General features: G+C 43.4%; 4 protein-coding genes across 6 annotated transcripts in view; 2 read left to right on the top strand and 2 right to left on the bottom strand.

The window, feature by feature from the left end:
• Positions 1–5,248, top strand: part of RNF115 (ring finger protein 115) — an 87,896-nt gene extending 82,648 nt beyond the window's left edge. The window contains exons 7-9 of the mRNA XM_039217864.1: positions 432–525; positions 3,209–3,324; positions 3,979–5,248. Coding sequence (XP_039073795.1) covers positions 432–525; positions 3,209–3,324; positions 3,979–4,110 — 342 coding nt within the window. The 3' untranslated portion in view covers positions 4,111–5,248. The remainder of the gene's footprint in view (positions 1–431; positions 526–3,208; positions 3,325–3,978) is intronic.
• A 5,896-nt stretch (positions 5,249–11,144) lies between these two features.
• On the bottom strand, positions 11,145–28,414 carry CD160 (CD160 molecule). Its single transcript, XM_039217859.1, has 6 exons — positions 28,322–28,414; positions 27,115–27,264; positions 19,354–19,498; positions 18,341–18,661; positions 13,647–13,781; positions 11,145–11,922 (listed from the first exon to the last, which is right to left on the bottom strand). The coding sequence occupies exons 1-6, from the start codon at positions 28,412–28,414 to the stop codon at positions 11,915–11,917; spliced, it is 852 nt and encodes a 283-aa protein (XP_039073790.1). The 3' UTR covers positions 11,145–11,914.
• Positions 28,415–38,843: 10,429 nt separating this feature from the next.
• Positions 38,844–80,603, top strand: PDZK1 (PDZ domain containing 1). 3 transcript variants are annotated; one of them, XM_039217856.1, is made up of 9 exons: positions 38,846–39,009; positions 54,670–54,881; positions 55,560–55,809; positions 57,477–57,613; positions 58,369–58,564; positions 61,162–61,358; positions 68,468–68,698; positions 78,291–78,557; positions 79,993–80,603. In XM_039217856.1, exons 2-9 carry the CDS (start codon positions 54,672–54,674, stop codon positions 80,044–80,046), a joined length of 1,542 nt encoding a protein of 513 aa, XP_039073787.1. In that variant the 5' UTR covers positions 38,846–39,009; positions 54,670–54,671; the 3' UTR covers positions 80,047–80,603. The 3 variants fall into 3 exon arrangements, with proteins under 3 accessions (XP_039073788.1, XP_039073787.1, XP_039073786.1); XM_039217855.1 differs by having other exon boundaries at positions 38,848–39,009; positions 78,291–78,572; XM_039217857.1 differs by lacking the exon at positions 78,291–78,557 and having other exon boundaries at positions 38,844–39,009.
• On the bottom strand, positions 80,381–138,239 carry LOC120220705 (Golgi pH regulator). The gene is made up of 14 exons (XM_039217858.1): positions 138,041–138,239; positions 130,688–130,747; positions 129,527–129,630; positions 124,968–125,074; positions 124,442–124,543; positions 116,746–116,866; positions 115,964–116,044; positions 99,911–100,020; positions 97,550–97,638; positions 96,600–96,692; positions 84,853–84,948; positions 82,944–83,033; positions 81,802–81,867; positions 80,381–81,667 (listed from the first exon to the last, which is right to left on the bottom strand). Exons 1-14 carry the CDS (start codon positions 138,080–138,082, stop codon positions 81,461–81,463), a joined length of 1,368 nt encoding a protein of 455 aa, XP_039073789.1. The 5' UTR covers positions 138,083–138,239; the 3' UTR covers positions 80,381–81,460.
• Positions 138,240–143,611: the final 5,372 nt, after the last annotated feature.

The raw sequence follows: 143,611 nt of genomic DNA, 5'->3' as shown, positions 1-143,611 counted from the left end.
ATCTTCTCGTAGGCAGTAATTTACCTATTTCTTGGCTTACTTTATGGTACTTTCCATACTCCCACCCTTTTATTTCTTCCAGCAGAATGAAGTTTTTAGACCAGTCGAGTATTACCTTTCATTCAGTTTTACTTTTATTCCTGACATCACAACCCTTATGCTGCCTCTGAGATTGCTTTATGGCTACAGGTGGGCCTTGCAGTGATGGGCTTGTGTATAGGCTTACACTGAGGTCACTCTGAGATTGTAAAGTAGTCATGAATGTTCTGGCAGCAGCGGAGCCTTGCAGGAGTGAGAGCAGCTAACATTTCTGACGTTTGCACTGTGTGTTCTCAGCCGGCACCACTCCCCTCCCCCCCCCCCCCCCCCCCCCCCCAGGGATGGCAGGCCGTCTGCCACCTCGTTGTCTTTTTCTTTTTCCTTTTTTGTAGCTTTTAGGACAACTGGAAAACACAGGGCCTCCCCCAGCTGACAAAGAAAAGATCACATCTCTTCCAACAGTGACAGTAACTCAGGAACAAGTTGGTAGGTTCATTTCCTTACTTCTTCTGTCAAACCTGACCTGTGTTCAGAGCCGCAGCACCTTCTTGTACTGGGGACCTGCAGGTGAGGCTGTAGCACTCCGACCTAGACCCAAGCGCTCCAAAAGTTAGTTACATTGATGCAAAGTAGACAGAACTTTTTAAAAATTTTAAAGAGAAAGGAAAAGAATTTTATTTGAGCTCAAGTTAGGATAATTGCCCAGGATGCAGTCCTCATAAAGAAGAGGGCCCTCTGGGGAAAGGCCATTTGGTGAAGGGTTTTGTTTGTTTGTTTAAGTAGGCTCCATACCCAGTGCGGGGCTTGAACTCATGTCCCTGATAAGGGTTGCGTGCTGTACTGACGGAGCCAGCCAGATGCTGTTTTTTATATAGTTACAAATCATTATGACAAAGGACATTCCAGAAAATTAGAGATTTTATCTTATATTTTTAGTTTATATAAGACTTTGTGACTTTATGGCTTTAATCTTGTGGGAACCAAGAGATTTTTGTTTTAGTTTTCTTTAATATTCATTTTTGAGAGAGAGAGCAAGAGAGCAAGTGAGCAATGCAGGGCTTGAACTCACGAGTTGTGAGATCATGACCTGAGCCAAAGTTGGATGCTTGCCTGACTGAGCCACCCAGGCAACCCAAGACTTGATTTCTTGAAGAGCTTACTAGGGGAAGCAAAACTCAACTCAGTGATTAGAAAACCGTATAGGGGCACCTGGGTGGCTCAGTCAGTTAAACATCTGACTCTTGATTTCAGCTCAGGTCATGATCTCACTGTTGTGAGATCAGGCCCTGCATTGGGCTCTGGGCTGACAGCTGGAGTCTGCTTGGGATTCTCTCTCTCACTCTCACTCTCTAACTAAATTAATAAACATTTTTTTTAAAAAAGCAGTATAAAACATAGTATTGAGCAGATGATACAGAGGAAGAGAAAAAATGGGTAGCTGGGAATTTGTTTCACATTTATTCTGTCACAGGTACATTAGACAGATATTATTTTACTTTTAAGCACTGAAGGAATTTAGTGACAAGGGACATTGTTTTGAACTGGGAGTTTCTTGCACCACAAATTCCAATTTAGAGTCAGAGAAGATTTTAAAGACAGGATAGGCCATCTTCGAGAGGTTGTTCTGTTCAAGGAAGAGTCTGAACCGGTGTGAGAATTTCAGCATGGACACAGTGTCTGAATCAGGTAAAAGGAGAGTGGCCCTGTTGGCCCCGAAGTGCAGTCTAGTTTAGGAGCCAGGGGGAGGGGTGACCGGGCAGAAGGCCTGGTTGGAGCTGACGTCGGAACTGGCAGAGCAGTTCCTACTGGATGTTTCAGGCAGCCGGCAAGGTTCATAGGTCCCTGGATGGAGGACCGGGGGACTTCAGGTCCTCTTCAGGGAAGATTAGCTGGGAGGTAGTGTCTCAAATAGATTGGAAGGTGCAGAAAGCAGAAGCAGGGGCTCGGGGGGGGGGGGGGGGGGGGGGGGGGGGCTGCTGCTGCATCCAGGTGGGTGCAGGTGACGGCCGCCGTGCCGCCGACAGGGCTTGGTAGGCCCAGTATCACTTGGAAGATGGACTTTCGTCACGTCACTGATTGCCTTGTGGGATCAAAGAGGGGAAAGGGTCAAGGGTGACTGTGAGAGTTTGTAGCTCAGGAACTGCAGAGGTGGTGCTGCCGTCTATGGGGTGGGGGTTGTGACCCTCCCTTCCCCCCTCCTGTCTGGCGGGGTTTGGGCATGACAGTGATGTGATGTTTTTCATTTTGAATTTGGGGAGTTTGAGGTGCCCCCTGGGGAAGCCAGTATTAGGGGAAATTATCGGCTTGCAAAGTATAGGATACATTCGGAGGTTGAAGCCTGGGGTCAAGGATACTACTTCCTGGGAGGCTGTTCCTCTAGACTTCCTGGGAGGCTGTTCCGCTAGACCAGGCATAAGGAATAAAGGGTAGAATTGAGGTAGAGGTGTGAGCTAGGAGCGGAGAGGCAGGGGTGACTGTTGGGAGTCTTACTGTTCTGAGTCCTCGAGTGCCCCGGGGCATGCAGCCCCTGAAGTGCCGCTAGACTTGGGAGACTCAGGAGACTCCAGTTTGCAGCCCTTCCCCCATGGAGCCGGCTTCTAGAGCAGAGCTGCCCTGGGGCCCCCACAGGTCTGCAGCGCTGCCTCCTGGCACTGCTACCGTCTCCTGGCACACAGCACCGTGTGCCGAGGGCTTTAGGACAGCCCGCTGTGAGGACGCGGAGCGAGGACGCAGAGCGGGGAGAAGAGCAGGCTGGAAGTGGCTTGAGATGGAAGTGGCTTGAGACGCTGGCTGGCAGTTGCTGAGGTCCCTCAGATGCATCCCTTGGTCGTGGCCGACAGATTGCCTGTGTCTCCTAAGTAGAAACTGCCAGAAGGATATCACATGTCTGGGAAGGTGTTTTCCCTGTTTTACTTAACCGATCATCCAAGCCCCGGTTTATTTTTTATAAGCCTTGATGTTGAAAAGTAGGCCTTCCTGGACTATTCCGTTCTGATCCTCCTTTTCACAAAGCCCCTGTCTCCTGCCAGCCCGCTTTGAAGTAAAGTTCGTGCTTCCCGCCTCCTCCGCCCAGGGCACACTTTGTATCGTTTCTTACACTTCCTTTGGGCTGTTTTTTCCTTCCTTCTTGTCGCTTGCTTCCTTTTGAAGGCATTTCCTCCTCCAACAGATACGGGTTTAGAGTGTCCAGTGTGCAAAGAAGATTACGCAGTTGAAGAGGAAGTCCGGCAGTTACCCTGCAACCACTTTTTCCACAGCAGCTGTATCGTACCATGGTTAGAGCTGGTGAGTACGGCTGGCTCTCACGTTTGATGCGCTGCCCCTGCTGGCCACATCAGGGTGGGGGGTGGCTCCGGGTCAGTGGAGAGCCAGGCAGAGCAGATTTTATTCCCTGTCTAACTCCTGCTGGTGCCATGGCTGTTTTTTAGATCACTGTGTTTGGAAACTTCTCTGACCAGAGGTTACCAAACCACAGCCTACAGCCATGAGCCTGCCACCTGTTTTTGTAAATGAATTATATTGGAGCACAGCTACATGCATTTGTTTACCAGTTGTCTACAGCCACTTCTGTGCTGCTTCAGCAGAGTTGGGTGGTTGTGACAGAGGCAGCATGGCCTGCCAAGTCTAAGATGTTTACTTCACCACAAGTCTGCTGACCCTCACTCTAGACCATCTCAGGTCCCTGTATCTGGTAGGTTCTGACTGGTGATGAGTGGTAGCTGTGGTTAAGATCCCAGCCTGGAATTCTCGCTGTCATTTCTGTTTAAAGTTCTGTTTGGAGTATGACCCGGTGTCAGAGCTTTGAGCCCAGTGTGCACTGTGAGAGTGCATGCCCTTCTTGTCTTTTCTGCCCGCCGGCGCTCAGGGTTCCTTCAGGGTCTGGCACCTCCAGCTTCTCAGGTGAGGCTGTTGACATGCACCGATCTCTTTCTGTTTCAGCACGACACATGTCCTGTGTGTAGGAAGAGCTTAAATGGCGAGGACTCTACTCGGCAAACTCAGAACTCTGAGGCCTCTGCAAGCAACAGATATAGCAGTGACAGCCAGCTACATGACCGATGGACTTTCTGAAGCTGAAAAGCCCGCATCTGAGCCACGGCTGTGGTAGTCTTATCACAGCTGTCAGTTGTATCGAAACAAAAAAAATAGTAGGTGGATGTAGGAATCGCATAAGAAACCCCAACCCATAATATTAATGCAGTGAGTGTTTTTCTTCTCTCAACTTAAAGTTAGTATCTGCAGATGGAATTGTATCTACAACCAAATGCCTCTCATTCCTGAATTCAGAGTGATACTTTTATAAGTGTGAAACTTGATGCTGTGGGGTCCCTGCCAGACAGAGTAGAATCACTTTACCTTAAAATCTGGCCAGGGCCCCACCATCTGTCATGTCACCTGGTCGTGGACGTTTCCACTTCCCGCTCTAGCCTCCACCCTGCCACTAGTATATTTTATAGTAGATGCAGTGGAACCACAGCCCTGAAGTCCTGCTGATTTAAGGTCTTCCTGTTTTAATTGTACAAAAACATCTCCTCTTGGCCACATTAGCCACAAAGCGAGGTCAGATTAATTCAGGAATCTGAGACTAACGATTCTTTTTTGTTTTGAATCCTCAGAAAATCAAAGAAAAATTACAGTGGGGAGGAGAAAGTGGCTTATTGTTGCACTCTGGTTTTCTCATTTTATTTTCAAAGACTACTTCATGAGGTGCAGTTCCTGCAGAAGCCTGTGTGACACACCTTAGGAATCTTAAGTTGGTGGGAATCTGATCCTGGTTCCTTTTTGCAAATGAGTTGGGTAGCACACAGGCACAGGAGGACAGATATTTGAAATCTTTGATTCTGGGGCTATTTTAAATGACCCCCAACTCCTTGTTTACTGCCTTTTGTCATGGGAACCTTATAACAGTTTCCCTCAGAAGTGAAATTACTTCATTGCACTGTTTTTAGTAATTCATTGGTCTTCAGCAATTGAGAGTTCACCTTGTCTCGTTTTAATTTTTTAAGCCCTTTTATAATCCCTGAAATCTTTCTCTTCTGCTTAGTTCTGGCTGTACTTGGAATTAGATTGATTATTGTGATCATGCCCGAAACAACTTGGCCTTGGAGAGGTGGGCTGTAGGTTTTCAGCCTGACACTGTCTCATTGCACATGCTCTTCGAAGCATTTAAGTGTTTAAAGTTGAATAAATGAAGAAGATGAAGAATGTTGTTGAAACTTCAGAGTCTCAAAAAGACATGATGGGGACATGTAACCACTGTGCGCGCGTGTCACAGTGGCCCCTGCTTGTCTGGTCACATCGGCCTTTCGCAATCTGAAATGATCAGAACCAGAAGGCCACTCTTGGATGAGTCTCTTCCTTGGCCAGGACTCTTTCCTCAGTTTTTGTTGGCCATCATACACTGGTTTTGGGGGTGCGGGAAGGGGCCTTGGAGGAATCTTTGGTGGAGGTTGAATGTGTAGGGGAGAGAAAGACGGACAATGGCATGCCGGATTAGCAGCCTCCCCCTACAATTGTGACTGCAGGGTATGATTTAGGTTGGGCCCAGAGGGAATAAAAGATGTTTCCTCCAGTGCCTCTCATAACCTACCTCTGCAGGGATGGCTTCTTTGGAGATTGTGAGCTCCTTACTGTGCATATTGATGGGTGGCCTCAAACTACACATCACTTTTGAATGGGGGACAGGGTCAAGAACGGGGCGAGGGGCGGGTGTGAGGTGTATTCTGAACATTTAATAGCACTACCTAGATGGAGAAGGGCCATGCTGACATTGGGGCACATTGTAGTTTTCAAGTAGAACAGCATTTGCTGTGTCAGAAAAATTACGATCTTGTCTCCCTGTTAAGAGGCCGGAGAGTCCGGGACAGGCAGTTGTATTTTTACTACAGCTGAAAAACTGGGGAACCAGACCACATCTGGGTCATTTCACAGAGGGTCGGAAACAGAGTGCTACATACAGAATTACCATTTTCACACACAGAATAGCAAATAGTGTCAGTCTCAGCTGAGATTTTCTCCACTTTTTTTGCTCTGATAGAGGGGAGGAGGCTTTTTTAAAAATTTTTTCCTATTTCCTGTACCCCTCCCACTTAATGAATCTTTGTGTTTCTTTCTAGGAGGTATCTTGGAATTCCTGGTTAATTTAGGTTAAAGCGTGTACTAGGGTAGGGTTCTCCAGAGAAACAACATCAGTAGGGCAGTATGGGGGGTGTGTGTGTGTATGCATGCACACGTGCACATAGAGATTTATTATAAGGAATTAGCTTGTGTGATTATGGAGGCTAAGAAGTTTTCAAGACCTTCAGGCAGGCAGCCAGCCAGCTTATGGTGTACTTCTAGTCTGATCTCCAGAGGCTTGAGTACTAGGAGAGCAGTGGTATAAATTCCAATGCAGAAGACCAAGAAAAGCCTTTTTAGTTTGAGTCCAAAGGCAGGAAAAGACCAATGTCCTGACTCAGTCAGACAAGAGGCACTCCCCCATGCGAGTGGGAGTGTCAGCCATTTTGTTCTAGTTGAGCCTTCAGCTGTTTGGATGGGGCCCGCTGACATTGACCTTCTGAGAGCAATCAGCTCTAATTAGTCTACCTATTCAGATGTTAATCGACCAAAACTAACCCTCAGGGACATACTCAGAATAATGTTTGACCAAATACTGAGGGTACCCCTTGGCCCAGCCAGGTTGACGCATAAAATTAATAGTCACAGTAGGAAAAATAGAAACGATGCATGCAGCAGAGTGGTACTCACCCCACTTAAATGTCCCCAGGTCAGTCGTGTATCTGTATCGGAAATGTCTACTTTGCTTAGAGGCTTCAGTTCCAGGGTTAAAAAGTAAAAGAAATGTAAATAGGATGAAAGCCAGTTTGCTGTGTGCCACACACATCCCTTGTTCTTTCACCTGAATTAACCTGGAAGAAATCTGAGACGCCTCCCATTCTAGGAAGAAGCATTGTAGATTCATTGGTCTAACACCAGAACACGGCCAGTGCTAAGAGTTTATTTTGAGGAATGCCTTGCTCTTAATCGTTTCAAACAGTTTAGAGAGAGTGCCCGAGGCAGACGGCTGCATAACCTGGACTTTTCAAGTGTTCTTTTCCAGTAGGAAGGCTTTACAGACTCAGGAATCTGGGGGTTTCATCGCCAAGGAGAGAGATTTAGCCCTCCTTGGTTGTTAAGAAGAGGAAACTCCTGCAATTTCAGATCTTGAGTCCTTATGCTTGAGGCCTTTACATTCAGACCAAATGGCCTGTGGGTTCCCATGCAGAGCTAAACAGATTGTTGTCTTATTCATAAATGTCTTTTCTTCTTTATCTCTACTTTGTCCACTGTCATTTGAGATTAGAGGGAAGAAAAGTATTTTATTAGCACATAATCAGGAGAGACCGCCTAGAGCGTGATAAATTTAGAAGTTGGGAAGTAATATAGGACAGCTCCTTACTGGCCTCCAAGTGATGATTGCTTCTCGGGTAGTTTACCGAGTAGTTTACCGGAGGGGTGAGTCTAACTCTCGTTCCTGTGGGTTAGTCCTGGCTGGACAGAACCAGGAAGTTGAGTGGGAAGGGCAGAGTGGTGAACATTTTTAGCTGAGATCTCCAAGGTCTTTAAAGTTTCTCAGCTAATGAATTGGGAACAGGGAGAGGGAATAAGCCTGGCCTTAAACATGTCATTTTCCCTCCAAGTTCCTACTGCCAGTGCTCTGAAGAGTTGGGAAACATGGAGATTCCAGAATGGCATTTTGCCCCTGTTGCTATAGCTGCCGGAGTCTTTCCTTTCCATGTTCTAATTTGTAAGAAAAAAGAATTACTCTGGGTGGGGGATATGGAGATGCCTATAAATGAAATAGCTTCCTTAGCTGATAAATTTTAGTTGTCAGCAATTGCTGCGTAACAGTTAAGTTCTTGTTAGATGTTTTCTTTGGGCAGTACTCTCTCTGGTCCAATACTTAGTTCTCAAGTTCGAAGGACATTTTTTGGGGAAGAATTTGTTTCTTTTTCCCAACCACTCTTACTTTAAGTAGCTAATAGGAAAAACAAATTCCACATTTGTGTGTGTGTGTGTTCATAGACACACACATATATATGCACATTTCACACCAGAGGAACAAAGGGCTGTGGTGGCCATTGAGGTAAAGTTAGCACGTACAGCAGAGGCCTGGGCCTCGCACTCCAGTTCTCACTGTACCCTCAGGCCCTTCTATTTCCTCAGTTCTCTGCTAGGGGGCGCTGTTTGCCTTGGGCAGACATCCTACTGTATGGTGTGTGGCTAAGGGATTCCCGGGAGGTAAAAGCCCAGTCACTTAAGTGTGGAGGGAAAAAACAGCTTTGAGGAAATAGATCACCCCTGGCTTCTGTAGTATAATTAGTTGAACACAAATACAGTTTCCTATTGCTTTTTATTTTTATTTTGTTGGATAAATTATTGATACAAAATTGACTTCTCTTGACTTTCTGCATGCCTCAGTTTCTTTCTCTTTGGTGTCTGTCCACATGCTCTTTTACTCGAGGAATACAAAGTATAAATGTACCCGTCTATCCGTCTTAACAGAAACTAGTGTCTGTTTTAAACAACAACAACAGAACAGCCTGTGGGGCTTTTGGAAAGGAGGGGCTCTTCAGAGGTAGTTTTTAGAGCTGATCTAGACAGGAACTGACATCTGTGAAGGAAGATAGATTTTTAGGAGACGGAGGAGCAGGGCTGAATTGGATGAGAGGGAAAGCCCTCTTTGGCTTCTGAAGTAGGGAGGTGGGAAGATGAGTGCTTTTCACCAGAATAAACCGATAGGGATTTGGGAGTTGGGGACTAACGGGAGAGCATTTTTTTTTTTTTTTTTTTTTTAATAATTCTCCACTTGTTGGGGCGCCTGGGTGGCTTAGTCGGTTAAGCGTCCGGCTTTGGCTCAGGTCATGATCTCACGGTTTGTGGGTTCGAGCCCTGCATCGGGCTCTGTACTGACAGCTAGCTCAGAGCCTCGAGCCTGCTTCGGAGTCTGTGTCTCCCTCTCTCTCTGACCCTCCCCTGCTCACGCTGTCTCTCTCTCGCTCTCTCTCTCTCAGAAATAAAACATTTAAATTTTTTAAAATAATTCTCCACTTGTTTTTTTGTTGTTGTTTTTCTTGTTTTTAATTTTCATAGAGTACGAGTGGGGGAGAGGGGCAGAGAAATTGAGAGAGAGAGAGCAGAATCCCGAGGAGGCTCCACATTCAGTGCGGAGCCCGAAGCAGGGCTCAATCCCGTGGCCCTGGGATCATGACCTGAGCCAGAATCAACACTCAGATGCTCAACCAACAGAGCTATGCAGGAGCCCCAAGAAGCGTACTCTCCAGAATGATCCTCCCATAAGTTCTAAGGCAGGACCTTGAGGGAACATATCACAAGTAGTCATCATGTGGGCTTACAGTGATGTCAGTGTCTCATCACTCAGCCTGGGAACCACCGGGCCACTCCCCGGGTTCAAAGTAGAATGTCTAGAGTACAACGTGCTGGAGGTTATTTCCTAGGGTCCACTTAGGGCCCTTATCTTATCCAAAGGACATTAGGAGGTTTTGATCTCTCGTACCTGCCAGATGAGTGGAATTCTGGGCATTCAACTCCAAGACCGGAGACATACACACTTTATAAAGTTTGGCCAAATTGCGCTTGTTGGTATCCACAGAAGTAGAGTCTGTATGTTTGTTGCCCTTTCCTCTTTCAGCTGCATATTTATGACTCACGGGATGTAGGCCTGTGGTTCTTCACCTTTTCTAGTAAAAGGTACCAACTTTAAGGTCCAAAAATTATTAGACTCCTCATAACAGGATGACAGTTGTATTTTTAGGATTCTTTGATGAAAAAGTACATAACAAATGCTGCTATGATTTCAGTACTGCTTTTATTTTCTTAGTGTTTTTTATTAAGTTTTTTAAAATTTAAGTAATCTCTACACCCCACGTGGGGCTCGAACTCACAGCCGCAAGATCAAGAGTCATATGCTCTTCTGACCAAGCCAGCCAGACGCCTGTCAGTAATGCTTTTCAATCAGTTTGTCTTTATTAGTCAACCATCATCTGCATCCAGTTGAAAGATAGTATATAAATATTTGTAAGATACTATTATTTATTCAGACTGAAGGTAATGCTGAAGCAGATCCCTTGTAATAATTCCGTGGCCTCACAGAGGTTCACGTTCCATGCATGGGCTGTGAATCACTCATATAGACTAAGGTTAAGATTTGTGTTCAGAAAACGATCTATTCATGCATGGAAATTTGTAGGCTAATTTGAAATTGGTGGTATCAGTACTATTTTGAAGCCAAGATAGAAAGTATTTTACATTTCCGATATAACCAAATCTTAAGCAGAATAAATAAAACAAATTCCTTAGAAATGGGACTTCTGACTTATCGTTGCTTTATTTATTCTGCTTAGTTCAAGTCAGAGCTAATCGTCTAATGTTCTTGAATGTCCCGACCAGCTTTGACAGCGGTCATGTGTCCTTTTGCAGATGTCTGTGTGTGGCCTTCAATGAGTATAGCACAACGGGTGAGAATTTTGTGAGACTTCCAGTGATTGTGTATAATATTGAGACATTTCACAAGATTCTTTGAAGAGTAAAAAGCAAAAGATGTCATCCATGTGAGCTTAAACTTTAGTTAGAAACACAAAAAACACATAAAAATGGTAGGGAAAGATTAGAGTGAACGTAATATAATGGAGAAAGCTTTGGAGAGTTTGGAGTCCATATTCAAATGGTTTAAAATCCAGAATCTCAGTTGAACCTCAGCGGCCCTGTGGGAACAGAAGATAGTGTGGGCAAGATCTCATGTACAGATAAGTAGACTGAAATAGCATCTCAAAATTTCATTGGCCCAAGGACACAGAGCTGGTACATTGCAAAGCCTGAATTAAGGTACAAAATCCCAAATCCGTAGTTCGAGGGTCGAGGCCATCACTAGTAAGGGTCTAACCCATCTTTTTCAGCTTTTTCCCTCCCTCTTCCCACAAGCCTCAGCTCCCATATTTTGGCAGGTCCTGGCCAAGGATCACAGGTAAGGTGTTTGTTTCCTTTTGATGGCTTCCCATTTAGGTCCAGTTAAATTGTCTGGATTCCTACCCCTTTAACCACGTAGCTCCTCCTGTCAGGAATATCCTGCAGTCCCCCCAGCCACCTCCCCCACTCCTTGCTTAGCTAGGACAGGAGGTCATCTGCCCAAAGAGAAAGACCAGAGGACATGTGACTTGAGAAAAGCCAAGGCTGCTTTGGGCATTTATTTAAAAGAGATGTGACCAAAAAGACGGACAGATACTTGGTGGAAGCCCGGCAGTTGTGCTCTGTGGGCTTGGCACACAGCTGCTGCTTCTCCTGGCTGCTGCTCAGTGGGGGTGCTGCCCAATGCCAAGGTTTCTTTCTTTCTTCAGTTTCGTGCCGAGTCTGTCACCAGCTCTGGCTTTCTTCTCCTACCTATCTTTGCCTGTTTCTTCGCTCTTCTTTCCAGTGTTGAATAAACATTTCTTCCATAAAAATTGGTGTTCTCATTTTGTTTGGTTTGTGTGTTTACTATGTTGGAGGAAGGGGGAGGAAAACGTTTTTCTTGGGCACAAAACCACATATACTTTTCCGATGTTTGAGTGAGAACTGTACACCAGCCACTTTTGTAACAGCTGTTCTTTTAAGTGGCGACAGGGCTGGGAAGAAAGATTTGGTCTGGCAGTGAGAAGAGGAGGTCAAGGAATGCGTTCATTTGCCCCACCTTCGGTTCTCCGGATTCTTGGCATGGTTAGCATCTCTTTCCCTCTGCTGTTTTCTTCTCTGTATGTGGCAACGTGAAGGGCAGCAAGCTACAGAGTGTCAGGTTCATCTTGCTGTAACTTTTCTTTTTTTTTAAGTTTCTGGCACAGGCTTACAAAGCTGTAGAAAGAAGAAAGTTGATGTTAACTGCCGTACAACTTAGGTAGCAGATGTCATTCACCATTGCGCCCTTGAGACTCGGGAGGGAATAGAAAGGAAAGAAGGAAGGAAGGTTGTAAGAGTTGTATCTTATTGCTAACATTGCATTTGTGACCTCTAGCCAATCTGGCTGGTTTTGGTGGAAGCTGGGGACAAAGCCAACCTTTGAGGTCTCCTTGCAGGAAATAGGGCAATCAGAGAAGAAGTGATGCCACACAAAAAGTTGCAGGTGGATTCTCCTTGTGTTGCACCGCAGGCCGGCCCAAGGACAGGACAGGGATGCTCGTGAAGGTGGTTTCAGGAGCGGAGGGAGGCCCAGAGACCCAGGGAGCTCCCTTCTCCTCCTTTCGACCATGTGTAAGATGATAAGTTGATCTACGTGATCTCTCTGGGCCTGAGAACACGTGTGTCCAAAAGGGTGACCCCTGAACATCACTTCTTCCGTGTTTCTGCTAGGTCTTGAGTTGGGGGAAGAAGAGTAAAAGGCATCAACTATCACCAGTTCATTCTTAGCACCTGATTGGAAAGGGGAACGAGCGGAGAGCTTTTTTGCTCTAACATAACCCGGAGGTCAAAGGTGGTAAGTAAGGGGTCCTAGATTGCAATTTCCTTTTCAGAGTATTTATGAAGAAATTTATTTTACTAACGGAGTAGCCTAACCATCTGAGAGAATTTAGACTCGGGAAAGAATTGGGTCTAAAGGGTCAGGCTGCTTGATATTCACCAGTTTGCTCTCGACAGCTGTCACAGGCTTAACATTTGGCAGCTTTGGCCAAGGATCACAGATAAGGTCTTTTGCTAGTTTGCAGTGAAGGGGCTGGACTAGGGAGTTCTAGGTGGTCCTCTTGCCGGAAATGGGGAGGGTGGTAAAGGAGAGAGAGAAGGTGCTTAGTATATAGTAGGTGATTATGGAGAGCATATGGTTTTAGAATGAGAAGGTCCTGTATTTCTGTGAACTGGAGTAACATTTAATCTATTTGTGCCTGTTTCTTGATTAGTAATCAGGGAATGTTTGCCCGGAAGAATAAGATGAGTTTAGAATCCCCATATATAAAACCTGACCCATCGTTAGAGTTACAAAAACCTAACAGACTTTTTTTTTTAACAAATTTATTAAGAGCTTACTATGTGCATGGTACTGCCTTTGTTAGGGTAAATGAGGCATCGTCCCTGCATTTATAGCGCTGACATTCTGGTAACACAAGAACTGTGGTAGTTATTGATTAGAGGACAGCTGAAGTAAAATGCAATTAAGAATGCCAAGGACAGGAAAAATCCTCCATCAGTTGCTGATTATTGCAAAAATGTAATGGCAAATCATTATGAGTTCAGCCTCTGTTACCTATTACCTTAACTTGTAGCCTTCTGTTGGTCCAGTGGGGAGAGGCAGCTGTATTTATGTGTTTGCCTCTGCCAGAAGCATTCTTTCCTAACAGGTCTGACCTCCATCCCAGTGGAAAATGTGTCTCGTCCATCTCCCTCTAGTTAACATAAGATCTTGAGTCCCTTTGGACCAGTTTTGCCCTCGTGTTGGTTTGATGGTTTCCCGTGGACAGCCAGGGCCTGAGCCGCATTTCAGTCTCCCACTCTGAGCTACCTTTCCACCCATCTCCTCCTGGAAGATAATCTAGACGGTAGAGGTGTAGCCCCCTCATTGCAGGTGCTTAAGGCTCTTTTGAACATACCTTGAAGGACCAGCATGCTGGTGACCAGCATCAGCCAGATCTTTTGCAGGAAGCCTGAACCGGTAGTGCGTGGACTGTGACTGAACTTGGGGTGTTCGGTTTGCTTCAATCCTTTGACTGTGTAGTACCCTGTCTCTGGTTGAGAAGAGAATCAGTGGATCAGGGGAGGGTTTCAGAAATCATTAATACCTCCTTTTGCATCATCTCAGGACTTTTTTTTTTTTTTTTATCTCCAAGGATAGCTCTCAGCGCAATTTATTGCCCAAATAAGTATTTTTTAACATTCATGGGTAGTGATGATGATGTCCTTAAGCGCAGCAATGAACTGATACAGAATCTACTGTGTGTCACACTGAGGATACAAACAGGCCTACCTTGAAGGAGCTTTAATTGTTTTTAATGTTAATTTATTTTGAGAGAGTGAGCATGAGCAGGGGAGGGGCAGAAAGAGCAGGGGAGCGGCACAGAGAGGGAGAGAGAATACCAAGCAGGCTCCATGCCATCAGTGCAGACCCCGATGCAGGGCTCAAACTCACAAACCTTTGAGATCATGACCTGAGCCGAAATCAAGAGTCAGATGTTTAACTGACTGAGCCACCCAGGTACCCTTTGATTGTACCTTTTAAAGTCTGTCATGTCATTTTCTTAAACATTTTTAATGTATGTTTATTTTTGAGGGAGAGTGCAAGCTAGGGACAGGCAGAAAGATGGAGACACACGATCTGAAGCAGGCTCCAGGCTCTAAGCTGTCAGCACAGTCTGACGCAGGGCTTGAATTCTAGAATCGCAAGATCGTGACCTGTGCCAGAGTCAGCTGCCTAACTGACTGAACCACCCAGGCGCCCTAGTGAAGAAACTTCAAAGTCTTGTTAGAGAGACAGCTAAAATAGCTTAATCACCTTGGAGTTGAGTGCCCCCAAATCTCATTTCAAAGTCCTCTTCTGGAGTGTGTCAGTCAGTTTAGCAGAAGTTAAAATCTTGAGCTTTGGAATAGATCTGGGTTTTTATCTACCATTTACTAGCTGAATGACCTTACCCAAATTACCTTTGCGCCTGACTTGTCACATGACAAGAATAAGTGCAACCTCAGAAAGGCCATGAAGCTTAAATGAAAGAATTGATCTGTCATTCAGCACAATGCCTGCACACAGTCAGCACTCAGTAAATGGTAGACATTGTTTACAGACACTGTGTTACCTGCCCGGCTTTGTTAGTTTCACCTTCCAAAAGCAGCCTTCTCTCTGCATTTGGTGAGCATCCGTATGTGCTGACCCTAATACTTAAATATACTGAAAGGATGAGAAAGGCGTTTTATTTCATGGAAAGCGGTCACAAGTAGAAATGCTTAGGGTGTTATTAGGAGAATGTGACCAGGTTATAGACCCAATAGATTAGCTTATAAGGAGCAAGGACTTTTTTGCTGCTCCAATTCTGTTCTCCAAACTTAGCACTGTGCCTGTGGGATACCAAATCAATAGGACAAATTGGAGAAGAATGACAGAGGAGTTTCCACTGGTGTGATCAGCTGGAACAGTATTCACATAAATTGTAGAATGAAATTTTCTAGAGCTTCCAAAGTGCCAGGCAAAAGTAATCTAGACATCGTCCCAGAGACCGTGAAAAAGCTGGTAAAACTCTGTAAATGGTGGCGTAGCATGTACGAACTAGCATTTTAGAAAAAGATCAGGTGGCAGTGTGGATTGAAGACAGATCGTATTTAGAGTTGATGGACTATTGGGTAAGAGCTGTGTTATAGCTCCTGAGGTAGAATGTAGGAGGAGAAATGAATATGAACAAGACAGATTTCAAGAGGTTTGTCAGGAGACTACTAGAATATTTTCAGTGTGAGATGATAAAGACTTGGAAAACCCCTTTGGAAAGAAAGGAATGAGAATGGGAAAGAACTAGTAGCATTCAGTAACTGACTGGATGGGGAAGAGAAAAAAGGCACCAAGATTTCTAAATCCTGGGCAGAGCTAGGGTCTCAGGATAGGTTTGAGTTTGAGATGGCAAGCATGGCAGTCAGAAGCTAGGAGCCAGTGGTCAGTGGAAACGTTAAATTGGAACTTGGTATGGGGGGCACCAGGGTGGCTCAGTCCGTTAAGCATCTGACTTCGGCTCAGGTCTTGATCTCATAGTCCGTGAGTTTGAGCCCCACGTCTGTCAGCACAGAGCCCAGAACCTGCATCAGATTCTGTGTCTCCCTCTCTCTCTGCTCCAACCACTTGCTCACACTCGGTCTCTCTCAAAAATAAAAACCTAAAAAAAATTTTTTTTTAATTGAAACTTAAGGAAAGAGGTTAGAGCTCGAGAAGTTGACTTGTGGGCCAGTTTGCAGGGTGGTGCGGGTTAAAATCAGGAGGGTAAATGAGAACTTGGGAAAAACAGCACAAAGACCGAAGAGGTAGAGTGAGTCTTAACTGAATGAATTCTCACGTTTGAGAGGTAGGGGGCAGAAATAGTGACAGAGAAAGAGAGAACAGCCAGAAAAGTAGGAATCCCCAGGAGTACAGTCACAGAAGCTGATAGCGATGGGAGTTTGATAAGGGGGAGAATGGAAGGGCTGACTGCTGTAGAGGGTCAGAGGGCAAGATAGCAGGAAGCAAGGCAGAAAATCTGTCAGTCTAGACTGAAGTCACTTAACTGCTAACCATAGGAGATGATTAAAGCATTTCTTAAAAGGCTCTGGGCTGGGTATTTATTTGGGAGGGGATGTAATTTATTTCCATTTTTCTTAAAACATAAGATAGTATTTGCAAGTTCATGGAGCAAAATAGCAGTGTCCTTTTTCCTATGCTTATTCCCTAGGGGACAACCACTGTGAGCTTGGAGATGTCTCACCATAGTCCCAAAGAGTGTGCTTATGTTACCGCTTCCTGATGATGAAGCTTCCATTCTGCATCTTTCATTACACCTTTTAGTTAAATTGATTTTTACGTAATCTGGTTTCTGTTAATGTTACCTATTGTAGAGCCAAGTTGTGGCCCATGATTAGGTTTCCTTTTGTAAAATTCAGTGTTTTTCCTGGAGATAATGATTAATTTTTTTTAACCAGGAAAAAGTTCTCCTATCTGTATCTTTAATCCTTCATCCAATCTGTCACAGGCCTTCAGAAAGATGACCTATCGATTCCATTTTTACCCACTACTCATCTTCCAGCGCCCTCTTTCTCCTGTTCCTTTTGGACTAATCGCCTGTTTTGGCCCTTTTCAGTTCTAGGTTTCCTTTATCTTCTTTCCCTATGAGAGTCCTTACTTTCCTGGATCCCATTTTATCCACTCTACCTACTTACTTTCCTGTTTTCCTGAAGCACACCTCTGGGGGGCGCCTGGGTGGCTCAGTCGGTTGGGCATCCAACTTCAGCTCAGGTCATGATCTCGCAGTTCGTGGATTCAAGCCCCGTGTCGGGCTCTGTTGACGGCTAGCTCAGAGCCTGGGGCCTGTTTCAGATTCTGTGTCTCTCCCTCTCTGACCTCCCCTGCTCATGCTGTCTCTCTCTCTCACAGAAATAAATAAAACATTAAAAAAAAAATTTTTTTTTTAATGAAGCACACCTCTGGTGGCTTCTTGGAGGGCTNGTTTTTTTTTTTTTTTTTTTTTTTTTTTGAGTCATTGCATGTCTGTATTCTTCCCTCACATTTGATTGTTGGTAGTTTGGTTGGGTATAGAATTCCAATTAGAACATAATTCTCAGGGCGCCTTGGTGGCTCAGTCAGTGAAGTGTCCGACTCTTGGTTTCGGTTCAGATCACGATCTCATGGTTCATGAGTTCAAGCCCGGCGTCAGGCTCTGTGCTGACACCATGGAGCCTGCTTGGGATTCTCTCTCTCCTTCCCTTTCTACCCCTCCCCTGCTCACCATTTCTCTCTCTCAAATAATTTAAAAAAGAGCATAATTCTCAGATTTAAAGGCTTGCTCCTTTGGGAATATAGAAACACAAAGAGTCACTCTCTGCGGGGCATATGAGAAAGTCATGTATAAAGCTGAGGCTGGAGTAACCATATTTAGATTTTGTCAAAGTAGTAACCGAATAGACACAAAATACAGGAAATCTGCAGAGATGAGAGGCCTTGCCGCCTCAGAGGGATTAAGATCATAACTCTTTTAAGTTCTGTTGGATTTCTGATTTTGATTCCAGAAACGGAAACTTCTGAGGGCCAGCTATACTTGCTGTTTTATTATTTTTTCCTTTTAACCTATGGCACCTTGAGTGGGTGTCCATTTCTTACAACTACATGCTCTTTAGACCACCATCCATTTTATCTAAAATCCATCTCTATCAGCCTGAAGGCTCAGCGCCTATATTTAGAAGTAGAATGACATTTCTGAGAGATCTCTGAATCAGAACCAGGATGCCTAAATTCGACCTCTGTCTGCTTCTTCTGGCACTGGTTAGGAAGACAAATTGAACAAATTGCTTTACCTTCTTGCGACTCAGTCTTGATGTCAGTCAAAATGGAATGGCTTAGCTCAGTATAATTGTTAAAGTGCAAGACAAAATGAGACTACCGTTGTGTCCGTGCTTTGAGGATAGGTGGCATTTGCTGGTGGGACTGGTGGGAAATGACCAAGTAATGTAAGGACTCTTGGCCCAAGGAGACTCCCCACCCAGGACCCGAAGTAACTACTTCTGTCTCCAGCTGCCAAACCTGCTTACCATCTCATCTGGTGGCATTTGGGAGATCAGAGCTTACCTGTGACTAAAACAGAGAAAAAGTGGCCCTGAAGGCGGATATCTGGCTTCTGGCTTACGGCACAGCACTGATAGGTCCCGCTGTCCGATGTTGTGAGGTTTACGGTGAACACCAGCCGAGACAGTCTTTCGCGGACACCGTCACCCCCAGGATCCCGCTGAAGTCGCAGTTGCATCAGGCTGGTCTCAGGGGAGCAGTCCAAAGACCTGTTCTTGCACAAAAACACTGTCACACCCTCAGCCTCTTCCGTATGCTGCAAAGTGCAGATCAACTGTAATTGCTTCCCTTTCTGGGAGAAGGAACTGACGATTTGCATGCACCCTGGAATGGGAAGAGGGAAGAATTAGGCGTCGGAGGATGGCCATACATGGGCGACTAAGTGCACTCACAGAGGAAGAGCAGAGGTGGGGGCTAACAGACGATACATACCGCCCCTTAGAAGAGAAGTCTACAGGCTCTACCCATTTCTGAGGGGAGACCCACAACCCCAGTTCTTCATTAATTCACAAATGATTTCTATTTTATTTCTACTCTCCAAATGGAACTTGCATAGGTCCTTTAATGATTAAAAGTACTTTTGGATACATCAAATCCTCGATATAGCCCTTGACCCGTGGTGTTCCCATTTTCTAAACTGAGGTACACGGTGGTTAAATGGGTTATATACTTGACACGTCTTGTAGGATCTGAATCTCAAACCCGAGTTTCACAAATTTAGGAATGTGTGTGACCCTGAAAAGCATCTTAGATTGAGGGCCAGGTCACCAGGCTCTCGGCCACACACGGAGACGCATGGGGGCAGCATGTCTGACCGGGTGGCCAATAGCATCAGTTTTAACAAAAAAGAACATGGACGGGACTATGTTTTCGCCCTTTCATTAGTGTCAAGAGGCAGTGGGTTCTTTTCTTCCCCACCAGAGGAAAAAATCTCGGGCCCCGCCCCTCCTCACGAGTTTAGGATTTTCCCCGATGGCCATCTCTGCTCTGGGGATCCGGGGATGGGCTGTCCTCACCACCGAGTTGGATGCACACAAGTGGCAGCAGAATGGCCAGGACCAAGCAGCCTCTGCCAGGTGCCATCAGTGTCCTGCTCGTTGCCAGCGGCCGCAGAAACTCAAAGCAAATGTTGGCTTCAGCGATGTCCTTGGCCTCGATTTCCTGAAAGCACAGGGGGATTCCTAGACAAGGCCTTCTGGGAGCCCCAAGACCATCTCCCTGTTTGAGGCTCTAGTTTAAGTTGGCTTAAGTCAGGTGGAGGAAGGCTTGGCCACAAGAGTGCAGCTGGCTGGGAAATGAGACCGCTTACCAAGTGAGGAATACTGGGGAGGAGAGAGCACAGAAGAGGGAAGAGACCTATACAAGGAGACACTGAAGGCTTTATTGTCAGAATAGTTCTTTTTAGCATTTGTTTATTTTTGAGAGAGAGAGACAGAGTGCAAGCAGGGGAGAGGCAGAGAGAGAGGGAGACACAGAATAGGAAGTAGGCTCCAAGCTCTGAGATGTCAGCACAGAGCCTGACGTGGGGCTTAAGCCCATGAACCTTGAGATCATGACCTGAGCCAAAGTTGGACCCTTAAATGACAGAGCGACCCGGGGAACCCCCTATGCGTTGAATCATTTAATCTTTACAGATATTACTATCCCCTCTTTTCAGGTAAAGATACTTTGCATTCCTTTCCTTTGGAGTATTTCTTTTCCTCACCCTAGAAAACTGGGTAGAACTCTGATTCCACCTCTTGATGATTCTGTGCATGACTCAGGTCCTTGCCCGGCCCATTTCCTCATCTGTAAAATGTCTGTCTACTTCAAAATATTGAAAAATAAGCCTTCAACAACACAGACCTGAATTTGGCATTCTCCCCAGTTAGAAGATTTCAGGGACTCCACATAGTTGATATTTCTCATTCTTCTGGCTAGCCGGTATCTTCTGGTGGGCCCAGCGTCACTCTCCTTTCTCCCCGCACCACCTCCCTGTGAGTCCTCATAGAAAGTAGAGCTCTGATGCTCCAGGAACCCAAAGGATCAGATACAGTTTCTTCCTACCCTCCGAAAGCTGGGGTTGGGCTAATGAGGTGTTCCCATCAGGCATTTGGGGACATGCTGCAAAGATGAGGTGGCGGTAGAATGATACCAGTGGGATTCCTGCGTGGTCTAGTGCTTCCTCCTCACACCCCCTGGTCACTGTCATAGCCAACCCAAGATAGAATTCACTGAATATCCCAAGCGATTTCAAACCTGCAGATGTCTTTTTTTTTAAATTTTTTAATTTATTTCTGAGAGAGAGAGAGAGAGAGAGAGGCAGCATGAGCAAGGGAGGGTCAGAGAGAGAAGGAGACACAGAATCTGAAGCAGGCTGCAGGCTCTGAGCTAGCTCTCAGCACAGAGCCAGATGCGGGGCTCGAACTCACGAACCATGAGATCATGACCTGAGCTGAAGTCGGATGCTTAACCGGCTGAGCCACCCAGATGCCCCTCAAACCTGCAGATTTCTGTCCATTTTGCCTACTCTTTCAGAGATGCCCTCCTTTCTGTCTGCCTGATAAACTCTACTTTTTAATTTTATTATTTAAATTTTTTTTAAATGTCTACTCATTTTTGAGAGACAGAGTGCGAGTGGGGGAGGGGAGTAACAGAGACACAGAATCTGAAGCAGGCTCCAGGCTCCAGTCAGCTCAAACTCCTGAACCATGAGATCATGACCTGAGCTGAAGTAGGATGCTCAACCAACTGAGTCACCCAGGCACCCCTCATTTTTTATTTAAAAAAATGTTTATTTATTTTGAGAGGCAGAGTGAGAATCTCGTGTATCATGAAATCATGACCTGAGCCAAAACCCAGAGTCAGATGCTCAACCGACTGAGTCACCCAGGTGTCTCTTTGCCTGATAAACTCTTAATCATCCTTTAATACCAACTATAGCCCTATAAGGGGAAACCACAATAAAATAAAATGAAAATAAACTAATGGAATCAAGGGAAGATGGAGGAAAGTGAAAATTAGGAATAAGAAAGAAGAAAAAAATCATAAATGTAAGTGGAACTAAAAATGATAAGGGATATTTTTGTATTACCTTAAGCTAAAGAGAAAACCTGGTTGAAAAATATAATTTCTGTGAAAATACAAATGGCCAAATTGACTCAAAAAAAAAAAATAGAGAAAACCTAAAGGGTCCATTGACCATGGAAGAAACAGAAAAGTATTTGGTACTATCTTTCCAGAAAGCATTACTTTGGATAGTTTATAAATAAATTCTTTGAGGTCTTCTGATGTTGTTCAAACTGATAGCATAGAAAAAGAGGGAAATCTCATTTCTTATTACTAACACCAAAACCTTGAAAGACTGCAGACCAATCTCACTTATGAACATTCATGTAAAATCCTAAATAAAACATTAAGAAGCCAGTCAAGCAGGATATTAAAAATACAATACATCATAACAAACGGAGTGGGATTTATTTTAGAAATTATTGGATGATTCAATATTGGGAAGTCTATTAATATTAGTTAATATGTTAATAGATCAAAGAAGAAAATCAATATTCTGATCAAATCTCATATTCATTCCCTTGACAACCCTAAGGAAAATGGTGATAGTTGAATATTATTCACCATAATGGAGAAATCTGTATCTCAAATAAAATTCTAGAGTCATATTTAAATCATGGTAAACTATAAGATCACTTCTATTAAAATTAGGAGAAAGGCAAAGGTGCTTCCTATTACCTCTATTATTTTATTTATTTAAACAAATTTTTCTAATGTTTATTTTTATTTTTGAGAGAGAGAGAGAGTACGAGTGGGGAAGGGGCAGAGAGAGAGGGAGACAGAATCTGAACCAGACTCCAGGCTCTGAGCTGTCAGCACAGAGCCTGACGCGGGGCTCAAACTCACGAACTATGAGATCATGACCTGAGCCGAAGTTGGAAGCTTAACCAACTGAGCCACCCAGGTGCCCCTACCTCTATTATTTTCTATTTTTCTGGGAACATTAGTCATTGCATTTAGATGAGAGAATAAAGTAAGGGATATAAATATTGGAAATCTTGAAGCAAAATAATTATTTCCACTTGATGTGACTTCCATTTGGAAAGCCCACGAGAATTAAGAGTTTTAGAAACAAAGGTGGAATATCTGAAGAGGCAGTTCACAGAATAGGAAATGTAATGAAAAGTTGTTCAGTTTTACTAGTAGTTAGAGAAGTGCAAGTTGTTAAAAGTTCACAGTCCAGAATTTCAGAATTACCACCCAATAGAGAAGCACAAATGAAAATGATCAATAAATCCAATTCAGGGCACCTGGATGACTCAGTCGATTGAGCCTCCATCTCTGGCTTGGGTCATGATCTTGTGGTTCGTGAGTTTGAGCCTTGCGTTGGGCTTTCTGCTGTCAGCACAGAGCCCGCTCTGGGTCCTTTGTCCTTCTCTCTCTACCTCTCCCCGACTCATATGTTCTCTCTCTCTCTCTCTCTCTCCCTCTATCTCCCTTTGTCTCCCTCCCTCTTTCTCTCTCTAAACTAGATAACCATTTGGGGTGCCTGGGTGGCTCAGTCAGTTAAGCGTCTGACTTCCGCTCAGGTCATGATCTCCAGGTCTGTGAGTCTGAGCCCCGCATCAGGCTCTGTGCTGGGCTGCTTCAAATTCTGTCTCCCTCTCACTCTGCCCCTCCTTCGCTCACGTTCTCTCTCTCTCAAAAATAGATAAACATTTAAAAAAAATAGATAACCATTAAAAAAATCTGGTTCTACTGAGGGTCTGAAGAAATAGGTACAGTGGTTCACCTTGGGTGAAAATATACCCTGTACCTTGGGCTCTGTCTTACAGAAATAAAAACACTGAGTGTGATGGAATGTATGTTTAAAGATATCTGCTGCAACAGTATTTACAATACCGAGAAACTAGAAAATGGTAAAGACCCATTGGTCAGAGAATGGTTGAATAAATTATGGCATATCCGTAGTATAGAATATTATGTATTTACAATTTATATAAAATAATAATAATATAAACATATAACACAAATAAAATTTAATCAGACACAAAATAAACGTATAAAATTATTAATTTTCCCTAGATACAATTGCTAGTTGAAAAATAGAAGAAAATGCCACTCATAGCAACAACAAAAATCTCCCATAAAATTCCCAGGAATTTAAAATTTAACAAGAGGGGCGCCTGGGTGGCTCAGTCGGTTAAGTGTCTGACTTGGGCTCAGGTCATGATCTTGCAGTTTGTGGGTTCGAGCTGCGTGTTGGGCTCTGTGCTAACATCTCAGAGCCTGGAGCCTGCTTCGATTCTCTCTCTCTCTCTCTCTCTCTCTCTCTCTCTCTCTTTCTCTCTCTCTGCTCTCCCTCGCTCATGCTCTGTCTCTCTCAAAAATAAACATTTTGGGGTGCCTGGGTGGCTTAGTCGGTTAAGCGTCCGACTTTCGCTTGGGTCATGATCTCGCGGTTCGTGGGTTCGAGCCCCGCGTCGGGCTCTGTGCTGACTGCCAGCTCAGAGCCTGGAGCCTGTTTCAGTCTGTGACTCCCTCTCTCTCTGACCCTCCCCAGCTCACGCTCGCTCGCTCTCTCTCTCTCCTAGAAATAAATAAAACATTTAAAAATAAATAAATAAATAAACATTTTGGAAAAAAACAAACGCGTAGACTCTGGAGCCTGACTGCTTGTGTCTAAGACCTGGTCCCAAAACTTACTAGTTGTGTGACAGGCAAGTTTCTTAGGCTCCTGGGACAACAACTGTGCTCAGCCCTTAATAAATAAATGGACATATTTTACAGACACTGAACAAACAGCTCTATCATCTGGCTTTGACACTTATTAGCTGTGTGATATTAGGCAAGTTTCTTAACCTCTCTGAAAAACAGCTTCCTGAGCTGTAAATGGTGATCATATTCTCTTCCCAGGGTGGTTGTTTGGGTTAAAGGACGCAACCCATGTAAACTGCTTACCTAGTACAACGCCAGTAGAATGGCTGGCATACGCTAAGGGCTCAGTACATGCTAGCCATGATTATTTTTATGCATCCTCATATTTGGGGGCAATTAACAGTGTCCCAAGCACATCCACACACGCAAGTGTGCTCAGCTCTTAGAAAACACCGCTATTAGGGTTCTTTAAACATTTATCACTCTGACTAAGCATATGGGAGCTCAGAGAGGCATTGTGAGCAGCTTAAAATCACAGTTTCTAAGCAAAGGAGCGAGGATTCTAAATTCCCAAGGTGTGTGAGTCTCCTGCAGTTTCGTGTCCTTGTCCCTCGTCTCGCAGCTATCTAGCCATTCCGGAACAGCTGCAACCCAAGGAGGGCTCTGCTAACAGTAATAAGGTCATAAAGTCCATCAAGGACCCTAGGAAAGGAGAAATTCTGAACGCGGGGTCTGGAAAGGCTGCAAGAAGAGCGTGCAGTTGGGCCTGGACAGATGTTTGCCGACTTTGGGGAGCCGGTGGTGACGGCGGGGGAGATTTGGCTTCCAATCAGGGCTCTGCATTAGCTAGCTGTGAGCTGTCGAGAAGGTCATGTCCCTTCTCTAGGCGTGTTTCCTGAGGGACTGGTGCAGGGGGGGTGGGGGGGATGAGGGACTGCCTCCAAGAAGGGAGCTGCAGACGGGCTGGCAGGCGGGCGCCAGGGCTTTCTCTGTGGCTGGGCCTCGCGGTGCCTAGGGCCGAGCCGGCGCAGAGCGCGTAAGTCCGTCGTGGGCCGTCCAAGAGGGCCGGGGCAGGTGGGGGCCATGGGGGAAAGGATGCTCTCCGGGTAGTGACCTTGGTGCCTGGAGGGGGAGCACCCTGGTGTGAGGCAGGCCCCGCCGCTTCTGCGCTCTGGCCGCTAGAGGGCGCTGCCTTCCAGTTGAAGCCGGGACGGGGAAGGGGGTGCGGGCTCCCAGCCGAAAACCTGAACTGCCAGCGGAGGTGCAGGGGGCTGCACGATCGCTTCTGGTGGGCCCTGGGGACGCAGCCTGTACGAGGGCCGCACCTGGCCCTCCGTAGCGGGAAGAGATGGTGGAGAGGGAATGCGGGCACTTCCTGGGTCCACCGCAAACTAGAGGAAGGTATCCTGTTCATAAAACGTGGCGAGCCCCGGAATCGGCAAGGAGGAGGGTGGGTACAGATTAGGATGGCATCCGCACCTGTCAGCCTCCCCCGGGCCCCCCGAACTATGCTGGCTGCCCAGGGCCTGTGGATTCTGAGGATGCGCCTCCGGAGGTAAGCGCCCCTCCTTGCCCCCGACCTTATAAAGTGGGAGGCACATGGAGTGCCAGATTCAAATCCGAGCTTCGCGTGGTCTCCGGCCCGTTACTAACCTTGCTCAGCCTCTCGTTCCTTTTGTGGTTAAAACTCCCTGCGGCGAATGTTGTGACAGTTAAATGATACATGAATCTGTGCCCGAGGTTTTCTGGGGCGTGTGGGCTGTCGCTGGTGGGGACAGGACTGTAAAGAAGAGGCTCTTCGCTTTGGGGCTGCTGAAGCCCAGGCCTTCCTCTCAGAGGAGCCGGAAGGGTAGCAGTCAGCCTCACAAACGCTTGTTCCCAGAGCTCCCGCGAGCCTGAAAAAGCTGCCCCGGGCCCAGAGCTGGGATTCCATCCACAGCAGCCCCAACTTCCTGACTGTAGAACCCTATTAGTAAGTAAACGGAGGGTAGCACCCATCCTGGGGCTCTTTGCCGGGCCCCGGGCTTGTGGCTCTTAAGCCGGTGGACACCCAGAGCCGCTAACGATCAGGAGCTGTCATCACTTCGTGGTAGTGAGGAGTGTATGTGACACTTTGAGGAATCTGAGACCGTTGGAAGGAGAGCTGAAAATATTTCCGATTTCTGCCGATGGCAAATCCCACTGAGGTTTGTGGCCTGTGTTTGTGATCGAAGTAGATGCTAGCTCTCAGCCAGGGGCTGGTGGAAATAAATCATGTTTCCCCCAGATTCAGAAATGCCACGAATGGACCCCCCCGCTAAGAACTTCTGCAGAAGAGGTGCCTCGTTTTGCAATTAGGGAAACGGGAGCTCTGGAAGTTGGAGGAAGAATAGTTATTTGTTTAATTTGAGAGAGAGAGAGAGAGAGAGAGAGAGAGAGAGAGAATCTTCAGCAGGCTCCACGCTCAGCACAGAACCCAGACCCAACTCAATCCCATGACCCTGGGATCATGACCTGAGCCAAACTCAAGAGTTTGATGCTCACCGACTGAGCCCCCCCAGGCACCCCGGAGGAAAACTATTTCTAAGCCATTATTTTCACCCCAGAAATCCCACGTTGACTGTGCTGAAACATGCCAGTTGGCCTGAAGCCTCTCTTCTTGGTGTTCTCTCCCCCCCCACACACACATCTGGGATGTAAATTTCTCTCAGGGGCTCCTTACAGGACCAGCTCTAAGCTCCAAGGGGCCCCCGGGCTGGTCCTAGGCCAGCCTCTGAGGGATTGGGGAGGGGGCCTGATCCAAAACTTGGTGACTTCCCCTAGTATCCGGCTCCTTTTATTGATAAGAATGACCCTCGGTCATTCATCGCCTAGGAGCCCTGAGCAAAAGGAAGTAGCCTAGAGGATTCAGAACAGCAAAAGGGACTCCCTCACGTATAGTTGCTTCAAGGATGTCGCCTGAATCTCCCTGCCAGTTCTCTTTCCCGTCTGAGGTGTCAGAGGGGGGCCTGTCCCTCTGAAAGCCTGCTGGGAAGGGCGAGCAGGGCGGCCCAGCCGGCACAGAGGAACACACTTTTTCCCAGGCGCCTGAGGGTGAAGGACATTTCAAAACTCAGGGTGTCTCGGGGACCTCGCTGGAAGCCTGTCCTTACCTGGGCGGTTCTGTGAACTGTCCTGTCCCTGCTCCTGGACCCCGGGGCCCCAGGGGGCCTTGTCACCTCGGGACTGAAGTTCCTCTCTCTTGCTCGGGGCTCCGGTGACGGTGAGCTCTCAGCCACTGGCTTGCCGTTCGGTCTCCCCCACTTCCGTCACTGCTCACACCTCGGTGACTGGTGTCTCGGGGCTTTGAAAACCACAGCAGGGGGTTTTTGTAGCTGTCGGGGGTCTTCCTGCTTCTCTCTCCTCCACCCCCACCGTGAATGGTTTTTCTCCACCTCACCCTCTGCTCCTTTCTCCCTTTGCTCTTGTTTGCGTCAGAGACAGACTCTAAGCATCTGCTGAGAGGGCCGAGAAAAAGTGCTCTTTGAAATTGTCTTCGCGCGAGGGGACGAAGGTTTTCACTCGGTGATTCAGAGTAAAGACAAGACTGATAATCGAATGACTAGGAGGTGTGGACAGCGGGTGCCCTCAGGGATGAAGAGTAGCGAGCCTTCTCCTGAGAGCCTTAAAGACAGAACAGAGTAGGGGCGCCTGGCTGGCTCAGTCCCTTGAGCGTCTGACTCTTGATTTCGGCTCAGGTCATGATCCCAGGGTTGTGGGATCGAGCACTGAGCGTGGAGCCTGGTTGGGAGTCTCTCTCTCTCCCCCCCTTTGCCTCTGCCCCTCTCCCCCTGCTCACACGCTCTCTCAATCTCTCTCTCTCTAAAAAAAAAAAAAAAAAAAAAAAAAAGGACAGAACAGAGAGCAGCTCCAGGCTGAAGGGGGAGAAGGAGGGCAGGGCTGGGAGGGAGGCTGGGGGGGGGTATGGGAGAGGGAGGGGGGCAGCCCAAACAGGCCTGTACGCACTGGTGGGCTGACCTTGTTTCCCCACCTATGACCCCCTCCACCCATTTCCATTCTGCTCTGTCCTGTTCCTTCTGGGCGGATGGCTGGGATTACTCCCGAATTCTAGCGTTGTGCGCTTTGGTGGGAAGTGTATCCGCCTGAGAGCAAGAAGCTTTGGGTCCTGACTGCTGCAAGGCTGGGCCAGGCCCCGTGCTGGGGTGGGGGTGGGGGACCCACCACAGTAGGAAGCCCTGTGGCCCTGCCCCAGACACCCTGCCTGCTTGCTGACCACTGCGGGCTCCCCGGGAGCCCCGGCGGTGTCATCAGAAGTGGGGCTGGGGACATTTTTCATAACTGATCTAGAGTCGCTCTCACCCGTGTGTGGACAGGGGGTTCCTGGCCTGTGGTCCGCGCCCCAGTAGAGCGCTCTGAGGCTGGGGTGCTTCGGGGAGGCCCCACCGAAGCCATTGTGTTGTCAGGTGGACAGCCACCGCCTCCGTCTCCCGATTCTGCTAAACTGCTCCGCGTTGGCAACAGAATGTGCTGATTCCAGTGGGTGGTCATGGGGGGTTGGTCTTTCCCCACCTACAGTCGCCACCGCCATCCTGGGCACAGGCCGGGCCACCACGGCCCACAGGATGCCTGGCTCCACGGACACGAACCGCTGAATGGGTCCGGGTGTCTGCTAAGCCAGTCCCTACAAGAGCGGTCCCCTGTATGGCTTCTCCGTCCCTTGCAATGGAACTTTGTCCACGCGGGGCTCCGGGGCTCCTCAGAAGGTTGGCCATGACAGCCCTCCGCCTGTCTCAGCAGCCGGGGACTGTGCCACAGCGGGGCGGACGGTGACCGTGAGAAGGAGCTGGAGGTGTGGCAGAGCCGGGCCTGTGCGAGGCTGGGGCGCCGCGAGCACCGGCACACGCGCGTGTGTTCACCCCGGTTGTTGCAAAGCCCTCAACATCCTGCAAAGACCTCAGCTTGAAGCTGAGCGGCGGCGACTTCCTTCTCAACAGTCGGCGAGCGTCTGTGCAGACACTTGCAGCCGTGATTTCCTTCAAGGGCTTCGGCTCCCTGCGCACGAAGCTCTCGCGTCCCGGGCTCCGTGCGGCGGGCACGTGTGAGCGCGGGCCCGGCCTCCAGCAGCGCGCGCTTGCTCGGGTCCGCAAGGCGCGGGACGAGGCCGCATGTGCCCGGTGCTGTGCGCCCCCCGGAAGTGGGAGAAAACCCAGAAAGAAGAGGCGATGGAGACGGTCCCCCGGGCCGGATACTGTTAGGCGCTTTCGGGGACAAAGTGACATTTGAATGGAACCTTTAAAGAAGGTAGGATCCCGAAAGGCAGGGGGAAGCATGTTTTAGATTCAGGAATGGTATGAACATACAAGGTGAAGGGGCACAGCGGGCTTGTGTGGAAACCGAGGCGGGGACAGAAGTGGCTGCAGTGGAGGCTGCCTCCTGTGGGCGGCTTCGGGGACAGCCCCTGGCCCACAGCCCCCCCTTTAGCCTGTCAGCCTTCGGATGTCTAAGCTTCCTGAGGCCAGTTACACGATGTAGCAGCTGATCCAGGGTTTTCCGGGTGTTACTAGTAAATGTTCAATGTCAAAAGAAGATCGGGTTGGATGTCGAATCGTATCCTACTCCGGCAGGTTTGTGGGACGACGGTTGGCAAGGGCACCTCTGATCCTTGGTCCGACTCGGGGCTTACTCCTGTTTTGTGACTGCTGGGACCGCCAGCAGCCCGGGCGACTGTGAGGAGGTACGTCAGAGGCTGAAGGATCTGTCGCCCTTCTCTGCCTTGGCCTCGGCCCCTCGTGGCTCCAGGGGCTTGGTGGGCGACCCAGCGCCTCCCCTGGGGACTGGTGAGCTGACCCCTCAGCCACAGTTCTCTGGAAGGAAACCAAACCTCAGAGCAGGAGGGCGCCTAAAGCAAAGCTGTGTCCACATTCCCCAAAGCATTTCAGTCCCCACCTCCGGCCACCGTCTCCACTGGCCTCCTGCCCAGAGTCCTCGGTGACATCTGAGGGTGTCGGGGCTGTTTAATGCTGAGACGGGGTGGCGGCTTCAGGGGTTTGCTGTCAAGACGACAGAAGAATTGGGAAGAATGTCGTTCTCAGTTTCAGTTTTAATTTCCGGTCTGTGGTGTATGGTTCTTTTTAAATAGAAGGCAGAGAAAACCTGCTCAGGTTACTGTGGTGCTCTGGGAACCCTGTCTTGTCTGTCCCTGGTCGTAGGGACACCAGGCTCCCTTGCAGCCAGGCCTCGTGGTGACAGGGGATGGGCCCACAGGATGGCTGGCTTACCTTCCCCTCCACTGATCTGCGGGGGGGGGGGGGGGGGGGGGGGGGGGGGGGGGGGGGGGGGGGGGGGGCGGGAAGGAGAGGGGGTCCTGAATGGTATAGTCACAGCTTCGTCCCTTCTTCGGGCTGCTGTGCCCTGTCACCACTGTGAAGCCACGCTGTGCAGTGTGAACAAACAGGAAAAAGGCTCCTCTCTGCAGCTCAGGGCCACGCTGTCCCCCGGGACCCCAAGGTCACCTAGCACATGGCCCTGGAGCTGCAGGCCCCCCATCATCCTCTGTGTCTCGCCTCCTGGGAGCCGCCCTGTGAATCCAGTGCTGATCTCCCCGAGGCTCCTTCCAAGCTCTGTCTTTGGCCACAGGAGGCGAGGAAACGAGTCTCCCGTCCTTGGGGACATCACGCGTTCTCCGCCTTCCCACTGCCACCAGGGAGCCCCGGCCTTCCTGATGCCTAATTCTTTGAATCGGAGACTGCCATTTGGCCCTGCAGGCTGTCTCCAGTCTGAGGTGGGGGCAAGGAAAAGATAGCATTCGGCCCAGGATACCTTGCAGGCACTCGTCTGGCCGGCTGGGCACAGAGGCTGCACTCCGCCTTGAGGCAGATCCTTGTCTTTGCCCTTGTCCCGCCTTGGCTGCTGAGAAGAAAATGTACATTCTTCAGCGGACGGTGAGGGCAAGCATTCATTGCTTTTATCTTTTGTTCCTGGCGCGTTAGAATTCTAAACGACGGGAAAAAGCAGGAGGCGCAGAGATGAGCTGGCCTTCCAAACTGGAACGTCCAGAGACGCCAGCACCGACCCGGAGGAGGTAATACTTGGAGGCAGGAATGTCTTTGAAATCGTGCCACAGACTTGGGACCTCTAGGCTGCTCCTGGCCTTGATTCTCTCCCACTGCCCCTTCCCCCTGGACAGGCTGGTCCCCCTGTGTCTCTGTGAGGGGTACGGGCAGGCTGAGGCCGTGGCCTTGAGAAGCCTGGCACTTGCTGTTCTGTTCCAGAGCTTGCCCCTCCAGAGCACCTGAGAAGCTGGTGCAGACTTCCCGAGGACCGCCCGTCTTCTGTTTCTGTGTCTCTCAGAAAGAGGCAAGCGAAGGCCCCCGTCCCTACTCTGAGGGTGCCCAGACTTTGTCCAGGCAGGAACCCAGGGCCCCATTCTTGCTCTGCACCACAAGTCTTCCTTGTATTGTGAAAATGTATTGTGAATTCTGCCCGCTCAGCCTCGAGAAGGAAGAGGGAGAGAATGACTGCCAAAGTATCATTTGCAGCCAGCTTGCAAATGTTAATAATTTGCAACTCTCCAGGGGTCCTGGGGCCTCCCCTGACCTGCCCCCTGGTTGCAGGGGAAAAAACACAGAAAGTTCAGATCAGCGATCATGTGGGCCCCAATGTGCCACAAAGCAGAGCAGAGTGGCCTTGCACTGCTGTAAAACATTTATCTCAGTTCTGCATCTGGACCCTGGCCTAATAAATTCCTCCAAAGGTATGCGGACTGCCTCTTCGGGTAGAGGATGAGGCCAGAGTCACCTGGGGAGTCAAAGGAGGGGACTGTCATAAACACGGACTCAGGACAGGGACAGAAACCCACTGGAGCTTAAAATTCCAGGCTCCAAGTTAATGAGCTACTAAAAAGACCAGGTAAGACAGGGATAGTCAGATCTGAAGCTAGAGTAAAAACTGGGGGCTATCGGGGATGGATCTCAAATGTGAGGGATGGAGTCTGGAAACTTATACTGAGCTAGGCAGATGGCTGTAGCAGGAAAGGGCCTTGGCCTTGGAAATGAAACCGTTGGGTTGTAGTCATGGCTCTGCTATGAACCTGGGGTGACCTTGGCTAAGTCACTTGACCTCTCTGGGTCTGTTTCATAGTCAAAAAAACTGAAGCAGTACAACTCAACAACACAAAATCAAACAAGCTGATTAAAAAATGGGTGAAAGACTTGGGGTGCTTGGGTAGCTCAGTTGGTTGAGCGTCTGACTTCAGATCAGGTCATGATCTCAGGGGCTTGTGAGTTTGAGCCCTGCACTGGGCTCTGTGCTGATGGCTCAGAGCCTGGAGCCTGGTTCGGATTCTGAGTCTAACTCTCTCTGCCCCTCCCCACTTGTGCTCTTGTCTCTCTCTTTCAAGAATAAATAAATATTAATTTTTTTTTAAATGGGTGAAAGACTTGAACAGATGTGTCTCTAAAGAAGATATCCAAAACGTCAATAAACACATGAAAAGATGCTCAACAGCGTTAGAGAAATGCAAATCAAATGAGATGTCCCCTCACACCCATTAGGATGACCATTATCAACCCCCCCCCCCAAGAAAATCACAAATGATGGTGAGGATGCAGAGAAATTGGAAGCCTGTGCGCCTTTGGTGGGAATACAAAATGGTGCAGCTGCTGTGGAAACCAGTATGGTGGTTCCTGAAGAAAATTAAAGATAGAATCACCCCAGCAATACCACTTCTGGGTGTAGACATCCCAAAGAACTGAAAGTGGGAACTCGAACAGATACTTGCACACCCGTGTTCATAGCAGCATTATTCACAATAGCCAAAAGGGGGGAGTAACGGATTCATCACCGGGTGGATGGAAATATAAAATGCGGTGTGCACAGACAGTGCAATGTTACTCAGCCTTCAAAAGGAAGGAAGTTCCAGGGTGCCTGGGTGGCTCAGTCAGTTGAGCGTCTGACTTCGGCTCAGGTCATGATCTCATGGTTTGTGGGTTCGAGCCCCGTGTTGGGCTCTGTGCTGACAGCCAGCTTGGAGCTTGGAGCCTGTTTTAGATTCTGTATCTCCCTCTCTCTCGGACCCTCCCCTGCTCACGCTGTCTCTCTCTTTCTCTCTCAGAAATAAATTAAAAAAAAAAAACAATAGAAAAAAAAGGAAGGAAGTTCCAACACACGCTATCCAACATGGATGAACTTGAAGACATTTGCTAAGTGAAATAAGCCGGTCACGATCACACATACTGTATAGGAGGTACCTAGAGTGATCACATTCATAAAGGCAGAGAGTAGTGCTGGTTGTCCTGGGGAAGGGGGCAGTTGTTGTTTAATGGGTGTGGAGTTTCCGTTTGGGAAGATGGAAAAGTTCTGGAGAGTTCTGGAGATGGATAGTGGCGATGGCTGCATGACAATGAGAACGTACTTAATGCACTCAAAAATGGTTAAATGGTAAATTTTATGTTATGTGTATTTTACCACAGTGGGGGAAAAAAAAACCAACCCTGAGGTGGAGAGATCAAAGATTCCTGACCTGAGTGCAGAAATGATGCCAAGGTATTGATCCCTTCCAATTTAGGACAGAGCAGGCGGGACCAAGGGCAGCTGACACTGTCTGGGTAGGTCATTTGCAGCCTCGAAGAGCTTTCTCTGTTTACCCCAGTGTGCCTTACGCCTCTCGTAACTTTTAAGATGTCTTATTTCTTAACCTTAGTGATCGTGCAATATAATATACAGGGAAAACACATAAAACTAAAATGCAAGGTCAAACTTTAATTACAACCACCTGTGTAACCACCACTCAGTTCAAGAGCTGGAATCATCCGGAAGTCAGGATATTGTGTTACTACATAAGAGGCATCACCCTAAGCCTGATATTTGGACATCACATATGTAAGTGGAACCCCAGAATGAAAACAAATGAACTATAGCTCACAGAGCGACATGGATCAATCTCACAAATACAGTGACAGCAATAAATCAGAACCAAGAGGAATACACCAGAGCAATTTATTGAGGAAGACCAGCCTTTCCTCCTGTTCTTTGTTATAAGTCAACTGTTTGTATTCGTAGTGGTCTGTTGGGAGGGTTTCTAATCTATTCCGTTGGCCCGTGTGTCTATCTTTTGCCTGTGCCATATGCCATATTGTAGTCATTACTGTCACTCTGCTGTCCTGTTACCCTGGAGGGCTTCCTCATTTTTATTTTTTAGAACTAGCTTGTTAACTTCCACCAAAAAAACTGAACCAAAGAAATAAACAGACATGCCTGTGGGAAGTTTGATTGGAAATATATGAATCTGTAGATTGGGGCGCCTGGGTGGATCAGTCGGTTAAGCACCTGACTCTAGGTTTTGGCTCAGGTCGTGATCTCATGGTTTGTAGGCTTGAGCCCCGTGTCTGGGCTCTGTGCTGACAGCGCGAAGTCTACTTGGGATTCTCTCTCTCTCTCTCTCTCTCTCTCTGCTCCTCCCATGCTTGTGTGTGCCCATGTGCACGCATGCTCTCTCTCTCAAAATAAATAAATAAACTTAAAAAAAAATCTGTAGATCAGTTTGGAGGGAATGAACATCTTTACAACGTTGAAGTTTCTATCCATGAGTATGGTATAATCTTCAGTCGCTTAAGTTTTCTTTAGTTGCTCTCAATAATGTTTTGTAGTTTCCTAACTTTTGAGGAGCCTGGGAAGGCTTGCGGCTGCTGGCTCAAGGTGGGTCACTCCAGCCTTGAAAGGCCCCTTCTGTTTTCTCTAGTGAACCAGACAACTATCATAAATTTCTATGTGTGAGACAGTGGGAAAACTATTGTGAAGCCCTGGGAATTCTTTGTACCTTTCTGTTTCTGACCAGTTGCACAGAATGCTGTTGGGGTGGGAGGGCAAGAATGCTATCCACAGTGGCCCCAAACATCCTGAACTCCTGAGGTGCCCTTGGTGTACTCCTAGCCTGTTTATTTGCATAAGCTCGTTTGTACAAGGTGTGCCCATAAATCAAGAGGGCACACTTATAAAAACAAGAGTAATCATGTTATTATACACTGAGCATTTATATACCAGGTCCTGGGTGATCTATGACTGTCTTTTTACTTAAGTCTCCAACAAAAATCTTATGAGGTTGTTAATATCTTGTGCTCTTTCTCTCTCTCAAAAATAAATAAACATTAAAAAATATATATCAAACACTTTTTCACTAGATAGTTAAACTTAGAGGGAAGGAAAGACATCTCTAAGGTCCAGAAGTGAAGAGGAACTTGAAACAGCAGTAAGCAAGTGGTGTGTCCTCACAGGCCACTTTGGGTTAGAAGACAAGACCTAGGGACTGAGACCCGCAAAATGTTGCGTTCTCAGTGAAGGGCGGGGTTCAGGCCAGTCGTGCTGGCAGAAGGAGATTGCATTTTTTGAAAGCTTGCTGTGATTTAAGCTCCTATCCCAAGTACTTCGGATGCAGTGACAAATGTAGATTCCCTCACCCCAGGGGAATTTCCATTGTGGTGGATGAGAGACAAAATAATTTAAAAACAGAGCATGTAAGTATGATGAAGAAGGACCTATTTATGGTAAAAACAGAACAGAGAGAACCCGATCAGGGAGAGCAAGAACCATCTATGTTGGCCTGCACACTGGGAAGAAGAAAGAAGTTCCTCCTCTGAATTCCCAATCACAGATTTGCCTCCGGAAGGGGCTGGGGTTGTAGCTGGGGGGAAATTCTTCACACGATGGAGAAAACACTAAAGCAAGTGATAACTTTGGCCCCAGGTTGTTAGAGGCTCATCCTAGGACTACGGAGAGGTGCTGCCTCACAAAGACAAAAGTAAACCCTCTCTCCAGGCTGCCGAGGGTTCCTATAGATAAGGGCCAAACTTGAGCTCACAAGAAAAAAATGCGGAACTATGAATGGCAGAGCGAGGGTTCCATTACCCATATTCCAAAGCCCATGTGCACACTTCTTACCTTCACGCCTTTCTACCCACACACACCGGCCTTATCTCGCGTACCCGCATGACACAGTTGTCTTAGATCCGTGATATTTAGGGTCATGGAATCTTCGAGTTGGAAGAGACCCAAGCTGGAAGACCCCAGTCTCCTAGCAGTCTACTCCCCCCTACACCTACTCCGAGCTCCCTAGCGGTGCGGGATATCTCTCGGTAATAACATATAGAGTCCCCAGCCTCCGCTTGCATATCATACCCCTAGATAATGAGGGCCCAGTCCTTCTCTGGACCGTGGGGGGCACAGCGACACTGAGAGATGGGCTCCTGAGTCCTTCTGAACTGAGTGATATTGGGCAGGATAACTGACCGGGTGAATCTAGGTTTTTCGTATCTGTTATAAATGGAGACAGTGTCTCAAAGAGTTGGGTTGAGGGTTAAACAGAATAATAGATATCAAGGCTTAACAGGCACATAATAGATAATGTTATTTTCTCTTCTCTTTAACTTCTAGATCTAAGTAATCAGTAAAAAGACTGCTCTGCGTTAATCAGATCAGATCCATTTACAGGCATGAAATCTTTCAAAATTCAAGCATTAATGAGGGCAAACCTCATTCTGTTCAACATTCCCCTGGGAAAGGGTTTTGTCACTTAAGAAAAACATTGCTTGTTTCTATTTGATTTTGAACCAACATTTTGTCTGCAATTTTCTGCGTTTTCTGTTTCCAGTCTCAAGGCTCGTGGCGATTTCTCCATCGGTGCTGGGGTAAAGGGCAAGTCTGAGAAGTCTCCTGATGAATATACATGCCACTAGGAGGGCTATCTTTGTTTTATTTTTGTCATCCAACTGTTTTTATTTTAGAAGTTTCAAGAATAAATAGTACTGACATAGCCTCCTTAGCAGTGGAGGTCTGATTTCCATGCAGTGTAAGTCACCTATCTTACGTGGACAGGTTGATGAAATCTGGTAATTTTAAACAGTTGTTTTAAATGTTAGTTTTTGAGGGGCACCTGGGTGGCTCAGTCGGTTAAGCGCCCGACTTCAGGTCAGGTCATGATCTCACGGTTCGTGGGTTCGAGCCCCATCTCGGGCCCTGTGCTGCCAGCTCAGAGCCTGGATCCTGTTTCGGATTCTGTGTCTCCCTCTCTCTCTTACTCTCCCCTGTTCATGCTGTCTCTCTCTCTCTCTCTCTCTCTCTCTCAGAAATAAATAAAACACTTTAAAAAAATGTTTTTGAGAGACAGAGTGCAAGTGGGGGAAGGGCAGAGAGCGAGGGAGACACAGAATCTGAAGTGGGCTCCAGGCTCTGAGCCACCAGCACAGAGCCTGATGCGGGGCTCGAACTCATGGACTTCGAGAACATGAGCTGAAGTCAGATGCTTAACCCACTGAGCCACCCAGGCATCCCTGAAATTTGGTAATCTTAGACAAGTGCATAGCCACCCCCCACTTAAGATATAGAACAATTCCCTCACCTTAAAGTTTCCCTTTTAGAGCCTTGATTTTAAGAGAGACATTGACAGATTGGCCAGGGTTCAGGGTGAGAGGCCACGAAGTCATGGCCAAGGCAGATCACTGTAAGGAATAAGGGGGTAGTCATGGAATCCCAGGGGAGGAGGCTATAACGGCCTTTAAACACTTGAAGGGCTGCTATGTAGAATAAAGAGTAGACTTAGTGTAGGTCCAGAGGGAACCATTCTGATTTATGAGCAGAGGTGAGAGGCATTTTGATTCAATAAAAAAAAAAAAAATTCCCTTAAAAAACAATATAAAAACAACTATTTATAGATGACGAAGTGAAACTCGGAGTTAGAGAGAGATGGATTACTCTAGATCAAACACCTGGGAAATGGAGGCGGCAGCATTTGGGCACAGGTGATCTAATCTGAAATGCAGATTTTCCCATCATGCCCAGCTACCTGGGAAGACGACCAGAAGGCCCAGGGCGTGTGGCAATCCAGCTGAAAGTGACCCAATTTGAGTCAGCTGCTCAGATGTTTGTCATTTTTGACCATTTGCCCTGTGGCTTGGGCCCTGCCTTTGCCGGGGAAAGTCAAGGCCCAGCCAAGACTAGCGGCCCTGCCCTCTCGGGTGGAGGAGGGGGAGGCCACCCTGTCCTCCTCAGCCTGTGGTTTGCTTTGCCTTACTGCCTGGAGCAATTTCTTGCCCTGATTTCTAGTGTGGGCTGAGGACCCAGGTCGGGCAGCCGCCTGGCGCAGGGTCCTGGCCGTGTGGTCGCTGCTGATAGAGAATCAGCTGCTGCTGCGGGCGGCTGGGGCTGAGGGGCCCCGGTGTGGGGCCCCTCCCCGCTGCCAGGCAGTCACAGCCACGGGGACTTGTGGCAATACCTCCCCCCACCCCACCCCCCGCCACTGGGCTTGCCTGAGAGGCTCGCACTGGGTGGAAGAGGGAGACAATTGTCAGTAGTTTGGAGAATGGAGACAGAGCAGCCTCAGGTGAGAAAAGTAAGGGAGTGAGGCGAGCTCATCTGAGAAGAGGAAGGGTGTCTGGGAAAGGCGTAGGGGTTGTGCTGGCCGAACTCCTAGGGAGCACACACAAAGGAACTCTCAGGGTAGGGGGGAGGAGGAGGGGGGACCCGAGGAGTCCTTGGTCCATTCACTGTGACTTGTTGGCCTGCAGGCCTTCTACTAGGTGGGGGGTCTCACAAGTTACCCCCCCACCCCCAGGAAGATGCTCAGGGGGTGTCCTTCAGCCCTGACCCCCGAGCTAGAGCCCAGCAGAGGTTCTTAACACACTGCGTGTTGGTCGGTGTGACCGTGACATTTGGCACTGGGGAGAGGACCAAGGAAGGCAGAGGCACCTCCTCCCCGGTCGCCCTTACCCTCCTCTCCCTCCTCTTCTCTGGGAGGGGCAGACAAGCAGTCACATCCCCGCTGGGTGAGGCGGGCCCAGCACTGGCTTTAACCAGCCCCCCCACCCCCACCCCTCAGGGCCCACCAGCTGGCAGGAAGCAGGACGGAGGTCACTTGAACTCAGACCACAGGTCCCTGTTAAATACATCAGCTTTTAAATCAACCTTTGTTCAAAGTCCAGTGAGTTCCAAGACCAGAGCTCACCAGCAGAGAGAGAGTTCCCTGGTGAGCGGACCAGCTTTTCTTCTTCCCAGATCAGGTAAGAGCTGACACCACGTCCCCCTGGGTGAGGGCGCCAGCTGCCTGGGCCTGCACCACCTTCTTTCTCTTCCTCTCTCCTCCAAACAGTGGATGGCTGTCCAGCGCAGAAGGGAGGCTCATGGGGAAGGAGCCAGGGCCCTTTTGGGGCGGGGGAGTCGTGGGATCCTTTGTGCTCTCTACGCCTGACCCAGGTTAGGGTCTGGTTCACAAAGGGGTTGGTAAACTGATCCTCGGAAAAAGCTTTCCCCGGGTTGCCTGGGGGGTGGGGGGCGGTTGGTGTGCAGCCATAAGGGAGTGTGACAACGGACCTCACAGGTCACCAGGGGATACTCCTAGGAGCTCCTGCTATGCAAGGGCTTTGGGTAATAGAGATTTTCTTCTGGAAGCAGCTCTTAAAGGGCAAAAGCTAACTTAATTCTCCCACTGGCGAAAAATGGGCATCTCCCCTCTTTTCATCACGCGATAGCCCTAAGAAATGAGGAAACCCCAGCAGGTTTCAGGCTGGCTGAGTTTTAAAGCGACCTCTCTAGGCTCTACCCTTTGGAGTTTATAATTCTAGGGTCTTGGGTGGGTTTGAAACTCTCTGTTTCTCGAACACAATTCAGGGCTGATTATGGCTGCAGCCAGGTTTGGGAGCCACTGGCCGCTTCTGAAATGGAAGAGTCCTGGGACTTCAGTGTGACTTCACCTAAGGGCTCACTGGCCGAGGTGGGGTCTGGGCTCATCCCTCCCTCCTCAGCTGTCCCTGCAGGGTGGTGGCACCGATGTGCTCCCAGTCCCAGATCCAGAAGCCACAGGGGCCGGGTGTCTAGTCACTTGAAGTCACATGTTCTTTCCTGCAGCAAATAACTCCGGGACTTTGAGTTTGTGTGTTATGACTAAGTAAATTGTTCTTATCTTAGACTCTTTTGTGTGCTCTTTGCACCATAAACCATGAAGTTGCTAGTAATGATGTCTCGTATTCCTAGACTGCTGGCTAGACAGTCCTCCTCCAGGGGACAGGACCGGGGACGGGAATGCAAAGAGCCCGCACTGGGATTTGGTTGTTAGTGACAGACCACTGGACGATTCGGCCAACTGTAGCTTCAGTTTCATCACCTATCATCAGTGAGGGCCTCTCCTTTTTCCCCAGGGCTGCAAGGGGCATAAAATTATAAATAGGATGCGTTTGAGGAGATTAAAAGCACAAATGTAAGGTGTGAGCATTCCCAGGGTGTGGGTCCCAAGGCTCTGTGGGGAGAAACAGGCTCGCTGTCAGTTGGGACGCCTTGTCCTGGGGTTTTCATCAGGACGGGCCTCCCTTTCCTCACTTGCAAGTCAGGAGGCGAGACTCGATGGCCATTAATGACTAGCTCACCAAGTGTAAGGCAGAGTCGTTGCTTGGAAGGCTGGCTCTGTCCCCTCATCCGGGTATGAATCCAAATGTTACCTTCCCAGGAAGCACTAAGCCAGTCTCCCTCTCTGTCCCACCACTGCCTCCGCTTGCACATAGCCTTTGTCACCAGAAATCCTCTCGTTTACCTTCTGTTTGTCACCCGAGCCAGATGTCAGGCTTCAGGAGAGCAGGGATTTGTCCTTGATGTCACCTGCTGTAGTCCCAGCTCTTAGGATGGTGCCTGGCAGAGAGTAGATGCTTAGATATTTGGCTAAATGGAAGTTAGTGTGGCAGGTAAGGAGCTGCAAGAACAGAATCAGGGTGTTTGGGTTTTTTTTTTTAATGTTTATTTTTGAGAGAGAGAGAGAGAGAGAGCAAGCAGGGAGGGGCAGAGAGAGACACACAGAGTCCGAAGCAGGTTCCAGGCTCCGAGCTGTCAGCACAGAGCCCGACTTGGGACTTGAACTCAATGAACCGTGAGATCATGACCTGAGCCGAAGTTGGAGGCATGACAGAGGCTTAACCGACTGAGCCACCCAGGTGCCCCAGCATCAGGATGTTTTTGATAAACTGACCTTACGGAGAGGATGCTTAAGGACTCTGGTACACTCAGATCATCTGAAGTCCCGGATCTGATCACATGGGAATGAGCCTCTCTGGGTCGCATCTTGGTTAAGGGATTTTCGTATTTGTTGCATAGGAGTTTGATTTTCGTATTTGTTGCATAGAGTTTGAGGAGCAAGGTCAACTAGACATGTTTCCTCAAGATCTTGGCAACTCCTTTCCTCAGCATTTCATGAAGGGCTGCCCAGCTTTTCTTAATCTCATTGCCTGGTGTCTGGTGGCCATGAAGAGCATGGGCATTGGCCCAGGCAACCTGCACAGCAGACACGTTCGTGTTCTCTGAGGCTCTGTGTCCGCATCTGTCCAGCGGCACAACAGCGCCTCATTCTAGTGTTAGGAGGATGAGATGGGAGAAGTCACACAGGGCCTTGCATGCCTTCGGTGCTGCTGTTCTGTTGCTCTTCAGACAGTTTTGTGATGGGTAGTGCCAAGGAGTGTTGAGAAACAGGAAAGATAGCCAGTAGGCTATTTGATGGCAGCAATACAAGGTTTGCTCTTGGTCTGAGATGGCCTCCAGCTTCTGCGGCTCTAAGCCTTACCTGATACAAACACTGACATTCTTCTGTAATCTATAGGACTGAGCGTATGGTGCCTTACAGTCTAACCTGATCTGCTTCCTCCTTTCAACATCTACCCCGTTCTCTGGGCTTTTTGTACCATTCACCATTCCCAAAAATACCTGTGCTCTTTACCTGCGTGCCTCCCTCCGTCCAGCCTAACAGCACCCCCCAACACAGCATAGGACTCGTAGTTGGGAGACTGGGGAGATGGCGGAAGGAGCACACATGCAAGTGGATTTCAATCCAGGCTCTGTGGCTTATCCAAATAGTCATGGGAAACCAACTGAACTTTTCAGTCTTTTTTTCCCCTAGTGGAATGGACCATTCGGATTAAATGCAACTCATAACAGGTACATAGGCTGGTGCTTGGTGCTTAGTAGGAACTTGATAAATATGTATAACAACAGCAAAACATTTTCTTTTAAATATTACAGCACCCATTGCCATTGCTGGGTAATTAGGTTCGTGACCTTCCCCACTGCACAGTGGGCTCTGTGAGGGCAGGACAGCGTCTAACCTGGTTGGGGCCCTGGTATCTGTCCATTTCATGGTAGGAACTGAAGGTAACTTGTTGATTATATCAATGATACTTGAAATTTGGACGATGGACTGATGCCTTCACACGGTGGTGGCCAGGAAAGGATTTGTGTTTAATTGAAAATTTGAACCGAGCCTTGAAAATGGGTAGGTTTTGAATTCCTTCACTTGGAATGAATGTTTACTTGGGAGCTACTATGAATAAGGACTCAGAGTGAGGAAGGTGCTCCAGGCAGAGCGGGCAGCATGAGCAAAGGGCAGGCTGGGTGTGGGTGACCACGTGGAGGCCAGTTTGGTCCCTGCTGAGGGGCCCCGGGGAATGAGGGAGGGCCATATTATGCGAGCCTCATGGCCCAGAGCAAGGGGTGTGAATTCTGTTTCTTCTTTTTGTTTTTATTTTTTACTTTATTTGTATTTTATTATTAAAAAATTTTTTTTACATTTATTTATTATTGAGAGACAGAGAGAGATTGATCATGATTTTGGTAGGGGCAGAGAGAGAGGGAGACACAGAATCCGAAGCTCCGAGCTGTCAGCACAAACTTTGAGATCATGACGGGAGCTGAAGTCGGCCGCTCAACCGACTGAGCCACCCAGGCTCCCCTCTTTTTGTTTCAGTGTTCATTTATTTATGTTTGAAACTGAGAGAATGAGAGAGAGCACGCACGTGTGAGTGGGGAAGGGACACAGAGAGAGGGAGGGTCAGAGAACCCCAAACAGGCTCCCAAGCTGTCAGCGCAGAGCCCGAGGCGGGGCTCGATCCCATGAACCATGTGATTGTGACCCAAGCCGAAATCAAGAGTCGGACACTTCACCGACTGAGCCACCCAGGCGCCCTGGATTCTGTTTCTTAAATGACTCTCTCAGAGCCTGACAAGATGTGAAGGCGGTGACTGGGATGGCCTGGGGACAGGAGGACTCTGGCACACGTGAAAACAGGGAGTGGGTAGAAATGCAAGGTCGAGGAGTCTTGTGAAGCAAGATGCCGAGCTGGGGGGCTGACCCCTGTTCCGGCCACCCCTCAGGGCAGTCTGGCTATTTTCAGCCTTTATCAGTTTTGCTACAGTTGTCCCCACAGCACAGGGGTACCTTCTCTGAGGGTGTCTTTTTTCCACACACTGTTGACTCCATCCCTCTCCCAGCTTGCGGAACTCTTAGGCAAGCAAGTCGAGTACGAAAGACCTTGACCTCCAGCCCAGAGTCCTGCCATATAGGACAAAGTATCACTCATGGTGCCTGGGGCTTGGGGGGTGTTATTTAGCGGCAGCGGGGCCAAATGACCTTTGAGATAAGCCAATTCATTCCTTATCACAAATGAGAAATAAGAATTACTCACTGGGCCGGGGATCGCTCTCCTGCATGGGGATCACTCTTCTCCATGTAATGCTCAATGGAATGCCCTTCATGAATGCCCCCCCTGCATTTGAAATGCATCTGAAATCCTTTGCTGGCTAGGACCAAATGGTAGCTGTGATGGCAGGAAAGTAAAGTCGGCAAATACATATTTTAGGGCCCTGCTTATCCTTCTAGTTTTGACGCTAATTCTTTGAAAGGAATACACTTGAGTATTTGAATTTCTACAGGTCTTGCTTTTTCTTTTTTTCTTTAAAATTTTAATGTTTGTTTATTTGAGAGAGAGAGAGAGTATAAGCAGGATAGGGGCAGAGAGAGAGAGAGGGAGACACAGAATCCAAAGCAGGCTCCAGGCTCTGAGCTGTCAGCACGGAGCCTGACGCGGGGCTCGAACTCATGAGCTGTGAGATCATGACCTGAGCTGGTCGGATGCTTAACCGACTGAGCCACCTAGGCGCCCCCAGGTCTTGCCTTTTCAACGAGGAATCCAGGTGGCCTTATCTGCGGCAAAGACACAGGCTCTGCTCCAGGGGACGTGTTTTTGAAGGAAGATTTATGTCTTTATGTCTTCCTTGCTGGAGACGTCTGTCAGCACCAGCTGAGACACAGTAGGGTCACCCTGTGCTGTTGGAAGAAATGGCATGTGGGAGGCTCTGACGCCGGCTCTGAAGGAGGGCAGACACGGGGGCACAGGGCAGCAGGAGGGCACCCAGAGGTCCTTGGGCAGGCTGATGGCTGTAGGGAATTCTCTGCCGGTCTCCAGTTGCTGACTTAACATCTCATAGTCTCCATCAACTGTGCTTTTCTGACAAAAGTGTAGTGTTTTGCTCGTCTTACTGGTCACCCTGCCGCACACAGGTGGTGAAGGAGCCCGTTCTCCATGCAGGCACAAGGGGTGGACATGCCTGCTCAGGCTTCCTGGTGTTGCTGCCTCCTCCTTGCTGAAGTGCCAAGAGTTTTCTAGACCAGCAAGGAGTTCAGTGCATAGTGAGCAGCGTTCAGGCCGAATGTTACGCTGGGCTCCTGGCCTCTCTTCCCGTCGTGCCTTGATGAAACAGACATAATTGACTCTGGTACATCCTAGTTATACAACCAACTAGCCATCCACGGTCACGATTCCTAGGGTTAAACATTATTCACCTGCTGTCTTGCGGAGGTGTTGTTGTTTAGTTTTTTCTTGGCTCCGGTGTTGGTTACATAAGTGCCTTGCCAGGAGAGGCTATGTTTTCTTTGTGGTCTGGTACTCACTGCACCCCTGGTCCCCAGCGATGAGGGGGGACAGCGCCGGATCCAGAGTTCTCATGGGTCGTGGTTACAGGGTACTGTGTTTGTAGAATAATGTGATTGCGTCCTTGACAGAAGACAGCCCCTGGGCCCCTTCTTTGTTCACAAAGCCATCGCACCTGTCTAGTGACATTTGACCAGTGACAGCCTTCTTCTGTTTTTCTGCCTCCAAACAGAATGCAGTTTCTCCTACATCCTTTCTCTAATGTTCTGGAAAGTCAGTGACGTTGCCTGGCAGGCGAGCCTTAATCACTAGTTACTCGTTGGCCACGATGATCCACACCTGGACCAGCTTTCTGTAAACTAGGTCATGCTTCCCTCATTGCAACTTCTCAACCCTCGGCTGTTTCTCGGCCCCCGTGCTGGTTATCTAGTGTGCACGGCTGTTAGAGCTCATCTGCTTCTGGTGGTGGGACCCCTGGCGCACTGAGTCTTGACATTTTATAAAGGCTCCCTGGTGCTTTGTATACTTCCTTGATATATGGTTTCTGGTTCTATCTTTGTAATTCCCTGGCTTTCAGACTCGCATGAAACTTCTGGGTTCTGAGGACTCTGAATTCATGATTTGCACTTTATTCTGCGAGGAGCAGAATCCTCAGCTCTGACTTCCCGATGGCTGAAGCTCACTTTGCAGAGGTGGCATGCAGGCCGCAGATGGAAATTCGCTGGCCAGCTAGTCGAGGCGCCTGCCTGTCCCCAGACCATCCCTTCTTTGTCTGCTTCAAAAAGAAAATGGGGAACACTGCTCAAATATTCTCATGGAGGAGGGGGTTCCTGGGCATCAGGGCCCCCACCAGAGGACAGGGGAGATGATATAGACAGATTGGCCTTCTGTGCTCCAGATACGGCACCTTAGATGCTCTACGTATTCTGTCTTAAGTCATCTTCACCATGTCCATATGTATTTCCTGTTCCAGGGACACTTCTGTCTTTCGAAATTAGGGAAGCCACCCATGTTCTTGCAGCTAGTAAGTGGCAACACCGGGATTAAAAACTGGGTTATTTTTAAAACTCTTGTTCTTACTGATATCCTTTGTCCAGACTCGAGTGATGTGGGAAGATGGAAATAAAAATATAAATTCTTGGGGCATCTGGGTGACTCAGTTGGTTAAGTATCTGACTTTAGCTCAGGTGGTGATCTCATGGGTATGTGAGTTCGAGCCGCGCGTCAAGCACTGGGCTGACAGCTCAGAGTCTGGAGCCTGTTTCAGATTCTGTGTCTCCCTCTCTCTCTGACCCTCCCTTGCTCATGCTGTCTCTCTCTTTCTCTCAGAAATAAATTAAAAAAACATTTAAAAAAACTAAAAAAAAAAAATCCATGTTAGTGAACATATAGTGTAATAATGGTTTCAGGGGTAGAAAAGTTAGTGTCTCCTATTAAAAAAAAATTTTTTTTAATGTTTTATTTATTTCTGAGAGAAAATGATCTTCATGATCTGTTTGTAAAGTCAGTCCGGTCTCCAAATATAATCACCTTGAGGGTTAAGACGTCAACATAAGAATTTGGGGAGGGACCCAATGCATCGCATAACAGAGGGGAGCCTGGGGCTTGGAGCAGGCAAGGAGACAGGGTTGGAGAATAGGAAAAACTGAGCTAAGGTAATAAACCCGGGAAACAAATGGCATTTATGGTGCAGCAGATAGAAAGAGGAGGTGTCGGCATAATTGAGGCGACCTTGCAGCACGGAACTGAGAGGAGCCCAAAGCACAGCTGTGTTCAATCGCGCTGTGGTCTCAAAAGACTTCACTGCGCATGCGCACCCCCGTGTGGCTCCGGCCGCTCCTTGTGAGGGAAAACCACAGCCCAGCTGGTGTGAGAGAGGTCAGCGGAGGTGAGGGGGAGGAACGGGGCCCCTGACACCTGCAGACCTGCTGCACCTGTTCTCCGGTCAGAGCGGGGGTAAATACGCATTGCGGACATCTGTGCTGTCGTAACTGCCCTGTCTGTGGCCACCTCTCTGCCCGCGGAAATCTGAGGGAACAGGATTGAAGAATTGATAGAGTCTGTCGCTTAGTTCTGGTTGTCGTTCCTCTAGTGCTGTCGCCTCCGTTCTGTTCTCACGGCTGCGGTGCTGGGTCAGGAGCTGCCTGTGAGTGGGATCATCACAACAGCCCCTTGCGTGGCCTCCCCACGGGGCATCTTAGCTCCGGTTCACCCCACCTGCCATTCTGGGAGCCCAGCTCTGAGCCTGCCCTTCCTCTGCTGGCGGTGGGATCTGCTGACCACCGCACGAAGGCCAGATCCTTGGGCTGGAGTTCAAGGCCTTCACAGTCTAGTGTGTCACCATAACAGAAAGGCAAATTGGGCGTCCTTAGTCACGTTGGGCCTTTAACTCTTCTTTGGCCATACCCAAGCACGTTCCCCCTTCAACGCCCGATGTCCACATCATTCTCAGTGTTTAGAATGCTCCCTTCCTACCTCTGTGCCTGCTGAAATCCTACCCATCTGTTGTCAAGGTCTACCTCAAGTCCTACCTAATCTGTGAAGCTTTCCTGAATTTCTCATAGGTCTTATGGCATTTATTTTTTTTATTTTTATTTTTTTTTATATTTTTATTTATTTCTAGGAGAGAGAGAGAGAGAGAGACAGCGTGAGCAGGGGAGGGTCAGAGAGAGAGGGAGACACAGACTGAAGCAGGCTCCAGGCTCTGAGCTGCAGTCAGCACAGAGCCCGACGCGGGGCTCGAACCCACAAACCGTGAGATCATGACCTAAGCGAAAGTCGGACGCTTAACCGACTAAGCCACCCAGGCGCCCCGGTCTTACGGCATTTAGACCCTGCTCATAGAGGTAGCTCTTTTTGTACGAAAGCTTTTCTTTCGCCCCTGTTCAACTGTACAGCTCCCTTGAGAATAGAGGTGGTGTTTAATTTTATCCCATCAACCACTTGAATAGTTTGCATTTAAAAAAAATGTTTATTTCTGAGAGAGAGAACGAGCACATGCATGCACGAACAGCGGAAGGACAGAGAGAGGGAGAGAGGGAATCGCAAGCAGGTTCCGCACAGTCAGCATGGAGCCCGACAACGTGACTCAACACAGAAACTCATGATCTGAGCCAAAATCGAGAGCCAGACGTTTAACCCACTGAGCCACCCAGATGCCCCCGGAATATTTTGCATTTAAGTGTCAGGTGAACATGGGTGACACGGCCAAATGAAATCAGGGTCCTATGTCGTCTTGAGGTCCAGGAGGAAGTTGAAGAACTTTTGTTCATGATCCTCGATAGACTTCACCCACTCCAGTATGCTAACTGAAGAAGCTAAGGAGGGGGAAAGTGGTTGGTAGGGAGCAAGAAACTGAGGTAGAGTTGGCACACACCACTCTTGCTCAGGGGCTCATGGGGTGATGGGTAGAAACACAGGTGACTGGTAGGGCCTCAGACAGGAGTGAAGCTTGAGACTCCACCCACAGGGTGCTGGGAAGAGGCATGGCTTCTGCTTTTAAGGTTGGTTGGATTTGGGGGTGAAGAGTGGCCTGACAGACTTAACTCATAAAGACCACATGGGAGCTGTTCAAGGTTGTTTGCACCTGCTTGACTCTGTTTACCTGGCTCAGAACTGGGACTTGGGGAGGGAGGCACGAGGCACAGGCTTTAGGTCACCACACACTCCTGTACTGTTGGCCAAGGCGTTGACTATGGTAGGAGCTGGATCCTAAGGCCTGCACACGGTGGCCAGGGCCTCTCCTAAGCCAACTGCCCCCTTGGTTCCTCATGTTGAGTGAAGTTGAGCTTGAGGTGGCTGTTAATAGTTCACCCAACCTTGACATTCTTCTCTGATCCATGAGGGTGTTATCCCAAGACTGGGGAGAAGAGTGGGAGTTAGGAGCAGCAAGGGGTGGTTTTGAACACTAGGTTCTTAAGTTGGTGGGGAGTTCTAAAAATACTCATGCTCAGATTTCAAGCCTGGAGATTGAGCCAGTAGATCTGAGGTGAGGTGTAAGCATCGACTTTTATAAATCTCTATAAGGTGATTCTGGGGGCCAGCTAGGGTTGAGAATCCAATCTGTAAGGCACTTGTGAGGAATCAGTGAGGTTCTGTACATGCCTGACACATAGTGCGTTTTCAGATGGCAACGTGATTTATTATTGCATCCCCCGAAGGCCTATAGATTTATACTCTTTCGACGAAGTGGATCTGTTCACTCAGATGAAAGCAGATGGTGCCTCTGGGCATGAGTGGACAACTCCCAGGATTGAGGAGATGAATGAAGAGCCTATAATTCTTACTTTCCTTCTTTTCTAGGCTATCCTTTCTTTTCTTTCCTCAGAAAACTTTGATCTGACTTGTGTTTTATCTGATCTTTAGCAACTTCGGGATTCCTTTATAAAATACCTGGAGGCTGACGGGAGTTAGACCAATAACTGCTTTGGAGCAGGGCATGCTTCAGAGAACCCCATGTCCACTTTTGTTGGGAAATACTTTGTGTTCTTGTTGGGCTCCCACTGACCTTGAGAATCTCAAATATTTCTTAGCAGATCACGGATTTTTGATGAGCTAAGTGGCTTTAAGATCCCTTCCCTCCCACCCCTGTTTCCAGCACTGGGTAGGCTTATGAGCATTCATGTCTATGATTGTTTTTGTGTTGTGTTTTGTTTTAACTTAATTTTTTAATGTTTTATTTATTTTTGAGAGAGAGAGATAGAGACAGCATGAGCAGGGGAGGGTCAGAGAGAGAGAGGGAGACACAGAATCTGAAACAGGCTCCAGGGTCTGAGCTTGCTGTCAGCACAGAGTCCGACGCGGGGCTTGAACCCATGAGTTGTGAGATCATGACCTGAGCTGAAGTCAGATGCTTAACTGACTGAGCCACCCAGGTGCCCCTAATTTAATTTAATTTTTAGAGAAAGAAAGCATGAGTAGGGGAGAAGGGCAGAGAGAGAGAGAGAGAGAGAGAAAATCTTAAGCAGGTTCCACACTTAGCACAGAGCCTGATGTGGGGCTCTATCCCATGAACCTGGGATCATGAACTGAGCCAAAATCAGGAGTTGGATGCCTAACGGACTGAGCCACCTTGATCCCTCTGTGATAGTTTTCAAGCAGAAATTTCCACATATAACAATTATCTTAGAAAGAATGTTTTAATTTTTAAAATTTTTCTATTTTTTATAGTTGACACACAATGTTACATTAGTTTCAGGTGTACAACATAGTAATTTGACAACTTTATGCTATGTTCAAATGCAGCCACCGTCAATACCACACAACACTATTATAATACCGTTGACTATATTCCCTATGCTGTACCTTTTATCTCCATGACTTATTCATTCCGTAACTGGAAGCCGGTATCTCCCACTCCCCTTCCTCCCTTTTGCCCATCCCCCACCACCTTCCGTCTGGCAACGATCAGTTAGTTCTCTGTATTCATGGGCCTGTTTCTGCCTTGTTCATTTTTTTGGATTCTATGTATAACTGAAATCATATGGTATTTGTCTTTCTCTGACTTATTTCACTTAGCATTATACCCTCTGTGTCCATTCATGTTGCTACTGATGGCAAGATCTCATTCTTTTTTATGGCTGAGTAATATTCCATTGTATATAATATATATTTTCCATCTTTATCCATCTGTCTGTTGACAGGCACTTGGGTGACTCCCATATCTTGGCTATTTGTACATAATGCTGCAATAAACATAGGGGTGCACGTATCTTTTTGAATGAGTGTTTTTGTTCTCCTTGGGTAAATACCCAGTAGTGAGATGACTGGATCCTATGGTAGTTCTCTTTGTAATTTTTTTAAGGAACCTCCATACTATTTGCCACAGTAGCTGTACTAATTTGCATTCCCACTGATAGTGCACAAGGGCCCCCTTTTCTCCACACCCTCGCCAGCACTTTTTATTTCTTTTTGTTGCTGCCCATTCTGACACGTGTAATGTGATGCCTCTTGTGGGTCTGACTTACATTCCCCTGACGATGAGTGATGTTGAGCATCTTTTCATGTGTCCCGATGGCCAGCGAATGTCTCCTTTGGAAAAATGTTTATTCACGTCCTCTGCCCATTAAAAAAAAATCAGATTATTATTTTTTTGTTTTGTTTTGTTTTTGTTTTGCTTTTGTAGAACAGGGAACTTTTTGATGTGCCGGGTGACGGGAAAGGCACACTTCACTACAAGCCCCGTCGACAATCGGGACTCACCGAATGGAGGCTCACTGCTTCCCCAGCTAGCCCTGCTGAGGAAAGCCCTCCAACCTCCAGCCCTAGACACACAAACTAAGGGGAAAATGAGCCGACTTCTGAGCCTCGGCCAACGAAGTCAAACTCTCCTGGCTTTTCGCGTCTGGTTTAGGTAGAGCATGACCCCTCAGGAGCAGCTCCCGGCTCAGACTTCTCCTCTGTGTGCAGGCTGCTGGTGAGGGGGTGTTGACTAGGGGTCAGAGACGGGCCCATGTTGATGGCTGCTGGGGAGGTGAGAGCCCTTGGGCTGCTTTGAGCTCAGAGCCCTCTGGGTCCCACCAGCTATTTCTTTCATGTGGAAAATAGCCCAGTGGTGCCAACTCTTTCTTCTCTGGCCACATCCGGAGGTCCCGTGTGCCCTCCCTCTGTCGTCGTTGCCTTGCCTTCCCAACTTGTAAAATGTGCCGCGTTTTTCTTCTGGGCCACGGGCATATTATTCTCTTTCCTGGTAGCAATAATCTACTCCTTTTGGAAGAAGGTGGGGTCTAAAGGTAGGATTAATAATTAAAATTGATAAAAAAAAAATCCCTGGCTCTCAGCCCTGAGTCCCTCCTATCCACCAGCCAGCACTTTCTTCTCTTGCCCACAGACGAGCAACTGTGCTGCCAAGAATTGACTTTCTCTCCAGAGCTCAGAAATGGTCACGGCTTTCTTTCCTTTCTAGTATTTTATTTTGGCTTTGCGAACTGGGGAATAAAGCCTGTTGACTATTTAATGGGCCCTGGTTTTGGATGATGGCTGATATGGTATTATAGAAAGCCACACGCCTTCACTACTTGAATATCGTCCACTATAGGGATCTGATCTGCATTTTCTCAGGAAGCAGAGGACGGGGATGGGGGCTGAAGAAATAGGAATGAGTACCCATAATGCAAAGCTCCTTCCTGTTAGGCTCTGTGGCCCAGCGTCCCAGACATCCTCATCACAAAGCAGCGAAGTCTTGCTAAACTCCTGGATCCCATCCCTGATTTAGGGATGTGGCTTAGCCGGACCCAGGACTGGAGCTGGACCGGAGCCCAGCCCTTTGACTCCTGGCTGAACTGTCTCTCAGCAAGATGGCAGAGGAAATGGTTTTAGGGCTCCAAGGGTTGAATGGAAGGCCCGGCTTTTGGGGTTCTGATCTGTTTTTCTCTGCAGCTGCGATCGAAGGTGTTACATATTTCATCAGTGTGGCGTGGGCACCAGCATTAATCCTTCAGGGGCTGGCCGGCCGGTGGGGACGGCTGATGTGGCGGCAGGCGGCCGAAGGAGGCCAGACAGTGCCCGAGGCTTCAAAGGCACAAGTGCAGATCTGAGTGATTGCTGTCTGGCTGTTGGAAAACCTTCACCAAACAAACAACTTGGGATTTTGCAAAGGAACAGCGATTTGTCTCTTCTTGTATGTTGAGCTTTTGGGTCTCTAATGAGACCTAGGAAAACATTGCATCTTCCCCCCTTCCCAAACACAGGGCTAGTCTCTTAGCAAGGAGGTTTCACTTTCTGTCCTCACAGACCTACAGAGAATGAGTTTATGACCCTCTGGCTGACACCCAGGGTGTGAGATCGCTGAATTGTAGGGGTGGGAGCCTGAGGAACGAGCATGTGTGTGCTGATGACAAAGAGCCTCTTCTTCTGATGAAAATGTAGCATCGAATGGCCTTTATTTTGATTATAAAGGACTTGATTATAAGGACTTGCTACGGCTTTTTGCAGGATTTGGTTGAGGTTTGTCTACCATCACTCCCAAAGTTCAGCAGGCTCTGGGTTTTTCCCCCAGCTTTTCAGCTCTATGAAATTGAAAGTGGAGAGGGATCTAGAGGTTGAGTTTGGCCATTGATGTGGATTCAAGCTGGGAAATGGAACGGATATACTTGCAGGCCAGATGCTCAGAGGAAAGAAAAGTCAAGGCTCAGGGAGCCCGGGGGCCTGCATGGGTGGTGCCCCCACTCTGGGCTGCCCAGCCCCTCTTGACACCCCCCTTCCCCCGTCTTTTCCCAAGGTGGTGTCTTCCTGGCTGTGGGTCCTGCTACGAGTGAGGACCATGAGGCTCCCCCACGGGGGGGCCAATGACCACACGATTGTGGCTCTGCTTTTCTTTTCATGGGAGACGCAGCAGGGAGGGCTCAGGCCCCCGGGCCCTCAGTGAGAGATCACTTGGAACAGTGTGTATTTGTTTGTTGTCTTGGCTGCTTAGTCATTGGTGCCACCAGCGGCCTGGCCACCAGACTCCACCGAGACCATCTGCAATGGCCAAGCGGTCCGGTAGCGGGAGGCTTTCTGCCAGGTTTGAACTGTACATCTCTGGGTGCATGAAGGTCGGAGGTGGCTATCTGGAATCACCATGGGGTGGCCTCTGAGGAGCCTGGAGCACTTCGCTGTCTCTCCTCCACCCCCCACCCCCCACCCCCATGGTCATCTGTTCTGTCCCTCCAGGGATACTCTGATCTACTGGTAGGGACTGTGACAAGTCGGGCATGAGGCTTGCACTGCAGGCAGCCTTCTCCTGGGCCTCTGCCTGGCACCAGCTGATCTGGCTTCCATCTTAGTCTCCTGGGGAAGAAAGTGCTTACGCTAGGAGGGATCGATGACACCAGCAGGAGCCTTCCCCGTACGAACGGGGTGCCCAAGCCCCAGCTGGTGGATTTCATACTTGTCCTTTCTTCTTCCTGTGGCCCAGGACCTTCCTTCAGCAATGGGGTGAAAAGGAGAGTGGGATGGATGGGAATGGAAGCTGCTTCAGGCAGGAGAATGTGACCTCTGGCCCGCCACAGGAGTCTTTTCTCTGTGGGGCAGCCCTACTCTACTCTGACTAAAACTTCAGGGTCCTGGTTTTCTGTCTCCTCTGAAATAGGTCAGGCCAGCTTGGAGGCCTGGCTTCTCTGGTTTTTGGTTGTTCGAGGTCTTCCTGATCCCGTCCTACCTTGCCTGACTCCCACTGGTCCTCCGGGTCTTGGGAAAGGCATTTTCCCAGGAAGCCATTCTTAATTTAGCCCGTTTCATTCTCTGCTCCCAGCGCCCTCTGTTATTTTCTGCCAAATCACTCTGTTCTTTCCTAGCGTATCGCTCACCACGTGTTGTTGCAAAAATATGTTCTCCTCAGCATGAGAGGCAAAGTTAAGGTCTGTATTGTCCACAGATTTATCCTTAAGGCCTCGTACTTGGGAGGCTCTTTAAATATTTGACTGAAGGTGGGCTTGTATTTTCTTCCTTTTTTTAAAAGTTTATTTATCTTGAGGGACAGAGAGAGTGCATGAGTGGAGAAGGGACAGAGAAAAAAGGGAGAGAGAGAATCCCAAGCAGGCTCCATGCCATCAGCACAGAGCCCGACACGGGGCTCAATCTCACAAACTGTGAGATCATGACTTGACTGGGATCAAGAGTTGGACGTTTAACCGACTGAGCCACACAGGTGCCCTGGGCTTGTATTGTCTTAAGATATTTAAGTCAGGTAGTAAATGTACTTTCTTTAGGTCAGGAGAAAAAGAGGAATTTGGTTTTGGAGCTATTGAAATGGAAAAATCTATGTCTGGGACCCAGCCAAATACATGGGTTTGAAACTCAAGTAAAAAGGTCATCCTTGGGGAAATAGATTTGGAAATCATTGGCAAATGATTTCCTGGAAGGTGCTCTCCTAACCCCCAGTGTTGCTACAGTCTGGATTGGGTGTGATTAGAAGAATAGAATGATGGGGGATGGAGCACATGGTACTTTCTCCAAGGAGATTTTCTGTCCCTTGGGTTTATCCAATATTTTTCATTACAGAAATGGCCTCCACCTTCCACCCGCGAGAATGTGAGCTGTCTAAACAAGAAGGGCAAAGCTATGGCTTCTTCCTGCGAATTGAAAAGGACACTGATGGCCACCTGGTCCGGGTGGTTGAGAAGGGTAGCCCAGCAGAGAAGGCGGGCCTCAAGGACGGAGATCGAGTTCTTAGGATCAATGGTGTCTTTGTGGACAAGGAAGAGCATATGCAGGTGAAAGGGACATTTGGGGTTCTTCTTCTGGGATCTCTTTAGATCCCGCATCTCTGCTAATTAGTGTTCGGGATTAGTGGCGGTTTCCCAGCTGCCCCTGGCAAGGCAGACACCTTTACGGCTGTACTCTCTGCCAGTTAATCAAGTCCACATTAACTGAGAACTGTAAAATGATTCCTAGATGGAATAGTGTCAGAGCTAATAGGCATTGTGTTTGCTCTAGGCTAGGAACTATGCTAGGCAACTTCACAGTCACGATTTTGTTGGACCTTTATCGAAACTCATGAGGTACATATTACCATTTCATAGATGAGGGTGCAGAGGCTCAGATGACTTGCTAATGTGTTGATGCAGTGAACATGTGGGAGGGTCTGACCTTACCCCATGTCGGCCTGCCTCCTAGTGCCCGCTCTTTCCACTACACCATGGTGTTTCCATTAGCCCTGCTGGGATGGGGGACACTCTAGGTTATAATGGAGCTAGAGCCCCGCCCCCTCCAGTCTGCACCTGGATCTTGGGAGGGATGGGGTGGAGATGGCTGGGCACTATCTGCTGACTGTTTGGGCTTCAGGGACCAGCATTCAGAATCTCCAGATCTAGAGAATGAGCCAGAATGTGAGCATCCCCCGTAGTGGCTGATAGGGTTCTTGGTTAAGGTTCTCTTTTTCTTCCTCCTAGGTTGTGGATCTGGTCAGAAAGAGTGGGAATTCAGTGACCTTACTAGTCCTGGATGGGGATTCCTATGAGAAGGCCATGAAAAAACAGGTAGACCTGAAAGAGTTGGGTCAAAGTCAGAAGGAGCCGGGTTTGAACGATAAGAAACTGGCCCCTGTGGTGAACGAAGGAGCAGAGACTTGGACCCAGCCGCGACTCTGCTACCTGGTGAAGGAGGGGAGCAGCTATGGCTTCTCTCTGAAAACTGTTCAAGGTGAGCTTGAGGGTGGGATTTCCAGGAGAAAGATGTTCTTGGTTAATGACTTCTTTGACAAGCTTTTCAGATGCTATGGGTGTCTAATTGTAGCTTCTCCCTCCCTCTCTCCCTCCTTCCCTGACCCTTCCCTTGCTTTGACAATTATGCAACCAGGACCCAGCATGGGGGTGATGAGGGGCCACTGGGCACGCCTGTCCCCTAGTATTAGGCTGAGCCTTGAGGCCCGAGTGTTAGAGGGCTGAGGCATCTTTGTTATTCTTTCCTAGCTTCCTTAGAGTGAGGGAGGAGGAGAAAAGGAGGATTAGAAGGCAAGAAAAAGGAAATTTTTCATTATAGCTACTTTTGAATAAGTATGTTATCTTTTCACTTTGGGTGCCCCAAGCGATCATGCATCTAACAAATTCTGGAGGAGCCTGTTGATGTGCCAGACACTATTCTAGTTGCTGAGGATGCTATTAAAAAATCCCACCCTCCTATGACATTTAAATAGTACCTTCTCAGCTGTGGCGCAGCCTCAACTGCTCTGAGGTACATCCCTGACCTCTGAGAAGTACACAGTGATTTGAAAACCCCCGACCACCACAAAGTACTAGAAGTTCTGTTTGTAGAATTTCAGAGATGCAGACTGTGCAGTTGACCGTGGCTCTGTTGTGGTGTCTCTGGAATTTAGAGCCATGGAGATTATTGGTTCCACCTTGAATTTGCCCCTCCCATGTTTTTTTCTGATAGTGAAAAAGCACTGGTCATAATTGGGTAAATGATAAAGAACAGGCCAATAGTAAACATAAAATTGTTTCCAAGGCCTATTTAACCTATAGCAAGAGATATAAATGAGGTGTAAGAGGTTTTTCTCAAGTTTGTCTGCTATTAAACATAATGGTGTAGGTGGTCAAGGGAAGCCTGGCATTTCTTAGAAGTCCATGATCAGCAAAAGGGTAAAAAAAATTATAATTCAGATTTGATTCATTTGCCCCTTGTGCTAGTGAACATAATGAATGGTTTAAATTAGCTTTATGAAGAAAATGTCTTCTTCATGACAAATATATAACCAGAGAAATTGAAATGGGAGAAATTTTAAGGCAGCAATTTATACTGTTATTCCTTACAAGTGATTTATTTTGCCATCATGAAGCTGCCCTTTGCCTAGGTTGAAATATTAATATCTTGGAGGAATTGATATCATTTCTATATCTATATCACTTCAATATCTAGTCGCCTTTTGCGGCTCCATCCTCCTGGGCTTGCGTAAGATCTAGTGACCTCATTGATATGTGATGGTTGGTGACAGTACGAATTAAAGAGGACAGAATGGAACAGATGACTTCTAATTCCACAAATGTGAAGAACGGGAGTATGACCCAGCACTACAGCTTGGGCACAGCTAGGTGCTTTCCGGTTCAAGAGGCCAGTGCCACCTGAGATTCCTTCCTTGCTTTTCGTTGGGCTCAGAAATTCTGTTCAAATCAACAAAACCCAACAGAGCTCCTAGCTTTGTGCTAGGAGCTGTATGCTAGGTGCTGTAGTTGTGATTCTAGATCAGAAGGCAAAGCCCATTTGAGTTAGCCTTAAAATTGGAGGTTGTAATTTTACGTCACTGGGAGAAAACCCCTTATTGTTGGCCTTTATGTGTGATGGAGTTATAATGCTGTTCCGCCCTCTTGCAGGTAAAAAGGGAGTGTACATGACTGATATAACCCCTCAAGGTGTGGCTATGAAAGCTGGTGTCCTGGCTGGTGATCACTTGATTGAAGTAAATGGAGAGAATGTAGAAGATGCCAGCCATGAGGAAGTGGTTGCAAAGGTATAGCCCAAAGGGGCACTTTTCTTACCGTTCACTCTACTGTTATTGGAAGTGACAGGAAGACAGGAATGGTAGTTTATGGTGGATGGAAAAGAATGATGGGAAGTTAATCCTTTGTATTAAGAGTGAATAGGACTCACTAGTGGTGTCAGCGGTGTTAGCATAGGTGTTTGGAACAAGGCTAGCTTTGTGTTATTTCAAAGAAAAGTGTTCTAAAGAACTGTTGACTTTATCTTTTGGATCTTATTTGTACCTGACTGGGAGCCCCCTCAGAATTTATAACAAATTCAGTGTTTTACTAAAATGTTTTAATTCAAGCTGGCAGATAACCGATGTGATGATGAATACAGACCTACCTGTGGGACACCCTCAGGTTTTCCTTTGAGGTCATGTGGAACCATGAAAACTGACTAGCTCCTCCCGGTAGAATAATTTTTTCACAGTAGACCTTTACTTTCTTTTCCGAACTCCTTCCCTAGAAGTAAGTACTTCTCTTAAAGTACCTTTCTGGATTTTCTGAATTCTGCTCTCACTTGGGTTCAGTTAGCATCTGTGTGGGTGAGGTCGTACTTAACAAAGGGGAAAACAACTGTGGAAGTGGAGATAGATCACTCCCGGTGAGGTGGTAGGAAATAGTATTACAGTTCAACCTCGGTCTTACATTCCCTACTTTCTGTTGAATCTAGAGACTGTGTGCCTCTGCCCAGAAACTCTCCTACTTCCCAGCACTGTTCTTACCGTGTGTGCTGTTCCAGGTAAAGAGCTCTGGAGGCCGCGTCATGTTCCTGCTGGTGGACAAGGAGACTGACAAGCTCCATACTGAGCAGAAGATGAAATTCAGGAGAGAGACCGCCAGTTTGAAACTGCTACCCCACCAGCCCCGGCTTGTGGAGATGAAGAAGGGAAGCAATGGCTATGGTTTCTACCTAAGGGCAGGCCCAGAACAGAAAGGTAAGGCACTAGAGAGGCAGAAAACTTGGCAATGGAACCATCTAATTCTTCATCCCAGGCTGACTCCAGAGTTCTGTTAGGCCCCCCAACTCCCTACCAGCTGTGTGGGGGTTGGGGGGACAGTAAGAGACTAGAAAGCATAGCTGGGTCATTTTCCATGGGAGCCTGATGATGGTATCTCAGGGTTTCCTTAGCAGAATGAGAGCAGAATTTTGGATCTAGGCAGTAGTAGGCTGTGAATTTGCTCTCTGGGGAAACAACAACAACAACAACAACAACCCTAATTGGTACCATTTGTTTGTTTTTTTGTTTTTCATTTTTTTTTTACTTTTTATTTTTTTGGGTGATGCAAATACTCCCATTACATCTGATTTCAAGCTACCAATGTGCTGTCACAGAATGCAAAGTTGAGAAGTATCGAAGAGAATTGGTTCTCACGGGCTTTTATGAGCCAGCTCCAGTCCACCACTAGATCTGAGGCAGAGGTGTGGGCTGGGGTCTGGGAATCAAACAGAACCAGGAATCTTTCTCAAGATTATGGTGGATGGAAAAGAAAAGAACTACAGTTCTTCTAGGGAAGCTCAGTATAGAAAAGAATGCAGGTCCAGGCCATTTGCAAACTGTTATTCTCCTAGAAGTTGCTATTTTCTGTTCATTATGTATATTTGAATTAATCAAATATTAATTTGATTCATATTATATAAAAGCATCCTCAGTGCCTTATATCAGTCGGATCAAAGAGGAATTCTTCAGTCAAGGAGCCTCCTATTTAGTGGAGGAGATATAACACATATGTCCATAACTGAAGGTAGTTGTGAGGAGAACCTTAATACGGGTTAGATAAAGTACTTTCGGAATTCAAGGTTGGAACATATTTTTCTTTTTTAAATTTTTAAAAATGTTTTATTTATTTCTGAGAGAGAGAGAGACAGCATGAACAGGGGAGGGTCAGGGAGAGAGGGAGACACAGAATCTGAAACAGGCTCCAGGCTCTGAGCTAGCTGTCAGCACAGAGCCCGATGTGGGGCTCGAACCCACGAACTGTGAGATCATGACCTGAGCCGAAGTCAGATGCTCAACCGCTCAACTGACTGAGCCACCCAGGAGCCCCTGGAACACATTTTTCTTACTTAAAAAGTAATGGAAGCCCTCATAGTAGAGATAGCACCTGAGCTCAGGGTTTGTAGTACGAATAGAATTTGGACAACCAGATGGCGTGGGGACAATGAAGGCCACTCCATGAGGATAGGACTGTGGGAACAAAGCAGGGAAACATGGGCACAGTCTGACTGGCCTCTAATGTGAAGCACAGAAAACCAGGTTAGAAAGGTAGGTTGGAAAGAGATGATGAAGGACCTTTAATGCCAGGTTCAAGAGTTTAGACTTGGCTTTGTGGTTGATGGGGAGTTAAAAGTGTTTTCAATAGTGTGATAAAAAAATTAAGCCTACAGCACCGTGAGGGCTTTACACATCTCAAACACAATCCTAATCATTCTGCAAGAAGAATTTCTGAAGTTGAGGGCTTGGAGAAGATACAGTAATTATTATAAAGTCAAAGAGTTGTGGTTTCACTGGGACCAAACTCAGGTCTGTTCAGTTCTAAAGCCCACGCTCATGCTGTTGCACCCGGGAATGACTTGGTCAGACATGGCATCGCAGATTGTATTGGAGAAGGCAGGGATTAGGGACAGGGAGGGCAATTCATAACTGAAGGTGATAGAATTTAAGGCAGGAACTAATATCTCCTGCATTTAGGGTAGAGGAAGTGGAATCAGAGGAGATGTGTCAAATATTAAGGTAGCATCAAAAGACCTAGCAGTTGATTAGAATATGGGGAGCAGACACTGAGGAAGAACTGTTGCTAAATGTCAGTGACTGGGGTGGTGGAGTTCCCATGAACAGGTGACCTAGAGGAGGAGCTGTGGGTTGGGGGTGATGGGCAGAGATGACTTTTGTTTTGAATATGTTACATTTGAGGGATCTTTGGGATACCTAGTTGGAGATGCCCAGCAGCTAGCTGGAAAAGTGAAACTGAAGCTTGTTAAAATAGTGGGTGGGACAACAGAAAAACTGTGAGAGATATAACGGGATCTGGTAAAGACAGTTCAAGTCAGGAGAGGAAGGTAAAGACACATCCTTGAGGCGCGCACACAAACACATTCACGGTCGAATACACCTGATTGCTACTGAAACGCCAGCATGGGTTTCCTAGGCTCTGAGTTCTTTGGTTTTGTTCTTCTTTCTTCTTTCAACCCCCCTTTTAATGGCTTAGCTTTTACAGAAGATGTATGGGAACAAGGACTTCCTGGGAATGAGCCGACTCCTAATGCTTAGCATGTTATTTTGTCCAGATTGAGTCTCAGACACTTTTAGTAATGTGATTTTTTTCCCCTTAAGAGCCTTTCATTGGTAATGGCTGAGTTTGTTCCTGGAGTAAGTTCTGGGCAGGGAATGAGGCTGGATAGAGGCTTTCTCGAATGCCAGTGGGAGGGGCAGCGGTTAAATTTATTTTATCAGATCCTTGGGCTTCAGCAGAAATTCCACAGTTTAATTTAGGAATCTTTCTGACAATTTTATTTAAATTTTTGGGAGGGTAGGTCAAGTCGTCAAGGACATTGATTCCGGGAGCCCCGCAGAGGAGGCTGGCTTGAAGAACAATGACCTGGTAGTTGCTGTCAACGGCGAGTCTGTGGAAACCCTGGATCATGACAGTGTGGTGGAAATGATTAGAAAGGGCGGAGATCAGACTTCACTGCTGGTGGTGGACAAAGAGACGGACAATATGTATAGACTGGTAAATAATTCAAGGCCACATATTCATGCATTAAGGTTGGGTCCACTCCCTCAAGTCCTTCAACTTTGGCTAAGTTACTGATTTGATTTTCAATCTGGAAGGGATGTAACAATCATCATTAAGGCTGCATTGAAGGTCAAGTTGGTAGTGACAAGAGAATGCCAAGTGATTGGTACAAGAGTTTTAAATCTTTAGATTCAAGATTTTGAAAGAATTTGCAAATGTAACTACAGAATTACTCTTGCTGATCTGAGAAAAATCTATGAAACTTACCTTGCAAATAAAGGCAGATAGAGCCCTAACTGCCAAATAGGAAACAACTGGATTTTAAACTATAGACCAATAAATTCCATTAACCCCACATAAAAGCCTAGAAAGAATTATTAAATAGCTTCTAAGCCCTTAGCAAGGGAATAGAAACATGGACTCACCAAGACAGACTAACCTTAGTGTCAAACTTACCTTATTTTCTCTTAACTCTTAAATCATAACAGGTGTTATTGGCATGTCTTTTTATTATTTTTTTAAAATAATCTTTTAATTTTATCACAAGAACTGAGGTTTGGTCTAGTTTAACAGACATTCAGGGGCCTTCTACGTACCATCTGCCTTGCTAGGCGATGGTCACAAAGATGAATAAAGATGAACTTACTCTGTGTGATATACAATAATGGCAGCATCCAAAGGTATATAAATGATAGGGAGGGATATGATAGGGGGTGGTATTAGCCCCTTTTTATAGATGCGCAATTTTTTAGTCTCTCTAAGCTTCATTTTTTAAGTCATCCATCTCAGTTAGTATTTGAACCCAAGTTCTTTTGCCAGGTGCGGGGCTTGAACTCACAGCCCTGAGATCAAGACCTGAACTGAGATCAAGAGTTGGATGCTTAGCTGACTGAGCCACCCAGACACCCTTGAACCTAGGTTCTTAATTCATTCTACCATATTCCCTTTCAGCACATCTTGATTAGGTATTTCAAGATACTTGTGTAAAGAAAACTGAAGAGTAAACTGGATGACAGAATGACTTGTGAGCTTTTAGCTAGTTGTACAACCATACCTGAGCAATAATTGATATCGGAAAATGTCAGTCTGCATAGATGTGTCCAATGGTATTCTGCTTATCCTAAGCTAGTTTATTATCAAATTTGGAAACATGGAAAACACCTACATACTTAAGTCACACAGATGGCTTAATGTGTTGATGGATAATTAAATTACTAAAGATTATAATATTCAAAATATCCAGTCAGGATAGAAAGAAGAATAAAATCGAATAAGTTTTAAGTTTAAAAGGAATAAATTTCACGTACTAATTTAAAACTAAATTATATGAATACCAAATGGCGAGGCCTGATTTGAGGACTACAAAAACAAAAGGCCAGAAACCTGATGATACTCTCAATAGCCATCCCCACCCCAAAAAGGCAATCTAAAGTTACCTTCACTGACACTTGGCTTTTGGAGAGGATAATTGGTCAGACTGTACTTAAAATGACTAGTAATGTATTCTTGGGCAAGTTACCCTTGCTGTACTTGTTTCCTTTGTTGTAAGGTGAGGTTAACTACTGTGAAGTGTGGTATGAGCTAATATTTAGAGCATTAAGAATAATGCGGGGCACACAGAAATGTTGTTAAAGTCAATGTCATGTCCAGTTCTGAGAACATGACTATAAGGAGTCCCATATCAAGAAAGGTAATCGGAGCAGACGTTCTGGAAGCCACCATGTGAGTATTTAGCTTGAATAAGCATAGACTTTGGGGAGAAAAGGATATCTTCAAGAATTCAAAAATCTGGGGCACCTGGGTGGCTCAGTTGGTTAAGCTTCTGACTTCGGCTCAGCTCATGATCTCGGGTTTCTGAGTTTGAGCCCCACATCAGGCCCTGTGCTGACAGCTTGTAGCCTGGAGGCTGCTTTGGATTCTGTGTGTGTCTCTCTCTCTGCCCCTCCCCTGCTCATGCTCTGTCTCTCTCTCAAAAATACACATTAAAAAAGAAAAAAAAAAAGAATTCGAAAAGCTAAATGGTAACTATGTAAGGTGACAGGTTAATTAGCTTGATTGTGGCGATCAGTTCACAATGTGTATATATATCAGATCACACTGTACATACACCTTGAATATGTACAGTTTGTCAATTACACGTTAATAGAGCTGGAAAAAAACATGAAGCACACATTGACACACTTGGAAGTAGAAATAGACAATTTCACAATAATGGTTGGGAGACCCTCATTCTCCATCTTGGATAGAGCAACCAGACAGAAGATAAGGAACTCAAGGACTTGAACACAGTTAACTAGATCTAACAAATACAGAGCACACTTTACCCAACAACAAAATACATTCTTTCCAAGTGCACATAGGACATTCTCCAGAATGGACCGTAATAAGTCACAATAGCCAAAAGATAGAATCAACTCAAGTGTCCACTGACAGAAGAATGGATTAAAAAAATGTGGTAAATGTAGTGTGTGCCTATATAGATGCATATAAAAGAATTCAGAGGGCTATATATATGAGAAGTCCTTATTTTTGAGGTGTTCTCTTGGGCATAGCTCAACCAAATAGAGAATATAGAGGGAGCTAGCACTAGGAACAGGGTGAGCCATTTTTGCTGAGTGGTGACTTCCCAGTTGGTGGAAAAGTTCAGACAGAAGTCAGGAGGTCCTTGCTCAGGCTGTGCTATAAAGTGGATTCTGGCATTAATTCTTTTCCAACCCCTCCTAATTTTATGACAATGATTTAACTATAATGTTTTGGTTAATATAAGAGAGAACTTTGAAAACAAGATGCCCTCTCCATCTTTGTCCTCCCCTTCCCTTCACCCCCTCTAAAGCAGGTTCTACACAGGGGTGGACGGATCTTTGAGATATAACCATGAACTAAACAAACACCTAAACCAGTTCCTGGCACATACTAGGCACCCCAATATCTGAAAGTGAATAAAAATTCACTAAGTGTTTAATGTTATGGTATTTGTCCTCAAGATTAGCTGCTATGATCACATACAGTTGATTTGCCTTTTAGGTAGTGATGTCGGAGGTATTTTTGTATGTAACGAGTCACTGATAACTTTCCACATTTTATTTTATTTTTTTCAATTTTTAATTTTTTAAATTTATTTCTAGGAGAGAGAGAGACAGCGTGAGCAGGGGAGGGTCAGAGAGAGAGGGAGTCACAGACTGAAACAGGCCCCAGGCTCTGAGCTGGCAGTCAGCACAGAGCCCGACGCGGGGCTCGAACCCACGAACCGCAAGATCATGACCTAAGTGAAAGTCGGACGCTCAACCGACTAAGCCACCCAGGCGCCCCCCACATTTTATTTTATTTAATTTTTAATATAATTTATTGTCAAATTGGCTAACATGCAGTGTGTACAGTGTGCTGTTGGTTTTGGGGGTAGATTTATGTGGTTCATCGCTTACGTACAACACCCAGTGCTTATCCCAACAAGTGCCCTCCTCAATGCTCATCACCCATTTCCCCCTCTCCCCCACCTACCCTTCAATCCTCAGTTTGTTCTCTGTATTTAAGAGTCTCTTACAGTTTGCCTCCCTCCCTCTTTGTAACTATTTTCCCCCTTCCCTTCCCCCATGGTCTTTTGTTAAGTTTCTCAAGTTCCAAATAGGAGTGAAAACATGATATCTGTCATTCTCTGACTGACTTATTTCACTTAGCTTAATACTTTCCAGTTCCATCCACAGTGCTGCAAATGGCATGATTTCATTCTTTCTCATTGCCAAGTAGTATTCCATTGTATATATAAACCACGTCTTCTTTATCCATTCATCAGTTGATGGACATTTAGGCTCTTTCCATAACTGGGCTGTTGTTGAAAGCACTGCTATAAACATTGGGGTACATGTGCCCCTATGAATCAGCACTCCTGTATCCTTTGGATAAATTCCTAGTAGTGCTATTGCTGGGTTGTAGGGTAGTTCTATTTTTAACTTTTTGAGGAATCTCCACACTGTTTTCCAGAGCAGATGCAACAGTTTGTATTTCCACCAACAATGCAAGAGGGTGCCCGTTTCTCCACATCTGTGCCAGCATCTGTGATTTCCTGAGTTGTTAATTTTAACCATTCTGACTGCTGTGAGGTGATATCTCAGTGTGGTTTTGATTTGTATTTCCCTGATGATGAGTGATTTTGAGCATCTTTTCATGTGTCTGTTAGCTATCTGGTTGTCTTCTTTGGAAAAGAAGACATGTCTTTTGTCCATTTCTTCACTGGATTATTTGTTTTCAGGCATTGACTTTGGTAAGTTCTTTATAGATTTTGGATACTAACCTTTTATCCGATATGTCATTTGCAAGTATCTTTACCCATTCCATTAGTTGCCTTTTAGTTTTGTTGATTGTTTCCTTTGTAGTGCAGAAACATTTTATCTTGATGAGGTCCCAATAGTTCATTTTTGCTTTTAATTCCCTTGCCTTTGGAGACATGTTGAGCAAGAAATTGCTGTGGCTGAGGTGAAAGAGGTTGTTGCCTGTTTTCTCCAAGGGTTTCTGATGGTTTCTTATCTCACATTTAGGTCTTTCATCCATTTTGAGTTTATTTTTGTGTATTGTGTAAGGAAGTGATCTAGTTTCATTCTTCTGCATGTTGCTGTCCAGATCTCCCAGCACCATTTGCTAAAGAGACTGTCTTTTTTCCATTGGATACTCTTTCCTGCTTTGTCAAAGATTAGTTGGCCATACATTGGGGTCCATTTCTGGGTTCTCTATTCCACTGGTCTACGTGTCTCTTTTTGTGCCAATTCCATACTGTCTTGATGATTACAGCTTTGTAGTAGAGGCTAAAGTCTGGGATTGTGATGCCTCCTGCTTTGGTTTTCTTTTTCAACATTACTTTGGCTATTCGGGGTCTTTTGTGGTTCCATGCAAATTTTAGGATTGGTTGTTCTATCTTTGAGAAGAATGCCGGTGCAGTTTTGATTGGGATTGCATTGAATGTGTAGATTGCTTTGGGTGGTATAGGCATTTTAACAGTACTTATGTTTTTCCATTTTTTTAGTGTCTTCTTCAATTTCCTTCATAGTTTTCTATAGTTCACAGCATACAGATCTTTTACATCTTTGGTTAGGTTTATTCCTAGGTATTTTATGGTTCTTGGTGCAATTGTAAATGGGATCGATTTCTTGATTTCTCTGTTACTTCATTGTTGTTATACAAAAATGCGTCCGATTTCTGTACATTGATTTTGTACACTGTGACTTTGCTGAACTCATGTATCAGTTCTAGTAGCCTTTTTTAAAAAATATTTTATTTTATTTTATTTATTTATTTTTTAATATATTTTTTAATTTATTTCTAGGAGAGAGAGAGAGACAGTGTGAGCAGCGGAGGGTCAGAGAGAGAGGGAGACACAGACTCTGAAAGAGGCTCCAGGCTCTGAGCTGGCAGTCAGCACAGAGCCTGATGTGAGGCTCGAACCCACGAACCGCGAGATCATGACCTAAGCAAAAGTTGGATGCTTAACCGACTAAGCCACCCAGGGGCCCCTCTAGTAGCCTTTTAGTGGAGTCTTCGGGGTTTTCCAAGCAGAGTATCATGTTGTCTGTGAAAAGTGAAAGTTTGACTTCGTCTTTGCCAATTTTGATGCCTTTTATTTCATTTGTTGTCTGATTGCTGAGGCTAGGACTTCCAACACTACATTAAACAACAGTGGTGAGAGTGGACGTCCCTGTTGTGTTCCCAATCTCAGGGGGATAGCTCTTAGTTTTTCCCCATTGAGGATGGTATTAGCTGTGGGCTTTTCATATATATATATATATATATGTATATACATATATATATAATTTTTTTTGATGTTTATGTATGTTCCTTCTATCCTGACTTTCTTGAGGGTTTTTATTAAGAAAGATGCTATATTTTGTCAAATGCTTTTTCTGCATCTGTTGACAAGATCATATGGTTCTTATCCTTTCTTTTATTGTGATGTATCATATTGATTAATTTGTGAATATTGAACTAGCCCTGCAGCCCAGGAATGAATCCCTTTTATAAGCTGTTGAACTCGATTTGCTAGTATCTTGTTGATAATTTTTGCATCCATGTTCATCAGGGATATTGGCCTGTAATTCTCCTTTTTTGTGGGGTCTCTCTCTGCTTTGGGAATCAAGGTAATGCTGGCTTAACTTTCCACATTTTGAAGACAGAAATGTGTAACATTTGTAAGTACATCACTGAAAGGTCTGAAATGTAGTTGAATTGGGTAACTATGAGGTTCTTGGCTACTCTTATTTAGAAAAGACGATATGGTCTTGTGGTTAGTGAGAGAGATGATAACCAGAGGACCCCAATCTAATTTTAGCCAGGCTGCTGAACAGCGTGATTTGGGGCAGAGCACTCATTGTACTCACTCTCAATTGCCTGCTTTTCTATTCATTGCCTAATAAATGTCCTGGACACACGTGGGCAGCAACTTAACTGCAGATCCAGGACCTTACCGTACTCAAACCTACCTTTTTGATTCTCTCAATTAAAACCCACAGTCTACCAAGATATCAATTCTATTAAAAAATCAGTCATATGCTTCCTGTTCTATGCCTCTTTTGTATTCAAGACCATCACCCTCTCCTTCACATGGATGGTCTGGGAGTTGAGATAGATTAGAACTTTTTAAAGATGTAAAGAGTTTGGCATACCAGAAGGGTCAACTAATGGTTATGACAATTAATAATAAAAACGAGTACAACAAATTAGTACATGTACTTCAGATGGTGATCAAAACAGTGTTTTGTTTCACTTTCTCTGGTGTGTTTAAGGGGCTCTGAAGGGGAAGGGCTGGACGAACCTAGGATGCATGAGCCACAGGGCAAGTCACTGACTGTGTGTAAGCTTGTACAATGCTCTGTACTGCTTTTATTTCATGTATATGCTATTTGGTTACATGTTTATATAATTACTCCATGACCAAGCTCAATATTTTTTTATACCTTTTCTGGTTTGGATGGTAGAGAAATTTTATTGCCCCTAATCAGGTGAACCTGCAAGAGTTGTGGACCATGTATGACACCTTGTAAATTAAGCCAGCACATGTAATAAATTATAACTACTCATACTTACAATTCATGTTTTTTTTCCCCCTTTACTTTCCAAAGGCTCACTTTTCTCCATTTTTCTACTATCAAAGTCAAGAGCTGCCTAATGGTTCTGTCAAGGAGGCTCCGGCTCCGGCTCCAGCTCCGGATCCTCTGGAGGTTTCAAGTCCAGATACTACAGAGGAAGTAGGAGATCATAAGCCTAAACTCTGCCAGCTGGTTAGAGGTGAAAATGGCTATGGCTTTCACTTAAACGCGATTCAGGGTCAGCCAGGCTCGTTCGTCAAAGAGGTATGGTAATCTGGTTCTAGCAGCCCAATGAACACACCACAGTTAGGAGAGTTCTATTCTCTCCCGCTCATTGATGGCTTAGGTTACACTGAAGGCCTACACTGACAGTCTCACTTGGGTGTAAATAAATGCTGTCACGGTCCTGTATTCTTTAAGGTCATGACTAGTACGTGACTAGTAAGCTCACGTCTTTTGTTTTTCTTAACCATCTAATTGTCTTTAGGTACTTTCAAATCAGAATGAATCGTCACGACTGTGGTTGACAGTCACTACCAAGTCTGACTTGTTTACTCCTGTACATTTGGCATAATGCCCCCAGCCTGTAGGGACTGACAGTGAGAGTATCCCCATAGCTCTCAAGTTGGGAATGAAGAAGAGGAACCTATGAAATCTAATTAGTACTCCAGCCCAGAAGACATACAATATGATAACCACTGTAATGCTACTTGGTATTTTCTTCTGGTGATCTTAATGATTTCTTAAAAATTGAAGTATAGTTGACCTACAATGTTATAGTAATTTCAGGCGTACAACATAGCATTTTCATAATTATATGCATTACAAATTCTCCTCATTGGTAAGTGTAGTTACCACTGTCACCATAGTTATTAAATATTGTTGACTCCATTTCCTAAGCTGTACTTTTAATTCTTGTGATTTGTTTTATAACTGGAAGCTTGTACTTCTTAATCCCCTTTGCCTATTTTGCCCATATCCCCTGTCTGCCTCTGCTTTGGCAACCACGAATTTTTTCTCTGGATTTGAATCTATTTCTGTTTGTTTTGTTTCTTGGATTCTATATGTAAGTGAAATCATAAGGCGGATTTCTGTCTGACTTTGGTCCATCCATGTTGTTTTGAATGGCAAGATTTCATTCCTTTTTATGGCTGAGTAATATTTGATTGTGGACTCCTGCCCCCATCTTCTTTATCCTTTCATCTATCAATGGACACTTAGGTGACTGTAGACATAGGGTGCAGAGATCTTTTCAAATTGGTGTTTTTGTTTTCTTCGGGTAAACACTGGGAAGTGAAATCACTGGATCTTATAGTAGTTCTATTTTCAATTTTTTAAGGAATCTCCATACTGTTTTCCATAGTAGCTGCACCAATTTACATTCCCACCCACAGTGCACGGGGGTTCGTTCCCTTTTCTCCACATCCTTGCTGATACTGCTCATTTCTTACCTTTTTGATACTAGCTTTTCTGATAGGTGTGAGGTGATATCTCATTGTGGTTTTGATTTGCCCTTTCCTGATTAATAATGTTGAGCATCTTTTCATGCATCTCTTGGCCATTTGGAAAAATGCCTATTCAGGTCTTCTGCGCATTTCTTAATTGGATCATTTGTTGTTGTATAAGTTCTTTATTTCTTTATCATCATCACTGGATATATGATTTGCAAATATCATATATCCATTGTTGTTGTGTAAGTTCTTTATTTATCATCATCATTGGATATATGATTTGCAAATATCTTCTCTATTCAGTAGGTTGCCCTTTCATTTTGTTGATGCTTTCCTCTACTCTGCAGAAGCCTTTTAGTTTGATGTAGTCTGAGTAGTTTCTTTTTTGCTTTTATTTCCCTTGCCTGAGGAGACAGATCTAGAAAAATGTTGCTAAGGTTGATGCCAGAGTAATTACTGCCTGTATTTTCCTCTAGGAGTTTTACGATCTCAGGTCTCCCATTTAGGTCTTTAATCCATTTTGAGTTTATTTTTGTGTGTGGTGTGAGGAAGTGGTCCAGTTTTCCCAGCACCATTTATTGAAGAGACTGTCTCCCCGTCTCCCCCATATAGTCTTCCCATCTTTGTTGTAGGTTAATTGACCATATAAGCGTGGGTTTATTTCTGGGCTCTCTGTTCTGTTCCATTGATCTATGTGTCTATTTTTGTGCCAGTACCACACTGCTTTGATTACTGTAGCTTTGAGTATACCTTAAAATCTGGGACTGTGAGACCCCCCCAGCTTTGTTCTTCTTAAGATTGTTTATCTATTTGAGATCTTTGTGGTTCCATAAAAATGTTAGGATCTTTTGTTCTAGTTTGGAGAAAACTACTACTGGGATTTTGATAGGGGTTGTATGGAATCTGTAGATTGCTTTGGGTACTATGAACATTTTAACAATATCCTTCCAATCTATAAGCATGGGATATATTTCCATTTAAGTGTGCCATCATCACTTTCACCGTCATCTTATAGTTTTCAGAGTATAGGTCTTTCAAACCTCCTTCTTAACTTCCTTGGTTAAATTTATTCCTATGTATTTTATTCTCTTTGATGGAACTGTAAATGGGATTGTTTTCTAAATTTCTTTCTGCTACTTTGTTATTAGTGTATAGCAACAGAACAGATTTCTGTATATTAATGTTTTAACTTTTGCAACTTTATTGAATTCATTTACTCGAATAGGTTTTGGTGGAGTCTTTTACTTCTTCCTTACCAATGTGGATGTCTTTTATTTCTGTTCTTTTCTGATTTTTGCTGTTAGAACATCCAGTACAACGTCAAATAAAGGCGGAAGAGTGGACATCTTTGTCTTCCTCCTGATCTTAAGGGAAAAGCTTTCAGCTTTACACCATTGACTATGGTAACTGAGGGTTTGTCATATAGGATCTTAATTATGTCAAAATATGTTCCTTCTAAGCTCTCTTTATTAAGTTTTTATCATGCTGAATTTTGTCAAATGTTTTTTCTGTATCTACTGAGATGGTCATTAGATTTTTAACTCCCATTTTGTTAATGTGGTGTATCACATTGATTTGTGGATACTGAACCATTCTTGCATCCTTGGAATAAATACAACTTGATTGTGGTTAATGATCCTTTTAATGTGTTGTAGAATTTGGTCAGTTAATATTTTGAGAATTTTTGCATCTATGTTCATCAGAAATATTGGTGTATAATTTTGTGTATGTGTGTGATGTGTTTGTCTGGTTTTGGTATCAGGGTAATGCTGGTCTTGTAGAATGAAGTTGGAAGCTTTACTTCTCTTTTTTGGAATGCTTTGAGAAGGATAAATATTAACTCTTCTTTAAATGTTTGGTAGAATTCACCTGTGAAGCCATCTTGTCCTGGACTTTTGTTTGTTGAGAGTTTTTGATTCCTGATTCAATTTTGTTACCTGTAATCAGTCTGCTCAGATTTTCTATTTTTTCCTGACTCAGTCTTAGAAGATTCTGTTTCCAGAAATTTATCTATTTCTTCTGGGTTGTCCAATTTATTTATTTTTATTAAAGTATAGTTGACATATATTAGGCGTACAACATAGCGATTCAACAATTCAACCACAAGTATAGCAACCGTCTGTCACCGTACAACACTATTACAATATAATTGACCATATTTCCGATGCTGTACCTTTTATCCTGCTACTTGTTCATTCTATAATTGGGATCTTGTATCTCCTGCTCTCCTTCACCCATTCTGTCCATCACCCCAATCCCTTCCCCTTTGACAGTCATTAGTTTATTCTCTATTTATGGATTTGTTTCTGCTTTTTGTTTCTTTTTAAGTTTTTAGATCCCACATATAAGTGAATATGTGGTATTTGTTTTTCTTTTATTTTACCTCTAGGTCTATCCATGTTGTCTCAAATGGCAGATTATCTTTTTCTATTTTGAAGGCTGAATAATGGACACTTAGGTTGTTTTCATATTTCAGTTATTGTAATTAATGCTGCTACAAACATAGGGGGTGCATGTATCTTTTCAACTTAGTGTTTCCAGTTTCTATGGGTAAATACCTAGTAGTGGAATTACTGGAACCTATGGTATTTGTTTTCAATGTTTTGAAGAACCTTCACACTGTTTACCATAGTCACTACACCAGTTTACCTTCTCCCCAACAATGCAGGAGTGTTCCTTTATCTCCACATCCTTGCCAACACTTGTTATTTCTTGTTGTTTTGATAACCATTCTGACAGGTATGAGGATGATATCTCATTGTGGTTTTCATTTGTGTTTCCCTGATCATTAGTGATGTTGGGCATCTTTTCATGTACCTGTCAGCTATCTATAGGTCTTTGGAAAAATGTCTATTCAGGGCCTCTGCCCAATTCTTAGTTTATTTGTGCTGGTGTTGAGTTGTATATCATTTGCAAATATGTTCTTCCATTTAGTAGGTTGCTCTTTCATTTTGTTGATGCTATCTCTGCTGTGTAACATTTTTTTAGTTTGGTGTAGTCCCGGTAATTTATTTTTGCTTTTATTTCTCTTGCCTGAGAGCATGTATCTAGAAAAATGTTGCAATGGTCAATGTCAAAGACATTACTGCTTGTGTTTTCTTCTAGGATTTTTATAGCTCAGGTTTCATTTAGGTCTTTAATTCATTTTGAGTTTATTTTTGTGTATGGTGTGAGAAAGTGATCTGGTTTCATTCTCTTGCATGCAGCTGTCCAGTTTTCACTGGACTGGACAGCATAATTTATTGAAGAGACTATCTTTTCTCCACTGTGTATTTTTGCCTCCTTGTTGTAGATTAATTGACCAAATAAGCGTGGGATCATTTCTCGGCTGTCTATTCTATTCTATTGAACCATGTGTTTATTTTTTGTGCCAGTACCACACTGTTTTGATTACTGTAGCTTTGTAGTATATCTTTAAAAAATTTTTTTTAATGTTTATTTTTGAGAGAGTGTGTGAGCAGGGGAGGAGCAGAGAGAGAGGGAGACACAGAATCTGAAGCAGGCTCCAGGCTCTGAGTGTATAGCAACAGAGCCTGATGCAGGGCTCAGACTCACAAATGGTGAGTTCATGACCAAAGCTGAAGTTGGATGCTCAACTGACTGAGCCACCCAGGCTCCCTGATTTGTAGTATATCTTGAAATCTGGAATTGTGATATACAAAGTTTTGTTTTTCTTTCTCAAGATTGCTTTGGCTATTTGGTATCTTTTGTGGTTCCATACAAATTTTAGTATTATTTCTTTCTAGTTCTGTGAAAAGTACTGTTGGCAGTTTGATAGGAATTGCACTGAATCTGTAGATTGCTTTGGGTGCTGTAACATTTTAACAATATTTGTTCTTCCAGTACATGGGCATGGAATGTGTTTCCATTTGTTTCATCTTCAATTTCTTTCATCAATATCTTAAGTTTTCAGAGTATAGGCCTTACACTTTCTTGGTTAAGTTTATTCCTAGGTATTTTATTCTTTTTGGTGCAGTTGTAAATAGAATTGCTTTCTAAATTTCTTTTTCTGCTACTTTGTTATTAGTGAATACCAACAGAACTGATTTTTGGGAATTAATTTTATATCCTGCAACTTTACTGAATTCATTTGTTCTAATAGTTTTCTGGTGGAGTCTGTAGGGTTTTCTATATATGGTATGTCATATATAAATAATTTACTTTTGCTGTATCAATCTGGATGTCTTTATTTCTTTTTTTGGTCTGATTCTTGTGCCTAAGTTTTCCAGTGTTATGTTGGACAAAAGTGGCAAGAGGGAAGACTGTCCAATTTATTGGCTTCTAATTTCTGATAATAGTCTCGTAATCCTTTGTATTTCTATGGTGTTGCTGGTAACTTCTTTCATTTCTCATTTTGAGTCCTTTCTTGCTGAGGCTGCCTAAAGTTACACACATGTTTATATCTCAGAGAAGTAGTTCTTGATTTCATTGATCTTTTCTATTTTTTTAGTCTCTATTTCTACTCAGATCTTTATTTTCTTCCTTCTACTAACTTTGGGTTTTGTTCCTTTTCTAGCTCTTTCAGGTATAAGGTTAAATTGAGAATTTTCTTATTGCTTAGGGCAGTATCTCTATAAGCTGCTTAGCACAGCTTTTATTATATCCCAAAGAGTTTGAATTGTGTCTTTATTTTCATTTGTCTCCATGTATTTTTTAAAAATTTCTTTCTTGATTTCTTGGTTCACCCATTCATTGTTTAGTAGCATGTTATTTAGCCTCCATCTACTGTGTTCTTTTTAGATTTTTTTCTTGTGATTTCTAGTTTCATACTGTTGTCGTTGGAAAAGATGTAGGATAGGATTTCAGTCTTAAATTTATTGAGATTTGTCTTGTGACCTAACGTGATCCTAGGGAATGTTCAATGTCTACTTGAAAAGAATGTGTATTTAGCTGTTTCTGGATGGAATGTTCTATATACACCTGTTAAGTCTATCTGGTCTAATGTGTTGTTCAAAGTCTCCATTTCCTTATTGATTTCTGTCTGGATGATATATCTACTGATCTAAGTGGAGTATTATTGTATTACTGTTAATTTCTCCCTTTATATATATTAAAAGCTGATGTATGCATTTTGGTGCTCCTATGTTGGGTGCATAGATATTTATAATTGTTACATTTTGGATTGTTCCCTTTATCATTATGTAGTGCCTTTGTCTCTAGCTATAGTCTGTTTTAAAGTATTTTATTGGGACGCCTGGGTGGCTCAATTGGTTAAGTATCCAACTTCGGCTCAGGTCATAATCTCATGGTTTGTGGTTTCAAGCCCCATGTTGAGCCCTGTGCTGACAGCTCAAGCCTGAAGCCTGCTTCAGATCCTATGTCTCCCTCTCTCTGCCCCTCCCCCACTCACTGTCTCTCTCAAAAATATATCAACATTAAAATAAAAAAAACATTAAAAAAAAGTCTGTTTCATCTAATGTAAGTATTGCGACTCTTCCTGGCTTTTGTCCCCCTTCATTTGTATGGTTTTTTTTTTTTTTTTATGTTTATTTTTGAAGGAGAGAGAGACAGAGCATGAGCAGGGGAGGGGCAGAAAGAGAGGGAGACACATAATCCTAAGCAGGCTCCAGGCTCAGAGCCTGATGCAGGGCTTGAGCTCACGAGCTGTGAGATCATGACCTGAGCCGAAGTCAGACACTTAACCGACTGAGCCACCCAGGTGCCCTTGTTATGGTGTGTTTTCTAGCCCTTCACTTTCAGCCTGTGTCTTTAGGCCTGAAGTGAGTCTCCTATAGGCAGCATATATAGATGAGTCTTTTTTATATCCATTCAGTGACCTTGTCTTTTCATTGGAGCATTTAGACCATTTACATTTAAAGTAATCGATAGGCATTCACCTATTGACATTTTGTTATTTTCTGGCTATTGGTGTAGTTCTTTTGTTCTCTTCCCTTGTGACTGATGACTTTCTTTAGTGTTATGCTTGGATTCCTTTCTTCTTTTTGTGTATCAACGATAGGTTTTTGGCTTATGGTTACCATGAAGTTCCTACATAACATCCTAAGTATATAGCAGAGTATAATAAGTTGGTCACTTAAATTCAAATATATTCTAAAAGCACTACATGTTTATTCCCTCCCCTCCACATTTCATGCATGTCTTATTTCACACATCTTATTTTGTAAATTGCTTAACCCTTTTTGATTTTTTATTTTATTTTTTAAAAATTTTAATATTTTATTTCTGAGAGAGTGTGTGAGCATGAGAGGGTCAAGAGAGAGAGGGAGACACAGAATCTGAAGCAGGCTCCAGGTTCTGAGCTGTCAGCACAGAGCCCGACGCAGAGCTCGAACCCATGAACTGTGAGATCATGACCTGAGCCGAAGTCGGACGCATAACCGACTGAGCCACCCTGGTGCCCCGCCTATTTTTTTAAAGGTATAATTGATTTTACTACTGTTGTGTTTCAACCTTTGTACTAGGTTTATAAGTGACTGATTACCACCTTTACTATAGGTTTGCTTTTATTGGTGAAATGTTTTCCTTTCATAATTTTCTTCTAGTTCTGGCCTTTTCTGCTTAGAGAAGGTCCTTCAACATTTCTTAGAAGGCTAATTTAAGGGTTGTGATCTTCTTTAGCTTTTGTATGGGAAACTCTCTCTCCTTCAATTCTGAAAATAATCTTGGTTGGTAGAACATTTATTTTTTTAATATTTTTTTATTTATTTCTAGGAGAGAGAGAGAGAGACAGCGTGAGCAGGGGAGGGTCAGAGAGAGACGGAGACACAGACTCTGAAATTGGCTCCAGGCTCCAAGCTGGCAGTCAGCACAGAGCCGGATGCAGGGCTCGAACCCACGAACTGTGAGATCATGACCTAAGCGAAAGTCGGACGCTTAACGAACTAAGCCACCCAGGCGCCCCGGTAGAACATTCTTGCATGTAGGTTTTTTTCCTTTCAGCTCTTTGCAGGCCCGAGAGGGAGTGGCATCTAGCTCAAAGTTTCTACTGAAAAATCAGCAGCGAGCCTTATGGCATTTCCCTGGTATGGAGCTAGCTGCCTTTCTCTTGTTGCTTTTAAGATTCTCTATCTTTAATCTTTGAGATTTAAATTATTATGGGTCTTGGTGTTCCTCCTTGGGTTCATCTTGTTTGGGGTTCTCCTGGACCTGAATGTCTCCCTAGGTTAGGGGAGGTTTTCAGCTATTATTTCTTCAAGTAAACTTTGTCCCTTTCTGACAGGAATAACATGACATAAATGTTACCAGGCTTGATATTTCCCCAGAGATTCCTTAACCTAACCTCAATTTTTTTTCTTTTTGTTCTTCAGTTTGGGTGCTTTCCACATGACCTGTCTTTCTGGATCACTGATCTGTTGTTCTTCTTTATCATCTGTTGATTCCTCCTAGTGTCTTTTTTTCAGTTATCATAAGAAAAAACAGAAATAGAGTATATTTTCTCTCTCCTGAGTTCATCTACTGCTCAGGTTGATTGCTTATCTCCATTTTGTTCAGTTCTTTGTCTTAGGTTTTGTCTTCTTTCATGTGGAGCATTATTTCTTGGTCTCCTCATTTTGACTTTTGGGGTTTGTTTCTATGAATTAGGCCAAAACAGCTACCTCTGCCTTGTTAAGAAATGTCCCCAGTGCAGACTGCGTGTGGCTGCTGGCATGGCTGGACCAGGGCTGGGCTGGGGGGTAGCTTGGGGTGCTTTGTGCCCTGGTGCGGCAGCTGGAGCTGTAGTGGGTGAAGGCTGAGGGGTCCTGGCATGTGCCACACTGGGGCTGCCTTGAGCTGGTGTGGGCGAAGGCCCCAGGGCTTGCTGGGGTGACCTGGACCCTAGGCTTGTCTGCACGGTCCTGGTGGAGACAGGAGGTCAGCAATGGTACTTGCCAGTAGCTGTGACTCTGGAGAATTTCAGGAGTTTCCCTACCATCTGGCGGGTGCTCTAGGGTTGGTAAATTGGTTCCCTTCAATCAGTCTGGTTGCTCTTTATACTGCTGCTTCTTTGCTGTGCCCCAGGTCTGGAGAATCTCTGTGCAGGGCCCTTAGCGCTGTCGCTCCCTAGGGCAGTTTGTAGCTTTGAGGGTGCGGTTTTCATTATGACTGTGGCTCCTGCCGTTCTTTATGTGGTTGCTCTGCCCTTTGTTGTGCAGAAGCTGTTCAAGCAGCCCTCAGTTCTTCAGGAAGAATTGCTCTGTATGTAGGTGTAGACTTGGTGTTCATGGGAGGCGGTGAGTTCAGGGTCTTGTGCTGTCATCTTGGACCCCTACACTGGTACTCGTTTGAGTATGGAAGTTGAAGCTTTGAGAAGCAGGAAAGCATTAGAGCACCTTTCTTCTGTACCTCAAGGAGAAATGAGATTGTTAAAAATAGATTCTCAAACCCTTCTCTCCTCTGAAGGGAAGCCAATCTAACCTTCCCTTATCTGTGTCAGGAAGGGATAATTGAGAACCTTTTTTTCACAGGTACAGAAGGGCAGCCCTGCGGAACTGGCGGGGCTGGAGGATGAGGATGTCATCATCGAAGTGAACGGAGGGAACGTGCTGGAAGAACCCTATGAGGAAGTGGTAGACAGGATCCAGAACAGTGGGAAGAATGTCACACTCTTAGTCTGTGGAAAGAAGGCCTATGATTATTTCCAGGCTAAGAAAATCCCTATTGTTTCCTCTATGGCTGATCCACTGGACGAACCCAAAGAAGTAGTGTCGGCGGAATCAGAGCACGACTCACAGGTGGCAAAAGAACGAGTGAGTGGGGACATGTTTATCGTACCCTGGTAGGCTGGGTCACCAGGAGAAAGTCCTTAATAAGTACACCTCAGGTCTATGTTTACCACAGACTTCCGAGAACACAAGAAAATTATTATGTAGCGGTAAGTCGTTTTTGGTGGAGAGGAAGTGGTATGAAGGCAAGTTTCTTTTTCATAGCATGGAGTTGACAGTAATTGTCCAGAGAAGATGGAAGTTTATCAAAATTATAATGGACCCACCAGCAGAACGTGAATCAGACTAGCTATGTACAAATTCTGGTTCTGTCACTTAACATCCTTGGGCAAACGGATTTATTCTCTCTTTGCCTCACTTTCCCCATCTGTAAAACAAGGAGGGTTTGTAGGGTTGTTATTAGGATTATTAGGACTATTACAGTACTGCCAGCAGTGCCTGGTTAATGGTAAGCATGAAAGTGGATGGTGATGTTTTAGAGAACATGGTTTTAAGATAACTGGTGGCGGGGGCGCCTGGGTGGCTTAGTCGGTTAAGCGTCCAACTTTCGCTTAGGTCATGATCTCGCGGTCTGTGGGTTCGAGCCCTGCGTCGGGCTCTTTGCTGACTGCCAGCTCAGAGCCTGGAGCCTGTTTCAGTCTGTGACTCCCTCTCTCTCTGACCCTCCCCTGCTCATGCTGTTTCTCTCTCTCCTAGAAATTAAAAAAGAAAAAAATAACTGGTGGTGTACTGCTAGGGAGGAATGAGCATTTTTCTGTATTTGGATTAAATTCCTTGATAAGTCTTTTGTATCATTCTTTCTTCTGTTACCTTTAATTCTACTCTTTACAATTAATTATTGGTAATATAAATTAAGTACTATTTGTTAACGAATGCACACTGCATCTGAGGTGCTGTGATAAAAGACCATACACTAGGTGGCTTATGAACAACACAGATTTATTTCTCACAGTTCTGAAGGCTGGCAAGTCCAAGATCAGGGCAATGGCAGCTTTGGGGTCCAGAGAAGGGCCCCTTTTATAAGATCTTAAACCCAATCACAAGGACTCTGCCCTCATGACTTAATCACCTCCCAAAGGTCCTACCTCCTAATATCATCACCTGATCTTAGGATTAGTATTTCAGTATATGAATTTTGGAGACATATATTCAGATCACAGCACACACTGACCTTGCGTTCTTGATTGCTTAACAAAGAAAGCATTCTAGTTGTCTTTAAAAAGTTCAGTCGTGGTTCAACAGCAAGTCAATTATAGGACTAGGCTAGCTTTATAGAAAAGAGCTGTAGGCCTTAAACTGGTTAGTGTCAGCATGCCGGAAACAAAGCCAAGTGTAAAATTCAGGTTACCTGGCTTCTAGCAAGTGACTCTACTCCCTGCCTTAAGTCATGCAACTGGTGACACCCACACTCGCACTTACAGATCTTTTGTTTTCCTTTGCACAGGCACACAGTACAGCCTCACATTCTTCTTCCGATTCTGAAGATACAGAGATGTGATGAGAGCAAACTGTGGTTTTGGCTGATGGCTGTTTCTGGGGGTTCAGGAAGAGTCCTGTCCCAAGGAATGAGCTGCCACCCATTAACTGTCTCGGTTAGAGAACTCCTCTGGGAACCGGGTCATCACAGGCAACTGTTGTCATTTGTCTCGGGGGCAGATACTGCACTAGATGGCTTATTTATGGTCAACTTAAGGAAGGAACCCGACTCAACTGATCTCCTTCAAGCTTCAACTTTACATTTCTTTGTATGATGATATCTCTTAATTCTATAGGCTCCTGGAGCACCAAAAATGATTCATAAATCTGTACATGTGAGAGTTCACTCTAGTATCCAAGCAGATAAGCCTATGAAATTGTGGTTTTGTAAGAATGATGTGGTTGTTAAAACAGATGCCATTAAGAATGCCGTTAGAGTGTTCTCGAGTCCTCCCTGTTAGCTGATAAAACCTTAACAGTGCTTTTGTTTTTGGTAAACTTGCTTTTGTGCTTTCACCTTCATTTTGCCTCTGGAAGTCCAAAAACACAATAAAATTCAGAATGAGATCTTAAAGACTTCTTGGTAGTAAAATTCTGGATTTCCTTAAAGTGCGTTTCTGAATGTTCTATAAACTTTCCAACATTTTCCTTTCACAGATGGAGAAAGCAGGGGCTAGAAGAGGAAAACTTATTCCCATTAACAATAATTGTTTTACCCCACAGCATGAGGGGGCAGAGGGAAAGAAAACAAAACACAACATCACCAAATTGAATGTACAGTAATTCACACTCAAATAACACTGACTGGAAAGGAAATTAATAAAGAGGGTATACTTGACCTCTCGGTAGAATCTATTTCAGTAGCACACCATCCTGTCCCCAGATAAGAACCAATAACCTACCGGTTATTTTTATGGGGCAGAGGTCGGCTGGGGGGATGCCAATTCCCGTTAGATCACACAAGCACATTACCAAGCTCTCCTCGATAAAATGAAGCTAAGGCCAAAGGGTTACAATCTGATTTTAATGATTGTCAGTCTTAAGGGGAAGCCATCACCTCCTCCACGTGAGCCTTGACAGAAATCCCGTGTGTGTGGCCCAGCCACCTCGGACTTCCCCTTGCCCTAGAGTTCCCGTGTGTTCTCCCCAAACTAGTTTCTTGGCTCTTTCTCACCGTCTTCTGCCATTGCCAGGTCAGCCTCAGACCCACACGGGATGCTCTCTGCGGAGTGCTGACCTGAGTTACTTCACGCTCTCGCGTTCTAGCTAATGCTACACGGCCACAGTATCGTCTGAGGAGGAAGGCAGAAGCTGGAGGTAGAATCTGCTACCTCAGTGTTTTGGTTGTTTAAAAAATGTTAGGCCCTGGTCCCCTCCATTTTCCCTCTTCTATCCAAGTTCTGACTGGCCTGTCGCAGCCTGTGAGAGGCAGGAGTTCAGGGTGTCATGGGCTTCTCTGGCGCCTGTTTGTGAGCCAAATAGAGGAACAGGATGCTGGAGAGGGCACTGACCAGAAAGATCACATCGAACCAACGGTGATAGAAGTTGAACTGGAGCTCCCCCAGGACCTCGGTGATGATGGTACGATACTCTAGAGGCATGCTCATTCGAATCAGCAGCACGGAGGAGACGAAGTACATGCCCTAGCAGATAAACAAATTCATCCAGGAGTCATTTCGGGTGTGGTTGGGGAACCAAAGGGAATTGTTAAAATATTTGGAAGTAGGAAAACACTTCTGGCCGTTTAGAGTCGTAAGCATAAGCTAGTGAAACTTACCATTATCTGTGCTAACAGCAGGACAATGACGTTGGAGGACTTGCTGCTAGAGATGGCGTAAAAGAACTGCCAAGAAAGGGAGAAGAGTTTACGCAGCACTGCAAGACTCTTGTGTCAAGAACGTTAAGTAGCATGATTAACAATTAGAAATGTCTCTTCTGGGGCACCTGGGGGGCTCAGTCGGTTAAGTGTCTGACTTTAGCTCAGGTCATGATCTCATAGTTCGTGGGTCTGAGCCCCATGTCGGGCTCTGTGTTTGACAGCTCAGAGCCTGCTAAGGATTCTGTGTCTCCTCTCTCTGCCCCTCCCCTGCTCATGCTCTCTCAAAAATGAATAAACGTTAAAAAAAATTAAAAAGTCTCTTCCATGCAGCAATCCCGTACAGAATAGCTGATATAGTTAATGCTATGAAGAAGAGGAACAGACTGCTGGAAAAGGGTCCAGCTACTTTGTGCCCAGAGGGATCATTGGTGGTTTTAAGAATTACATTATGGCATGAAGGGACTTCAATTGCGATCAAGTTTTTCAGATACTATGTGATACATATGACTTTCATATCACCATAAGACATTAAAACAGACCACTCCAGGCCACTCCAAGCCCTTATAATTACTACTACGCTCCTGAGCTCTTCCCAAAATTGTGCTAGATGCCTGGAGATCCCTTCTCCTCCCCTCCCAACCTCTTCACTCATTTCGTTCAAACAACTCTTGGATCTTGAGATCCTTACCTCTTCTCCAAGAGAAAATTTACCTTCTGCCTCCATGAAGCCTTCCTGTGTTGATCAGAAAATAGCCAAACATTCTGCTTCTCCTACTTCCCTGTCCTCCTTACAAAGGACCCTCACCATTATTCTAACCTCAAATACCTATCTTCTTCATCCATTCGAAGTATCCCTGGAATACCTACCACTTGCCGATTTCTGTTCCCAGATGCTGGTGCCATCTCAGTGAGCAAAACAGACCCTGATCTCATTCTATGACCTTTGCTAAATGTACTCATCTGATGGGTGGAGGCTGTAAATCCAACTATTTGTGACTGTTTAAGAACATGGAAGGCAGAAATCTTAATTAGGTAAAATTATCTCGTGGTGCCACATGGAATTAAGCAATGAGTAATTCGGACCCAGTGATCCAACATACCTTGGTGAGAGTGATCAGCAGTCCTCGGATAGATGTAACAATGATGATTCCAACCAGAATGAAGGAAATGTGTTGAGACCAGAACTTCACCTGCCACCACAGAAAGAAGGAAAAGTGTCTGTGAAATCTCTGCTAAGAGACACGTGAAGGCTATTCTTTTGATGTATCCTGATCGCTTATGTGACTGGGAGAGAGAACTTCATTAGGTCCTACCTGATTAAAAAAAAGGTTTAAGGGAGGGAAGAAAGTGAGTAAAGTGCAGTTATAACATCTAGGAAGATGGCTGTGCATAGCTTTTTTTTCTTGTAATGTTTATTTATTTGACAGAGAGAGAGAGAGGAAGCATGAGCCGGGGAGAGAGGCAGAGAGAGAATCTCAAGCAGGGTCCGCACTGTCAGTGCAGAGCCCGACGTGCAGCTTGAACTCACCAACCATGAGATCATGACCTGAGCTGAACTCAAGAGTCAGACGCTTAGCGGACTGAGCCACTCAGGTGCCCCTGCAGTGGATATCTTAATAAGAGGACTTAATCAAGACAGGCCAGAAGCAAGCCAAGTGCAGTGAGGTGATGACAATAACACTAGTCATTCCGAAGAAACAGAGATGGGAGCTAATGACGCAGCTTCAATGTATTAAGTGAAAAGCATGAATTAAAAGGAAATTAAATAGCAGCTAAATTATTTTTAACATCAGTGAATGATAGTTCCCTCATCATCCATAACTTTAAGAAATTATTCTTTTTTAATTAAAGAATATGTAAACATTCTCAGCTACCGTCTAGGAAATAATTGACATTCACTGGAATTACACGATGACACCTTTGTCTCCTTGGACTGCTTCGTAGTGGAAGGCAGTTCTAGAACCCTGTGTTTGATTCGGGTCTGAGAAGGATCTGCGGGGGGACTGCTATTACTAACAGCTAAAGGTCTTATTCAGCTTTCTGAAATGTGGAGCATGCAGATGAATTGTAGATAAAATATATATACACACACAGCAGCTAAGTAGCCTCACAAAGTACTGATAAGGAATGCTTCTAATAATTAAGCCCAGTAAAAAAGATAAAAGAGGAAAAGAAAACATGTATGTAACAATAGTGAGGTGTATTTTATGGTGTAAATTATAAACTACTTGGAGGAAAGAAAGATACCACATTCCTTCATGTGAAAGTTTACGCCACTGATCCATTATCAAAAAACATGTGCTTTGAGTTGTTTCTCAAGGATGAGAGCTCAGTTTGCTCTGGTTCATTTTCATTTTATCCAGCTACTAGCGCATGTCCAGCTGAGAAGGATGGCTGGGGGCAGCCTGCAGTCTGTCACCAGAATCCTAGCCCAGGTACATGGCCCTCACAGGGACTAAATGCAGGACTCCGGTCTTCCTATCAAAGTGCTAATCAGCCATAACCATTGACTGACTGACTATCTATCTGGAAAATACAGTCTTCTATAAATAAAGACAGAAAACATAAATCGGGACAAGAGTGTTTAACAATAATGGTATTATAAAACAGGTAGGAAGAGGATTAAAACTGCATGGGTTACACTTACCATCTTTAGCTCAAAGTCCACCTTAATTGATAAAGATAATTTTTCACAGCAGACGTAATTTTACTTTAATGTGGAACATTAATTAGCAGTTAATTTTCTACTAGAGGAATCAAAAGTGCATTTTGGATTTGAAGATCTCATCATATATCACAGAAGTATCCAGTATTTGGTGGGGGAGAAACTGGCGAGGGGTAGCTGGCTACCGAAAAGCAGAAGACGAACTGTAGAAATAATCGGCATCTAAGTCAGTAATAAGTACCAGCCATCGCTTATGGTTTTATGCCCTTTACAAACTGGCCATAGGAATATGTCAAAAAAAAACAGAGGAGAATGGGAAGAACAAAAACAGAATTAATCCTTACATCAAATTGGATCCCCAGATAATTCACAGTGATTTCAATGCCTCTTGTGACAGGATCAGTTTTCCCAACTCGATCAAAAACGATATTAATGGTTGCCTGCAAAGACACAGACCTTTATATTAGAGCATCTCAACAATCACTACTTCAAAAAGTGACTCAAAATAATGAATTAATCAATATAATATATCTTAGAGGTAGATGTTCTTAAAAATGCAATTCTACTCTCATCTAAATCAATATAAAACATCTATTACAGTTATTCACATATAAGCAAACAAAAGTCCTTATGTACCCTATCTTTTCTGTCAAGCATAAAGAGAAAAAAGGCTATGGCATATGGCATATATACCTCTGGTTAACAGAAGTCAGAAAGGTAACATTCTGGTAGATACAGTTAGAGTAAAAGCAAGGAATTCCAGGGTCATTCCCTCTGGTTATTTTCTGAATGATCTAAGAGCAATCACTAAAATAATGAAAAGAGGGGTATAGCTAATAAGCCAACAAGAGATCAGATGGAATTATTAAAAATAATCCAAAAGAAGGCAGAAAAAAAGAAAAAATGGAAAAGAGAACAGATGGGGCAAATAAAAAACATAACAATAACATGGTTATTTTCAACCCAACCACATGAATAATCACATTAAATGTAAATGGTCTAAACTCTGACACTGTAGTTATAGTAGCCACAGATGATACACAGATGAATGGGCTTGGCTGTCTTTCCAGCAAAACTTTATTTACAAAGGCAGGTGGTGGTTGGATTTGACCTGTGAGCTGTGGATGGCTGACTCCTAGTCTAAACATGCCAATTAAATGGCAGAGACTATAAGATTGGATAAAAAAAGCAAGACCCAACTCTATGTTGTTTACAAAAATCCACTTTAAATATAAAGATACAAATAGGTTAAAAGTGAAAGGATGGGGGAAGATATATTATGCTAACACTAATCAAGAGAAAGCTGGAAGGTCTGTATTAATATCAAAGTAGATTTCATAGCAAAAAATACTGCCAGGGATTAAAAGGGTCATTTCAGAACGATAAAAGGATCATTTCAATAAGGGGTTCAAAATGACACTAAAGGCATATGTACCAAATAAAAGAACTTTAAAGTACATGAAGCAGAGGTATCAGGAAGATGGTAGAGTAGGAGGACACTGAGCTCACCGTGTCTCAAACACATCAAGATAACAGCCAGCTCTGTGCCACTAACTCTACTCTGAAAACCCCCTGAAGACTGGCAGAACAGACCGTCCACTGTTAACTGTTGAGAGGCCACACCTTTTCAGTGTGTGAAAAGGCAGGAGGGGCTGAGACATGGTTGGAAACCAACCCTTGCCTACCTGCGAAACTAACCACGACGAACAGGAGAGACACTGCAAGCACAGAGAAGCAAGAGGATCAGACCCTACCCCAGGCACCCCCCAGTCAGGGGGATGAGGAATTCCAGTGATAATGTGGCTTTGAAAATCAGTGGGGCTTAACTTTGGGAGCTTTTAAAATCAGCAGAGCTGAACTCCAAATACTTTAAAAATTAGCAAGGCTTAGCTCTGCAAGAGACAGAAGTTGATAGGAAACAAAGTCCTTGCCCTTGAAGAGCTAGAATAAATAACTTGTCCCAAGAGACAGCAAAGCAGCAGCAGTTTGAAAAGTGCCTGGGGTATATGTGAAGAATATTCATTTATTAATCTCAATATGTGCTAGAGGGGCAGGGAGACTTTAAGAACAAAACTGCTGGGCACCATTTCTCTTCTCCTCCCCCAGCCTAGATAGCCGGACACGTGTGGGCACCAGTGGGAATACCCTCTACCTATCTTGCTAGTACCAAGTGCTCTGACCCCATGTTCACCTGGGGACCTGCCTGCCTCAGCAGATGGCCCTCCAAAACAGCTCCTGCCCCACCCACAAGCAGCCTTAGCAGGGACCAGCACCACTTCAAAGCGACTGCCACCTTGGGAAGAGGGAGAGGTAACATCAGAGTGCCCATAGTTCCAGCAGCTGAGCCTCTTAGTTGTTTGTGCAGGGACCAAACCCTGCCCAGCGTGCCCAGAGCAGGCAGAGCAGATCATTGCTGCCAACTGGGCTGAAGGCAAATGCAGCTCAGCCATAAGAGTAAGGCACATGTTTCCCACATAGGAGACACCCTTGGAGCATCTGGTTCTGGTGACCAGGGACACTGTACTACAGGGAACCAATGGACCTCTTCTACACAAGGCCATTACTATCAAGATCAGGAGTCCTAACTGGCCCCCAATACACAGAAATAGAGAGCTAGATAAAATGAGGAGACAGAGGAATATGTCCCAAATGAAACTGCAGGACAAAATCACAGCAAAAGAGCTAATCGAACTGAAAGAGGCAATATGCCTGAATAAAGAATTCAAAGCAATGGTCATAAAGCTACTCACTGGACCTGCGAAAAAAATGGATGACCTCAATGAGAACTTTAACAAAAATATAAAAAAGAACTAGAGATGAAGAATTCAGTAATTGAAATAAAAAAACACACTAGAGGTAAGGGCAGATTTTAGAGGAGGCAGAAGGGATCAGCAAGCTGGAAGACTCGAGTAAAATCAGAAATAAAGGAGAAGTAACAACTGACAGCACAGAAATACAAAGGATTATGAGAGATTATGAAAAACTATGCCAACAAACTGGACAACCTAGAAGAAACGGATAAATTCCTAGAAACATATAACCTTCCAAAAACTGAATCAGGAAGAAAGTCTAAACAGAGCAATTACTAGTGATGAAATTCAATTAGTAGTAAAAAACAAACCCAAAACAGAAGTCCAGGATCAGACGGCTTCACAAGTGAATTCTACCAAACATTTAACAAAGACTTAACACCAAAGAGGTGAAAGACCTAAACTGTGAAAACTATAAAGCACTGATGAAAAAAAAGTGAAGATGAATCAACTAAATGGAAAGATATTTCATGCTTGTTGTACACCTTAAACTAATGTAATATTGTCAAGTCTACAGAAAGGAAGGGAGGAAAGAAAGAAGGGAGTTAATGCCTATTCTTCGCAAATGATTTCAAAAAACAGAAGAGGAAGGAAACTTCTAAATTCATTCTATGAGGCCAGCATTTCCCTGAAACCAAAACCAGACAGACACTACCAAAAAAAAAAAAAAAAAAAAAAAATGCTACAGGCCAATATTTCTGATGTACACAGATACACTAAAAAACCTGTTCACCATGATCAAGCAGAACTTATTCCAGGAATACCCAGGGTGATTCAATATTTGCAAATCAAACATGATAAACCACATTAACAAAATAAAGGATAAAAACCATATGCTCATCTCAATAGATGCAGAAAAAGCATTTGAGAAAATACAACATCCATTCATGATAAGTGGTTTTAGAGGGAACAAAGTGGATTTAGAGGGACAAACGTCAGCCTACTAAGGCCATATATGAAAAAATGTACACCGAATACCATATTAAATGATGAAAAACAGAGCTTTTCCTCTTAAGATTGGGAAGAAGACAAGGATGTCCACTCTCCTCACTTTTATTCAATATTAATATCAGAAGTCCTAGTTCCAGCAGTCAGATAAGAAAAAGAAATAAAAAGTATTCAGAATGATAAGGAAGAAGTTAAACTGATTGCAGATGACATATTAATATATATAGAAAACCTTACAGACTCCATCAAAAACTATTAGAACTTATAAATAAATTCAGTAAAGTTGCAGGTACAAAACCAATATACAGAAATTGGGTGTGTTTCTATACACTAATAATGAAAGAAGAAAGAGAAATTAAGAAAACAATCCCACTTACAACTGCACCAAAAAGATAATCTGAGAATAAACTTAAACAAGGAGGTAAAAGACCTATACTCTGAAAACTATAAAATACTGATGAAAGAAACTGAAGGCAACAAAAACAATTGAAAACTTATTTGGTGCCTGTGGACTGGAACAATTAGTATTGTTGAAATGTCCATGCCACCCATATCAATCTATAGATTCCAGCGATCCCTATCTAAGTACCAAGTGTATTTTTCACAGAACCAGAATAATCTTAACATTTGTATGAACTACAGAGGACCCTGAACAACCAAAGCAGTCGTGAAAAAGAACAAGGTTAGAAGTCTCACAATCATGGAGTTCAAGATACGCTACTAAGCTACAGTAGTCAAAACGGTATGGTAATGGCACATCAACAGACACATAAACCAATGGAACTAGAGAGCCCAGCAACAAACCCATGCTTATATGGTCAATTAATCTATGACAAAGGAGGCAGGAATATACACTGGGGCAAAGACGGTCTTCAATAAACGGTGCTGGGAGAACTGGACAGCTATATGCAAAAGAATGAAACTGGACCCCTTTCTTATACTACATACAAAAATAAACTAAAAGTGTATTACAAATCTAAATATGAGATCTGAAACCATAAAACTCTTAGAAGAAAACATGGGCAGTAATTACTCTGACATTGGCCACAGCAACATTTTTGTAACTATGAAGGCAGGAGAAACAAGGGCAAACAGTGACTACTAGGACTACCCTAAAGTAAAAAGCTTTTGCACAGTGAAGGAAACCATCAACAAAATGAAAAGGCAACCTACTGAATGGGAAAAGGCGTTTGCGGATGATATATCTGATAAGGGATATCCAAAAAATATAAAGGACTTACGCAACTCAACACCCAAAACACAAACAATCCAATTAAAAAATGCGCAGAGGAATTGAAGAGACAGTTTTCCAAAGAAGACAAACAGATGGCCAACAGGCACTTGAAAAGTTGTTCAACATTACTAGTCATCAGGGAAATGAAAATCAAAACCACGATAAGACCTCACCTTACACCTGGTAGAATGCCTAGAATAAAAAAAGACAAGAAATAACAAGCGTTGGCAAGGATGTGGAGTAAAAGGAACCCTTATGCAGTGTTGGTGGGAACGTAAATTGGTACAGCCACTGTGGAAACCAGTATGGGGGTTCTTCAAAAAATTAAAAATAAAAATATCCTATGATCCAGTAATCCTGCTACTGGGTATTTACTGAAAGAATATGAAAACACTAACATTTTTTTTTTTAAGTGTTTTATTTATCTCTAGGAGAGAGAGAGAGACAGCGTGAACAGGGGAGGGTCAGAGAGAGAAGGAGTCACAGACTGAAACAGGCTCCAGGCTCTGAGCTGGCAGTCAGCACAAAGCCCGACGCGGGGCCCGAACCCACGAACCGTGAGATCATGACCTAAGTGAAAGTCGGACGCTTAACCGACTAAGCCACCCAGGCGCCCCTGAAAACACTAACTTGAAAAGCTATATGCACCCCTAATATTTACTGCATTATTTACAACAGCTGACATACAGAAGTAACCCAAGTGCCCATTAATAGATGAATGGATAAAAAGACATGATGTATTTATACAAGGGGATATTATTCAGCCACAAAAAAGAATGTGGTCTAGCCATTTGCAACAACATGGATGGTCCTACAGGGTACTATGCTAAGTGAAATAAGTCAGACAAGGAAAGAAATGACACCTGATTTTACTTGTATGCAGAATCTTAAAAACAAAACAAAGGAACAAAGGAAGAAAGGAACAAGTAAACAGACTCTTAAAAACAGATAACAAACTGATGGTTGCGGGGGGGGGGGAGGGGTAAGTAAAGGAATGGGTGAAATAGATAAAGGGGATTAAGAGGCATAAATTCTTAGTTATAAAATAAATAAGTCACGGAGATACAATGAACAGCATAGAGAATATGGTCTATGATATTGTATGACATGGTATGGCAACAGATGGGGACTATACTTTCTGTAGTGAGCACTCAGTAATGTGTAGAATTGTTGACCCAAATATGTTGTACACCTGAAATTAACATTGTATGTTAATTATAATTAAGAAAAAAAAATAGGAAGCAAAAACTGATAGAACTAAAAAAAGAAATAGACAAATCCACAACAATGGTTTGAAATTTCATCACCTCCTCTCAATAACTAAGATAGAAAAATCAGCAAGGATACAGAAAACTTTAACAACACTATCAACCAATTTGACCTAATTGACACTTATAGAATATTCCAGCCAACAAGAGCAAAATACACATTCTACTCAAGTGCACACGGGATGGATACTGGCCATGGTTGAACATATTATGGGCAGAAAATAAGTCTCAATAAATTTGAAGAGATTCAAATCTACAAAGCATGTTCTCAGAGCACATGGAATTAAATTAGAAATCAATTACAGAATGATATTTCTATGATCCCCAAATATTTGATAACATACTTCTAAATAACCCATGAGTCAAAGAGGAATTATAAATATTTTGAACTGAATGAAATACAAATACAATACATGTAAGAAATGCTATATTTTGTGAGATGCTTAGCAAAAAATTTATAGCACCAAAACACCTATATTAAAAGCTCTGACTCAAGAATCTTAGCTTGCACTTTAAAAAATTAGAAAAAGACTCAAAATAAGCTGAAAAATAGAAATCGTAAAGATCAGAGCAGAAGTCGATAAAAAAGAACACAGAAAAACAATATAGAACTCAATCCAAAAGCTGGTTCTTTGGGCAGTTCAATAAAATTGATAAACCTTGATCCAGACTGATCAGGGGAAAAAATAAAAAACACAAATTACCAATATTAAGTGTGAATATCACTTTACATCCACTAGCATGACTCTAATAAAAAAGATAGACAATAAGTGCTGGTGAGCATGTGGAGAAATTGCAATCGTCACACTGCTGCTGGCAATGCAAGCTGGCGCAGCTGCTTTGGAAAACAGCCTGGCAGTCTGGCTGCTTATCAAAAGGTTAAACATATAGTTAGCATGTGACTCAGCAATTTTACTTTTACAGGTATATACTTAAGAGAAATGAAAACATTATGTCCATGTAAAAATTTATACACGAATGCTCCCAACAGCACGCCAACCCAAATATCTTTCAACTGGTGGGTGAGCAAATAAAATGCGGTAAATCCATATAATGGAATGACTATTATTCAGCCATATAAAGAAATGAAGTATTGACAGAGACTACAATATTGATGAAACTTACAAAAACTATCCTAAGAAGCCAGTCACAAAAAAACCACATATTGTATGATCCAACGTATATACAAATGTCCAGAACATGAAATCCATAGAGACATAAAATAAATTAGTGCTTCCTTAAAGCTGGAAGAGAAATAAAGAATGACTGCCAATTGGTATGGAGTTTCTTTTTGGGGTAATAAAAAAAAAAAAAAAATGATTGTGTTGGTGTATGCACCTTGTGAATATATTAAAAACCACCAACTGTACACAAAAGCAGTGAATTGTATGTGAATATCTCAATAAGCTGTTATATAAAAAGTGAATGAGAAGGGTGACATTACTACAGATTTTATAGATTTACTAACAGTGGGGTAGCCTGCGTGGCTCAGTCGGTTAAGTGTACAACTCTTGGTTTTGGCTCAGGTCATGATCTCATGGTTTGTGAGTTCGAGACCCACACTGGGCTCTGTGCTGGTGGTGTGGAGCCTACTCAGGATTCTCTCTCTGCCCCTCCCGCACTCGCACAGTCTCTCTCAAAATAAACTTAAAGATATATATGTAGATATAGTAAGAGCAATCATGCTAATAAATCAGACAACTTCAATAAAAATGGACACAAATTGCAAAAGCTCATTCAAAAGAAATAGATATTCTGAATAAACCTTACATCTATTAAATTAAATCTGTAGTTCAAAGCGTTTCCCGCAAAGACAACTCTTGATCCAGATGCCTTCACTAGTGAATTTCACCAAACGTTTAAGAAAGAAAGAATAATTCCACATCAACTCTTCCCCTAACTGGAAGAGGAAGGAATGCTTCTCAACTTCACTTCTAAGGTTAGCATTACTCTGATACCAAAGCCAAAGACATTACAAGAAAACCACACTCTGATATTCCTCATAAACACTGATGCAAAAATTCTTAAGAAAATGGAAAAGGATAACACACCATGGGCAAGCAAAGTTCATTACAAGAATGCAAGGCCAGTTTAATATTTAAAAAAAAAATGAATCAATGTAACTTAACTATATCAGCCAACTAAAAAAGGAAAAATCATACGGTCCTCTCAATAGTTGCAGAAAAAGCATTTGACAGAATCAAACATGCTTTCATGATTAAAAATACTCAAGAAACTAGGAGTAGAAGGGACTTCCTCAACCTGATAAAGGGCATCTAGAAAAAAGCTAACACCATACTTAATGGCATCAGGATGAGGGACAAGATCAGGGTGACTGCTCTTCCCACTTGTTTAATTGTGGGGCTTTGGGCTGATGTGGCCGAAGGAGGAGAGGAAAGATGGGACAGGACGGGAGGGGGAGGGGAGGGAAGAGATAAAAGGCATCCAGAAAGGAGATAAAGAAGCACAACTGTATTTGCAGAGAACTGTCTATGTAGAAAAAATCCTATGAAATCTATAATAACTTTTAGAATAAGCGGGTGTAGCAAGGTTGCTAGATATAAAATCAACAGACAAGAATCAATTGCGTATCTGTATAATTACACGAGATACAACTGTGTATCCAGTAACACTCAGAAACTGAAATCATAAAAACATTCCCATTTATTTATTTATTTTTTAATGTTTATTTATTTCTAGGAGACAGAGAGAGAGACAGCATGAGCAGGGGAGGGTCAGAGAGAGAGGGAGTCACAGACTGAAACAGGCTCCAGGCTCTGAGCTGGCAGTCAGCACAGAGCCCGACGCGGGGCTCGAACCCATGAACCGTGAGATCATGACCTAAGCGAAAGTCAGACGCTTAACCAACTAAGCCACCCAGGCACTCCAAAAACATTCCCATTTATAAGAGCACCAAAATGGTAAATGTTTGAGATAAATCTGATGGAAGATGAAAAAGATCCGTACACTAAAAAAAAACTATAAACAATGCTGAGTGAAAACTACAGAAGATCCAAATAAATGGAGGGTTACACTGTGTTTATGAACTGGAAGACTCAATATTAAGATGTCAACTCTCATTCAAACCGATCTGAAGATTCAGTGACACTCTAATACATATTTCAGCAGATCTTTTTGTATTTAGCAGCATTTAAAAGCTCATTCTAAAATTCATATGGAAATGCAAAGGGCACAGAATGGCCAAAACAAATTTTAAAAAAAGGAGAAAAAAAGGAGTATTATTTATTTCAAGACTTACTAACATACATATCCATAGGAAAGAACAGTACAGATACAGACCAACCCATGTGTGGTCAATTGGTTTTTGACAAAATTGCCAAGTTAATTCAATGGAGAAAGGATAATCTTTTCAACAACTAGAGCTATACCAAGTGGAGATCTATATGAAAAAAATGAACTTGGATTCCTACTCCAACATCATATGATAAAATTAACTCCAGATGAGTTAAAAATGTAAAAACCTCAAGCTATAAGATTTATAGGATAAAACATGAAAAAAATCTTTGTGACCTTGGGTTAGGCAACGATTCCTTAGAGAGGACACCAAAAGCATAACCCGTAACAGGAAACAAAAGATACAGCAGACTTCATCAAAATTAAAAACTTCAATTCTTTGAAAGACACCACTTAAGACAGTGACAAGCCAAGTCAGTGACTGGGAGAGGATATGGTGAAAATCTATGTGAAAATTGCATTTGATAAAGGGTTTCCAGAATGTAGTGAAAACTTTGCAAAACCCAATAAAAAAGAAGCCTAATTTAAAAAATGGCAAATAGATACCTCCTCCCCCAAATATACAGGTGGCAAATCAACACACGAAAAGTTGTTCAACATCAGGCATGAGGAAAATGCAAATTAAACAATTCAATACCACCTCATAGCTATTAGAATGTCTAAAAGACTGGCTACAAAATGTCTGCAAGGATATGCAGTAAACTAAGTTTTCAAACACTGCAGGTGGGAACGTAATATGGTAGAACCTCTTTGGAAAAGTTGGGCCATTTCTTCAAAAGTTTAACCTATATCAGCCATGTGACCGAGCCTAAGTGTTTTCTCCTAAGAGGAAAGAGAGCACATGTCCACATACAAACCTGTCCACAGACGTTCATAGCATCTTTATTTGTAACATCCCCAGAGTGGAAACAAATACCCATCAACAGGTGAGTAGATAAATAAATTACGGTACAATGATTTACAATACAATGGAATACTACCTAGCAATGAGAAGAAGAAACTATCGATCACACGATCACATGCATGAAACATCAGGTAATTATGCAGAGTAAAAGCTGCCAGACAGAAAAAGGTACATAAATAAGATTCTATTTATATAAAATTCTAGAAAATCTAAGTGGTTCCCTGGGGACACATGAGAGAGACAGTACAAGGGGGTACAAGGAAACTTTGGAACTGACGGACAGATATGTTCTCTCTCCAAAGTGTGGCGATAGCTGTTGGACAAGTGTATACATAGGTCAAAACTTACCCAACTGTCCCCTTTAACTATGTGCAGTTTACTGAATGTCAATTACACCTGAGTAAAGCTGATAAAAAATGATATGCTTCTCTCAAGGCTCCATCTTGGGAAAAACTTTTTTTTTTTTTAGTAGCTCAGCTATCCTCTGAATGAATCAAGATTTTAAAATGTCCTCTGAATAGGCACTGACATCAACTTATTTTAACATTAGATCCATTAAAATCCAGAATCTTCCATTCATCTATACTGATCAAAATTAACGAGCTGACAGAGCCCCTCTTTGTGCAAACACAGCCCCAGCAGGAAAGTCACCAAAGGAGAAAGTCCAATCAGCCTTTTCTGTAACCACACTGAAATCCATGAATACCTACAGTTGAGCCACAAAATGGATGTACATAAAAGGCACATAAAGAATAGAGCATTGAGAGTGCCACATGAGATGAATTTATCTATAGAAATAGCGTTCAGAATTTGCTTTGGATTTAAGATTTTTAGGTATATACAGATTATTAAAAAGGAGGAGTTTCTGTTCTGAGCTGAAGGTAGGAATTGTGTTACACAGATACACTCATGGGTAATATGGAAAGCAGAGCGTAAAATACAAAACCTTTGTATTCCCTTCATGTAGTTTATAACCTAAGACCTGACGATTTCTGATTGAAGAAAAATACAATCCCTCTTTTCTAGGTGACCTAAAAATGAGATGAGGGGGACACCTAGGTGGCTCAGTCGGTTAAGTGTCCAGCTCCTGATCGGCTCAGGTCATGATCTCCTGGTCCATGAGATCGCGCCCTGCTTCGAGCTCAGAATTGACAATGTGGAGGCTGTTTGGGATTTTCTCTCCCCCTCTCTCTGCTCCTCCTCAGCTTGTGCTCCCTCCATCTCCCTCAAAATAAACAAACATTAAAAAAAAAATCTTTAAAAAGAGGGACGCTTGGGTGCTTGGGTGGCTTAGTCAGTTAAGCATCCGACTTTCGCTTAGGTCATGATCTCGTGGTTCTTGGGTTCGAGCCCCTCGTCTGGCTCTGTGCTGACTGCCAGCTCAGAGCCTGGAGCCTTTTTCAGAGTCTGTTTCTCCCTCTCTCTCTGACCCTCCCCTGCTCACGCTGTCTCTCTCTCTCCTAGAAATAAATAAAAATATTTAAAAAAATAAAAAAAAAATCTTTAAAAAGAAAAGGGGGGAGAGTCAGGCTCAGGGATGTGAAAGACAGGATTCTCTGTTGACTCCACTGGATTTAGAATTTAGTTCAGTGCCTTAGTCAAACCTACTTTTCTCTCTGCCATTACCAGGGAAAATAACCTAAACCCTGACAGTTAAAACTAATATACTTACCATGAAAATTTTCCAGACACAGTAAATAGAGAAAAAGTAACCCAGAAAATTAAAGTATTTTCCCTTAAAAGTTTTGGAATATTCTATTCTCTCCTGGGGGAAAACAAATACAAAACATGGTTAGACTCAGCAAAATGTAAACCTTTACTCAACCAGAACATTCCTGCCTCTATGACTCACTGTTTTGCCAGAGTGAAACACCCACACATGATATTCATAATACTGAAATAATACTATTGAGCAACAGTTCTTGAACACTTACTTTAAGCACCAAACTGGGACAAACACCTTATATTATCTACTTTAATTTTGATAACAACTCTTACATGTTCTATTATCTTAATCTTACAGAGGAGAAACCCAAGGCTTCTGGGGGTTAGATAACTTGCTAGTGAGTAGGGGAACTGAGGCTCAAGTCTGTCTTCAAAGTCTATGTTACCTCTATATTATGGCTCTTCCAACGAAATGATCCTTAAAAAGGATAAAAATAGTTTGAATGACCTTAACTAATAAATTCTGCATATTTAAATTACATGGCATTTTAGGTATACATAGGAGAGTTAGATCACATCTTGGTCTGGATCCTTTAAAACATGGCTAGATTATGGTACCACTCTTACAATATTATTAACTTATAAAGGGATAAAAAGCAGTCAGAGGAGCTACCATCTTGACCCTGAATCAGTAGGAAGTGGTGGAACCTTCCTAGATGCTGAAAAAACCTCTCCTGCCTATCCCACTAATTTTTATTACTGAGAGTTCCATTAAGAATTCTGCCAGGGGCAGGAGCAAAGTCATGAAGAGCCGACGCTTAGGGCTTCATGGCCATACTGGAGCTGTGAGCTCTCTCTTGTGCTGTGCGGCCAGAGAAGACTCTACAAAGCTATTTAGTCTTGTTCTCCCTTCAATCAGACTGATAAAAACCACACTTCTGTTTCCTCGCTCTGTACCTTGGTAGCATACAGATCAGCTGTTTCCAGAAAAAGCTGCCTGCTTAGTTCTTCCAAAGCATCCACTTCCTGTTGAATAAGAGTAAGATCTGGTACAAATGGACATCAAGGTTTAAATCACATAGAAGTTTCAAGAAATAGCAGTGAAGAAAGCATATGCTTTTGGTTTCTCCTGGTCTGGATCCTTGGAGCTGCCTATATATTCAAATCCCTGCTTCAGGGCTGGCAGTGCTTTCGGGGCAGTTTGCCCAACCTCCAACACAGGTGCGCAAAAGCTTCTCAATGAGCGTTACCCTCAGGAGCATTACCAAATACTTGCCACTCGGTTTCTCACTAGGTCAAGTGGCTCAGACAGACGATTTTGTTGCTGCTATTCTTTATCTACTTAGAGTGAGTAATTCATAATCTTGAAATCTCAAATAGTTACATAGTGAAAACACCTGTAATATGGCATCATTTTCCCCTAAATTATCTGAATAAATACAATGTTAGGAAAGGCTAATACAGGCTGGAATTATAAACATTCCCTTCTTTAGCTCTTTATAGACATTATCTTTTGTTGTTCTCATAACAGTCCCATGAGATAGGTGTTAGTACCCATTTTGCAGATAAGGAAAGTAAAGCTCAGCTATGCCTTCCTCTAAGGTCTGCTCTTTCCATTCCACTATGCTACTTTCCAAGAACTCAGTGAGGGTCTCTTACTCATCTCTCCATTTAGGAAACAGGGGCTCAGAGAGGTAAGAGAATTTTAATCCTGACGCCTTTGCTGACTTGACTTACTGTCACTAAGATACCTTAGACCCTAAACTTTAGCTTTTATGGACTTTTAAGTCATAAAAAATCGTGAAAGTAGCCCAAGTTGGAAGATTCACTTTGATCCAGAGCCTCCCTACTCAGACTTTTCCCACTAGAGGCATACCTCATTCTACTGCCCCCTGCAGATACTGCCATTTTGTTTGAAAAACAACAACAACAAATGGAAGGTTGTGGCACTGCGTTGGACAAGCCTACTGGGTGCCATTTGTGTCTCTGTGTCACATTTTGGTAATTTTCACCGTATTTCAAACTTTTTCATTATTACTACATTTGTTATGGTGATTTGTGATTAGCGATTACTACCCACTGAAAGTTCAGATAATGGTTAAGCATTTTTTAGCAATAGTTTAAGGTACGTACAATTTTTTTAAGAATGCTATTGCACACTCAATAGGATACAGTATAGTGCGAACAAAGCTTTTATATGTACTGGGAAACCAAATATTCATCTGGCTCACTTTATGGTGATATCTGCTTGATGGCGATGTTCTGGACTCACATTTGTAACCCCTCTGAGCTATGCCCATAGTACTCAAGTCGCCAAAGTGCCCTTCAGCTCCTTCAGTAGTGGATGCTACTGGAATGGTCCAGGCCACCAAACAACGGGGCTTAACTAGTTACATGTGTGCCTCTCCCATGATTAGACGGTCAGCTTGTTGAGGAGAGAGGGTACACACTGTGTTCATCATTTTATCCCTTAGGACTCTGCCTGGAAATTGAAGATATGAAATAAATTGTTTCTGGATTAAATGAATCCAATATAATCCTTTTTTTCCCCCTCTCTCATGGTCATCCTGCCTTTCTTTGGTCTAATTCTTACCTACATCTGACACCAGAAAGATAGGTCACAATTTATAGCAAGGACCGAGTAAATTCTTTTCCTGCAATTGAAGCAAAAGGGAATTTGTACTTCCCTCAGGCCAAAGAAGGAAGGAGGAATATGGTATCTCATCCCAGGCCCCCCAGATTTTGACTTAATAGCCTGGTAGAGACAAAGAGATTTTGTTGCTCAATCTGAGAATTAAACACTGCAACCAGCTAGGCCAAGAACAATCCATTAAGCCAATCTCCTTGAATCTTTAAACTAAAAGTCAATGAAGATACAGGGCTGCTTAAAATTTTAGCAATACTGATTGCTTTAGAAATGGGCCCTTACCAGCGCCAACACATACACACCATCCATTTTAGGGAGTCACTGTGTTTTATGCTAGTTTTTCACACCTGGGTAATAGAATAGTGTAGAGGAAAGAACTAAAAGGAAGTCCTATCTTTGCCACAAACCACAGGGTGACTTAACCTCTGTGTCTATTTCCCCATCTGTAAAATGGAAAGAGTGACATTTAGGATTTCTTTGGCTCAAAGACAATGGTTTTATGATCTTTTAGGGGCACTGGAGAGATGACTCTGTACTTCCTAAGCCTCGGCCTGGCCAGCTGGACTCTGATGTAGTCAGGTACCTTAGAAAAGACCGCCCCAACACTACTTTTTTCTTCTGGCCTTGGTCCAGAGTGGAGGAAAAGAATCAGGCAGAGGGATAAAGGATACTTTCACTTCCTGGTGCTGAAGTGGTAACACTTTTTATCATTCCCCAGAATCCTGATGGTTTGTTATGCACCTCCCCCTTCTGGAACATAGTTCTCCGGGTCATTGCCATCCTGAAAGGAAAGAAAAGATAAAAACCTCAGCAGGGAGCTTTGACCCTCTTAGTCTGTTTTTATCCAACTTCTGGTCTCATAGCTGCCCTTTTCCCTTGCTGAGCTGTTTGGGAATGCAAACTCCAGAGTCTTGCTTTGCCCCTACTTATAACCAGGAGGAAACTATGTACCCCCAAGGAGCAACATGGCCTAGGCAAAGGAGCACAGAATTTGGAGAAGGCAATACATGTGAAGATTGGCTCTAGCTGAGAAGCTAGAAGACTTCAGAGTTTTCATTTCTTCATCTCTGGGTGGGTGTGAAGATCATGGAAACCATATAGAACTCATGCTGTCAACTACAAAGTGCTATATGTATATTAGTAATTACTACCATTATCATTTAAGGACAAAATAGTTAACATACCTAAAGGTCCAGGTTCAGAGCAGGAACTGAAACATTTCTTTCCTTCCTTTACAAAAGCAGACAAACAACAAAATATAAACCTAGCCTCTTTTTTTTTTTTTTTTTAAGTTTTTTTATTTTGAAAGAGACAGAGACAGCACAGGTAGGGGAGGGGCAGAGAGTGGGGAACCAAGAGAGAGACTCCCAAGCAGGCTCTGTGCTGGTAGCACAGAGCCTGATGCTGGGCTTGAACCCACAAAACTGGGAGATGGTGACCTGAGCCAAAACCAAGAGTCGGACACTTGACCAATGGAGCCACCCAGGTGCCCCAAACCTAGCCTCTTCTAACACATCATTCTCTAACTCCAAACTTCCCCAACTACTCAACAGGTCAGCAGGAAACTTACTATGTCTTACTCTCCCTCTCCTCTCCCTGTCTTGTGCTGCGGCAGCCACGTTCCGCCTGCCACACTGGTGTTGATTGAGGACAGGTCCTTGTAAGGAAAAGGAAGATCACTTACTTGTATAAAAATTGTTACTTGAAGGGTATGATGGGCCAAGGCCTGCTGGTCTAAGATAAACCAGGCCAAGTCTAACAAGGATGGATTAGTAGGACTAAAGAAAAATTGGATGGATATAGTTTTGGACAAGAGATAGAAGTGGTAAGGAGGAAGCAGCAGCATTGATATTTACGGTTGGAACCAATGGAACCAGATAGTATTTCTGGGGGCTTGTGTGTGTGTGTGTTTTTTTTAATGTTTATTTTTGAGAGAGACAGAGTGTGAGCAAGGGAAGGGGCAGAGAGGGAGACACAGAATCCGAAGCATAGGGCCTGATGGGGGGCTTGAACTCAGGGACTGCAGACCATGACCTGAGCCGGAGATGGACACTTAACTGACTGAGCCCCCAGGTGGCCCTCTGCGGGTTAGATACTATAAGACCACGGTTAAAATGATATTAACAATAAGAATATGAGGTATATTGGGTCATGCTGACTTAACTGTTTTTTTCTCAAAATGACCTTTGCCTAGATATAGCTCCAAGTTTTAGCTCTTTAATCACACATGTTCACTGTAATTGTTGGAAGCATTGTTGGAAGATGTAATTAACAACTAAGAAGAGTCTCACTAGGGAGATTTCGACTTGGCAAGACTCAGAACCCTTAGGTTCCCCCTTTTCATAGGTGGAAAAGCTAGAATGAGAATATGAAGAAGGAAGAGGTTCTATCTTACTCACTTAAAAGTTCACTTCAGTTTACTGGGCCGGATTAAAGGAGAGGCGGTGGGGAGAGAGGGAGCACTGAGGCCCATTTCTATTACCCTTAGTTTCTACATCTACAGTATAACAAATGCAACGACTGGCTGTGGAGTGGAACTGGTGGATGTCAAGGTGTCAAGTGACACTGTGTTGTGGCCCCATAACAGACAGGGAGGTACAATCGATGGAAGAAGTGAAGGCTGGCTGCACACAACAGTCATGACCTTGTTTTAAACAGCTCACTTTCACTTTTAATTTGATCACTTAATCCTAAACCGATTTTGCTCTTCTCTTAAGTTGCAGATGAAAAATAAACATGTATTTTTAAAAGAAGTGGTAACATTATCAGACTTCTGGAGAGGTGGTTAAAAAAAAAAAAAAAAGCTATGAGGCACTAGAGAAGGAGATCACTTTCATCTTGAATTTTTTTGTCACTATCATCACCACCACATCCTGTGACCATCACCAGTATTGCCTCTTTATGATAAGGGCAGTCCAGAACAAAAAATTATTCTTTCATGGTTAGCTGAATGCCATTAAAAAACCCACAGTCTGGAAAAACCTATGTGCCTGGCTGAGGTTTGGTGGCAGTCTGCAAGTCAAGAGGCTGAAAGGTGGCTTAAATATATCATTCTACTATTTTCCTAGTGGAAACGAGAAGGGTAGGAAGAAAGCGATTACCTTTCTTTTTTAATTAAGCATTTTGAGGTACTGTAGATTCACACATAGTTATAAAAAATTAGAGACATCCCACGCGCCCTTTCCCCAGCTTTCTCCAATGGAAACATCTTGCAAATTTCGGGTACAATATCACAACCACGGGTCAACATACAGAGTATTTCCATCACTGCAAGAATCCCTCACATGGCCCTCGAATAGCCCCCTTGCCTCCTTTCCCCTCTGACTCCTCTTTAACCACCAAGCAACCGCAAATCTGTTTCCCATTTCCATTCTGTCAGTTCAAAAATGTAATAGAGATAGAGTCATAGAGGACAGAAGCTTTGCAGATCGGGTTTTTTCACTCAGCATAATTTTCTGGAGACTCACCCAGTCTGTTTTATTGATAGTTCATTCATTTTTATTCCTCAGTAGTAGTCTGTGGATATAACACCCTTTAATCATTCATTCATGAAAGGATATCTGGGTTATTTCCATTTTGGGCCACGATGAATAAAACCTCTATAAACACTAGTGTAAGAGTTTTCTGTGACCCTAACCCTTCATTTTTCTGGCATAAATGCTGAGGAATACAGTTGCTCAGTTGTGCGGTTGTTGCAGGTTTAGTTTTTAAAGAAATTGCTAACTGTGCTCCAGAAATACTATCCTACATTTTAACCAGCAATGTAGGAGTGATCTAGCTTCTCTGCACAGGATTTGGTGCACTCACTTATTTTAGCCATTCCAATATATGTATAGTGACATCTCCTAGTTTTAATTGCATATCTCTAATGTTTTAGGATGTTAAAACATCTTTTCATGTAGTTAATCGCCATCTGTATATGCTCTGCAATGAAATATTTGCGTGTCTTTTGCCTATTTTCTAACTGGACTTTTTTTTTTTTTTTTTTTAACTCTGTTTTGAAAGCTTATGGATTTTAGATACTAGTTTTTTCTCAGATACGTGGTTTACAAATATTTCCCCCGGTCTGTAATTTCCTTTCATCCTGAACAGGGTCTTTCCCAGAGCAGAAGTTTTTAGTGTGGATGAAATCTAACTTATCAATTTTTCCTTTTATAAAGTGTGCACTTAGGGTTCAGTCTATGAACTCTTTGCTTAGCCCTAGAGCTCTCCTAGGACTTCCTAGGTTTCTTTCCCCCTAAGGGGTACAGTTTTAGAGGTTGAGTTAATTTTTGTATATGATGTGAACTTTATATTGAGATTCATTTTTTAAAAAAAATCTGTGAAGGGGTGCCTGGGTGGCTTAGTCAGTCTGAGTTTGGCTCAGGTCATGATCTCATGGTTTGTGAGTCTGAGCCCCATGTTGGTCTCTGTGCTGATAGCTCAGAGCCTGGAGCCTGCTTTGGATTCTGTGTCTCCCCCTCTCTCTGCTCCTCCCCTGCTCTGTCTCTGTATCTCTCTCTCTCTCTCTCTCTCTGCCCCTCCCCTGTCTCTGTCTCTCAAAAATAAATATTAAAAAGTTTAAAAAAAACCCTACGCATATCCAATTGCTCTAGCATTACTTGTTGAAAATGCTATTTTTCTCCACTGAAATGTTCTCGCATCTTTGTAAAAAATTAGTTGGGCATATCTGTGTTTGGTTTATTTCTGAGTTCTCTAGTCTGTTTTATTGATATGTGTCTATACCTCTGCCCATACCACACAGTCTCGGTCAGTATAGCTATATAATAAATTTTGAAATCGGACTGATTATTTCCATTTTATTCTTTTTCAAAATTGTTTTAGCTCTTCTAAGTACTTCTGCCTTTCCATATAAATTCCACAAAAAATCTTGTTGGGATATATGTTAAAGCTGTGTATCGGTGTGGGGAGAATTGAAATCTCTACTATTTTGAGTCTTCTAATCTATAAGCATGGTTTGCCTCTCTATATAGATATTTGACTTCTTTGATCAGCATCCTATACATGTTTTCTTAGACTTACCTCAATATTTCTTTTTTTTTGAGTGGCTGTAATTGGTATTGTACTTCTAAGTGTTAGTTAAAAAAAATACTTTTAGTCTCTGTATGTTTATTATGTACCCTGCAACCCTGTTAAAAAAACATTATTTTGCATTGTTCCCCTGTGGGAAATAAGTTTAAGAATTCTGTACGCTTGCATCAATGGGTTCATGAGGCTTAGGGCAGAAAGCCACCACCGGGTGAAAGTGCCTAAGGTTAGTCACTAAGTAAAACAAGGCTTAGGGTGGAAAGCCGCCTCTACAAGATGAAAGCGTTGAGAACAGTTAGAGGTGGAAAGCCGCTACGGGGCGAAAGCGCCCAAGGTTAGCTAGTGAAAAGGTGCCTGGTTAGCCTTGAAGCAGCATGCTTGGAGGTAACAGCTACTTGGCTATATTGCCCACAGAGAAACACTGTCCATCTGGCGTCTGACACCAATACATCATTGTGCTTTAATCTCAACTTCTAACGCCACTCATCTCCCCCCACCCCCCAAAACCCTTGGCTTCTTACACACACAAATTGATGGTCACTATCTTATTGTTTTCCTCTGCACATTCACCATGCACGTAAAACCTTGAGAGCTCAATAAGTACAGAGACAAAACCCCTATTCGGGGCTCTTGTCCCCGCCCGGACATTAGCCTCTCATGTATTCAATTCTGCATCTTCTCTCTTGCTGGACAAGAGAGGACTCCAGACTCAAAGTCTGTGACAGATGGTTACCCTGACATGATTAAAAGCCGAGGTGACTACAGGCCAACGTGGTTAGGAGGTGGTGTGACTCAAGGACTGTAGAACACTGTGGAATAACTAAACAGCTCTACAAAAAATGTACAGACTTCAATCTCTCCTGATGAGGTAAGAGAAAAGCAAAACTATATTAGTATTTGCTGCCGTGGAACTTCTGAGACACTCATAATGGGAAACTCCCTAGTTCCTAAACAAAAGCACTGTATTTGAATTCTTCAGTTGCTAGCAGTAAACAGCAGGCACCACTCTGAACTATAAAGCTCTTCTTAAATTATTACTGGCTGTCCAACAAAATTATCCTTGGTTCCCACAACAAGGAACTTATGATCTTGATATTTGGGAACGAGTAGGGAAAACATTAAAAGCTCAACATTCTGAGGGGGCTCATGTCCTCCCTGAGGTAATCCTTACTTGGTCCATTGTCCATACTGCTCTTCTCCTTGAGCTAAGATGATGTATATGAAGATGTAGACTTACCCAAAACAGGAAAAACCTGAGCTTTTTTATAGTCAGCCTGTGCCCTTGGCACCTTTACTGCTAAAAGATACTCCCCCCTCCCTCAAAAAAAATGGGACGATATTAAGCCTCTGAAAACCTCATTGACTGGTTCTGATAAGACAGAACCTCATCCCAATGCATAAGGCCAGTGAATTCCACTGTTTCCTATTGTCAAGCAAAATGGACAACACATCCATGACGGCCTGCTTTTTCAAATAGGAAAAAAATTGCAAAAAACCTCAGTCCAACTATATGGCCTCCACAGCCATTTTACAAGCAGCATTTTAGAAACTCTTTGTGGCACTTACTCCATGTGTGCCTGCAACTGGGGATCTCTCATGAATATCATTCTGACCCCAGCCCAGTATGCTGTCTGTGCCCAGGAGTGTCATGACGCCTGCATGGCTCGTGCTGTGCAAAACCTCGATGCTACTATTCCAGTGTCTTTTGAACAACTGTCCAGTACAGGGCAGTATTCTCAACGGAGGCAGCAAGCTCAGCTCCTGGCCACTGTCAGAGAACAATGCACTAAAATGGTGCAGCGTATTTTACACAGGCCATCCCTAATAAAGGGGACTCTAACTCCCTCTCTTAATGTTTCTGGTAATACACTCTGATTACTCTATTTGTGGGAGTTTCTCCCTCATTCATTTCCTGGATCAATGACCATGATGATTAGACCAACTGTCTCTGGTTAGTCTACCTCAGGATAGAGACTTTAAGGAATATTCCCAAGCAGCTGCCAAACCTCCTTTTGTTCCTGGGAACTTCCCTGTTTTCTCTGGCCCAGGTGGACAGCCTAATTCCACTAGTGGAAAACAAAACAAACCAAAACCCAAACCATCTGTATCTGCTCATCTGTCTAAGCTGACAAGCTTTAGGACCAGAAAACTCCTTCTCTGCCCCCAGGCTTTTAGAGAGACGTCACCTCTTCTCCCTTCCCCATCCTCCAGTTTCTGCACCACCTGCGGCGGAGGCTACATAACGGGCTCTTCAATACTTCAGGTCCCATCAGCTCCTCCTCCCCACATTGTCAAGGAGCAAAAAACACCCCCTTATACTGCCCACTTCAGATTTCCTCACTGGTTCCCTGGAAAAAACTGACAATGGTAAACTTTTAAGGGGACACACATGAAACGTCATTAAGATAGACATGTCTTTTAAATTATCAGAATAAAACCTTATTCTACCAAAGGGAGACTGGGTGGCTCAGTTGGTTAGGCATCTGACTTCAGCTCAGGTCATGATCTCAGTTTGTGGGTTCAAGCCCTGAGGCAGGCTCTGTGCTGACAGCTCAGATCCTGGAGTCTGCTTTGGGTTCTGTGTCTCCCCCTCTCCCTTCTCTGCCCCTCCCCCACTCACACTCTGTCTCTGAAAAAAAAAAAAAAGTTAAAAACTTTATTCTACCTAGGTTTACTAAAGGTCAAATAAGCTCTTAAATAACTGTTGCAACTGGTTTACAAAAAGATGGCTTAAAATAATGGTTAATTTTGTCTGTCTCAAAGTTTTCATGGAAAATTGTTAAAATAGTTTTCAAAATATTTGGTAACCTAAAATATTAAAGTTTTGGTTACATAATAAATTGGGATTAAAGTCATTGGATATCTAATGAGATAAGAGGCTAAAGCACTAATTACTAGATGGAGGTTTGTGCTTTTGACTTATTGCAAAGAGGGACTATTTGGGTCTTGCAAACATACTTGGTGCTTTATTAAGATGCTACTATGGGGGAGCCTGGGTGGCTTAGTCGGTTAAGCGTCTGACTTTCGCTTAGGTCATGATCTCACGGTTCGTGGGTTCGAGCCCCGCGTCGGGCTCTGTGCTGACTGCCAGCTCAGAGCCTGGAGCCTGTTTCAGTCTGTGACTCCCTCTCTCTCTGACCCTCCCCTGTTCACGCTCTCTCTCTCCCTCTCTCCTAGAAATAAAAAAAAAAAAAAAAAAAAAGATGCTACTATGAAAAACCTGCTTTATGCTTAATGAATTCATAAATTTATCATCTAAAAGATTTCTGATGTAACAGTTCACTATTGGTTACTACTTAGTTTTTACTGGAGACTAAGATTTCTAAGAGTTAAAATTCTGCTAACAGTAATTAAGAATGATGGAAATAAAAATAACTGTATATAGAAAACTAGGAAATAAAAAATATATATAAGAAAAATACATTTGTATTAAAGGTAAACAAATATGATTTTAACAAAAAGGGTAAAACATAAAACAGCAGGACAGCACGCCCTTTTGAGTTGTTTTACTCAAGCCCTGGTTGAAATCGCCTATCCCTTATAATCTACAAGGCCACGCAATTGTAGAAAGAGCACATTATATGCTCAAAAACATGTTAAACAAAAATGGGGGAATACCCCTGGCTGTCTACATTACAACCTTAGCTCCTTCTCAATCGTGTGATGATTACTGTTAACTTTTTAAATCTTGACCCTCCAGGGCTAACCACAGCTGAACAACATTCGTCAAAATAAGATAAACCCTCTCACCCTATGGTGCTATACAAAACCCCAGGAATGGGGGCCCACATGGACGGAGCCCACTAAACTTCTCACCTGGGGTCGAGGATATGCTTGTGTTCTTTCAGATTCTGGACCTCTGTGGATTCCCTCTTGGTTGGTGAAACCATACCATGGCATGGTGGACCCCTCAGGATACCTTCCAGTGAGCCAGAATTTCCAGAGAATGACTCTGAATGAGTGACCACCGCCCCCCGTTTTCAAGATGGAGGAAGCCTCTTCATGGACTCCTCATCCTGAAGCCACTCCACAAATGCAAGTCCTTGCCCCTGACATAACATGGGGAAGCTTTAAAGGTCTGTGTAACCAGGCCAGCATCCTCTTCCAACACAACAATATTGCATATACCCCTGAGTTGCATCTGATGGTTATGATCTCCATCACTGACAAGAATTCGATAAGAATCGTAACCCTGATTCTTTTCCTTTGTCCAGGCCAAGCTCAATATTTATTGTTGGGCTCATCTCCTTAATCCACCTGTATTTGACAGCTTAACACTCCTAGCCTGGGATATTCCTATTAGCAATAATGACACTGAGTTCATGGGAGGAGCTAATCTTAACCCACCCTTCCAAATGGAACAAGAGCATTGGCTTTATATGCCCAGACCTCAACGGTGGCTTATTCTAGCACCCATGTGTGTTACCAGACTCAGCAACTTACCTGCTTGTCTCAAACTAAGAATCAACGGGCTTTTACATGTACAGTCCAAAATCTCTACAAGACCAAACGATTTGACCTTTTTCTCAGCCACAAGTTTTGATACGCCTCACAAAACCAAACATATCTCATACTCCTAATGTTCTAGCTCATGGTTTCTAAGAGCGACTTGGCTATAAAGGAACCAGGCTCTAGAACCCTACCAGACAGCTGCGGAGCTGCTGGGAACTCCCTCTGGCTGGCAGGGGCTGGCAGGCACCACAGTTTATGTTCCCCCTGCACCTTGATAGTACAGACAGGAGCAGGATCCGAGCACCCTAGTCAGACTAGCACCTCGGTGAGCCCCAAGCCCCTCGACCCCATCAGCCCCGCTCTCCCACCAAGGCAGCCCAGAACTGTACGCACTGGGGCACCCCTGCTCAGCATTCACTACAGCCCCAGCCATCTCACCAGAAGACACAGGCACAAAGCACCCTGGAACACTCCAGGCTGGCATCACTTCAGCTCCAGACGGCTTGCCAGGACACCCTGAGTGGAGTACCTGGGAACCCCTGGCCCATTCCCCACCTTGGCTCCAGCCATCCCCCAGCTGGGTGCCACTGGAGCAGAGCATCCTGGCCTGTGCCAGCCTTGGCTCAGCCACCCATCAGGGTGCTTCCTGCATGGAGTGCCTTGGCACACGGGGACACGCTAGTGTGCACACATTTCAGCTTCAGCGATCTTGTCAGGGTGCCCTCTGCACAGAGAGGCCCAGGACTATCCTTGTCATAACTACTTCAGCTCTAAATATCCCTCCAGGGCACACCCAAAATGAAGTGCTCCAGGACCCCCAGCCTCTGCCAATCAACAAAAATGACCAGTCACATACCATCTACATAGAAGGTGACAATACCCAGAGCATTCCCTCAAGTTTGGGAGAAATAGCTGTTCCACCAAATTTGTAGAACAAAAACAGAAAGTCAAGCAAAATGTGGAGAGAGAGGAAGAGGTTCCAAACTAAAGAGCAAGACAAAACATCAGAAAAAGAACCAAATGAAATGGAGATAAGCAATATGCCTGAAAAAGAGTTTAAAGTAATGATCATAAAGATGCTCATGAAATTGGAGAGAATGGTAGAAGAACTTAGTGTGAATTTCCAACAAAGAGACAGAAAATATAAAAAGAACCAATCAGAGTTGAGGAATACAGGAACTGAAGAGGAAAATACACTAGAGGGAATCAACAGATTAGTGGATACGGAAGAATGGGTTAGTGATCTAGAAGACAGGGTAATGGGAACTACCTAAGCTGAACAGCAAAAAGAAAAAAGAATTAAAAAGAAAATAAGAGCAGGCTAAGGGTTCTCTTGGACAACATCAAGCAAACAAACATTGACATTACAGGGATCCCAGAAGAGAGAGGAAGGGGCAGAAAACTTATTTGAAGAAACAGCAGAAAACTTCCCTAGCCTGGAGAAGGAAACAGACATCCAGGTCTAGGAATCAGAGTTCCATACAAGACGAACTAAAGGAAGTACCTACCAAGATACATCATTATTAAAATGTGAAATATTAAAGAAAATCTTAAAAGCAGCAAGAAGCAAATAGTTATATACAAAAGAAACCCCATAAGGCTGTCAGCGATATTTCAGCAGAAACTGCAGAACAAAAAGGAATGGTAAAATATATTCAAAGTGCTGAAAGGAAAAAACCTACATCCAAGAATACTCTACCCAGCAAAGTTATCATTCAGAACCAAAGGAGGATTTGTCCCAGACATACAAAACTTAAAGGAATTCATCACCACTAAATTGGCCTTAGAGAGATGTTAAAGGGACTTTCTTATGTGAAAAGGCCATAAATAGAAGAAAATGATGAATATAAAGATGTAAAATATGACAACATATGTATAAAATGGAGGGGGAGGGGAGAAAAAAAAAAAGTTCTTTCAGAATGTGTTCGATCTTAAGTGACCATCAGCTTAATATAGACTGCTACATACTTAGGATGTTATATATGAACCTCATGGTAACCGTAAAGCAAAGATGTATAATGGATACACAAAAAACTAAAGAGAAGAAAAACCAAGCATACACTAAACAAAGTCATCAATCACATGACAGCAAGAGAATAAAAAAGGAAAAGAACTACAAAAACAATCAGAAAATTAAAAAATTAACAAAATGGTAAAAAGTACAGACCTATCAACAATTACTTTAAATGTAAATGGTCTAAATACTCCAATCGAACAACCTAGAATGACTGAATGGGTAAAAAAACAAGCCCTATCTGTATGCTGCCTATCACAGTCACTTCAGACCCAAAGACACATACAGACTGTAAGTGAAGGGCTAGAAAACATATTTCATACAAATGAAAGCGAGGGTCGGAGGGGCGGGGGAAGCCAGGGTAGCAGTACTTATATCAAACAAAATAGACTTTAAAACAAAGACTTTACAAAGAGACACAGAAGGGCATTACATAAAGATAAAGAAATTAGTCCAACAAGAGGATAGAACAACTTTAAATATCTTTTCACACAACACTGGAGCATCTAAATATATAAAGCAAATGTTAATAGACATAAATGGAGACACTGACAGTAATACAGTAATAGTTGAGAACTTTAACACCACACTTACATTGATGAATGGAATATCGAGGCAGAAAAATCAGTAAGGAAACTGGATCTTTTTTTTTTTTTAAAGGAAACCATTATCTTATCTTGGAATGACACATTAGACCAGATGGATTTAAAAGATATAAACAGAACATTTCATCCCAAAACAACTAAAACACGTTCTTTTCAAGTACACATGGAGCATTCTCCAGATCATATGCTCACCACAAAACAAGTCTCAATAAATTTTAAAACACTGAAATCCTATCATGCATCTTTTCTGTCAACAATGGTATGAAACAAGATATCCATCACAAGAAAGCAACTAGAAAAAACACAAACACATGCTACCAGGCAAACCAATAGGTCAGTGAAGAAATCAAAGAGGAAATAAAAAAATATATGGAGACAACTGAAATGGAGAAAAATCATACAAAATCTTTTGGGTACAGGAAAAGCAGTTCTAAGAGGGAAATTTACGGCAACACAGGTCTACATCAAGGAATAAGAAGAATCTCAAGCAATTTAGCTTTATACCTAAAGGAACCAGAGAAAGAACAAACAAAGCCCAAGGTTAGTAGAAGGAAGAAAATAACAAAGATCAGGCAGAAATAATGAAATAGACTCTGATTAAAAAAAAAAGAAAGTAGAAAGATCAATGAAACCAAGAATTGGTTCTTTGAAAAGGTAACAAAACTGACAAACCTTTAGCCAGATTCATTATGAAAGAGACAGGACCCAAACAAATAAAACCAGAAATAAAAATGAAACAACTGACACCACAGAAATACAAAGGATTATAAAAGACTACTACTGGACAACCTAGAAGAAATGGATGATAAATTCCGAGAAACATACAATCTTCTGAAATTGAATCAGGAAGAAATAGGAAATCTCTGAACAGAGCAACTACTAGCAACAAAACTGAATCAGTAATCAAAAAACTCCTAATAAACAAAAGTCCAGGACCAGATGAAATTACAGGTGAATTTACCAAAAGAAGAGTTAATACTTATTCTCCTCAAACTATCCACAAAATAGAAGAAAGGCTTCCAAATTCTCTCTATGCAGCCAGCATTACCCTGATACCAAATCCATACAAAGAAACTACAAAAAAAAAGAATACTACAAGTCAATACCCCTGATGAACATAGATGCAAAAATCTTCAACAAAATATTAGCAAACTGAATTCAATAGCACTTTAAAAGGATCATTCACCACGATCAAGTGGGTTTTACTCCAGGGATGCAAGGACTGTTCAACATTCACAAAAATCAACATGATACATCACATTAACAAAACTAAGGATAAACACCATATAATCATCTCAATCGATATAGAAAAAGCATTTGACAAAATTCAACACTGGATCATAAAAACTCAACAAAGTAGTTTCAGAAGGAACATATCTCAACATAAAAAGGGACATACATGAAAAACCCACAGCTAACATCATACTCAATGGTGAAAACCAGTTTTTCTCTAAGATCAGGAAAAAAAGAATGCCCACTCTTACCACTTTTATTCAACATAGTACTCGAAGTCCTAGTTGCAACAATCAGATGAAAAAGAAAAGGCATTCAAATTCATAACAAAGAAGTAAAACTGTAACTAATTGTAGAATGAGAAATTTGGGAAACAATCTCATTTACTTACAACTGCACCAAAAATAATAAAATACCTAGCAAGTAAAAGACCTGTATACTGAAAGCTATAAAGTACTGATCAAAGACATTGCGGCTAACAAATTAATGGAAAGACAGACCATGTTCATGGACTGGAAGAATTTATACTGTGAAAATTTCCATACTATCCAAAGCAATCTACAGATTGAATGTAATCCCCAAAATACCAACAGCCTTTTTCACAGAACTAGAACAAATAATACTAAAATTTGTATGGGACCACAAAAGACTCCAGATATCCAAAGGAATCTTGAGAAAGAACAAAACTGGAGGTATCACAATCCTGGAGTTAAAGATATGCCACAAAGCTACAGTAATCAAAATAGTATGGATCAAATAAGTCCACACCTATATAACAATCTATAATAAGGGAGGCAAGAACATACAATGGGAAAAACAGTCTTTTCAATAAAAGGTGCTGGGAAAACTGGACAGTTATATGCCAAGAATGCAACTGGACCACTTTCTCACACTATATAAAAAAATAAACTCAAAATGGATTAAGAGCTAAATGTGAGACCTGAAACCATAAAACTCCTAGAAGAAAACACAGGTGGTAATCTCTTGGAGATAAATCTTAGAGATATTTTTCTGGATATGACTTCTCTGTTGAGGGAAAACAAAAGCAAAAAAGAAACTATTGGGACATCAAAATAAAAAGTTTTGCACAGTGAAAAAAAACCATCAATAAAATAAAGACAACCTACTGAATGGTAGAAGCTACTGGCAAATGATGTATCCAATAAGGGGTTAATATCCAAAATATATAAAGAATTTCTAGGACTCAACATCAAAAAGGCAGCCTGATTAAAAATGGGCAGAGGACCTAAATAGACCTATTTCCAAAGATGACATACAGATGGCTAGCAGACACATGAAAAGATGCTCAACATCACTAATCAGGTAAATGCCTATCAAAACCACAATGAGATATCACCTCCCACCAGTCAGAATGAATAAAATAAGACAAGAATTAATGAGTGTTGGCAAAGGTCTGGAGTCCAGGGAACCCTTGTGCACTGTGGGTGGGAATGTAAACTGGGGCAATAACTATAGAAAATGGTATAGAGGTTCCTCAAAAAATTAAAAACAGAACTACCAAAGGCTCCAGTAATTCAACTACTGGGTATTTACCCAAAGAAAACAAAAACAATAATTTGAAAAGCTACATGTACCTCTATGTTTGTTACAGCATTATTTATAATAGCCAAGATACAGAAGCAACCTGTCTAATAGAAGAATGGATAAAGATGTTGTGTGTACACACACACACACACACACACACACACACAGAGAGAGAGAAAGAGAATGTTACATAGCCATCAAAAAGGATGATACCTTGCCATCTGCAGCGACATGGATGAATACAGAGGTTATTATGCCAAGCCAGAAAGAAAGATATCGTGATTTCACTTATATGTGGAATCTAAAAATAAAACAAATAAATACACAAAACAGAAACAGAATCAAATACACAGAAATGATGGTTGGCAGAGGGGAAGGTGACAGGAGATTTATTCATCTCTCCATATGAATAAAATATAGTAAAAAGGAGATCATGGGAATCAAAAGAGTATTATTCCTTTATAATGATCTTTCAATATTGAATAATGTTGCTCTTACTGTTATATTTTTTTAAATCTATATTCATATTCATTCATGTAAAATAAAGGGTAGAGAATGAATGTGAACAAAACACAAAGAATAAATGTAAACACATGTGTATCTATTTTCTATACCCCTGTACAGATGTACAGAAATGGAGACAATTTGCTGGTAAACCTGGTTCTCTTTATCATTCTGAAGTCTACTGTTATCTCTTACATGCAAGCCTTCTTTGACTTGACTATGGGTCAACTAAGAAGAAAAATGTTGAAGGACAAAACAGGAAATGAAGAAACACTCATGCAATTTAAAACCTCTATGTCACAGTTTTTAGCTGGATAACAGAACTTTAATAAAGACAGACTAATGAGCTTCATGAAGACAATAACCTACTATCTTCTTCTGCATTCCATCTCTATGACTGTTCTGTAATTAGCAAAGCGCCCAGCATAAACTAGGCTTCCTATATTAAGAGAATGAAAATACATGAATAAATGAAGATGAAACACTAAACCTAATGATTGCTCTCCAGAGACTATTAATGAGTTCAACAGTTCTCCTTCACTATGTATGGGTCACTGTTCTAGAGTTCTACATGTCAACTCACTCTTAGTATTTCCATTTTACAGATGAGGAAACCAAGACCTAAAGTAACTGGCTCAGTTCACACTCTGAACTGTAGGGCCAGGATTCAAATGCAAAAAGTCTGAGACTAGAGCCTAGGCGTTACCCCACTATGATACAGATTTCTAGAAATGCCACTTTAAAAACACACATTGTAAGTGTGCTTCCTAAAATGACAAAAAGGACAACAGCTAGAAGACTTGAAAGATTTTTCAAAGTAGCTACAGAGAAGAAGTGGAAAAGATTGAAATCAGGCATGCGAATTTTGTAAAAATGTAGTAGGACAATAGACTTAAAGCATCTAATCAATGAAGAATACCTTCAAATATATAAGTTATTCTAACCAATGTATCTCAAGAGAACTAATCTAAAGTCTGGAAAGAAGTGGAATTTGAAAATTTCATTCATACAAGACTAAACATTAAATCTTTAATTTATTTTTGAGAGAGAGCAAATTGGGGAGGGGCAGAGAGAGAGGGAGAGAGAATCCGAAGCAGGCTCTGCACTGTCAGTGCATGGAGCCCAATGCGGGGCTTGAACTCATGAATAGTGAGATCATGACCTGAGCTGAAATCAGAGTTGGACACTTAACCGACTGAGCCACCCAGGCGCTTCAAAGTCTCCAATGGTATCTTATTGTAAAAATGAATATGATGAAATTCCCTGTTAGCACCAATTCACAGTCACATTTTCTTGTTGTGAAATTCTAAAAGTACAAGTTTTTTAATGTGCTGATATCTTACCTTTTCTTTTTGCTAATGATCATGTCCATGGTTTGGAGCAGTCGCCGTTCCAGGGCTAGGATATCTGCATCGGTCACATTTCTGTAATAAGCATAAACTGTTAGCAATGTTTTGGGACCCCTCCTTGGACATAATAAATATAAGGCTGCTGAGAAACACATAAACCTCAATTGTTACGCAATAATTCAAGGACCTTTTTCTAGAGAATACTAACATGACTATAATAAACAGAAGGGCTTTGGCTGTCTTGTTTTTACAGCTATTATTTTTGCGTCTCAGGGCAGTGGAAGGTAACTGGCTCTCTTTTAGGCCTTCTTAGCTCTGATCCAGTGATATTTATGAGGTTTGCGGAAGCACACTTGCAACATGGCAGAGCTTTGTGCAATGGCAGTATCGTAGCTAATGAGGTTTATCTGGGGGCACAATTATTGCTACTTTTGGGAGGAACTGATTCACTGAAGTTGGGATTAGCTCACACTGCTGTCCACAAGAAATGTGCCTTTAAAGAGCTGGAGTGAAGAGGAGGGAGAGGGTCTGAGTGAAATGACCATGTTAAACATAAGTGAATGTAGGACAAATAAGGGGCAAACCATATAAGTGATAAGGCTTATTCAGGGGGATTTTTAGGACAATGCCCATAAGGACAGAGGGAAAGAATAAAAAGGCAGTGTCACAGATCTAATATTTACGTAGTAATGATATCACATATGTATTCATGAAATATGAATAAAAAAAATGAATGAATTAAAAAAATAGGAAAGAAGAGACAAAGTTCTCTTTACCTGAGGAAGTAGGACATGTACGTGTACGGGCAGTTGACAGCACCAAATCCAGAAAGAAGAGCCATGAGAGTCACACCAATCACACCTACCCGGCTGATGAGCTGTTCTATGGACAAAATCCCTACAAACATCAAAGCACCTTAATGTCGACTGATAAAGATCAAAAAGAGGAAACATCACAGAAAATATCAACTATTACATACAGCTTAAATAAGCCAAATTTTAATTATCAATATGTAGCTCTTCTGTAATAAAGGTATAAAAGTCTACTGATTTTCCTCATATCCCATATGCTTCTAGAATCATCTCTTATTGGGTCATGGAAATAACAAAATAATTATAAATAACACTTATTGATTGTTTACACAAGGTAGTATGTTGGGTTTTTTAAAATTTTTATTTATTTCTGAGAGAGAGAGAAATAGTGTGAGCAGGGGAGGGTCAGAGAGAGAGAGGGAGACACAGAATCTGAAACAGGCTCCAGGCTCTGAGCTGGCTGTCAGTACAGAGCCTGAGGCAGGGCTCGAATCCACGAACTGTGAGATCATGACCTGAGCCAAAGTTGGACGCTTAACTGACTGAGCCACCCAGGTGCCTCTACACAAGGTAGTGTGAACTCTAACAAGGCAAAGTACTTTCAGTAAAAGCTTTGGTTAAAAAAAAAAAAATATATATATATATATGTAAAAATATAAAATATATATATATGTAAAAAAATATATATATATATATCAGCAAAGTAAATCTGCTGAAGAAGTATAAATAGCAGGTAACACTTTGCACTATAGTTACTGTCTATATATATGTACACACACACACACCCCTTAGGTCATAAGCTCTTTAGGTCTTAGGAGCTTATGTTTCATTCATTTTTGCCAATAAACACGTAAGGCATCTAACAAATGAGCTGAATTTATACATGAATGAGTATTTCAAACGCAAATATGTTTTTGATTATCAGTTGTATTCTAATTATCAATTGTTTCCTATGATTGGAGAATGCTGAAAGTCCGTAGTTAAAATAAATGTTGTTTGTTGATATGTTGGATAAATGAGAGAAGGCAATGCTGAAGAATAAGCCAGGAAGTTTGGAAGCCCCGGACGAAACCAGTTTTGTTTTTACTTCCTATTTCTAGGATGGAATTCACTTCAGCATTATCTACTCCTATGGCCTGACACCAGAGCTACCCTGCAGGAATTTTGTTAGCTCTGAAACGGAAATTCCAACAATCATGCTCTCTTGCTCTTGTATTTCTACTACACCACTTTATTTATTTTTAAATTTTTAAAAATCTTTATTTTTGAGAGAGAGACACACAGCGTATGAGTGGGCAAGGGGCAGAGAGAAAGAGAGGGAAAGAGACACAGAATCCGAAGCAGGCTCCAGGCTCTGAGCTATCAGCACAGAATAAGTAGAATTGAAGAAGAGGCCTGTTCAAGCCTGGTTCAAGCCAGGTTCAAGCCTGACACAGGGCTTGAACCCACAAACCGTGAGATCATGACCTGAGCTGAACTTGGCTGCTTAGCCGGCTGAGCCACCCGGGCGCCCCATCTACTACACCATTTTAGAGCTCTTTGTGACCCCTGGTCTCTTGTCTTTTGCTTTCCCCTACCTTCCATTTCCTTTTTCACTGAGCCTCCACTCCACGCTTGCTTGCTTGAACTTCTCTCACTAGGACTCTGTCCCCTCTCTCATTCTGAAGGGCTGATCCTGAAAACTCCCAATCCTGGATTAATGTAACACTCTGTCTTCCCTGTGCCCGAGATGCTAAAACTGCTAATATGCATCCTGATGTTGGTGGCATTACAGATTTACGACTCTAGTCTTAACAGACCTTACGCTACTACTGAGGAAGCCTTTTCTTGCCCTTGGTCAGCCATCTCTCCCCACCCCCTCAGCTGATAATCTTTAATTCATTTTCTCAATCCTTGTTCTCATTAGCTAATGCCCTTCTCATGGAAGCTTTTAGACATATACTACCTTCTCTCTACTATATTCACATCTGCAATCACCCTCTCACCGCATCCCCCTCAAACAAGACCATGTCCAAAGCTGAGACTTCTCTATATGCTTTGATCTTATGCCCTTTCTACCTCCACCAGAATCTTGTTCCATCACGTGTCATCTCTCTCACCTTCAATCTTTCCTTTTTTGCTGTTTCTTTCCCTGCAGTTTCAAGTCTCTTTCCTAAGGAAGGCTAAGGCCTTGAGTTTATCTCTATTATCAATCTTCTATTTCCCCTGTAATAGCCACGCTTTTTGAAAGGCGTTTACACTTAGTATTGCCTCTTCTTCAATTCCACTTATTCAACTGGCCGCAATTCAGCTTTCATTCCACCCTCCTACCCCAAAGAAACTTCTTTCACTAATCATTGTAATGGCAATAAAAAATAGGCAACATTCATCAAGCACCTGTTATGCACTAGGCACTGGTGAAGCATTCTACTTGTATTAATTCATTTGCCTCATTACAGCCCTGTGAGGCAAATATTATTGAAAACCTCATTTTACAGATAAGGAAACGGAAGCACTGAGAAGGTAAGTAACTTGGTCAAGGCCACACAGCTAGCAAGTGGCAGCGTCGGGATTCAAACCCAGGCAGTCTAGCTCCAAAGCCTGTGCTCTTTAACCATTACTATAATATGGTCATGAATTTTCTTCTGGTTGTAAAATTCAATGATATTTCCAATGCTGGCTTTACTTGGTCTTTTTTATGACACTGAATCATTGCTACTTAAAATTATTTTCCTTTCGAGGCACCTGGATGGCTCAGTCGGTTAAGCGTCCGACTTTGGCTCAGGTCATGATCTCACGGTTTGTGGGCTCGAGCCCCGAGTTGGGCTCTGTCCTGACAGTTAGCTCAGAGCCTGGAGCCTGCTTCAGATTCTGTATCTCCCTCTCTCTCTCTGACCCTCCCCTGCTCACACTGTCTTCTCTCTCTCTCTCTCTCTCTCTCAGAAATAAATAAAACATTAAAAAAATTTTTTTTAAATTATTTTCCTTTCTTGGCTTTCATACCATTTTCCTCAGTTATCCCTGTTAGTTCTGTCATCGTTTTTTCTTGGTCTTTCTCTGCTTAAAGTGGGTCAGAATAATCTTTCATTTCAGTTTATACATTTTCCATGGGTGATATGGAGTATTTCCCCAGATTCATCTAACGGCATTTAGCTGATGGTGCCTGATTTTTTAGATTCCTGCAGCTATCTCCATGAGGACTCATAAATCCATGCCTTTCTCCTAAGTTGCTGACCTTGGGTATCCAACTGCCTACTGAACATCACTTTGGATGTGCACAGGCACTGCCAATTCAACATACCTCGAGTTCAGCTGATCTTCCCCCTTCTGCATGACCTATCCTAGAAAATGACATCATCAACTATCCAGTCACCGTGACAGAAAAATCTACACCACTAGTCTGCATTCTGTCTCTTACTCTCCACTGAATACACCGGAGGCTTTTTTACCTCAGGGCTTTCCATGAGGGCTCTGGTGCCTTCCTGCTGGGTCAACCTTCGGTCTTGTTCTTTAAATCTCAGTTTAAATACTTCCTCAGAAAAGCTGACTCTAACCACTTGCATATAATTTGACATCTTTTTGTTGTCTACCATAGCAATCTGTTTGCTCTTTGATAATGATCATGATCAGCAATTACTTGTTTATATACTGACTGTTTAGTCCTTCCTGCCAGAGAGTTAAGTTGCAGGAGGGCAGAAACCTAGTTAGTTTGCTCATGGTTGAATCTCCAGCACTTAAAACTAGGTGCTCAAAAAACATCTGTGGAATGTAAAGCGAACGACTAAATCGTCATCCAAATTCTGTTGATTTTACTTCCCACATATCTCTTTACATCCTCTTTTTTTTAAATGTTTATTGATTGGGGCGCCTGGGTGGCTTAGTCGGTCGAGCGTCCGACTTTCGCTTGGGTCATGATCTCGCGGTTCGTGGGTTTGAGCCCCGCGTCGGGCTCTGTGCTGCCTGCCAGCTCAGAGCCTGGAGCCCGTTTCAGTCTGTGACTCCCTCTCTCTCTGGCCCTCCCCTGCTCACGCTGTCTCTCTCTCTCTCTCCTAAAAAAATAAAAATAAAACATTAAAAAAAAAACTTAAAAGAAAAATAAATGTTTATTGATATTTGAGAGAGGGCGAGAGCACGAGTGAGCTGAGGAGGAGCAGAGAGAAGGAGACACAGAATCGGAAGCAGGCTCCAGGTTCTGAGCTGTCAGCACAGAGCCCGAGGTGGGGCTCGAACTCATGAACTGCGAGATCATGACCCGAGCCGAAGTTGAACGATTAACCAACTGAACTACTGAGGCACCCCTACATCTTCTTTATAGGAAGGAATACTGTCTCTTTGTTTCTCTTACTGCCTGTCACTTGAAAGGTGTTCGGTATATGTGTATTGACTATGGGTACATAATTATTATCTGGTATCATAAGAAAGTCCAAGGGATTAATATAGGTTACTAAATATAAAAAAACTAGAAAAATGTCCCCTGTACTTTTATTCCCTTTAAGGTAGTGTTCCTTTATTAAATATCTTTTTCTGGTCTAAATTATTGTTTAGATACTACCTACTTAATCCTAGCATTTCTATGAAGTAAAGGTCAATCATTATTTGTTTTCTAGCTACTAGATGGAAAGTCAGAGGGATCAAGTGACCTGAATAAAACCATCTAACTGTTGCCATTTGCTCCCACAGATTCCTTTTAGCGTCATATACTTTCTTGGCCTCTCCTACTCTTTCCCCCCTATTGAGTGCTTTCTACCTTCCCTAGGTTGAGGCACTGCACGAAGGAGTATTTTCAAGGACATGTTTTCATGATAGGCAAGGCCTGGGTCCCGCAGTCTCCGGTGGCCTCCACGGCAGTGAACCTACTGGTTGCTGGGACGGTCCTGGACAAGCTCTACCATGACAGGGTAAGCACGGCGGCTTCTCATCCTCTGCCTAAACCTTTCCTCCTATTTACTTCTCTCAGTCGAATGAATTAGACACCTGAATATTCAGACATATAGCCAAAATGCTTATTTCCTGGAGCACAAGGAAAAGACTAAGACTGAAATTCCCTCTAGCTCTTCCTTCCAGTAGCTTCTTTGGGATATCTCTATGGGATTTAGAAAAAATAAAGGATGGATGACAATCCTAAAGCTGTGATGGCCTTCCTCTTCCCTCAGGCACGTTCTGGCTGCACCGGTCATGTGAACTGACCGCTCACAAGGGGAAAGCTGGAAACACGCTTCCGAGTCTCTCTGGACTGCGTGTGAGCCTCTGCTATCACAGTAAGCAGCTTTGGGGTCTTTTAGAATTCTTGTCCCTCTCGGGTTTATTTGAAACGGTTCCTACGAGATCTGGATGTATTATCAGGGCCTCTCTACTCCAAATCTTTCCTTGCATGGACATGTACATGTTAATCATATTAGCAAATTCTAAATTCCTATCCAGAATGTTATGTTCTTAAACTCATCCACTACCTTGGAGGGCCAGAAATTGTTTTTTTCAGTCAGTAATTCAATAAACATGCATGAAACACCGTATGTGCTGGTTTCATGCTAGACCCCAGGGATCCTAAGGCCAGTAAGATGGGAGTTCTTGACCTCAGGCTCCTCAGGGAGCTCACAAGTTAAAGAGGAAGTCAGAAAAGGTAACAAGTAATTATCATCTCCATAGGTGATATAAGTATGTTGAGGTGGGGGCAATTAATATCTTCTAATGATGGCCAGAAAAATCTTAACAGGGATGAAGTGACAAGAGTTCAATATTGAAAGAAGAGGCATTTTCTAGAAGGAATGTCCAGGCTGACAGAACAGCTCTAGGAACTTCAAGTAATTTGGGAGGACCGGAGACCGACCCAGAGAACAGCAGCAAGTCAAGCCACGGAAGGTCTTGTATGCCATGCTAAGCGTCTGAATGCTTTCGGTAGCCTAGTGTTTAACTTTTGGCCTTCTTTAATGTTATTTGCAATTTCAAACTAGTTATTTCTAACTTAAAAAAAAAGCTATAATATTGCATACGCTTTTTAAAACTGTGCATTTTTATCTGTTCCTCCTGCAGGATAGTCTCATAACCTCCCTCCTGCAGGTGCCTGCTGCAGGTAAGGTGGAGACACGGACGTGAGTGTGGCAGATTCCAGACACTGGTTCATTAAACGTTCACTTCCATGCCTTTGTCTCATGTCGCCTTGTACCACAGAATCTAGAAAGTCAGACATTCTTTCCCAGGTGTCCTTGAAGCTGAGGTTCTGAATGTACTTGGGTTGTATCAAATTCACATGCCCACATTAGACCTCAAGCGCAGAAGTGAGTAACATGGGACTGTGGACAGCCCTTGGGACCTGCAGAGACTGGGGAGAGGATTCTACTGATCCCTGGTGTCACAGGTCCCCAGGGGAAGTGACAGCTTCCATGAGGGTTTCTCCAGTTTAGTAATATGGAATTGTTGGGTGTTTCTCTTCACTATGCAGCATTTAGGTGTGACATCTTGCTTTCTTATAAATTGCATGAACTCCCTAATGCTCTGTAATAAGTCACCTTCTGCTTTAAACTAGTTAGAGTAGATTCTGTTTTCTGCTTTAAGAACCCTGATAAGGGGCGCCTGGGTGGTTCAGTTGGTTAGGCATCCAACTTCGGCTCAGGTCATGACCTCACGGTTTGTGAGTTCGAGCCCCGGGTCGGGCTCTGTGCTGACAGCTCAGAGCCTGGAGCCTGCTTCAGATTCTGTGTCTCCCTCTCGCTCTGTCCCTCCCATGCTCATGGGCTGTCGCTCAATAATAAAAACGTTTAAAAAAAAAAACTAAAAAAAAAAAAAAAAGAACCCTGATACAACAGGAAAGTGAAATGAATAGATGTGTATTTCTTTTTAAAACTTCTGGTATCAAGGTGCTATTATATTTATTACAGGTGGGCTTGCTAATCTATTTTAGACAGATTCACATATATGTATTTTTGAAGTATCAAAAGGACTTTTAAATGAGGGATTATTGTTCATGGTTTTTAGCACAGAATTATGGCTATATAATCTCCTCTTAAAAAAAAAAAACTCTTTAAATATAAGTTTTTACTTAAGTAAGCTCTACACCCAACTTGGGGCTCAAGCTCATGACCCCAAGATCAAGAGTCACATACTCTACTGACTGAGCCACGTAAGTGCCCCTGCTCTTGTATTTAAGATGAACTTTTTTTGTGTAAGGAAAGACACCAATTCCTAGAAAGCTTTATCACTACCTACCAATTTTGACTGTTTTAGGTCACCACTCTTTCCCAAAATGCTTATACTCCCTAAGGACAATACTGTCATCATTTGAGCAGTGGTCATTTATCATTTGGGTCAGAGACCCCTTTGGGAATCTAATAAGCTTGTGGATACTTCACCTCCAAACACACACACAAATGTTTCCCCATAATTCTGCCTATAATATTAGGAATTTTAAGTTGAAGACCACTTTCCCCACCCCTTACTCTCTTGAAGTTCATTCACTAACCTAAGGTCAAAAACTCCTGCTCTAAAATCATAGAGGTAGTTTCTTTCCAAAGCGAGCATTCGAGACTTCCTAGAATGAAGGAAGTCCAGTTCAAAAGCAGATGGTTTTTAGAGAAATAACTTGCTATATTGCCCATAATCAGAACTTTAAAAAAAAAGTTATTGTTTTTCAAACCTAGAAAATGGTACACAATGATTTCCCTCTCCCTGTCACGTACACACTCACCATGTTTCGGGCTGAGAATGGGAAACGGATCTCCTAGTTTCCAGAAAAAGTACATGAAGGTCAACCACAGGAGACAGGAGAAGAGCAGCCGCTGTCTGTGTACTGAGGAGGAAGAAGAGACTGAGGGTAAATAGATGCACATTAAGGAGCTTGCTCTACTTGCAGATAATGGAGTTGTGCTAACTACTGTGGGACTGGCTCGTCCACTTGGCAAAGGAATGATGGACAATTTTTTAGAGAAAGCATATTTATCATCATAAGAGGAATCTGGCGGAATTAAGATGCGGGCTAGGGAAGACAGTAGAAACAGAAATACAGCTGTGGCAGCACAGATCGCTTCATTATTCATTCGACGTTGATTTCATGCCAGCTTTTTAAGATGCTGGTGTGGGGCACCCCCAAACAACAGTAGTTACTCAGAGTAATATAGAAATGAAACTCTCCACAGCTTCGATCCCCACGAGTCCTCGTCTCAATCGATGTGCTGATGTGAGAGGGTAAAATACTCACGTTTACAAATACTCACATAGTCGGATGTTGCTCACGATAAAATAGCCAATGTAAAAAGGCACCATGAAAACCAGGATCAGAAGGATGACGCACAGGTTCATTTTCCAGTGAAAATAACGGGAACTGAAATAGGCATCAAAGAATATTGCTAGGAGGGGAAGAAGGCAGCAACTTCCATTCTCTTTAGTCTTCCGAAAGATCTCTTGCTCTATGAACTCAATGCCAAGTATATCCCATCCCATTAGTCAAGTAGGCTGTTACTGTTTGCTTGTTTACAGAGATTAAAGAATAGATTATAAAGCTCTGAAAGGTATATATGATCATCCTAACTTCCTAAGAATTTTACTTATTCAAAGGAGAATGCTAAATCTCTAGTTATATTCATAGCCAGTGTATAATAACCTATTAACATATACTATTACTGGTAGAACAGCTATTGTTTCTCTTACCACTGGGAGGCTCCTGGCTTCAGAGAAACTAAATGTCAATGGTAATATGTACTATAAAGACTTATAAATAAATATTTCTTATGTAGCTTCAATGTAAATAAACATTTCCATGACTACTTTAGTGCTTATAAACTGTATTATATTAATTGACTAAAATATTTTTAAGACTTTTCTGTTATGCCTTTTGTTCCCATGACTTACACATTCTATAATTAGAAGCCTATATCTCCCACTCCCCTTCACCCGTTTTGCCCATCCCCCTGTGGACTTTAAAATGACAAATTTATTGAGATATAATTCACCCCTTTACACTTTAGAACATTTCATCACTCCATAATAAAACTCTGTTTCTATTAGCTGTCCTTTCCTCAACTGTCCCAGCCTTGGGAAACTGGCAATCTACTCTAAAGCCTCTATGGGTATTTGCCTATTCTGGAAATTTTATATAAACGGCATCATACAGTATATGGTCTTGTGTCTGGCTTCTTTCACTTTGCATGTTTTCTAGGTTCATCCATGTTAGACCATCTATCAATACTTCATTCCTATTTATGGCTAAATAACATTCATTCAATTGTATGCATATGCCACATTTTGTTTCTTCATTCATTAGATTATTTTACTTGTAAGCTATTATTTTTAAAATTTTTAAGGTTTATTTACTTCTGAGACAGAGACAGAACATGAGTGGGGAGGGCCATAGAGAGAGGAAGATACAGAATCCAAAGCTCCAGGCTCTGAGCTGTCAGCATAGAGCCCCATGCGGGGCTCGAACTCACAAACCGTGAGACCAAGACCTGAGTCGAAGTCAGACGCTTAACTGACTGAGCCACCCAGGCGCCCCATTTGTAAATTATTATAAACAGTGATGCTATGATCATTTGTGTACAAACTTTTGTGTGGACATATTTCATTTCTCTTTATGTTTACACTCAGGAGTGGAATTGCTGGGTCATATGATAACTATTTACTTTTTTGAGGACTGCCACTATTTTCCAGAGTGGCTGCACCATTTTACATTCTCCCCAGTAAGAATACTAGGGTTCCAAATTCTCTACAGCCTTGCCCACACTTGTTACTGTCTTTTTGATTATAGCCACCCTGATGGGTGTTAAGTGGTAGCTCACCGTGGTTTTGATTGGCATTTCCTTGCAAATGGCTAATGAAGTTGAATGTCTTTTCAGGTGCTTACTGGCCATCTGTGTCTTATTTGGAGAAATGCCTGTTCAGATCCTTTGTCCATTTTTCAACATGTTGTCTGTTTATTATTGAACTATTAAGAATTCTTTATATATACTAGAGTCAAGTCTCCTATCAGATGAATGATTTATAAAATTTTTTCTCATTCTTGGGGTAACTGTATAAAAATTCTCTCATTCTTGGGGTATCTGTTTACTTTCTTGATAGTGTCTTTTGTGTTTACTGATTTTGAACTTACACTTGGGCCTTGTTTCAAAAAGCTGAGTGGTTATGTGGCTTATGGGGATATATAAAATCAGAATGATGAAATAAGCTGTAAGGAGTAGGAAAAGAAAGGAAAAACATGGGAAAAGATAGGTAAAAAAGCAGGCTAGGCCCGATGACTGTTTTGAAAATGCAAACCATAGGATTCTAGAAACTGAATAGGAGTGCATCATAAATTGAGCTTTAAGTTTTCTAATGGTTGACATGAAACAGAAAATTTGGTCAGTTAAATAAGTGACAGTGCTACAGGAAAAAACAATTGCTTTAAGGAAGCATAACTAGTACTGATTTATTATTACTGAAATTACTACCCTGACCATAATGAAACTTCTCCAACAAGTTCCTAAAGAAGAAAATGTGAGGGCAATCAACAATGTCTTCAACAACATCCTTTCAAGAGAAAGGTCAAAATGAGTTCCAGAGGGCTGTTCTTACCGTTTCTCCTTGGGACAGAGGGCGGGCATCATAAAAATAAAGAGCTATTCATTAAACACTACACTACAAAAAAAATGCCAATATCATTTAGTCTAGATATACCGACAGCTTTTTACTCCTCTGGATTAACCCACTGTCCAGCATCTAGAGGAACAAATAAGCTGCACATTCTCTGAGCAATTGTACTTAGTATTTCAGCTAAACTTCTAAAAGCTATTGGGAGACAGTGTGAAATGACAAGGGTGACACTTCTTGCCAATTAAAAGTGAGCCACATATTTTAACTGTTATTTGAGCCAAGAGTAAAATGACACCCTCTTGGGAAAAGTGAAGAGCCTAACAAGATTATATATCTGAATGGGAGACAATACCACTTCTGCTCAGAGGTGAGTCAAAAGAATACTCTTGGTCAGGGCCAAGATTCTCCTTTGAAAACTTCCAAATGCAGTCAACGTGCCAATAGAAGACATAATCAAGGCCCATATTCCTGTTAAATAGTAGGGTCAAATGTTAGCAGGGGAGAAACAGGTGTAACCGAACATGTCTTAGTCTACACGAACCCAACTCCCCCCAAAGCACCACCAGATTTCAGCAACTTCCTATACTCTTTAAGAGAAACTATTTAAGAACTATACATCAAAGTAACTGAGTGGATAGGTCTTTCTGTATGGATTAATGATAAAGGAATTAAAAGTGGGGACATCGTCTAGCAAAATTTGGTTTTGGTTTCAAAAAATATCTGAGCCATAGTCTTTTCTTTTGATACGGCAAACTATGGCCTGCCAGACATTTGCTTTTTTAAGTAAGATTTTATTGGAATACAGCCACACCCATTTGTTTATTCATCGCCTGTGGGTGCTTTCATTCCATAGCAGCAGGGCTGAGTAGTTGTGATGGAAAACACATAGCCCGCAAAGCCTAAAATATCATCTGGCCCTTTATAAACAGCTTGCCGACCTCTGGTTAGATAGCAGTGAAAGTTCTAGGTTGTGATAATAAAATGTTGTAATTAGCAAGTTAGGGAACACCTGTCTATTCTGGATAGTCATAGGATCTCTATCCTGCTCATCCAAAAGTTTGAAGAACTAGCTTAAAAGAAGAGTGAGAACAGACTCTTGTTTTATCATACTATATGTTCTTAATGTATCGGTCAAGAGACATTAATTATCAACTCTGATTCTCAAAGGAATCTGAGGATACAGTCTCTCTGTAAGTCTCAAGTATCAGGAGTCTGAAACAAGTTATACAGCTTAGCTGAGCACTGACTCCTGACTACAGAGTCAAATGCCACCTATTCTTGAAAGATTTTTCCATGCAGTGATAAAAACTACACAAGTCAACACACAATAGCTGATGTACTCTACACACAAATAATGGCCTAAAAAAAACCCTCAAGTTTGCAGTTTCACAAGCAAGAAATATTTTGGACTATAATAAACAACAGGTCTGTTACCTGGAGAGGAACAGGAGTTGCTTTTTTTAAAAAAAAATTAAAAATGTTTTATTTATTTTTCAGAGAGAGACAGCGTGAGCAGGGGAGGGTCAGAGAGAGAGGGAAACACAGGATCTGAAACAGGCTCCAGGCTCTGAGCTAGCTGTCAGCACAGAGCCCAACGCGGGGCTTGAACCCATGAACTGTGAGATCATGGCCTGAGCCAGCTCAGAGCCTGGAGCCTGTTTTGGATCCTGTGTCTCCTCTCTGACCCTCCCCTGCTCACACTGTCTCGGTCTCAGAAATAAATAAATAAAAACACTAAAAAAAATTCAAGTTCAATCGGACTTGACCAGGCCTGTGAAATCAACAACGGTAGTGAGAACTGGAGTTCAGACTTCAGAGAAGCCCATAACGAACTAACTGAGGAATTCCGATCTTTTCAGGTAGAGATTCTTATTCATGAGCACAACAAAGTGAAGGGCCATTAGCAGGATTCAAAGGGTAGCCTTAGAAGAATAAACCTTGGAGGAGTAAAGCCTGGGACTCAGGCTCTCTGTCATAGCCTCATTCTCAATTAGCTCAGGGCTAAAGGTCAGATTTCTTTTTTCCTATTTCACAGTGTCATATCAGCTACAAGGTGGCTGGGACCCATATTTGCTGTGATTCTTATGGTTACTGAGACTAAAGTAATCACATGGCAGAATTTTTTCAGCTGTGGGATTCAAAGAAGTCTTCTACTATAAAGAAATCATATAGGTCTCTTCCCAAGAAGAGTTAATTAGGACTCACTCACCTGCTATTCAATACTTTTAAGATTTCAAAGATGATGAGCTCAAACATGGTGCAAGAAAATGCGAAAGTCACAGAGAAGATCACCTGTACCACATACTGACGTACCTATTCAAAGTCAAATACAGAATACAAGTCATTTCCTTGTGCGAAATATTGAACTGATAATCTTCTGTTCACAAATCTGACAACTTACTGAAGAAATTCTTCATATATATATGAACACATATATATAACCTATAACACATATATATAACACACACACACATATATAGGTTAATGCTAAAAGGGTTTCTTCAACACTCTGCAGATCTTGGACCAGCTTTGGAGCCTCCCCTGGGAGGCCTTCTTGAACAGAGCAGAAATCTCTAGAATCCTGGTCCCCTTCAGATAACAACGCTACACTCCCTGGGGAGGTTTAATGGTGAACATCCTAGAAATGATATAAAGGTAGTCCATAACCACTGAACTTATTACTCAATGAGGATGGATGAGGAAATAGCTAAGCTGGTGCTTCTATGAATTCAAGGCTTCAGAACTAGAGGAGCCTTAGCATTTTGGTATTACCTGAGGATGTCAGATTGGTCATTAACACTGAAGGTCAGATACCCAAGTGAATGGGAACATTCAGGAGACATAAGCTAAATTCTTTTCTGAAAAATAACTACCTGCTATTGTTCTAGGTACTGATGTACCAGGACAGTTCTCGCTCTGAGGCGACACATGATTTGCTTTAAAAATAAAAATCAGCTGGGGCGCCTGGGTGGCTTAGTCGGTTAAGCATCCGACTTTCGCTTGGGTCATGATCTCGCAGTTCGTGGGTTCGAGCCCCGCGTCGGGCTCTGTGCTGACTGCCAGCTCAGAGCCTGGAGCCTGTTTCAGTCTGTGACTCCCTCTCTCTCTGACCCTCCCCTGCTCACGCTGTCTCTCTCTCTCCTAGAAATAAAAAAAAATAAAAATAAAAAAAAATAAAAAAATAAAAAAATAAAAATCAGCTAAGCTTAACCATATTCTCCAACTTAAGAATTATATAGTACTCATTTGGTCAAAACTCCCTATCTTGGAAGTGAATGTGACCTTTCTTGAACGGAGGCATCTTTCTTGCCCATTTTAAAACAATCTAAATTCCTATAGTAGCAGTATAGCCAAAATGGTATCTTCTTACTTCATAGTCCTTAAACAGCTGGCGCATGAAGAAAAGCCATCCAAATCCAAAGAAAAGTATCTGGAGGAGAAAGAAGGTCAAATGTCAATATATGTAACCTTTTGAGAACTGCCTAATACAGACTATTTGATGATAAAAGGCCTGCTAAACAACTTACTTCAGAGATTAAAGACAAGATCCACTTGTAATGTATCTATTTATTAAAGTCCATAACATTGTGAGAGGATATTAAAATGCTCTTCAATTTTCGAAGTTACCCATGTTTGAAACAATGTCTAAGTTAGGCAAAAATAAAGTATTTTTCCCCCTGTAATCTCATGATTATCATTTTAGCCAGAGAACCTAGAAAACAAAAAAAGAGGGGCGCCTGGGTGGCTCAGTCGGTTAAGTGTCCGACTTCGGGTCAGGTCATGATCTCACGGTTTGTGGGTTCGAGCCCCGCATCGGGCTCTGTTCTGACAGCTAGCTCAGAGCCTGGAGCCTGCTTCGGATTCTGTGTCTCCCTCTCTCTCTGACCCTCCCCTGCTCATGTTGTCTCTCTCTCTCTCACACAAATAAAAACATTTAAAAAAAAATCTTAAAAAAAAAAAAGAAAACACAAAAAAAGAAGCCAGAGAAACTTGCTTCTTATATTAGATCTCTGCTTGCAAGGGTCTCAAAGAAAACCAGAACTTTATGGGAAAGGAGTTCAGATTTTTTTTAAAAAAGGTAGAAAGCCAGATTTTTAATGTCTTTTCTTTCATGGAGCTTTCTTAGCTTCTCCACAATGCCACCTAATCCAAATAAAGTGGTTTTCATCTCAGTATAAAGCCAAGAGATTGAAGGATCCCACTGTCAGTTTTGGTTGAAGCTGGCATCAGAGATAGTAGCCACATGACAGTGCTGTTCAGGGTTCCAAACACTGGTTTGTTTTTCACTGGTGAACAGAACCTTTTCTATGTACACACGTACACAGACTGAGACAACTTTAAAACAACAACTTTTTTTTTTTTAATGTTTTATTTATTTCTGAGAGAGAGGGAGAGAGAGACAGCGGGAGCAGGGGAGGGTCAGAGAGAGAGAGGGAGACACAGACTCTGAAATAGGCTCCAGGCTCTGAGCTGGCTGTCAGCACAGAGCCCGACGTGGGGCTCGAACCCATGAACCGTGAGATCATGACCTGAGCCAAAGTCGGACGCTCAACCGACTGAGCCACCAAGGTGCCCCAATTTTTCTTAAAGTGACCTTTACATCTTACGTGGGGCTCGAACTTACGACCCAGAGACCAAGAGTCAGGTGCTCTACAGGCTTAGCCAACAGGCGTCCCATAACTCCTCTTTTATCGGTTAGGAACTTTTTAGGAATAAAATTCTTTTATGCCTTCCCAGCAACTTCAGGAGGAAGTGTGGACCCCTGAGCATGTTTAGAAGACTCCTCTAGCCCCTCGTTGTGTCCCTCCCACCCACCAAACTCACGTTTTCAGCCACATGGAACTGCCTCTGGTTCTCTAGACACAATATTCTCTTTCATATCAAGGCATTGTTCTCTGACAGGAACTTCTCTTCAGTACTTCCAGGTCTTAATTCTTACTACCTCTGGAAGGCCTTCTCTGCCCTCGCAAAGGTTAAGTTGCTCCTTTTACATAATCCTAGTCTACCCTCATTTCCGAAGTAGTTGCCACACAGTTTCGTAATGTCTAATTTAAACACACTTTCTTAGACGTCAGATTGTAAGCTCCGTGAGGACAAGGATGTTTGAAGGCTAATCTGTACTTTCAGCTCCCTGTACAGTGCCTGGCACAAGGCAGGCTCTCTGTTAATGTCTGCTGAATGGAAAAATGGTCCACAGCGAAAGATGGTTTGTTCTTGAACACTCAACCTCAATTTTTGGTGAGAATTTCAGTGTGCTGTGCTAAGTGCCGGGGGTACAAAGATGAGTAAGACAGTCACCACCCTCAAGAAGCTTGGAGTATAAGAGGTGTAATATATAATATACACATAATGTAAAAGAATATGGAAGATGGAGATCAAACACATCTGTAGGGAGTCAGGATGGATTTTCTGGAGAATACCTTAGCTGAAGGAGGTGTTAATCCAGGGTTAAAATCCATAACATGTGCAAATTTGGGGATTATATGTATTTTTCTAGGCAGAGGTTCTAAGGTATTTATCACCTACTCAAAGGTTTGTACCACCCCTAAACTATTAAAGGACTTCTCTCTTAAAGGATGAAAAAAGCAGTAGGCAGGTAAGAGACAGGGGATGGAGGTGGGAAGACTGGGCTTTCTTTTCAGATAGGAAAGAGCGAGAGGACAGGCACAGGAGGAATAGCATGGGCTAGACATGGGAGTATCCTGGGAATACACACGGGTATACACAACACATGGTTTGCTGCTGTTGGAAGGTAAAATTCAGAGAAGGATGTAGTTAAAAATGAGACTTAGTGAGGAGGAGCAGGAGACCAATGACTCAGTCTTGAAGGCCATCTGAAGGAGCTCGTAGTCTCCAGGTGATGAGTCATATTTTACTGGGGCAAAGACGTGGCCCAGTGTGTTTTATATGGAGCACTTTGGTGGCCATGTGGAAGACGCATCTGAAGGAAAGACAAAGCTTATAGAAGGCTGCTGCAGCAGTCCGGATGGTTGATGACAGAGGCCTGAATGAAGACACGGGTCGCTGGAGGGGAGGCAACTGATTTGAGTACTTAGAAGGTTAGACCTGCGGGAGGAATCAGGCTTGACTTGGCTGGAATACACAATGAAGAGTGAGGTCATCCAACTGACATAAAAAAATACTGGATACTGGGAGATTAAGAGAGGAGTTCACTTTTAGACCTGAAGTGCCCAAGGTCCATCCAGGTCAACATAAAAGAGATTAGCGGGCAGAACACAGATACATGTTAAGAGTTGAAATCATCCACGGGCACCTGGGTGGCTTAGTCGGTTAAGCGTCCGACTTTCGCTTAGGTCATGATCTCGTGGTTCGTGGGTTCGAGCCCCATGTCGGGCTCTGTGCTGGCTGCCGGCTTGGAGCCTGGGGCCTATTTCAGAGTCTGTGTCTCCCTCTCTCTCTCTCTGACCCTCCCCTGCTCACGCTGTCTCTCTCTCTCTCTCCTAGAAATTAAAAAAAAACACACACACATTTAAAAAAAAAAAAAAAAGAGTTGAAACCATCCAAGTATGTGAGATCACCCAGGAAGAGTACATAGAGCGAGAAGAGCAATGTGGCGGGAAGAAACAGCGGAGGGTAGGAATGGGAAGAAGAGAGGAGGAGGGAGACAGAGAAAGAGTGGATGGAACAGAGTGTGAAGGAGTGTTAAATGAAGCAGGACAATAAAACCAGAACTGAATATTGTTCAAAGGATTTGGTTAACTTGGAGGTCAATGCTGACATCAGGGAAAACAGTTTGAATAATGAAATGGGGGCAGAAACCAGACTGCAGGTGGGCTGGGGGTGGAAAGGGAAGGCAAGGGAGACAATGAACACAAATTAACCTAGGGAGAGCCAAGAATGAGAAATAACAATAGCACCTTTACAAAGCCAAAGTAACACTAACATTTGTATGGAATCACAAAAGACCTTGAATAGCCAAAACAATCTTGAGAAAGAAGAACAAAGCTAAGCAGGGTCGGGCCTGGTTAGTACTTGGATGGGAGAAAGAAGAAAAAAGCAGAGGTACCACAATTCCAGATTTCAAGATATACCACAAAGCTGTAGTAATCAAAACAGTATGCTACTGGTAATAAAATGGACATACAGATCAATGGAACAGAATAGAGAGCCCTGAAGTAAACCCTAGCTTATATTGTCAATGAATCCATGACACAGGAGGCAAGAATATATAGTAGGGAATAGCCAATAATGGGTTAATATCCAAAAAATGTAAATAATTTATACAAGTCAACATCCGAAAGGCAAAGAATCCAATTAAAAATGGGCAGAAGACCTGAATGGACATTTTCCCAAAGAAAACATACAGATGGTCAACAGGCACATGAAAAGATGCTCAACCTCATTAATCAGGGAAATGCAAATTTGTTAAGGGAAATGCAAATTAAAACCACAAGAAGATATCACCTTATTTCAAAAAAAGACTGAAAAAGAGAAGACATTAGATAGTAGCCTAAGGACCAACGTGGGGAAAAGAGAAAGTGTATAGGTCAAGGGGAAGAGGGTAGTAGAGGAATGGGGATAGACACATGAAGGGACGGATGGGACACCAGAGGAGTTGTTGCATCTGGTGTTTCCGCTGTAACCGTCTCTGCCACAAGGATTTTTGCTGTGTGACGAATGTGTCATAAGGCAATTTTGCTGTAAGAGATAAAAACGGGTTGACAGTTTGGCTTCGTTTCTCCATCGATGCGATGGAGAATCGTATTTTCATATTATGTAATATGAAACCTCCATTTTCATATGATATAAATCTTAGCCCTGAGAATGGTCTATACAGTGACACAGTTTTGGACCCACACTGATGGTAGAACCTTGATCCATCTATTAACGGACCAGGAACAAAAAACCAGAGGAAGGAGTTCACGGAGCAATGCAGAGATCAGTTACAAATATACATCCCAGTATTTGGAAACTGATAATTCTCTTAATGAAGGAAGAAATTTTAGAGGAAAAAGAAAAATATGTGATACCAAATGACGAGACAAATCAAGCAAAAAAAAAGAAAAGAAATATATAAAGCTATAAATGAAATACTGAAGACAGTGCTTAGGTACAATCCGCAAAATGAAAGGATTTATTTGCATAGTATTCCCATGTGTGCTATGCTACACATTTTGGATGTATTCAAATATTTTATATCTCACAACAGTCTATTTAATTTTGTTCTTCATTTTCATGTTTTATTATGTCCTTTTAAATGAAATGTCCCTGGGGCTCCTGGGTGGCTTAGTCGGTTAAGCGTCCGACTTTCGCTTAGGTCATGATCTCGCGGTTCGTGGGTTCAGGCCCCGTGTCGGGCTCTGTGCTGACTGCCAGCTCAGAGCCTGGAGCCTGTTTCAGTCTGTGACTGCCTCTCTCTCTGACCCTCCCCTGCTCACGCTGTCTCTCTCGCTCTCTCCTAGAAATAAATAAAAACCTTAAAAAAAATTTAAAAAAAATAAATGAAATGTCCCATATTTGTGAGTTTATCTTTTACAGCAAAATTGCCTTATGGCCAATTAGTTATGTGGTGAAAATACTTGTGGCACGGAGGCGTGAGGGGAAACTGAACTGATGATATTACTGATTTATTATGATTAGCGGCAACTGTCCTTTATTGACCATTTACTATATTCCAGGAACTCTAAGTACTTAGCATTGTAATCTCATGAAATCATAAAAACCTAAGGCATGTATCATTATCTTCACTTCAGAGAAAGCTGAAGTGAATTCATTTATAGTAATTGTCAAAATCAGGATCGAATCTGAAGTCTGTGTGACTGATTCCAATGTTTGTGCTTTTAACCAATAATTAATGCTGCTCTAAGATCAAAGGCACAGGTGGAGACGATGTCCTTAAAAAGGTGCAGGGATAGCTTTTTTCTGACCAGGATAGAAAGCAGCTGGAAATGGTTGTAGACATACATTAACTGCTTAGATTAAGACCTAGGATGAAGGAGATCGTATCTTTTGTCCTCGCTTTTATTGATACAGTGGGAGGCAATATCTGCTAAGAGTTTGAGATGAGGCTGGAAAAGGGGGCTTGGAGGACTGAAGGACTCAGAAATTATGAGGGGAATGGAATAAACAGCTGATTAAAGTCAAGAAAAAGAACTATTCCAGACTTCATTTTATCATCTATTTATTTTATTTTCAGTAGGCTCCACACCCAATGTGGGGCTCGAACTCACGACCCCCCAGATCAAGAGTTGCGTGCTCTATCGACCGAGCTAGCCAGGCACCCCCAGACTTCATTTAAAATAAATCTTTCAGACTTTGTGCGTCATTATATTTGAATATTATGCAACCAATAAGACCAATTATGAAAACTATATAATGGGTGGCGAGTTTTAAAATCAAAAGTCATCTTATTAGGGCATTCCTCGTTTCATAATTTCTGAAATGTTATAATTAAAGGTTTTCAAGAGACAAGGACAATACTCCATTCCATAGACAGAAGCATTAGGAAAACTGGATCAAAGATTTAGTTTCCTTTAAATCCTCAAAAGGAACGGTTTCTGTCGTCTGCCACTTGGAAAAAAAAAAGAAAACATCTATACGCTGGGAAAATGAGGGGGAATCAATAATTAAGACAATCTGAGCTTCTACAAACAGCTGGACGGCAAATAATTGCGTTTAGTGCTTGCACTTAAAGGGGGAGGGGATTCAGCTTCGAACAGGACAGGACCTCAAAAACTAATAAACAAATACATAACGATCAGTGCTGTGAAGAAAACAGTGGCTTAGCGAATGAAAGCTGGTAAAAGCAAGAGACTCCCTAGACAAAGCTTCTACGGAGCAGGAGTCAGTGGTTTTTAAAAAAAATTTTTTTTAATGTTTTAATTATTTTTGAGAGAGAGAGACAGAGATAGCATGAGCAGGGAGGGTCAGAGAGAGAGACACACAGAATCTAAAGCAGGCTTCAGGCTCTGAGCTAGCTGTCAGCACAGAGCCGGACATGCGGCTCAAACCCACGAACCATGAGATCATGACCTGAGCTGAAGTCGGACGCTTAATCGACTGAGCCACCCAGGCGCCCCTGGGAGTCAGTGTTTTATTTATGTTTGTTCTACAGTGGTCGGGAAGCCTGCTGGCTGTACGAACGAAGGTGCGCGATCGGTAAGAAAAGAGCGTCGGAAAAAGATGCGAAGAGCGTGTGCGGCAGCAAGAGGATTCAAGGAGGAGGTGTCGGTTCACAAACGGAACCTTTCACAGTGATTTTAAGCTCTCAGAGCTGCCCGCGGCCAAGTCCTCCAAACCCGGATTCAGGATTTGACAACCAGCCAGCCAGGTCCCCACGTGTCCCCCAGAAGCCCGTTCCGATTGGCTCGCTGCGCACTCCGCGCCCGGAAACACTCTTCCCGGAGCCACCCGTCAGCGGCGCCGTCCAGAAGCTTCGGGGCGTTCTGGGGATCGCTCCTTTCTCGCTGCCCCGGCTCGGAGCCCTGAGGCCGCCTGACTCCCTCCAAAAGAGGACGAGGAAGCGGGGAGATGGAGGCTTGGGGGAGGGGGGCACGTTCGACCTCAGGACGCCTCCCCACTGTGAGGGGGAGGGAACCGGACTCGGCAAATCCCACACCCTCCCGAGCTCTGGGAACCGAGGAGGCGGGCCCGGGCCGCGGGAGAGGAGAGCGAGACCCCGGGCCAGCCGGCATCACGGAAGCTCCGAGAAGATTCGAAAAAGGGAGGCTCAAGGGTTCCGGGGCGGGAGGCAGTAGCTCACCTGGGAGGTAATCATGATACTGGAGTCGATCAGGAAACTCATGGCGAAGTGCAGAGAGGCCGCGTGCCCCCGATCCCCACTCCCCGCGTCCACAGCAAGCTCGGGCCCTCTCACACAGGCGGCCCTCTCACACAGGCGGCCTTCGCCCCGGGTCCACCCGCGGGACCGTAACTCGCCAGCCCGACGCCATCAAGCTGCGCCAGAGTCAGCCAATCCGTGGCTATATCTGGAGCTTCCCGCCCAGGGCCAGGGGTGGGCGGGGCGAACGCGGCGCCGGGAAGCCGAGGGGGCGGGGCCAGGGAGAAGCTGGGGGCGGGGCCTAATTAGAGAGGGCCTGGCTAAAGGGAGAGAAACTTAGGCGGTCTGAAAATCCAAACGCTGATGTAATGCAGGGTAGCCTTTAATTTCCGAGGCAGAAGATGGGAGGGGGCGTCTGAGCTAACATCTTATTTTGAGTGGTGATTCCATTTTGTAATGGTCATGGCTAATAAGATGAAGTTAATGATGATTATAATGAGTTAGACGATAATTCAGGCATCGTGTTTTAAATGTTACAACTTATACTTGGCCACACAAACAACTGAGTAATTACAAGCGAGGAAGAGTGGGAAGGCAGATGATATTTTTAGCATATATAGCGAACCAAGTAACTTCTCATATAATAACAAAAACAGCACACCATCTATAACAAGAGGGTGATAATCTCATTGTACTTGCTACCCATCAGCCCACACGTGGAGTACTACAGTCTTTGTACCACTCTAAGTGGAGCAGAGATGTATTGGAGCATGCTCCGAGGTGAGCCTGATGGAAGTAAGGAGACTCCGGAACATGATAGCTGTCTACTTGTGAAAGAATGGGTAGAATTGATATGGCCTCTGGAGACAGATGTTAAGACACAAGGCTGGAAGTTAAATGAAGCTAAGGGTCTGAAGATGAGTTATTTCAGGAAATAGCTTCGAGTTGGAGCAATCCTCTCCCTTGGAGTGGCTCAACTATAGACTGAATCACTGCTTCATCCATTCAATACTCATTTCACGAAGGCTTCACTACTGTGAAGCTTATCCTTTCCTGCTAGGGCTCTAGCTAGTTCCTACCGATCCTGCAGCCTCATAGCACTAGAAGTGGGCCCCAGCTGAGAGCAATGACCCAGTGTGGGAGGAGCTGCAGTCAATACCCTAAAGAAGTCTTTAAAAAAATTTTCTTTTAATGTTTACTTATTTTTGAGAGAAAGAGAGAGAGTGTGTGTGTGTAAGCAGGGGTGGGGCAGAGAGAGGGAGACACAGAATCTGAAGTAGGCTCCAGACTCTGAGCTGTTGGCATAGAGCCCGACATGGGCTTGAACCCACGAACCACAAGAGCTGAAGTCGGAAGCTTAACTGACTAAGCCATCCAGGTTCCCCTACCCTGAAGCAGTCTTGAGTGCATGTGGCATTGAGGACTTGAGCGTTTAGAGTACTATAATCTGAGTGGCTGAGACTCACAAATTTATTACACACAAGGGAAGGTATCTCTCTTGGAATTGAGCTCTGCCATTCTAAGCAGCCCAAACTACCTGTCAAATGTCCAATCCCTTATCCAGAAGGCTAGAGAACAGTGGAAGCAGCCCTTCTGTAGGAGAGTCAAACCAGATATCTTTGTGTTACAGGCTACAGCTATCAGGGATGCAGGTAGATGCCAGCCCAGATGCTACCGTGTAGGCATTTGTCTACACATGATGAATCGGAATCTCACCCAAGTGAGATTCAACTTTGTGTGAAAGTACAGAATTCTGGGAGAGTATATCAAGGCAAACAGTTTACTTTGGTCGCTTCCTGGGATGCACGGTGGGAATCCGGGTCTCTGAAGTTGACATAGCAGAGAAACATATGTAGTCCCACTGGCCCCAGCTCTGTGCAAAGCTTTGAATGGCACCATTCAGGAATTTCTGCCTTGTAATATCCGTTTCCAGGTCAAGGACAGGCCTGGGTGACCCAAAGAACTACTACCCTTGCTTTGGATTGCAGAATGTCTCTAGAAGCCTTCATACTAGATTAATGTCCAATTGACTCTCAAAGCACTGGGAGGAATGGCTAAAACTGAGAGGCATGACTTTTTGCATTCTTGTCCTCACCTTGGCTTCTATTACCAATCCCCATGACCAACAGTGACCTCTGGGGGGGGGGGGGTGGAGCACTTCTCTCAACCCCTCAAGACCAAGTGCATAAACCCTTCCCTTAAATCTCTGTATCTCAGCGGAGTCTTAAGGTACAGCGTTTAATAATAAAACTATGCTAGTCACATGTCACAAGACAATGACAGTAATTATATCACATAGAATAATATTTATCATGGTGATGATAACCACTACTTACCAAGTCCTGGCTATGTGCCAGATACTATTCTTAGATCTCAACAGGTAACAACTCATTCGCTAACTTAGTCCCTGACTTGCCTCTCTGTATATGGCAGATGCCATTGCTCTGTTTCCTTGGAAGCATATTGGACACATTGGCACTTATTCGATTCCAGGACTTTCTCCTTTCAGGCAGAGAAAGGAGTTCCCCTTTCTTCCTATTCCAAGCAAGACTCTTTCTCTTTTCAGGATTTGACACTGAAATATCTATTTTCTTCCCAGGAAGCCTCACCTCCTATGGACAGGGTGGGATCCTACCTGCCGGGAGCCGAACCGGCCTCTCTGGATGGCAATCATGGCAAGGAAGTGACAATGTTTGCAGCTCCTCCCATGAGAAATGAAAACTGGTATCTCCTTCTGCTACCATTAGCTCATGTTGGATATAAGCCTGCCGGTATTGACCAGGCCTCCCAATATTCCATATCAGACCCATATTCTGAATACAGATACCTCATAAGGAAAAGCATATTCCTGCCTTCACAAAAGAGACTTTAGATGAAAGCTCTATGGGTGATCGTCAAAAGGCTCTTCCTATGTGCCTTGCAGATCCAAGACTTAAGGGGTTAAGAACACAAGAGTTACAATTGAGCCTGGCCCTGAGACAAAGAGCCTATTTCAGGGCAGAACATAAGTTACTACATATATCTTTGCTAACTGGTGAAGCATAGTAGTCCCTTCCTCAAGGCCTACATTCTACAGACACCCTCCCTTACACTGGCAACTGGGATGAGGATAGATAAGAGTGGCTAAAACATAAACCCAGGTGCAAAGACGGACACATTTAGGGCCCCCATGATGGCTTCCACACACAAACCAATTCATAAACATTCATCCTCTTGAGAGCCAGACAGAATGACTCCTAGCTTATCTATATACAACTTAACCTATATATTATCCTGTTTTTCACTAAGAGCATCCTGTTAATTCCTTGGTTGTAAATTCACTATGACTGAGATAATTCTGCAGAATATCGAAAACTTGTTATCGCAAAAGGCCTCCCATTGTAGAAATTCCTTTCTCTGACTTCATGTTGTTGCTGAACCTTTAAATAAAGACACAAAAAACCGACAGGACAGAGATGCCTGCCTGGTGATCAGAAAGAATCTCGGGGCTCTCTCATTCTCTTTCGCCAACACCGTCCATCCTTCAGGGACCCCTGGACCTGTCGGAGCCGGCGCGGCCTCCGACACCTACCTTATGTCCACAACTGGACAAGAATATGAAAACATAACATAACACAGCAGTACATAAACAATAACAAGGGTTGTTTTCTTTTATTTCCAAATTTGCAGGATTATGTCTTTATACTTGCAGATCAAACTTTGTCTAGATTTTTTTCCCCTTGGTACATGATGAATTCCTCTCAATTTGTGTTTTCAGGTCTATTATCAGCTTATTAGGAAGTTTCCTCCCATTACATCTCTGATACTTATTGTTCTCTTGTCCTGACTCTCTTTCAGGAGGATCCATATTTATGTGTTGGATTTCTATTGCCTTCTCTCCATATCTGTTGTCTCCTCTGTGATAATTTCCAAGTCTTTGTTCCTCCTCTTGGCATTCTGGGAGAATTCCTGATACTCTTTACAATACTGATTCGGCTTTATGTGTTGCTAATTCTGTTCTTTCTGTTCTTAAATTCTGCTGTGGCTTTGCTTGCTATCAGCTCCTTTTCCAATTCAATGTACCATCTTGTTATCTTCTGTTTCATCTCTTGCTTTACAGAGCCCATGCTTTTCTTTAAAGTTTTTTGAGAGCACAGAACAGATTTTAAGCTTTTATACTTTTTATTTAAAACTTTTATTTTTTAAGGAGAGTGAAATTACACTATTCTTTTACTCTTGGTGTCCACTGTTTGTTTTCTTCTCGTGCCTGTGAGACCTTTCATAGACTCCAGGTGGTTAGCTGTCTCTTTGTTGTTATTTTCCTTGTCTCTTACTCATCTGTAAAGACGAGAGTCTCATCTGTCTCAGTGTACGTGTAGAACCTAACTAGACACAGTAATTAGCTCAAAGGATTTTTAAAAAGTCAACAAGAAGGGTCTTTGTCTACTGGATAAGTAAGTATCTAAAAAATATTTAAGGAAAAGATAGTTTGTAATTAAAGGAAGATACAGGGGTGCCTGGATGGCTCAGTCAATTAAGCGTCCGACTTCGGCTCAGGTCATGATCTCACGGTTTGTGGGTTCGAGCCCCGCGTCGGGCTCTGTGCTGACAGCTAGCTCAGAGCCTGGAGCCTGCTTCGGATTCTGTGTTTCTCTCCCTCTCTGACCCTCCCCTGTTCATGCTCTCTCTCTCTTTCTCAGAAATAAATAAAACATTAAAAAAAAAAAAAGAAAGATGCAGAGTTGTCCAAGAAATTATGGCTTAGTCTGATACAGACATGAAAAAAGAAATTGGAGAAAGTTGAAATTCTGATCTGAGAGACATTAGAAATGTCCATATTTATCATAATGCCATAAGAAATCCCTTGTCTTTGTGTCTGCCTTCAAGGCATGATTGAGGATTTTGGGGTCATGTTATACTCTTGCGGTTTGGCTCACATTTATTTGGTCTCATCCATTTTCTGTAGGTTTTATTAGTCCAACTCAATTCTGGAGATGCTTTGTTCTTTCTTCCATCTATAGGTCCAGCCAGTGTAGAGATGATAACTATAGTAAGTGAGAAAGATAGGAAAATACCACGGGAAAACCTGGATGAATTAGAAAAACTGAACAGATTTCAGCAAAGCTGAGCCTTAGAGAGGGAAAAGCCTCTCAAAACTCTGTCCTAGCCAAAGGAGTATTGACCAGACACTGTCATTGCCTAAGGGCTTCCCTCATGGTAGAATCTAGAATTAGCATTTTTGTTACCATCTTTTCAAATTCTGTCTACTTCCAAGAGCATTTGGAGCAGACTAAAACACATATCATATGTACAATGAAAGCATTAAAACAAAGGAAAAGGAAACATAGTTGATGTCTTTACCTCAAATCTTCCTCCTCACTAGTTCATTCTTTCCACAGGAGTTGGAACAGTTTGAGGGAAAGTGACCAATAAAATATGGCGGAAGTCATGGTATGGGGCTTCTAAGGTTAGGTCATAAAAGATATGGAAGCTTTTGCCTTGATCTCTTGGTTCACTTGCTCTAGGGGAAACCAGCCACCAACTTAGAAGACCCTCAAGTAGATGTAAGAGTAA

Source organism: Hyaena hyaena, unplaced genomic scaffold (genome assembly GCF_003009895.1).
Source record: "Hyaena hyaena isolate Hyena2069 unplaced genomic scaffold, ASM300989v1 scaffold_725, whole genome shotgun sequence".
NCBI lineage: Eukaryota > Metazoa > Chordata > Mammalia > Carnivora > Hyaenidae > Hyaena > Hyaena hyaena.
Note: the sequence above shows the minus strand (reverse complement) of the source record. Positions and strands in the feature narration are given on the sequence as shown.

Excerpts from the sequence above, each read along its gene's own strand:
- CD160 (XM_039217859.1), bottom strand. The coding sequence starts at position 28,414 with ATGGCTTCGGTGGGGCCTCCCCGAAGCACCCCAGCCTCAGAGCGCTCT. Across the intron at positions 18,662-19,353 it reads TGTGTGCATCCAACTCGGTG|GGTGCATGCAAATCGTCAGT; the intron begins GTGAGGACAGCC and ends TTCCCATTCCAG. Across the intron at positions 13,782-18,340 it reads TTTCTCTGTTTTAGTCACAG|AGACAGGGTACTACACAGTC; the intron begins GTAAGCTCTGAT and ends CTTCTCAACCAG.
- PDZK1 (XM_039217855.1), top strand. The coding sequence starts at position 54,672 with ATGGCCTCCACCTTCCACCCGCGAGAATGTGAGCTGTCTAAACAAGAA. Across the intron at positions 55,810-57,476 it reads CTCTCTGAAAACTGTTCAAG|GTAAAAAGGGAGTGTACATG; the intron begins GTGAGCTTGAGG and ends GCCCTCTTGCAG. Across the intron at positions 68,699-78,290 it reads CAGGCTCGTTCGTCAAAGAG|GTACAGAAGGGCAGCCCTGC; the intron begins GTATGGTAATCT and ends TTTTTTTCACAG.
- LOC120220705 (XM_039217858.1), bottom strand. The coding sequence starts at position 138,082 with ATGAGTTTCCTGATCGACTCCAGTATCATGATTACCTCCCAG. Across the intron at positions 96,693-97,549 it reads CTGATCTGTATGCTACCAAG|GAGAGAATAGAATATTCCAA; the intron begins GTACAGAGCGAG and ends GTTTTCCCCCAG. Across the intron at positions 84,949-96,599 it reads GTGTCTGGAAAATTTTCATG|GCAACCATTAATATCGTTTT; the intron begins GTAAGTATATTA and ends GTGTCTTTGCAG.